The sequence below is a fragment of the Phytophthora ramorum genome, assembly GCF_020800215.1.
Source record: "Phytophthora ramorum isolate Pr-102 chromosome Unknown Phyram_PR-102_s0018, whole genome shotgun sequence".
Lineage (NCBI taxonomy): Eukaryota > Oomycota > Peronosporomycetes > Peronosporales > Peronosporaceae > Phytophthora > Phytophthora ramorum.
The window spans coordinates 36,444-158,339 of NW_027150664.1; the positions used below are offsets into that span (position 1 = coordinate 36,444).

At 55.3% G+C, this 121,896-nt stretch overlaps 32 protein-coding genes across 32 annotated transcripts; 11 read left to right on the forward strand and 21 right to left on the reverse strand.

Moving 5' to 3' along the window:
• Window positions 1–5,349: 5,349 nt before the first annotated feature.
• KRP23_13456 (uncharacterized protein) lies at window positions 5,350–9,237 on the reverse strand (the record flags this gene model as incomplete). The annotated part of the gene is made up of 1 exon (XM_067884171.1): window positions 5,350–9,237. One exon carries the CDS (start codon window positions 9,235–9,237, stop codon window positions 5,350–5,352), a length of 3,888 nt encoding a protein of 1,295 aa, XP_067738214.1.
• Window positions 9,238–10,637: 1,400 nt separating this feature from the next.
• KRP23_13457 (uncharacterized protein) lies at window positions 10,638–13,592 on the forward strand (the record flags this gene model as incomplete). Its single annotated transcript, XM_067884173.1, has 1 exon — window positions 10,638–13,592. One exon carries the CDS (start codon window positions 10,638–10,640, stop codon window positions 13,590–13,592), a length of 2,955 nt encoding a protein of 984 aa, XP_067738215.1.
• Window positions 13,593–14,814: 1,222 nt separating this feature from the next.
• On the reverse strand, window positions 14,815–15,738 carry KRP23_13458 (Heat shock factor protein 2; the record flags this gene model as incomplete). Its single annotated transcript, XM_067884174.1, has 1 exon — window positions 14,815–15,738. One exon carries the CDS (start codon window positions 15,736–15,738, stop codon window positions 14,815–14,817), a length of 924 nt encoding a protein of 307 aa, XP_067738216.1.
• A 1,133-nt stretch (window positions 15,739–16,871) lies between these two features.
• KRP23_13459 (Eukaryotic translation initiation factor 5B) lies at window positions 16,872–19,790 on the reverse strand (the record flags this gene model as incomplete). Its single annotated transcript, XM_067884175.1, has 1 exon — window positions 16,872–19,790. The coding sequence occupies one exon, from the start codon at window positions 19,788–19,790 to the stop codon at window positions 16,872–16,874; it is 2,919 nt and encodes a 972-aa protein (XP_067738217.1).
• Window positions 19,791–20,156: 366 nt separating this feature from the next.
• KRP23_13460 (Steroid 5-alpha-reductase DET2) lies at window positions 20,157–20,942 on the reverse strand (the record flags this gene model as incomplete). Its single annotated transcript, XM_067884176.1, has 1 exon — window positions 20,157–20,942. The coding sequence occupies one exon, from the start codon at window positions 20,940–20,942 to the stop codon at window positions 20,157–20,159; it is 786 nt and encodes a 261-aa protein (XP_067738218.1).
• A 609-nt stretch (window positions 20,943–21,551) lies between these two features.
• On the reverse strand, window positions 21,552–23,141 carry KRP23_13461 (Aly/REF export factor 2; the record flags this gene model as incomplete). Its single annotated transcript, XM_067884177.1, has 8 exons — window positions 21,552–21,633; window positions 21,708–21,818; window positions 21,886–22,009; window positions 22,096–22,335; window positions 22,416–22,533; window positions 22,746–22,965; window positions 23,066–23,075; window positions 23,132–23,141. The coding sequence occupies 8 exons, from the start codon at window positions 23,139–23,141 to the stop codon at window positions 21,552–21,554; spliced, it is 915 nt and encodes a 304-aa protein (XP_067738219.1).
• A 151-nt stretch (window positions 23,142–23,292) lies between these two features.
• Window positions 23,293–24,376, forward strand: KRP23_13462 (uncharacterized protein; the record flags this gene model as incomplete). The annotated part of the gene is made up of 3 exons (XM_067884178.1): window positions 23,293–23,405; window positions 23,480–23,585; window positions 23,648–24,376. 3 exons carry the CDS (start codon window positions 23,293–23,295, stop codon window positions 24,374–24,376), a joined length of 948 nt encoding a protein of 315 aa, XP_067738220.1.
• Window positions 24,377–24,488: 112 nt separating this feature from the next.
• Window positions 24,489–24,950, reverse strand: KRP23_13463 (DPH4-like protein; the record flags this gene model as incomplete). The annotated part of the gene is made up of 1 exon (XM_067884179.1): window positions 24,489–24,950. The coding sequence occupies one exon, from the start codon at window positions 24,948–24,950 to the stop codon at window positions 24,489–24,491; it is 462 nt and encodes a 153-aa protein (XP_067738221.1).
• A 307-nt stretch (window positions 24,951–25,257) lies between these two features.
• KRP23_13464 (uncharacterized protein) lies at window positions 25,258–28,570 on the forward strand (the record flags this gene model as incomplete). The annotated part of the gene is made up of 4 exons (XM_067884180.1): window positions 25,258–25,260; window positions 25,318–25,557; window positions 26,225–26,682; window positions 26,764–28,570. The coding sequence occupies 4 exons, from the start codon at window positions 25,258–25,260 to the stop codon at window positions 28,568–28,570; spliced, it is 2,508 nt and encodes an 835-aa protein (XP_067738222.1).
• Window positions 28,571–28,693: 123 nt separating this feature from the next.
• Window positions 28,694–30,274, reverse strand: KRP23_13465 (putative mitochondrial-processing peptidase subunit alpha-1, mitochondrial; the record flags this gene model as incomplete). Its single annotated transcript, XM_067884181.1, has 1 exon — window positions 28,694–30,274. The coding sequence occupies one exon, from the start codon at window positions 30,272–30,274 to the stop codon at window positions 28,694–28,696; it is 1,581 nt and encodes a 526-aa protein (XP_067738223.1).
• A 114-nt stretch (window positions 30,275–30,388) lies between these two features.
• On the forward strand, window positions 30,389–31,969 carry KRP23_13466 (tRNA pseudouridine synthase A; the record flags this gene model as incomplete). The annotated part of the gene is made up of 2 exons (XM_067884182.1): window positions 30,389–30,775; window positions 30,851–31,969. 2 exons carry the CDS (start codon window positions 30,389–30,391, stop codon window positions 31,967–31,969), a joined length of 1,506 nt encoding a protein of 501 aa, XP_067738224.1.
• A 679-nt stretch (window positions 31,970–32,648) lies between these two features.
• Window positions 32,649–34,303, forward strand: KRP23_13467 (Potassium voltage-gated channel subfamily A member 1; the record flags this gene model as incomplete). Its single annotated transcript, XM_067884184.1, has 2 exons — window positions 32,649–32,889; window positions 32,979–34,303. The coding sequence occupies 2 exons, from the start codon at window positions 32,649–32,651 to the stop codon at window positions 34,301–34,303; spliced, it is 1,566 nt and encodes a 521-aa protein (XP_067738225.1).
• Window positions 34,304–34,496: 193 nt separating this feature from the next.
• Window positions 34,497–41,924, reverse strand: KRP23_13468 (Cyclic nucleotide-gated channel rod photoreceptor subunit alpha; the record flags this gene model as incomplete). Its single annotated transcript, XM_067884185.1, has 4 exons — window positions 34,497–35,360; window positions 35,439–38,051; window positions 38,319–39,219; window positions 40,198–41,924. The coding sequence occupies 4 exons, from the start codon at window positions 41,922–41,924 to the stop codon at window positions 34,497–34,499; spliced, it is 6,105 nt and encodes a 2,034-aa protein (XP_067738226.1).
• Window positions 41,925–42,116: 192 nt separating this feature from the next.
• On the reverse strand, window positions 42,117–44,540 carry KRP23_13469 (Reticulocyte-binding protein 2-like protein a; the record flags this gene model as incomplete). Its single annotated transcript, XM_067884186.1, has 1 exon — window positions 42,117–44,540. The coding sequence occupies one exon, from the start codon at window positions 44,538–44,540 to the stop codon at window positions 42,117–42,119; it is 2,424 nt and encodes an 807-aa protein (XP_067738227.1).
• A 1,717-nt stretch (window positions 44,541–46,257) lies between these two features.
• On the reverse strand, window positions 46,258–48,301 carry KRP23_13470 (Lateral signaling target protein 2; the record flags this gene model as incomplete). The annotated part of the gene is made up of 2 exons (XM_067884187.1): window positions 46,258–48,163; window positions 48,267–48,301. 2 exons carry the CDS (start codon window positions 48,299–48,301, stop codon window positions 46,258–46,260), a joined length of 1,941 nt encoding a protein of 646 aa, XP_067738228.1.
• Window positions 48,302–50,166: 1,865 nt separating this feature from the next.
• KRP23_13471 (uncharacterized protein) lies at window positions 50,167–50,874 on the forward strand (the record flags this gene model as incomplete). The annotated part of the gene is made up of 1 exon (XM_067895995.1): window positions 50,167–50,874. The coding sequence occupies one exon, from the start codon at window positions 50,167–50,169 to the stop codon at window positions 50,872–50,874; it is 708 nt and encodes a 235-aa protein (XP_067738229.1).
• A 1,941-nt stretch (window positions 50,875–52,815) lies between these two features.
• KRP23_13472 (1-phosphatidylinositol 3-phosphate 5-kinase FAB1) lies at window positions 52,816–54,336 on the reverse strand (the record flags this gene model as incomplete). The annotated part of the gene is made up of 2 exons (XM_067884188.1): window positions 52,816–53,069; window positions 53,202–54,336. 2 exons carry the CDS (start codon window positions 54,334–54,336, stop codon window positions 52,816–52,818), a joined length of 1,389 nt encoding a protein of 462 aa, XP_067738230.1.
• A 615-nt stretch (window positions 54,337–54,951) lies between these two features.
• On the reverse strand, window positions 54,952–57,081 carry KRP23_13473 (uncharacterized protein; the record flags this gene model as incomplete). The annotated part of the gene is made up of 2 exons (XM_067884189.1): window positions 54,952–56,890; window positions 57,020–57,081. The coding sequence occupies 2 exons, from the start codon at window positions 57,079–57,081 to the stop codon at window positions 54,952–54,954; spliced, it is 2,001 nt and encodes a 666-aa protein (XP_067738231.1).
• A 932-nt stretch (window positions 57,082–58,013) lies between these two features.
• On the reverse strand, window positions 58,014–59,798 carry KRP23_13474 (1-phosphatidylinositol 3-phosphate 5-kinase FAB1; the record flags this gene model as incomplete). Its single annotated transcript, XM_067884190.1, has 2 exons — window positions 58,014–59,667; window positions 59,746–59,798. 2 exons carry the CDS (start codon window positions 59,796–59,798, stop codon window positions 58,014–58,016), a joined length of 1,707 nt encoding a protein of 568 aa, XP_067738232.1.
• A 1,189-nt stretch (window positions 59,799–60,987) lies between these two features.
• Window positions 60,988–64,385, forward strand: KRP23_13475 (uncharacterized protein; the record flags this gene model as incomplete). Its single annotated transcript, XM_067884191.1, has 9 exons — window positions 60,988–61,179; window positions 61,269–61,649; window positions 62,613–62,693; window positions 62,764–62,816; window positions 62,889–62,963; window positions 63,034–63,653; window positions 63,710–63,918; window positions 63,986–64,165; window positions 64,236–64,385. The coding sequence occupies 9 exons, from the start codon at window positions 60,988–60,990 to the stop codon at window positions 64,383–64,385; spliced, it is 1,941 nt and encodes a 646-aa protein (XP_067738233.1).
• An 83-nt stretch (window positions 64,386–64,468) lies between these two features.
• Window positions 64,469–65,221, reverse strand: KRP23_13476 (putative U3 small nucleolar RNA-associated protein 11; the record flags this gene model as incomplete). Its single annotated transcript, XM_067884192.1, has 1 exon — window positions 64,469–65,221. One exon carries the CDS (start codon window positions 65,219–65,221, stop codon window positions 64,469–64,471), a length of 753 nt encoding a protein of 250 aa, XP_067738234.1.
• A 6,766-nt stretch (window positions 65,222–71,987) lies between these two features.
• Window positions 71,988–73,374, forward strand: KRP23_13477 (Hypoxia-inducible factor 1-alpha inhibitor; the record flags this gene model as incomplete). The annotated part of the gene is made up of 2 exons (XM_067884194.1): window positions 71,988–72,467; window positions 72,529–73,374. The coding sequence occupies 2 exons, from the start codon at window positions 71,988–71,990 to the stop codon at window positions 73,372–73,374; spliced, it is 1,326 nt and encodes a 441-aa protein (XP_067738235.1).
• A 156-nt stretch (window positions 73,375–73,530) lies between these two features.
• On the reverse strand, window positions 73,531–74,412 carry KRP23_13478 (putative beta-glucosidase btgE; the record flags this gene model as incomplete). Its single annotated transcript, XM_067884195.1, has 1 exon — window positions 73,531–74,412. The coding sequence occupies one exon, from the start codon at window positions 74,410–74,412 to the stop codon at window positions 73,531–73,533; it is 882 nt and encodes a 293-aa protein (XP_067738236.1).
• A 538-nt stretch (window positions 74,413–74,950) lies between these two features.
• Window positions 74,951–77,599, reverse strand: KRP23_13479 (Mitogen-activated protein kinase 4; the record flags this gene model as incomplete). Its single annotated transcript, XM_067884196.1, has 1 exon — window positions 74,951–77,599. One exon carries the CDS (start codon window positions 77,597–77,599, stop codon window positions 74,951–74,953), a length of 2,649 nt encoding a protein of 882 aa, XP_067738237.1.
• Window positions 77,600–77,796: 197 nt separating this feature from the next.
• KRP23_13480 (putative 12-oxophytodienoate reductase 11) lies at window positions 77,797–78,798 on the reverse strand (the record flags this gene model as incomplete). Its single annotated transcript, XM_067884197.1, has 1 exon — window positions 77,797–78,798. One exon carries the CDS (start codon window positions 78,796–78,798, stop codon window positions 77,797–77,799), a length of 1,002 nt encoding a protein of 333 aa, XP_067738238.1.
• A 348-nt stretch (window positions 78,799–79,146) lies between these two features.
• On the forward strand, window positions 79,147–84,690 carry KRP23_13481 (Calcium/calmodulin-dependent protein kinase kinase 2; the record flags this gene model as incomplete). The annotated part of the gene is made up of 1 exon (XM_067884198.1): window positions 79,147–84,690. One exon carries the CDS (start codon window positions 79,147–79,149, stop codon window positions 84,688–84,690), a length of 5,544 nt encoding a protein of 1,847 aa, XP_067738239.1.
• Window positions 84,691–84,914: 224 nt separating this feature from the next.
• On the reverse strand, window positions 84,915–85,994 carry KRP23_13482 (uncharacterized protein; the record flags this gene model as incomplete). Its single annotated transcript, XM_067884199.1, has 1 exon — window positions 84,915–85,994. The coding sequence occupies one exon, from the start codon at window positions 85,992–85,994 to the stop codon at window positions 84,915–84,917; it is 1,080 nt and encodes a 359-aa protein (XP_067738240.1).
• A 1,812-nt stretch (window positions 85,995–87,806) lies between these two features.
• On the forward strand, window positions 87,807–89,576 carry KRP23_13483 (uncharacterized protein; the record flags this gene model as incomplete). Its single annotated transcript, XM_067884200.1, has 2 exons — window positions 87,807–88,551; window positions 89,503–89,576. The coding sequence occupies 2 exons, from the start codon at window positions 87,807–87,809 to the stop codon at window positions 89,574–89,576; spliced, it is 819 nt and encodes a 272-aa protein (XP_067738241.1).
• A 241-nt stretch (window positions 89,577–89,817) lies between these two features.
• KRP23_13484 (uncharacterized protein) lies at window positions 89,818–91,533 on the forward strand (the record flags this gene model as incomplete). The annotated part of the gene is made up of 2 exons (XM_067884201.1): window positions 89,818–90,423; window positions 91,375–91,533. 2 exons carry the CDS (start codon window positions 89,818–89,820, stop codon window positions 91,531–91,533), a joined length of 765 nt encoding a protein of 254 aa, XP_067738242.1.
• Window positions 91,534–94,098: 2,565 nt separating this feature from the next.
• On the reverse strand, window positions 94,099–95,098 carry KRP23_13485 (uncharacterized protein; the record flags this gene model as incomplete). Its single annotated transcript, XM_067884202.1, has 2 exons — window positions 94,099–94,773; window positions 94,832–95,098. 2 exons carry the CDS (start codon window positions 95,096–95,098, stop codon window positions 94,099–94,101), a joined length of 942 nt encoding a protein of 313 aa, XP_067738243.1.
• Window positions 95,099–96,294: 1,196 nt separating this feature from the next.
• KRP23_13486 (RUN and FYVE domain-containing protein 2) lies at window positions 96,295–97,777 on the reverse strand (the record flags this gene model as incomplete). The annotated part of the gene is made up of 2 exons (XM_067884203.1): window positions 96,295–97,452; window positions 97,511–97,777. 2 exons carry the CDS (start codon window positions 97,775–97,777, stop codon window positions 96,295–96,297), a joined length of 1,425 nt encoding a protein of 474 aa, XP_067738244.1.
• Window positions 97,778–112,420: 14,643 nt separating this feature from the next.
• On the reverse strand, window positions 112,421–113,903 carry KRP23_13487 (RUN and FYVE domain-containing protein 2; the record flags this gene model as incomplete). Its single annotated transcript, XM_067884205.1, has 2 exons — window positions 112,421–113,578; window positions 113,637–113,903. The coding sequence occupies 2 exons, from the start codon at window positions 113,901–113,903 to the stop codon at window positions 112,421–112,423; spliced, it is 1,425 nt and encodes a 474-aa protein (XP_067738245.1).
• Window positions 113,904–121,896: the final 7,993 nt, after the last annotated feature.

Genomic DNA, 121,896 nt, shown 5'->3' on the forward strand with positions numbered 1-121,896 from the left:
ATCTATGCAGGCCGCACCCAATTGTGTGCACCACACTGAACTGCAAGAACGGTCTGGGGTCGTTTTCGGCAACGTTCCGTGTCGGAGACCTCTCGATGGCGCGAAACGCATCACTGCCGGTAGCTTGGGTGCGCGCGTACTTGGTGATCGCGATGCTGGGAAGCCTGGCGATCGTTTGGAGCGTGGCATTGGGGTGGGCTTCGTGGAGGGAAGCCATTACCTGCTCCCACACCAAGCTTGGTGGCAGGAAGAGGTTGGCGATGCCAGCCTTTTGCAGCTCAGAGCGCATCCTGCTGCGTACGTCGGTGAGAGTGGCAGCTTCCTCGTCCTTGTCACAGCAGTGGCTGTTGCGGGCCTTGATAACGCTGTCCCGGACGATCAGCCGAGGCCTGTAGCCCGACCGATAGCGGGAGCAGATGAAGTAGGTAGTGCCGGTCTCAGCGACTTCGAGCTGACGGTAGAATTGGTAGCCTTTGTACTCCATCGCAAGATTCTAAATGCTGTTGCTGGACGTACTGGCGCTTATCAAAATGGGTGGTTTTGAGTGTCTCAAGGAAATTTCTTGAGTTTTGTATAGATAAATTACGACATTTATAGAAATTTTAGATCAAACTCGCCAGATCATTCCCTGATTGGTAATTTATTTTAGAACTTTTAGATCGGTTTAGATGAGTATTAGGCATGTTTTCTCCTGACCCGTGTTTCTCACTAATAGAATCCACACACACACACATAAGTTATCTAGTTGTGAGAGACCAATAGTCAACGTAAATTATTGCAATATCCAGCAGTACAACAGCAATAACTTCACTAACAACTTGTAAAGCAGCATTCGTTGACGGCATTTGTGCCCCACAGCGCGTCCTACATGCTAAAAAAAAAAGGAAAAACAGAATTACTTCCAGCGTAGCTGGCTGGAGATACTTCCATTGCAGCCCGAGGGTGGCCTTGGTCACGCTGATAAAAACGCTCTATCGTGTTCGAAGTGGGAGTGCGAACTAAAATATCGAGGATCCTTGTTAATCTTGACAGTCGCGCGTTTGATGATCTGTGCAACAGCGGCAGTAGAAATACATGACGGTTTGCCCTGGCGCGACGTGTACACTACAGCAGGCATGCCAACAGGGCGGTTCCCCCAAGCGTAAAGAAGGAAAAGAACGCCCAATGCAGGAGAGATGAAGGGGCGTCTTGACTAAGATAACACCCACGTCGTGGGAGCACTGTCTTGGTTCGTCATCGAGCCAATCCGCCTTATGGATGCAGTCTGAGGTTGATTCGGAGAAAGCGTGGACTTACCAGCTGTATCCAGCACCATGATATCCTCTGCTCGTGCCGCGAAACACTTGACGGTACGACTACCGATCACTACAATCTCCGAGCGTCTCATGAGGAAAAAGAACGCCAAGTACCCCCCTCCCCAAGGGCTTGATCAGATGGATCAGCCAGGGTGAGGCTTTTAAAACAGGCTTCCAGTAACTCGGGAGACACTGGCGCTTTCCGGTGTCGAGAGACCGAGACGACGGATCCCTTTGAGAAGCATGCGGTTGTGCGGGTGGGTGTGCAAGTGGAAAATCGATGTCAGACGCAGCGAAGAATTGCCGAACACATTGTAGGACTTTCATGATCGAATCTCTACGGATGGGACCACCCGACCCAAAACCGAATTGAAAGCCATGTAGAATGAAGTCCGAGATATGTTGCACTTGATCGTCGAACAAATCATCTGTCAGCAAGGAAGAGAGACCCGTCTTGATGCCCATACCATCCATTTGGTCATGGCTCAGTTGTACTCGTCATATGTGGAGTCGGCAACGGAGTGCGCGTGGGGATACGATGCCAGAGCTTGGTCAGGCCTTGAATATCCACCGTCAGTACAACCGGCAGCCAGCCCGGCGTTAGTGACGCAAATGGCTGGACAAAATACAATTTAGCTGAGATGCGGGAGCCGGCGTCGGCACGAATATTGTCGGTTCCGGGTACATGCGAAGCAGAGAACCGGAGCCGAAACACTGTTTCTCACCTGAAACGGCGGATGATCACTTGTGCGCGTGGCTTACGGGGCGTGAGCTTGTTTTGTCAAGCAACAGCCGACATGTTGCGAATACGAAAGTGTATGGTAAGGCCGGCCGCCACCTGAAGCGTCCGCGGCCCAGCGCGCGACCCATGAATGGACTGCAAACGCACAAGACTGTAACACGAGAAAGTTGATGTCGACACCGTTGACGTCACCGCTCTTGAGCTCCGAAATGAGAGTCCGTTCTTGCGAGGAAACTGGTACGTCAATGCTTGTTTTGAGTACGGGTCTAAAGCGCAGAGTCCAAAATCAGAGGGATCAATCTCGATCACGACGTTCGGAGAGGGTAGTGTGTTAAAATATGCCAGTGATACACCATTTAGGTGGAGTGTGTGTAGCACCATCCACCACCACAGCAAGTCCGCCTTCATGTCGACCGTAACAGTTACGCGCTGGAATCGGTTGAGTTGACTCTCGCGTATTCGTAGAAAAGGGCAAGCAGCGCAGAAACAGGTAGTCACGTGTCGTAGATTTTCCATCAAGGACCGGTAAGTCCTAGCATTGTACGCGGTGGCGACGATACGGCGGCATTTGTCGATTTTTGCTGCCGGCATGGAGACAGTTTCGCTCACTGTGTCGAACTGGAGGCCCATAACTCGTTGGCTCGTGCTCCAGTTCGAGAAATTCTTGGCATTGATAGCATCGGCACCCAGGACAGCTGTCATTGTGAATCGGAGAGAGCGATCCACTTCGTTACAAGATTACCCAATATCATTGATGTGGTCATCGACCCAGTGGTAGTTAAAGAATTTATTAGGGCAGATATCGTTCGTATGAGAGCCGAGGACGTGAGAGATAGCACGACTGACGATCTTGTAGTAACCCGGAGAGCCTGTCCATGCGAAAGGCGCAGCGAGCTCGATCACCAGTATGTTCTTCTCCTTGATCAGGCCGGCAAACACGTAGACGCATTTGCTGTGGATGCTGATGTTGCGGAAGGCTGATTGACATCACCAGCCATCACCTTGACTTCAACGTAGGGTCGGCCCTGTTTCACCTTGTGGACTTCGACCCCCACAGCGTCGCAGTGACTATTGTCCTGTCTTGTTTTACTGTCATGATCAATGAAGTCCTTTATGGATGGGCCTTCTGCAAACGAAAGATCGTGGAACGTGCGTCCGGAGAGAGTAGCATCTCCGTCGCCCTTGTCAACCACTCCAAACGGACTTATCATAATTTCTGGACATTGCTCCAGGAGATCCATATCCAGAACTAAGCAGTGCCTGCATCGTGCTCCTTGTCAATGATTTTACGAAGAACATTGACTAGTTCTTGAGCAGTGTTAAATGCTGGCGACGAATCTGGTAATCAGCACGGCGACTAAGACCTCTGATATCCAAGTTGTCAATGCCAGTGTGTTGGTTAGCATCACTGGCATCGTGTCGCACCTAACTAGCCGGAGTAGATTGACTTCCATGCTCCCGGGAACTGTCGAAATAGCCGACATTCTCTATTTTGTGTGCGATATCTAGATGACGGAGAAGGTCAAACTCGTCAAGTTCACCTGGGCACTTTCATTTGGCGTCATAGCGCGCACAATTAGAACCACAATCACCACGCGTTCTTTTCACGCCCTTGCTTTGAGCGCGTCCACCATCACCAACGTCGCCGCAATCCATGTCATCATCAGCTAAGGCAACATCAGCAACACCATCACGATCCAGGTCATCGCAGCCAACGCTATATTCACCACAATCACCAGCGCCACCACGAAAATCCATGCCGCCACTGGAAACTCCACGTTCAATGCAGCCATTTGGCTCAGGGCCACCACTGGCGCCGCCATTTGAGCCAGCGCCACCACGAAAATCCATGCCTCCACCGGAAACACCACGTCGACAATCTCTTCCTCGCCCTATCCGGAAAATTCTCAAATGACGGCCAAGGACGGCCGAACTTGTTTTGCCGCGAGGTCTATTGTGTCCCAAAAGCACTAGGCCAGGCCCACGCATATGCAGCACTGTATGCAACGAGCCCTTATCTTCCTTGGTCCTTCCTGTCCTCATATTAGAGGGTTTGACCAATTTGAAGCCACGACACCTTGCTGCCCACCAAATACAGTGTCCCGACAAATCTAGGTCACGACCATTATGCGCTCAGAAGCGGTACGAACCGGGAGCCGCCGCCCTCCAAAATCAACCGGTATCCCTCGCCCCTCCAGGAAAACCCGGTAAATCTCCCCTCCAGACCTCCGGAGAATACCGGTATCTCACCGTGTAATGCTACCATTGAAGGTTTTTTATAGTATAGAGTTGTTCAGACTAGTGTATCTGTTTGGCGCGCCATATTGATGTTTTGTACACCGCTCCTCCCAAATACCGGTAATCTTACGCGAATCGGAGTACAAACGACAGTTCTAAACGAACTGCGAATTCCCTTGGCCTTGCTCATCGAATACATTTCGTACCTAAACGAAATTCTAAAATATTCAAGTGCCTTTCACTCGTTAGAAACTTGTTAGACTGCTAATTGAAAAAGATGAGGCAATGTTACCAGAACAAGATGTACCCCCCCCCCCTTTTTTTTTTTTTTTGAGGGTTTTAAGTAGAGGTATTTTTTTCAGGGGGCCACTATGCATCGAGTATTGCACATTTTGAAGCAATCAAGGGCTCAAAAGACGCACAAGCCAAAGTGTGCTTAAATCGCGATTCCCATCTGTGAAAATTCAATAATGTTATTATATTTATTGAAATTATTTCTTGCTCAATTTATTTTTTGGGATCCCTGGTGATAATCGACTGCTATCAATTCCTGGTAGTATTCGGCTGCTATCGCTTTCTGGTGTGTTGGTTGGTTGGGGGGGTCTCTATTTTTGTTACGTTATAACTATAGAGTCCTGTAGTTTCTGAAGGCTGCGCCTGATCGTGGTTTTATCTGTTCCAAATGCATTTACTTCTCAGCAATTCTTGGAGTCTTCTTGGCTGTAGGCTGGTGAATGATGCCCAACGATATTCTGTCTGTCCTTGACAGCTTGATCAATTCGGCTGCTGCCGCTACTGCTTTGATCGTCGTCGTTTCCCACATGTATGAATTAATTTCGTTGAATTCCTGGTGTGTTGGCTGGGCTTGACCACGATCTTTCTTCACGTCCATGGGCGGAACGGTCGAGGACTTCACGACGCTGTGGCTGAGGCACACCTCCGCGTAGAAGATGCGTCAATTCCCGCCATCAACTGCCCTCCCAGCCCAAAGGGTTGCCTCAGTTAACAGCCGATATTAGGATTATCAGCTTTACTTCAAAATGTTAGTTCAAAGCTTGATTTTGGGGAAACTTTTTACATGACGGCACAGCTGGTTGAATTCTTCTCGACTGGACCAGTGCGCACGAGGCTGTCTTGGCTGATGTACGCGGACGTGTGACTCTGTCCGTTAGAGTCCCAATCCAGCGCCACACGGTAGTAGCCGTCGTGGGAGCGATACTGCATCACAACCCCTGAGCCGAAGGGAGTCATCACCACGTCGCCACGAGACGCCTTGATCGCCCCAATAACGCTGGAGGGGTGCAGGTACGCACGCGCTTCGGACGTAGTCAAGCCGAGTCGAAGAACTACAACGTGCACGCCGTCTTCCTCACGCACTTGTTCGAGCATGCCTGATCCATATACCGTGTCAACCGGTTGACCGACTACACCACGTACCAGGCACTGGAGGCAGCTCACACGGAAGTAGCCGTGCATTGACGGCAAGCTGACTACGTAGATGTCGTCTATACGCCGGTGCAGCCGTACGGTACCCTCACCAAAGGGTGTCGTAACTAAAGATCCTGTCGGGAAGAGGGTCTTCGGGAGATTCGAGTCCGCTTTGTCACCATCATCACTATTGCTTCCGGCGAGCAGATAGCTGAATGGGCTCACAAGTAACTCCAGGGTGTTACGCCTCACCCGCGTACCAGCCAACGGAATATCCTTGGTGCCAGATGCTTGAACATAAGCGACAGCTCCCTTAAAATCTGGGTTAACGAGGATTACCTTCAGGCATCCGTGATACGGCTGGCTCGTGGTTGCAATACCCAATCCGAACACGGTATCAATTTGGCGCTTAATGCCAGCTTCACCGGCGTCGGCAACCTCAGCCTCAACTGCCTCAACTACTGGAGTCGAAAAGCCATACCGGAACAACTGAAAAATGCCGCCACTACCTGGCGGTGCTGCCGTCTTCTCCGCGGTTTCAATCTCATTCGTGGTGAGAGTGAGTGCTGGGACATCCTTTAGGGTCGGAGCTACGGGGTTGACAAATTCTTTGGTGATGTACGCCGTCACATCGTGGCCATCAGCAAGCGTCCAGTCAGTCAATGCCACGCTATACACACCGTCCCCTGCACGGTAGCCTCGAATGACGCCCTTGCCGTAGGCGGTAGCAACCCGCGATCCAACCGGAATGAGGTCTGGTGTTGGCGATATCATACTCTTTCCTCTTCCTGATCCCAGTCCAAGCATCGAAAAGAAACTCCGCGGTGGGGACACTGGTGATAGTTGCAAGTGGTGCTCCTGCACAAATACACTGACCTGGGACACCATCTCACCACTCCGAGTCTTGCTTTCGCTGTGGAACAGTCGTAGTTCGTAGACTCGATCTTCTCCTCGAAAGTTAACCACCACACCACGCCCAAAAGGCGAGTCAACCACCACTGCCATAGCAAATAGTGGCTTGACGGTAGATCCGCCAGGTACAAACGTAATAAGCTTCTTCGTGATAAAACCAATGCCAGAGCGCACTCCTGCGAACATCCGAGGTGACGTCGATCCGCCAGTGGCGTAATTCTTCAAAAAGTCGTCGTCCACGGGTTGCAGCGAGTCCGCGTTCAGATAGGCTGTCATGTGCAGCATGTTCTGGTCGCCAGGGATGGCTACAGTGTAGATTTCATCTTCCGCGCGGTACCGAAGTACGCGGCCGATTCCAAACAATGTCTTCACAAGCGTGTGCGACGCAAAGGTGCGAGTAGGCAGCGGGCGATAGAACTTCACATAGTTCAGCGAGCTGGTCGCTAGTGGTGAGATGTCTGTACTCACGTAGGCCATGAGACTGTCTTCCGGGAAATAGGCTTGGGTCCGCCTTTGATTCAATGCAGACGCCGGCCAATCGGTCAGATCGATGTGATAGATACCGTCAAGGCCGCGGAATTTGCGGACGATACCACGTCCAAGTGGCGTACGAACGATCGAGTTCAGCTCCAATCCTTGAGGCTTCAACACCAGCGGCGAGGGCCCATACTTCTTCGCTAACAGCACGTTTGCTGCAGCAAGGTCTCGATTGAGCAGCAGTCTAGCACGCTCGCGACTCTGTGGGGTAAGCCACGAGTGAATAGTCTCAAATGACTGGCCGGCATCGTCACAGATATTTTTCAGACCGCCAAGGCGAATCTTCTTCATGCGGAAGGCTTCGACTGCAGCACCCACGTACGTATCAAAAAAGATGATGTTCATCTTGCGCCAACGCTCCAAGTCCTCCTTCGAGTGGTAGTTGAACATCTTCTCCATCGGCTGTACCCGCTGGAAAAAGCCGGCCTCTAAGGCATCAGGACCGAACTTTTCGACAATAAGCTCAGCTGCACGCACGTCACCTTGGCCATTATCACCGACGAACACGTGCTTGAACTCTGGGTAAAGCTGGTAGAATTCGCAAAAGTTGTCAAACTTTTTCTGCGCCATGGGTTCCAAGTCACCTTGCCACATGAAAGCACGGCCCGACGTGAGGTTGCCCGCAAGCATCGTGGGTAGCGTGTGCATGCCCATCTTCTCGTGCAGCGCAGCAAATTTGGTGTACGATTTCTTTTCAGACACATCCTTGTATACGTGCGGTCTCGCTGAGAGAAACACGAGGTTGCCCACACGCTCGTCTGCCCAGTCATCAGGACCAACGGTGCCCATATCGAGCTCCCGATAGAATGGAAGCACACCAGGGTACAAAGTGTGTCGAGGGTAGCGCGTGTCCAAACCTGCTGGGTATCGCCCGCCGGAAGAGTAGAGAGTGTCATCGACATCACTCAGCACTTTGCGCCATGCCTGCTGCTTGCGGCTACGACCGCGCTTCGTTCCGAGGCGCATGTGCGCAATTTGCACTCTCGCTTCGCGCTGAATATGACTCAGAATGTCTGCTCGAATCGTCGGGTCACGAATGTCGTTAAACACCAGCTTGTGAATACTGTGGAAGTCGCCTTTTGCATCCGTGTACGTCTTGAGGTTGCTCAGATCGTCGCCCTGCGTCTTCAAAATAATATTACGCACCCACTTTTCAGCCATTGGGTGCGCGCTGATCTTCATAACCATGAGCGCATCCAAGAGCAGCGCGCGAGACATCACGGACAAGTCTGCTAGCCGTGTGGTGCACAGCAAGTCAAGGATCAGCGTGCGACTCTGGTCCTCGCGCACTTTCGAGTGATCCTTGACCTTGTAGAAGAGCAGTGCTAGCCGGATGTGGTTCAAAATGTAGTTGAGCTCGTCCCTCTCTGCTCCTGCGAGGATCCGGAAGATCTTGAGCTCGCGCCGCTTGACCTCGGCCAGGTTGATCATGTTGTTGATCGTACTGGGTAAATAGTGGCGGTCGATACTGCCGACGCTCTCCATGACGAGCTTCGTCTTCTCCTCCGCCGTGGCTTTGTACTTGAATAAATTATGGGAGAATTGTCTGGCGGCCTCCTTGAGTCTGGGTCGACGGCTGATCTCCTGTCTGTGTAGGAATCGGTCAAAGAAGTGTACGCTCATGGTGAAGCCAAAGACGAGCACGAGGCCGAGCGTGGAGTTCCACTGGCCCACGGCAAGGGGCGAGTCCTTGATGTAGAGCACCGCGGCGCTGAACATGAAGGCGGTGCCAGTCCAGAAGCGGTTCTCGAACTCCTGCGCGTCGTGCCATCGCCACTTGGACTCTGTCGACAGGTACAGGCCGATGACATACATGATGCCGAGCCAGGACGCGCACAGCAGCGGCGCGTAGGCGAAGAAGGCCATGACCACGAGCGCCAGTAGCACGCCGACGAACAGCATGCCCACGAGCACCAGCGCGCTGTTGGCCGGCTCGCTCTTCTTTTTCTTCTTGCGGAGCGACGCGCGCGCCTTTGTGCGCTGAACCTGCGGAGACGCGGGCGTCGCGCGCAGCGACAGCGGGGAGGGCGACGCGGGCGGCGACGCCCAGTCAACCTGCTGCTGCGTCTGCATGGTAAAGGCCATAAGCGTCGGTCCTGTGGCGGCGGCAGCGAGACTCGCAGGCAGCCAGGCGCCCAAAGTTAGCGGCACCGTAGGCCCGCCGTTATGCTCGATCGCAGAGCGTTTCCTCAGGCCGCGTGACAGGCGGGGCGGTCAATCACGCGGAGTGGAGTCTGTGGGGTGCTGGAAGCAGGGCGGCGCTGGCGGAGCAAGTCAATTGAAAGCGAAGTGAGCCTTCTTCTGCTTTTTTCGCAATGTGTGTCGTCAACGAATGTGCGTCGTGACAGGTGAAGCCATCCGTCCCGTTATACACGGTGCAGAAAGTCCTTTGGATCGATAAGAACTGTCGAGTCAGCACATAATATTGCGGGCCGTGGCGGCGACGGTTGAAGGCGGACTTCCACCAATCCCAGGGCATGTCGCGGTGCCACTGTCCGCCAAATCGCGAAGGATCCGCATGACGCGCTAAGAAGGCGGTGGCGATGCTGCATCGCCCTTGGTATTTGTCCTGGTGGTGGCTCGGCGACGAGGCAGGGCGAGCTCTCATTGCCGCTGCTGCCTTCCAGGTGCTCGCCATCTGATGATACAACCCGTTTAACTGCTCCGGCCCTTTACATGGCGGTGGAATCTCGGGATCAGGAGTCAAGATGTTTTGCGTGGGTGTGGTGGCGGCACGCTGGCCCCAGGCTGGCCGCGCGCGTCGGCCGCTATGACGCAATGACGCCGAGCTGGGCAGCGCCTTTCGTCGCCGAAACGGGGCTCCCGCGGGCCTGCTACTTCAACTGCCGCCGAACCGCATCCTTGCAACGTAGCAGTGGAGCCCCTGCAACGCAGGACAAGTACATCGTCCGTCGATTCCCCGCAGCAATCGACGGAAGCTGGAGTGGGCCTCGAATCAACGGGCGTATCTTATTAAAATAGTCCTGGGGATCAACAATTCAGACCAGGAAGTGTGTACACAATGCGTTCACCCAGAGAGTGCACTGAAGGCAAGCCGCCCCGTCCGTTTGCAAGACAATGCTAAGCATTGGGCTTGCAAACGGAGCATTGAACGCTCCACATACCGGGCGCCAGCATGGCCCATGCTACCTGCAATTTGCAGCGCGTTTGCGATTCTGACGGCGCGTCACCGGCGAGCTGTGATGACACGTGCACCTTTCATACCGCATTGTTCGCACAGTTTACTACGGGACGAAAAGCTCGTGATGAAGCAGGCCCACTTCGCTTTCAATTGACTTGCTCCGCCAGCGCCGCCCCGCTTCCAGCACCCCACAGACTCCGCTCCGCGTGATTGACCGCCCCGCCTGTCACGCGGCCCGAGGAAACGCTCTGCGACCGAGCATAACGGCGGGCCTACGGTGCCGCTAACTTTGGGCGCCTGGCTGCCTGCGAGTCTCGCTGCCGCCGCCACAGGACCGACGCTTATGGCCTTTACCATGCAGACGCAGCAGCAGGTTGACTGGGCGTCGCCGCCCGCGTCGCCCTCCCCGCTGTCGCTGCGCGCGACGCCCGCGTCTCCGCAGGTTCAGCGCACAAAGGCGCGCGCGTCGCTCCGCAAGAAGAAAAAGAAGAGCGAGCCGGCCAACAGCGCGCTGGTGCTCGTGGGCATGCTGTTCGTCGGCGTGCTACTGGCGCTCGTGGTCATGGCCTTCTTCGCCTACGCGCCGCTGCTGTGCGCGTCCTGGCTCGGCATCATGTATGTCATCGGCCTGTACCTGTCGACAGAGTCCAAGTGGCGATGGCACGACGCGCAGGAGTTCGAGAACCGCTTCTGGACTGGCACCGCCTTCATGTTCAGCGCCGCGGTGCTCTACATCAAGGACTCGCCCCTTGCCGTGGGCCAGTGGAACTCCACGCTCGGCCTCGTGCTCGTCTTTGGCTTCACCATGAGCGTACACTTCTTTGACCGATTCCTACACAGACAGGAGATCAGCCGTCGACCCAGACTCAAGGAGGCCGCCAGACAATTCTCCCATAATTTATTCAAGTACAAAGCCACGGCGGAGGAGAAGACGAAGCTCGTCATGGAGAGCGTCGGCAGTATCGACCGCCACTATTTACCCAGTACGATCAACAACATGATCAACCTGGCCGAGGTCAAGCGGCGCGAGCTCAAGATCTTCCGGATCCTCGCAGGAGCAGAGAGGGACGAGCTCAACTACATTTTGAACCACATCCGGCTAGCACTGCTCTTCTACAAGGTCAAGGATCACTCGAAAGTGCGCGAGGACCAGAGTCGCACGCTGATCCTTGACTTGCTGTGCACCACACGGCTAGCAGACTTGTCCGTGATGTCTCGCGCGCTGCTCTTGGATGCGCTCATGGTTATGAAGATCAGCGCGCACCCAATGGCTGAAAAGTGGGTGCGTAATATTATTTTGAAGACGCAGGGCGACGATCTGAGCAACCTCAAGACGTACACGGATGCAAAAGGCGACTTCCACAGTATTCACAAGCTGGTGTTTAACGACATTCGTGACCCGACGATTCGAGCAGACATTCTGAGTCATATTCAGCGCGAAGCGAGAGTGCAAATTGCGCACATGCGCCTCGGAACGAAGCGCGGTCGTAGCCGCAAGCAGCAGGCATGGCGCAAAGTGCTGAGTGATGTCGATGACACTCTCTACTCTTCCGGCGGGCGATACCCAGCAGGTTTGGACACGCGCTACCCTCGACACACTTTGTACCCTGGTGTGCTTCCATTCTATCGGGAGCTCGATATGGGCACCGTTGGTCCTGATGACTGGGCAGACGAGCGTGTGGGCAACCTCGTGTTTCTCTCAGCGAGACCGCACGTATACAAGGATGTGTCTGAAAAGAAATCGTACACCAAATTTGCTGCGCTGCACGAGAAGATGGGCATGCACACGCTACCCACGATGCTTGCGGGCAACCTCACGTCGGGCCGTGCTTTCATGTGGCAAGGTGACTTGGAACCCATGGCGCAGAAAAAGTTTGACAACTTTTGCGAATTCTACCAGCTTTACCCAGAGTTCAAGCACGTGTTCGTCGGTGATAATGGCCAAGGTGACGTGCGTGCAGCTGAGCTTATTGTCGAAAAGTTCGGTCCTGATGCCTTAGAGGCCGGCTTTTTCCAGCGGGTACAGCCGATGGAGAAGATGTTCAACTACCACTCGAAGGAGGACTTGGAGCGTTGGCGCAAGATGAACATCATCTTTTTTGATACGTACGTGGGTGCTGCAGTCGAAGCCTTCCGCATGAAGAAGATTCGCCTTGGCGGTCTGAAAAATATCTGTGACGATGCCGGCCAGTCATTTGAGACTATTCACTCGTGGCTTACCCCACAGAGTCGCGAGCGTGCTAGACTGCTGCTCAATCGAGACCTTGCTGCAGCAAACGTGCTGTTAGCGAAGAAGTATGGGCCCTCGCCGCTGGTGTTGAAGCCTCAAGGATTGGAGCTGAACTCGATCGTTCGTACGCCACTTGGACGTGGTATCGTCCGCAAATTCCGCGGCCTTGACGGTATCTATCACATCGATCTGACCGATTGGCCGGCGTCTGCATTGAATCAAAGGCGGACCCAAGCCTATTTCCCGGAAGACAGTCTCATGGCCTACGTGAGTACAGACATCTCACCACTAGCGACCAGCTCGCTGAACTATGTGAAGTTCTATCGCCCGCTGCCTACTCGCACCTTTGCGTCGCACACGCTTGTGAAGACATTGTTTGGAATCGGCCGCGTACTTCGGTACCGCGCGGAAGATGAAATCTACACTGTAGCCATCCCTGGCGACCAGAACATGCTGCACATGACAGCCTATCTGAACGCGGACTCGCTGCAACCCGTGGACGACGACTTTTTGAAGAATTACGCCACTGGCGGATCGACGTCACCTCGGATGTTCGCAGGAGTGCGCTCTGGCATTGGTTTTATCACGAAGAAGCTTATTACGTTTGTACCTGGCGGATCTACCGTCAAGCCACTATTTGCTATGGCAGTGGTGGTTGACTCGCCTTTTGGGCGTGGTGTGGTGGTTAACTTTCGAGGAGAAGATCGAGTCTACGAACTACGACTGTTCCACAGCGAAAGCAAGACTCGGAGTGGTGAGATGGTGTCCCAGGTCAGTGTATTTGTGCAGGAGCACCACTTGCAACTATCACCAGTGTCCCCACCGCGGAGTTTCTTTTCGATGCTTGGACTGGGATCAGGAAGAGGAAAGAGTATGATATCGCCAACACCAGACCTCATTCCGGTTGGATCGCGGGTTGCTACCGCCTACGGCAAGGGCGTCATTCGAGGCTACCGTGCAGGGGACGGTGTGTATAGCGTGGCATTGACTGACTGGACGCTTGCTGATGGCCACGATGTGACGGCGTACATCACAGAAGGCTTAGCCATTCACGCCGTTGAAATGTAAAGCTATTGTCTGCCCCCACCGATAATACTTGAAGGCGATTGCAGCTGCCCTGAGGCCTAACTCTGCTTGTGATGCTGGTCATGTACATGTGACCAAGGTGATCACTGTCAGTGACATCTCGGCATGTTTCAAGCAAAATGCAAAGGCGGTGTACATGGCATAGCGGCAGACGCAGTATTACATGTACCTGTCGCCGTGTGCATGAACTGCAAGCCTTGCAGATACCGTTATGCCTAGCACCCACATAAACTCACGGTTTCGGAGATTGCGTGTTGATCAGAGCGACGCAAATGAGCTGTCCCGGGTCGATAGCTTCGGATCATTCGGGCCACACTCCAAATCGCGGTCAGCAAAAGACACAGGCAGCTCCGTGAATGGAAACAATCGGCTTCGTTGACTATGGAAGCATTAACTCCATTTTCGCCGACTTTGCTGTGAAAGCTGGCTATCGCGTCATATTGAACAACTCCAGGAGCCCAGCTTTGTTATCGGCCGCTGTAGCGAAGCTGCAAACGCGGCGAGTGTTGAGGATGCAATACAACGAAGTAACCTCGTTTTCGTCTCCATTCCGTTGAAGAGCCCCCACCAGCTCCCATCCGAGCCGTTTGTTAATAAGGTTGTCGATGATACGATGAATTACTACCTGAAGCGAGACGGCGCCATCAACCAACTCGACAAACGCCTCTACACGGCTAATGAAGTGGATCAACGTCCGCTGGGACAAGGCAAGGCGTCCAACCTCCGCTCCGGTCCTCGTGGACGACCCTGAGCGCTGGGCACTTTCGATCGCTGGAGACAGCGTTGGTGCGAAAACCGCTGTGTGTGCGTTCACGGCCTCTGTCGGATTTGACCCCGTAGATTGTAGATTACTTTTAGGAAGCTGTTTGCACCAGCAGAACACGCCGGGTTACATTGGGGAACTACCGAGCGGCGTCACGACTCGAGAAATCTTCGAGTTGATCATTCTCCGGTGGTCAAGGAAGCAGACGTATGGGCGATGGCAGCGGAAGCAAGTAACTCGGGTCCTATCGGAGCGCTCTTCTCTGATTTCCCGCTGGCATACGCTGTGCTGTTTGTAGCTTCGTTTGATGAGTAGCTACGTGAAGAGAAGCGAGCAACTTCGCTATAAAACACTCGAAGCCTGAGCTCTACATTTCAACGACACAAATGGCTGTTTACTACTTACTCTAACTAATTCGAAACGCTATGGTAGGGTGCTGCTCTAGTGCAGTCTCCACGGCCCGCGCTCCTGCTCGAAGAGCGTACGGCCGACCGGAGCGAAAAATGTGTCACTGTCCCACGAGTACGGAAGCGTTGGGAAGAGCTCCCCGCCCGCATGAGTCGCGGCCGCGTACAACGTACCCGCGGTCCCGAGTTCCAGACACTCGTTCAGCATTCGCAGCTCCAGCATCTTATCTTGGCGCTCCGAAATGGGGGGAGCGGGTAGGATGATGTCGTGCAGCTCCTCCACTGAAAAGTTGAAGGTTTGTTCGGACGAGGTGCTGGTGGGCGTTCCGCTGGTGTCCTCGCTCGCCTTCAGGAACCCGATCGGGTCGGCTGCCCATCGCGGTGCGCCCTTGGCGGGGATGGGGCTCGTTGCGCTGCTCTCCTGAGCTTGTACTCCACGGTTGAAGTTGTCGGTCTCACGCTTGATCGTCTTGAAGGAGGCGGGGCTCCCGACGTCTGCTGCTCGCATGAGCTCCGTGAACGATCGCTTGCGTCTGGTGGTTGACGACGCGTCGGCTGCGGATCGCACCCCGTTGGCAGGAGGCCGGCGACTGATGAACTCGGCCAGTTGCTGCGGGTGGCAGCGCACGAGGTGGTGGTGGCTGAAGGTGCAGACGCTGGACTGCGTCTTGGTCCACTTGCGGAAGCCAAAGTTGTTGAGCTGGCGCTGGAAGCTCGCGAACTTGCCGTGCTTGAAGTACTTGGGCAGGACCACGACCTCGAGGCGCTTGGTGTCGAAGATCTGGAAGTACGTGCCGTCCTTGGACCACGTCAGGATCGACTGGTCCTCGTAGTGGAGGATGTCGTAGAGGCTACGGAGGAACTTGGGCACTCGCATGGCGCGGAGCGAGCTCGACTTGGAGGCGGCTCCCGGGTGATTGAGCTGCTGCATGGGGGTCATCCGCGTTCTGTGCATCATTCCGTCGCGGTAGGGGGGAGGCGGGGGGAACGGGGCTGCTCGGAGGAGATCCAATTGCGAAGTGAGGCAGGTACAGTCGAGCCTGCATGCCGCCGTTTTGCAGCTACCTTTGCAGTGGGTCGCGTCCACCACCAGACCAGAGCGCTTACCCACACAAACACACACAACAGGAGCCCCTCCACGTACGCCGACGTTCCATGTTGCATGTTGCTTCGCCGTGAAGGCCAGCGCGCGCTGGACTGCGAGGTTCTCCCGGTTCAGATGGGAGGTCTCTGCGCGCTTCGTCCGCCGCGCTGTGACTTGCGCAAGTCTACATTCGGCTGTCCCTCCTGGACAGATTCGTCTCCGCTCCATCTGTTCAGCTTCAATAGTGGGGACTCGGCATTCCGTGTTGCATGGGGGGGCTTTGGCTACCAGTTTCCCATTTGGCGCCGCGAAGCTCCTACGAGTCGCGACCCTCAACTCTGGGCTCGTCACCGCCCCAAGCAGCCTGTTGCGCTAGCAAACGCTGGTATAGAGACTTCGCCTGTACAATACACAATGCGGCGATGCTGCTCATTCACAGCCTTCGTCTGCAACTGGGACGAGTACAAGCACTGAGGCCTCAAGATGAACCACTGGACGTTGCTGATGCCAAGCCCCGAAGTCACATATGCGGCGCCGGAGTCGCCCAACGCTCTTGCCACAGAACGACGCAGCGCGCGCCGTACAGCAGTCGTGAAGTAGCAGTCTGGGCACTAGCAGAAAATCCTGCGTCCTGGTCACGACGTCCTGGCCCTGACGCTCTGTGACGGAGCACTAGACCAGAGGGCAATTGGTATATGTCGGGCCGACGCCACGCATCCGAGGCACCCGGTGCTGCTCCTTCCGGTGCGGTAAGGCGGAGCTGATTCGCCTGCCTGACGTGCCTCGAGTTGCCGCCCACAGGCCTGACAGAAGTCCAGGCTGGTGACCGGAGCACGGCGTCACGATCGCTGACTTCTAGCCTCGAGCTCTAACATGTCGACGAAAAGAGATGTAATCATATATTCGAAACGGTCTCCGCTGACAAGAACTACACCGCCGTCGAGCGGCAAGGAGACACCCTCTGGCCCAGCGTCTGGACACAAACGCTCCTGCGGGACACGCTCACTCTAAATGATATCGAACACCTTCTTGAGCTTGATGACGAGCTGCCAGTCCTCCTTCTGCAGATCTTCCCGGAAATTCTCCTTGAGCGCGTCGATGCTCTGGCGCGTCAGACGCGAGACCAGCTTGTCCTTGTGGTCGAAGTGGCGGCCGTACATGACGCTGCCCTCGTTGTCTATCCGAACAGCCACGGACGCGCCCTTCTTGGCGCGATCCACCTCCTTGTGCTCGCGCTCGATGGAGCCCACCTTGCCGACCAGGAAGCCGCCGGCGGAGGGCACAACGAGGGGCGTGCCGATCTTCAGAATGCCTTCCTCGATGTCGACACCGAGAATGATCGGATCCTTCTTGTTGAAGACGCAATTGGGCAGGATCTTCAGTACGCACGGAAACACAGCGACCTCCGCGAACTCCTCACGGCGCGCCATTCGGAAGTTGTCCATGTACGCCGTGAATTGATCGAACAGGTGGTAAATGATATCGGCCGTGAAAATGCGCACGCCAAGTTCCGCAGACAGCTCGGTAGCGTCGCTGTGGACCTTCACGTCGAATGCCAGAATGGTGCCGAACTCGGGCTGGTGCTCCAGCTGCACGGAAGCACGCATCACGTCCTTCTTGTGCACAGGTCCGATGTTCACGCACGACACCGGAATGGGCGGGTCACACGTGCGCAAGAACTCCAAAAGCGCCTCCAGAGCACCCAGGGTGGACGCCTGCACCATCACACCGCGGCGGGTAGCCTTCACGGAATCCAAAATGCCTGTCAAATCGGACATGACAGAGTCCTTCAGCTCCTCGACATCGTCATCGGGACCAACCACGTAAATCTGCGTGCCAGCCACCGCCTTCTCCAGGCCCTGCGCGCAAATCTTCACACCCATGGCGGCCTTCATCTTCTGGTGGTGGATGTACTCGCCCTTCACACGGATCTCCTTCATAGGGTGCGGGGTCAGCAACGAACGGATGGTCGTCACAACGGGTCCGTCCAAAGTACACACGACAATCGTCGCGCCCTCCTCCAGCGAACCATTCACCAAAATCGTATCAATCGTCGTGCCAAGACCCTCAATTACCTTCACTTCCAGCACAGTGCACTGCAGAATATCCACAAATGCCAACGACTTCGCCATGCGCTCCTGCGTCAGACGCGTCAACATCATCAGCATATCCGGAACACCCTCACCCGAGATAGCGCTAGTAGGAATGAGCGACACCGTGCGCGCGAGGTCCTTGTTACGCCAGTACACCTCGGCGTTCAGCTTCTGCTCCGCAAACTCAACGATGATCGACTTCATGCGGTCCTCAAATTCGCGAATGACGTGCTCATTCTGGTGCTTCAGCGCCTCCTGAATTGGCATGTCGGGCATTGCCTTCCATCCGTAGCAACGATCGATCTTGTTCAGTGCCACCACGAACGGGGCCTTCTTCTGGCGCAGCAGGCGCAACGACTCCAGAGTCTGTGGCTCCAGACCGTGCATGATGTCAACCACCAGGATAGCAATATCACACAGCGACGAACCACGAGTACGCAAATTCGTGAACGACTCGTGACCAGGCGTATCAATCACAAGCAGACCGGGCAGGCGGTACTCCAGCTTCATGGTCTCGGCGAGGCGCGCCGTCTTCTGCTTGATAGCCTCCACGGGGAAAAACGTCGCACCAATCTGCTGCGTAATACCACCGGCTTCGGCGTCCTGCACCTTGGTCCGTCGGATGTTGTCAAGCAACTTGGTCTTACCAGTATCGACGTGGCCCATGATGCAACAAATAGGGGAACGGAGGTTGTCCAGCGACACGTTGGCACGCGCAGCCTCCTCACGCTTACGACGACGCTCGGCCGCCTCCTTCTTCTTGCGATCAGCCTCCATCTTGGCCTTGGAGAGCTGACGCTCCTCCTCAGCTTCAAGACGCATTTGCTCAGCTTGCTCCTCCTGACGCTTCATCAGCGCAATACCCTGCTGACGCAGCCGCTCCTGCTCCTTCTTCTGCTCCAGCACCAGCAGATCTTCGTCTCCTTCGCTGTCGCTGTCGGCAGCAGCGGCCTCTTCTTTGACCTCGTGCAGCTTGTCCTCCAGCGAGGCCACAACGTCGCTGGTCTCCCAGTCCTCGTCATCCCAGGCGTCGGGGGCTTCAGCCTCCTCCTCCTGAGCGGCGTCCTCCGTCTTCTCCCAGTCGTCCACTTCCTCCTCCTCTTCCTTTTTTACCTCCACCTTCTTAGCCTCCACCTTCTTATTCTCCTCCTTCTTCTGCTCCGTGTTCTTCTTGCTCTTCTTCTTGTTGTCCGAATACACGACCTTCTTCTTCTCGCCAGCGGCGTCCGGCACGAGTCCCGCCTGCTGCATGGCTTCCAGAGCCGCCTGCGCCTTGGCGGCCTTCTGCTTCTGGGCCTTGGTCATGTAAGTGCCTTCCTTCTTCTGGCGCTCGATCTTGGCGGCACGGGCCTCCTTCTTCTTGCGACGAGCCTCCTCCTCGCGCTCGATCTCCGCGAGGCGCTTGACCTCCTCCTCCTGAGCGATGCGTTCCTGCTCCAGACGCTCCTGGTCCAGACGCTCCTGCTCGGCCTTGAGCGCTGCCTGCCGCTCCATCAGCGCCTTGGCCGCGGCCGACATGGGCTTCTTGTCGTCGTCCTTCTTGGCGTCCGCATTAGGTTTCTTCTTACCCTTTTTTTTCTTCTTCTTGTCGTCTTTCTTCTCACCGCCGGCGCTGGTGGGGGCCACGCCCAGCGACGCCAGGTACGCGGCAGCGGCGGCATCCACGTCCGACTCCTTCTCCTGCTTCGTGTCGTCCCCCTCCTGCTGCTGCTCCTGCTGCTGCTTGACGTCCTCGTTGGGCGCAAACTCGTTCAACAGGTCGTCGAGGTCGTCCGAGGCGGCGGCCGTGCCCGCGGCCTTCTTGGCGTTCTTCTTCCCCTTCTTCGGCGCCATTCTTGACTTGTTGGATGTGTTGGAGGGATTCCGGTTCTGGTTCTGCACGGCTGGCTCGGCAATCAATGGCTCAGACTTAGTTGGACAAAGTAGTAGGGTAGTAAAAAAAAAAGGTTGGCAAAATAATAGGGTACTCACGTGGCAGCATTCTGCCTCCATGGCAATAGGGAAAACGCATGCGCAATGCTGCTAACGTTATTGAACGATAACCAAGGCGGCGCTGATCAAATGGAAGTGCGAATCATGCAAAGAACCCAACACAACTAGATGTTCGCTTTCATCCAAGCTGAAGTGGTGTGTTGATTAGCTGTTGACGGCGAACACCACAACTGGCCCGCCGTGCATTCAAGCCACATTGCTCTAACGTTACCACAGAAAGGGGATGATCGCTCGGCGACTTGCTGGGTACTCCTCGCGAAACTTGTCTTGATACCATCTGTGGTTGCTCAGCGCCCGCGGCACAAGGTTTGTAGCGGTGTACACCACGAAGGAAAGCCCCGCAGGCGACTGAGTCAACATTGCCCAGCCCGCCCATTCCAGCAGTTCGCTCAGGTAGTTAGGCGACGACACGTACTCAAACAAACCGCCGTGGGGGATCTTGTAGCCCGACTCGCCAGATTTGCGCAGGTTGATCAGCACCTGATCCGAATAAATGTTCATCGACAAACCGAAGACGAAGAGAGCGATTCCGGCGTAGAACGAAGGCCGAGCAAGCATTTCATCCTCGTTGTGCCTGTAGTCGCCAAACTGACTCAAATACCGAGCGTTGACGTAAGCGTTGATCATATTGTAGAAGTCTCCAGAGAGCATCACAGTCAGCGGCATGCCCTTGTCCTTGTTGGTACGGATGAGGAACGGGTACACGTACGAGCGGTAGACGTAGTGGCACTCCCACAGACTCGCCGCAATGAGGGGGGTCGTCTCAAGACGGTGCTCCCCCCACGAGTACACAATCGCAAACCAAACGGCCGAAGGGCTCTCCATCAGGACCCAGCCGAGGCGCGTGTTCACCGTCAGCCCCCATCCTGGTCGAACGTGGCGTCCGTACGGAGCAGTGATAAAGCTCGTCGCGATATATGTAACCACGCCTAGCACGAAAACGCCCTTGACGAGCCAGCCATGCAGCTCTTCCTCCGTCTCGATGCCCAGCATGCTCGTCCTGATCGTAGTATTTGTCAAGTCTGCTGGTGGCCAATCAGCTTGTGGTGTATCTTGCCTTCGTCAACGTCGTTCGCTCGATAAGTTCACGACTCAGTTGCGCTATTTATTAAAAAAAAAAGCACAACGGATTCATCACCGGCACTATGTGAGTTACAACCGTCTACCAGTGACATTCTACCAGTACCACAGAAGACCTGTCGACTCCCGCGAACTGGAAAACCTCGGTCGTGCAACACAGACCGTGTTGTGCAAAGCTTGATAACACAGCACTCTTGACGTGATCTTGACCAACCAATCCAGAAAAGACGAAGTAAAACGGGAACATGCCGGCACATTACTCTTGGTAGTTCGCGTTGCACTGCGCTGGCGGCACACCTTGGCGGGGATCCGTTTTTCATGGTCATGGAGATGCTTTATTCAATATCTCAGGTGTCAGCGGCACGTCAAACGACTCGCTCGATCTGTCAGACAGGTGACGAGCTCAAGCCCTTGCTCACCACACGCACACCCGTTAAATGCAATGTACCAGAACAACTATGCATAGTCGCGGTATAGATTCGCATCAAGCACCCGTTTTGCAGGATGCACCACGCCTCATCTTTACGCGTCCTTCATGTACGTGTCCATCTCGTTGTCGAGGTCCTCAGCCGTCTTGGACGAAGCTAAATCCTTACCACGACCGCTGCAGCACAAAAAGGAACAAATCACTGCGTTTAGAATAGCATACCAGCAAAACCCACGAAAATGGCTTCGTACCCTTGACTGCCACGTTCGCCCTGGCTGCCTCTGTCACCCTGACCGCCGCGTCCACGACGTCTGTTGCGACGGCCCTTCGACTGATCGTTTTCGTTGTTTCCACTGTTAGCACTGCGAACATGAATGTCAGACACCACGATCAACTCCTATGTTACGAATCGGCAGGCGTTTCACATACCCGAACGAGACTTTGAACCGGACATCCTTGTCGTCACGATCAAGTGCCGTGCCGAAAAGTCCGTTGCGAACATTCTTGTCACCGTCCAGCGCGATCTGCATCGGCTGTCCGTCCAAAGTACGTCCTACCGATCGATACACGCAACGCCAGCACAACACATTAAGTCGTCGTGAAAAGACATTCCACACACACCAAAATAACAATACTTACCGTCGTATTGCTTGATGGCCTTGTCAGCATCCGAGCGGCGAGCGAACCACACGCGAGCGATGCCCTTGGATCGACCAGAACGGTCGTACACGATCTCAGCCTTGGACACCTTGCCCACCGTGCCGAAGAGCTCGCGCACTTCCTCCTCCAGGATGTCGAACTTGAGGTTCTTCACCAGGATCTTCGTGCCAGGGCCGGCCGCATCCTTGCCGCCAAGACGCGACAGGATGGAGGACGAGCCTATGCAGCAGGATAATCGTCAACCATGCGTCAGTAAATCTTGGTCATCTCAGCTAGCGCAGCAGGGAGCAGCGTCGCACCTTTCTTGTCGCCCTTACCGGGCTTCTTGACAACAACCGAGCGTTGCTTGCCACCGCGGCTGCCGCTGTCGGGGGCGTCATCCAGGTCAATGTCCATATCGTCGTCATTACCGCCGCGCTTTGGTACACGCAGGAGACAATTGCACGTGTAAATTTCTGCACCAAACGTAACGTCCGTCCTCAACGCACGCGAACAGGCAGGCGCCATGCTCCCCGGAGCGAGAGCTCGGACATCTGTCCGCCGAAGAGATGGGGGGGCTACCATTCCGCAGCGTAGGAGGGCGGAAAAGATAGAGAGAAAATAGACTGAAGCGTCGTGTCAACACTTACAGGTCGCGAGTAGGGCTGGTTACGGCCGCGGTTCTGCCGGCGACCGCTGCGGATGGGACCGGTTGCGGGCTCCTTGTCCTTGTTGGCCTTGGCCGGGCGCGAGGCCGGGTTGCTGGGCTTGGTTTTCTTGCGGGCGATGAGGTCGTCCAGACTCATGTCGAGGGACGCTAGGATGGACGACATCTTGGGCTTCGAGGGAGGGGGATTGCACGGCAGTGGGCTGCGTACAGAGCAACGAGAAGCGGTAGTCAGCACATCGAACACGGACGCAGGGGGGGCGACAGAGATCTCGTCCGGGACTAGCACGCGAGTCGTCTTACCTGTGGGTTTCTTGGAGTGAGCCACGAATCGCTGGAAAAGGAGAGTCTGGCCTTTACTTAAAGTACGAAATGGCATACTGAACCCAGGTTAAAGTGAATCACAGAAGATCAGATGTCCTAAGGAATATTCATACTGAAATCAAGCCATAAATTACAAGCAAGCCGTAAAAACAGAAACCGACAGAGCGCGATCTAAAGCGGCGGAGAAGTAGCAGACAAAGTAGACGATGATGAAGACGCTGCTGGGCGCCACGCTGTGCGGCCTCGCGGCTGCGACGTCAGCCGTTTCGGCCTCCACTCTGTTCCCCCATGTTCCGCTCGTCATGTGGTCCCAGCGTCCGTGCGTTCGCCTCTCCTTTTGCCTGTCAGCACTTTATACAGCGACCCCTGGATCTTACAGAGTTTTGTCTGCAGGATCTTCGCTGGGTCAAACGCCTACCTGAGCTTCGAGATGGATGAAGCCGCTGTGGCATCGGCCGTGGGACGCGTGCTGACGCTTGATGCCAGCGCTGACAAGGAGGTGCGCTAGGTTTTAGTGGTGTACAGGTCATTTTCCTTTTTGTTAACAAGTGGCATTTCCAGGGTCTACTGAGCGCTCAGGGCTCATCATTCCAAGAGGCAGAGGTGTTGTGTCTATTCCTGCTGCCGTCGCTGGCCTCGGAGGATGTATCGAAGCTCGCTAGAGGAGGCGGCCAGGGCTCCTTCGTGCAGAACGCCGTCCAGAGCTCCAGGTCGTCGGTGGTGATCCCTCACACGACGCGCTCCAAGCCGCTTCTTCCCGAGATGGCCAGTACGAAGCCTCATATCGTAGGAATCCAGGATCTGGCTGTGTTTATTGCTTCTCAGGAAGGCCGGGCGCTCCTTTCCAACGGCAAGACGGACCTGCTGATCGTGCAGCTCCCTGAGAGTATGCTGCTGCCTGACGTGGACGCCGCCATCCAGGCAGCCTCCAGCAGCCTGAACTCAGCCACTGGTAGCAAGACGGACTTTGCTCTGACGGGCAACGACGCGGACTCGGTCGAACTTCAGGACCCTCTCGCTCGCCGTCTTGCCGCTCAATCCAAGGCCAAGGCGAACTCGTCGACGGAAGCTGCGATTCTGTGTGAAGCGGGCTACCTCATCGGGTACAGCGCGGCTGGAAGGGCTTTCTGCTTCTCGCACTACGTGAACGTCACCCCCGACATCATGGCGGGCCTGCTTTTCGGTCTCCTGTTCATTTTTATGGCCTACATTGGTCTGGGCGTGCTCCACCAGATCCAGACCCCGCAAAGATACCCGTCCCACGGAGCGCCGCGCGGCAAGGAGTTCTAAGGCGGCAGCTTCTGGTTCGTATGATTGGCAATGAGAGCAAGGGCATCGCGGACAGGAAACATGCAAATGAAAGGTTTATATTTCCCCATGGCCGGCATGGCATTTACTGTTTCTATTGTTTTGTTACCGCATGCAGCACCCGAATGTGCAGTGAGCAGCCCGTGCAGGGTACGACGTCCACGCCGTCCTGTAGCTCATCCTCTGTGATCTCGTACAGATCACCACAGCGGCACTGATGCGTGAAGAGCACCTCGTCGTCGTCGTCGCCCGGCAGGATCTCACGCTTCATGTCTGCAAGTGGGACCTCATCGGACACCATGACCAGCTCCTGCTCCCTCCTCCGCACGAGCTCGTCTTGCAGCAGCTTGGCATCGTACTGCCGTCTCTGCTCCTCCGTCCGCAGCGTCTCGTAGGCCTCCTGTACACGGAGGAAGCGCTGCTCGTCCTCCTCCGTCGCGGCCGAGCGCTTGTCCGGGTGGCATCTCCTAGCCGCCTGGTGGTACGCGCGGCGAACGTCGTCAGCGCTGCACGTCGCCGCCACGCCCAGCACCTCATAGAAGGACGGCGCCGCCATTCTCCAGCCGATAGTCCGCCCTCGGTTCTGGCATCCAATCACACCTGATTACCACCGCATTGCGCCAGACACCACAAGGAACGGGAAAAGAACGCTGTAGCCCTAACCTGTGTGAGTGATGGTCTACACAAGTCTCAGCAATGCTTGCGGCCATTGCAGAAGAACAGTGAGTGCGACGTCGTCGTCTTCCTCGCCTCCTTCCTCCTCCGTTCGCCTTCCTTTGCCTCTCCGTCAGTAGACGCGCGTAATCTGTCGCGTCGTGAAGCTGGCGCGTCTTCTCCTCGTACCCGATGGAGCTGAAACTGAAATGGTGCGTCTGCCTCCTCTATTGAAGTTGCATCCTTCTCACCCTCGTGTGGCTGCGCAGAGCCTTCCTACGAACGGCGGGACTGATCGAGACGCTGTGTCTGCCCTCCCCGCCCTCTCGTTTTCGTCGTTGTCGCGTCCGCTGTCCTACTCCATCTCGCGCTCGCAGATCGTCTCCTCCGCCCATGGACTCTCGCGCAAGCGCAGCCATAGCGGTGACTCGCCCCCGTTGCCGCCTGTCAGCTCGTCTCGCGTCGCGTTCGCGTCGCCCCGTGTGTCGTTCTTCCCTCCGCCTTTTACTGTAAGCCAAACTCCAATCGCCGACTCAACAGCAGGCGGCTCAACAGTAGCTTTCAGGCGTCAGGTTCCAGTACCACCAGCGACCAAGCGGCTACGCCGTGAGCCACTGAGCCCCACGTCGGTAGGAGAAGTCTCTGATGGCAAGAAAATGCCTCGTGCAAAGACGGCGACGACACCTGGGGCTGCCCAGATGCAGTCGATGCTTCGTGGGCTGCAGCATCTTTCGACGTGTAATACCTGTGGGTGTTCAAATCCACTGTGTGTTTCAACGCGCACTTTTGTGGATAAAGTGAAAGCGCATCGCTCGGCGATGGCAGTCAATGCAACGCATGATACAAAAAGGTGCGGCGCGTGTAAGCTCTGGAGGTCTATTGTGCGGGCGCATGCCCCCACATGCTCAGCGGGTGCGACGTGCCGTGTGCCTGGTTGCTCTCCGCAGCAATAAGTGCTGCATTATCCTGAGGAAACTGTGATTGAAGCTGTAGACGGAGACATAAAGTGGAGTGCGTATACCTTTTCTCTAACTCAAAACATGTTTTTATTTGCAGCTCAGGTACTCGGCTTGCTAATTATGGCGAGCGGTTGTGGTGGTTTTTGACATGTTGTTCAGCATGAGCATACGATCATTTTGCAACTGACCCAGGAAGAAGTTCGCGCTGTGGGCGCAGGCAGCAATGGTGTTTAAATTCTGCAGCCCTCCGTGGGTTGAGGAACCTCCTGCTGCCCCACCTCCAAGCAACCACGATTCAGAGGACGACCGTTCAACTGAAGGACAACGATCTTGTGCGGAGAGAGCGTGGGATGACCTGTTGGTCGCTGCTTTTCGAGCAAAGCAAAGCGAAGACCCCAATCGGTGGGAGAAGGAATTCAGCGTATTCTTCGATGACAGCAAGCCGGTGGGCCTCGGCTTCCAGCCTGCTTCGAAATGCAACAGGTTTAGCCTTGTTCCCACCGAAAGCTATGCTTGTGTCGTTCATGATGTGGCCCCTGTGGGGCTCGCAGCAGACTACAACGCACGCTGTCGTGCCGCAGGTGATTATTCGCGGATCATTGTGGACAAGTTGCGGGTGCGTATGGTAAACGAGCATGATGTAGCCAACATAGCCTATGCTGACGTCCTCCAAATGTAAGTAAGGGTGCGTTTCCCATCGTATTTTGCTAGGATTGGGATGTAATGTTTCTCGCTTTGTCTGTTGTCTGCCACTAGGATGCGAGACGCGAAACCGGCATTGACCCTGACACTGGCCGATATCAACTCTGGGCTCGTGAACACTACCGGTAACCTCGAGGAGCGATCGAAGAGCCTTGGAAATCTCTCTCTAGCGAAACAGCCTCGACGTAGGAGCAGCTTATCGATGGGACCAGGGAAACTGAGCTCTCGCCACAATAGTCATTGCAGTCTCGAGATTAAAAGCGACTGCCTTCAACTCCCAGAGACGACGAATGAGGCAGGTTGCTCCGACGTGGTGGTGAGCAACTTGAAGGCAGAGTATCTCGAAGTGAGTCAACAACTTTGTTCAGTGAGGGAGAAGCTGAGTGCCTTGCAGCAGGTGCGCGAAGAAGACGTGAGAAGAGAGCAGGAAATAGCAGCGCGGCAACTGGAAACCCTGCTGCAGGAGACTCGCAAGGTGCAGCGGGAACGCGATGACATGGTAGCGGTCAATAAACTTCTGCTAAGGCACAAGCGAGCGTCAACAAGCACTCTAGCTGAACTAGAAGCAGTCAAAACTGAGCAAGTCCAGCTGCAACGCCACCAGGAGGAGCTAGAGAAAACTCTGGAAGACCTTCAGGCTCAGCTTGCAGAGCAAACTGTCGCTACAAACGAAAGTCGCGAGCAAGCGAACGAGCTTCGGCATGATAAGGAAATGCTGGCGCTTCAGTGGCAGGAACTGCAGGAGGAGCACCGAGATACGCAAAAGCAAGTCGATGAGCTGCATGACCGACTGGTCGACGCTCAGCGAGCTCATCGTGCAGTGGAGGTCGTCCTTGCAGCGCTTCGAACTGCTCATGCGGCCAAGACACACCAGGTTCGAGAGCTTCAGGCTGCTCTTGAGGTCGCCAACTCCCGCACTACAGTAGAAGAGGAGGATCCTCCTGTTACCGCTGAAATTCCCGTAGCAGTTCAGCCAGTTCAGTCAGTTCAGCAGTCACCAACGTTGCCGCCACCAGATCAGCCAAATTCAGCAGCGACAACCGTGCCGCTTCATGATCGATTGAAAGACGGTAACTTCGACTTGAACCAGAATCGCGATGAGCTGCTGGCAGAGTTCTCGTGCCACGAGCAGCAGCTACAGCAGCTCCAAGAGCAAGTGCACGCGTTGGAATTGGTAAACTCGACGAGCAAGCAGTTGCTAGCTTCGCTCCACGAGAACCTGCGAGAGGCGCAAACTCGTGAGCGCGTCATGCGCAGCGAATTCAGTGCTGAACTCGAGGTTGTCCGAAAGAAGGTGGAGCAAGACGCTCAAACCACGCAAACCGATCTGAAGCGCCAAATACGTGAGCTCGAACAGCGCTGTGAGAACGAACGCACGGAGAAGACTCACCTGCAAGCAACGATCGATGAGCTCGAAAGCGCCAGCAAATCTCGCGCTGCAGCACAGGCCAAGGAGCACGAGTTTCTGGCTCAATTCAAGCGACAACTTGAGAGCGGTATTGTGGTGACCAAGTTCGGAGCCCGAGGAGTGCCTCACCAGCGCGTCGTGTATTCAGATGCACAATGCCACTGGTTGTCATGGCGCTCGCCTGCGACGTCAGTCACCCACGGCTCGCTAATGCAGCCCAAGGCTGACGCCAAAGCAGACACGTGCGACTTGGTTGAGGTGCTACCGGGTGCAACCACTGAGACCTTTGCCCGTCAGCGACCTGATGCACCAACACGCTGCCTTTCGCTTGTGTTCGTGCACCCGTGCCGCACTCTGGACCTTCAGGCAGACACTGCCGCGCAGTGCCAGCAATATCTTCGGGGCTTTCGCTTACTGCAGGAGGAAGCCGCGCATAAGCGCCACCACATGTAGATATCCGATGGACCTACTTGGAAGCACACACGAATACCTCTTTGCCTTTTTCTATTTGTTTGTTGTTTCCCTTTCTAGCTGTGCAGCGGTGGATACCTGACTACCTTGCTGGATGGAATACACTTACTCGCTCAATCCTTCCTTGATACCGGCAACGACCTGCTGGTACTGTGGGAACTTGGGGATGTCTCCCGAGTACACGAGGCTCGGCGGATTCTGCATGGCCTCCTTCACCACTCGCTGGATGTCCGCCGCTGTGACCTGGTCAATCTTGGCGCATACGGACTCAGGGGTCTCGCGCTCGCCGTACGTGAGCAGCTGGCGACCGATGTCTTCGTACAGGATCATGCGGGACTCGAGGTTCATGAGCACAGACGACTTGAGCTGGTTCTTGGCGCGTGCAAGCTCGATGGCGTCCACGGGCCGGTTAGCGACACTGAGCATCTGGTTGCACAGCAGTGCCACGAGGTTGCTAGTGTGTGACGGGATGCAGGCACCATAGATACCCAGCAGACCCACGTCCGCGTGGATCGATGAGAACGCGAAGGCAGACTCGACCCAGTAGAAGCGGTTAAGCACGCTCGTGTATAGTCGCGAGTACATGCCCTTGCCGGGTCCACCCGCAGAGAAGCTGTCACCACCACCCAACAGCGTGTGCAGCACGCAAATGGGTACCAAATCCTCGTGATGCCAGCCACCAGTGGGGAACGCCAATGCCGCGTACGAGAACTCGGACTCTGGGTTCGGGAGAGGGTACAGCCCTCCCGTGTAGATCACAGGCTCCAGTGTCTCGGGGCTCGATGGTGTCGCCATGGGCGTGTTAGCCGGAGCCACAGGCACGTCCGAGAAGAACTTCTCAGCGAGCTTGACCAGACGAGCGTGGTCGACTCCAGAGCCAGCCAACACCATCTTCTGGGCGACAAAGTGCTCGGCGCGAAATTTCTTGACCTTCTCCACTGTTAGCGCATCGATCTTGTCCAGCGGGCACTGCAACGGGCGTCCCAGCGGCGCGTCAGCTCCGTAGGCCGCCGCGTGGATGAACTCCTGCAGCATGGCCGGCGGGTTCTCCATGAGGTCCTCGCTCTGGATGCGCATGATGGCCTTGATGCCCTCCATCTCCTCGGGCACGAGGTCCACATTAAGGATCGCGTCCGCCAGCAGCTCCAGCCCCTTGTCCACGTTGTCACGCAGCAGGTCGATCGTGTAGATGATCTGCTCGCGGCCGCACGAGGACGTGGTGAGGGCGCCAATGTCCTCGATCTCGTGCACTAGCTGCGCGTGCGGGCGCGACGTGGTGCTCTTAAAGCCGAGGTGCTCCAGCAGGTGGCTCACGCCCACGCCCTCGTCGTCCTCGAAGCGGCTGCCGGCGTCGATGAATATGCCAAGTGTGGCGGCCTGGCCGTACGTCTCCTGCGAGATGACGCGCAGACCTGAGGGCAGCACCGAGATCTCCGTCTGCGGGGGCTTGAGCTGGCTCGCGGGCTTGAGCTGGGGCAGACCCGGCAGCTCCCGCTCCAGCGACTGCTGCGGCTTGACGTCCACGGGCACCTCGGGCCGCAGGATTTCCTTGGGGTCTGTCGGGTGCTGCGCCTGCGAGAAGGAACGCATCTGCGTCAGCGTCTGCAGCGGCGCCAAGCGTCCGGACGCGCGCACAGCTAGCTGCCCCGCGCGCCGCAGCATCTGGAGACTTCGCAGCGACACCATCTCGTATTGGATAATGGGCGACGCAGACCGCATGATGAGATTAGTGTACGGTACACCATTTAAAGGGTGCCTATCACCTTAGCACTTGGCTCCAGTCATTAGAGCAAGAGCAGCATGGTTGGGAAGCGCAAGAAGACCCACTGGGCCGCGCGCCGCAAGACGAAGCAGGCGCGGCGCGAGGACGACGGCGAGCAGCAGGACACGGAGCCGCGTCCCGACCGCCGTGCCGACCGCTCCGAAGCCGTCCACCCTGGCTCCTACGCGGCGCAGCGCCAGCTGTCGACAACTGCGGAGACTGCGAAGACTGCGGAGACTGCGAAGACTGCGGAGACTGCAGCGAAGCCGACCAAGCGCCGCTACGGCCTGTGGGTGGCCTTCTGCGGCAAGGACTACAGCGGCATGCAGATGAATGAGGGCGTCAAGACCATTGAGGCGGAGCTGGAGCGCGCGCTGTTCGAGGCTGGGGGCATCGCCGAGTCCAACTACGGGTTTCTGCAGAAGGTCCGTCTGGTTAGTGCTGGAGCTGGGAGCTTTTGTGATATTTACAGTAGTGTCTTGTATTTTTTGCTGCTGCAGATCGGATGGAGTCGCGCGGCTCGGACGGACAAGGGCGTACATGCTGCAGGCCAACTGCTCACGGCCAAGCTGCACGTGGGCGACGACGTCGAGGGCTTCGTGGACAAGGTGAATGCTGCGCTGCCCGAAGACATTCGAGTGATGCAGATGGTCTCGGTCACCAAGAACTTCAACGCAAAAATGACCTGCGACCAGCGGACTTACGAGTACCTCGCTCCGACCTTCATCTTTGCCAAGCGTGCCCATGCTACGCCAAAGGAGAAGAAGGAAGAAAATGCAAACGGAGCGACTGCTTCGTGGCCTTCGGACCTGCATGAATCTGAAGAGGGTTTTGACGACAATATGATGATTGACAACACGACGCTGGAAGCGCACAAGGCGTTCCGACTGAAGGATGAAACGCTGGAGCAGCTCAACACCGCGTTGCAGCAGTACGTTGGCACGCACAACTTCCACAACTTTACGTCCAAGATGGAGCCCTCGAACCCTCAGGCGAAACGCTTTATCATTTCGTTTGAGGCTGATCCCCCATTCGTGCAAAGTGGCATGGAATGGGTGCGACTGCGTGTTGTTGGCCAAAGTTTCTTGCTGCACCACATCCGCAAGATGATCGGCACTGCTGTGGAAATCATCTCGGGTGTTACCGACCCGTCCGCTATTGAACGGGCCATGCAGCTGACAAAGATGGATTTGCCCAAGGCGCCCAGTGTGGGGCTGTACTTGGCGCAGGCCCATTTCGAGGTGTACAACATGAAGATGGCTGAGTCAATCCAGACGTCCCACCCACCACTTGATTTGAAGGAGCCTGTGGTTGCTGCCGCAGTCGAAAAGTTCAAGCGCGATTTCATCTTTGACCACATCATGAAACACGAGGAACGCACGCGCACGTATGCCAAGTGGCTGCGTACGATGGAGGTTTTGCCCTTTGACTATGTTGCAAAGCCTTACCTTGAATGGAAAAAGGAGAAAGAGGAGGAAGCTGCTCGCAATGACCGTGATGGCAGACGCGAGTTGGCAAAGGCTGCGCGCGCACAGGTTACCACTCCGGCTAGCAATGCAACGGAGACACCAGGTGCAGAAACAGTATTACGGCCGGAGGAGACGCCTGCTTCCAGCTGAGGGTCCGGTGGCCGGCGTGGTAAAGCTATATACCAGCTTTCCAACAATCGGCAACCGCTCGAGTGCCAGACATAGCAACTTTCGGGCTGAGCTCGGGTCAATAATACTAGTGACGGTGTGATCTGAAACCATCGACATATTTTTAGGGGGCTAACTGCTTGCATTGTTTGCCTTTTCTTGTGAAAGGGGTGACCAAAAACTTGCGTTGGTGCGTGCGGTGTGTACTGGACTTGCCCCCGGTCAATATCAGCTGCGTCCTTACTGGTACTTGATCTCGGGACTGTTGTCGTGCTACCAGATCGAAATGGAGCTATCAGAGACAGCTCTTAGACTTTCCAAGGTCATCGAGCGTGAGGCTAAACGCCGGTCGGCACTACATACCGGCAGCCCGCGATTTTTTCATGTCCAAGCCCACCTTCCGTCGTTCTCGCGGCCGAAAACGGACAAGAGTACGGAAAGTCAGCAGAGTCAACGAAGCCGAAGGTCTGTCGGGTCTGTCGCGCCGACACCTGAGGAAAACCCAGCTATGCTAAAGGACGACAGTATTCGGCACTTCCCACGAGTACCAATTCCCGACGTTATCATGGACGCGAAAGGAGCCCAAATGCGACAAAGTTCCGCTACAGGCCGATCCGATTCCCAGTCACAGTCAGATTACGCGGACGAGACTCAGAGCTGTATGCAAAAAGCATGGGGGTTCTTTGAAGACCCGCAATCGTCCACACCGGCTTACTACTTCTCGCTGGGGATTTACGGATTCATCATAATTTCCACCTTCGTCTTCGTTGCAGAAACTGAGGCAACTTTTGACCCGTATATGACTGTGCTCACTCATATTGAAGCGATATGCGCTGGTGTCTTCTCGTTTGAGCTTATTGCTCGTTTACTCGTGTGCCCAAGCAAGATAACCTTCCTTCGTGGTACGTTGTAAATTACTGCTAACGTTATGCCTACGAATGAGTGCTGACTGACAGCATCATATTATTATTATTTTATCTCTGCTTGTCAGACTACTCAAACTGGGTAGACTTTGCTGCAGTTTTCCCGTTCTACATGGAATCGCTGTTAGCTGTGGACAATGCTGGATCATTTGGCGCCATCCGAATAGTGCGACTCACTCGCGTCGCTCGCGTCCTAAAGATGTCGCGTTACTCCTCGGCTATTCAAGTCTTCACTCGCGCAATCTCGATCAGCATCAAACCACTGACAATGCTGGTATTTCTCATGTCTATCGCCATGATTATTTTCTCCTCAGCCATCTACTTCGCCGAGTTTACACCCGACGGTTGTCGTGCCGACGGATGGATGGGAAACTGTGATCTCGATTCCTCGGGGGATGTCAATTCCACCGAAGTGAAGTACTCCGTATCTGCAGCGGCTGCGGTAGCCTCAGTGTTGGCAAGTGATGCCTGCGTGTGCGTGGATCCGAACCCCTACCAAGGTATCGCGACATCCTTTTGGTGGTGCATCGTGACCATGTCCACAGTGGGTTATGGCGATATGACACCAGTCACGTGGATTGGTAAAGCCGTAGGATGCTGCACTATCCTGACAGGTATGCTCGTGCTCGCACTACCTATCACCGTCATCGGAACCAATTTTCAGAAAGTCATGAAATCTGTCATGCATGAGACTATGAAAAGCAACGTAGACTTCCTTAAAGGAAAACGTATGCTCTGCCGCAACGAGATCGAAGCTATCCTGGAGCGATTCCACGCTGTGACTGAAGGGATACATCTTGATATCGACGACGTCATCAACGTCTACGACACGGACAACAGCGGTATGTTAGAAGACGAGGAACTGGCCAAGTTTCGCAATGATCTCGAGGTTCTGCAAAATCGCGCCTTTATGAACCAGATAGTGGTGCCTAGCGGTGGACTCCATCAACACCGAACTTCCTCAACTTCGAGGCATCGGTCAGGTGCCATTACCATTGCTCCATCAACAACGGCAATGCTTTTGCAAAACAAGGCCGCTCGTATCGATAGCTTTGGACACCGCCGATCAAGCGTGTCAGCACCATCACGACCGGCGCCGACTTCGGTTGGTACTAATGCATCCGATCCTGCGCCTGCTGCCGATGCCTCACCTCAAATCGGGCCCAGTGTCGATGCAACAATGATGAGCAGTGCTTCTCCTCTGGACCAGGAAGCAGTTTCCAACGGCTCTCCATACGTGATGGAAGACAACGAACTGATGCTTCGACTGCTCGACATGCAGGAGAGCTTTCAGGAACGACTTCATGAGACAGAACAACGGCTCGAGGCGAAGCTCAACAACCTCACCAAGATCCTCATGCGTCTTGAAGGTATGATGGAGCTTGACGACTAAAGCGAAGTAAGACAAATAACGACTATTTATTAACATTAGAGATCTTACACTTTTGTACTTCGAAGTATGACGCACTAAACAGACCGTGACACTACCGACCTCCACGGTGGGTGTCTTGTAGTTGTCAATGAAGTACACGTTGGGAGCACACGTTATTTCTAGCTCTATTTGTTGGTCGTTGTATTAGTGAGAGCTATGGAAACCTCTCCATACTCCCCTTCGGGACCAGCACTTCCAGGAAGAGTGCAAACGAATCTTTCCACAAATCCATCGTTTCCTGTGAAGCTCCGTGGAGTGCTCGCTTCAACTGTTCACTTCCGCGTCTCAACTTGACGTCGTCGCTTTCTGTTTTACTTGACATTGGTGCCATGTCAGAGCCCTCATCATCTTCATCGCTGCCGCTGTTATCCGTGCTGCTATCATTGCTGTCGGCATCTTCCTCATTATCATCACTGCTACCAAACCAATCAGTCACAAACTCCGATGTCGGCTTCTTTTGGCGCACAGCAAGCTGTGCAGTGGCTAGTACCAGACTGAAGTATGGGTGTGATCGAAGTACATGAAGTAGGTGATCAGAGTTCAATACAAAGAGATCGCAGGCGCGAATCGTGGTGACGGTCGTGAGACTCACAGAATGGCCAAGCAGACCACTTTCTCCAAAATAATCACCACCACGGAAGCGGCTGGCGGGATACATCTCTGAATTCGACACGCTCTTCGTCAGAAGGTAGCCCCGAACAACGAAATACATAGCCTTGCAAACGCTGCCTTCCACAATGACATTCTCGCCTCGTGGGTATCCTTCAAAGCGCAGGCACTTCGCGATCGCGTACGTAAGGTTTCCGAGCTGGAACTTAGCGCCGAAGTCGGTTGGTTCAGGTTTCTCACCTTCTTCGGCTCCTGCCTCGTTACCTTCGCCCTCAAAGTCAACCGATTCTTGCAGTGTATCGTGAAGGAGCGGTTTGAATACGCGATGTACGAACAAGCTCAGCGGTTGTTTTGTAATTGCTAGGATACCCTCGGTCCGGACACTAGCAGGAAGGTCTTCAAAAATTAGCTGGTAGTCAACGCCACCATGAGAGGACCACCAAGACGTGAGAAAGTTATCTGCTCGTCGTTTAAGCGCTTGGCTTACTTTCCAACGCGTAAGGAAGCGTTCGACAATCAAGTGGTTCTTCCGAAACTGCACCTCATTGTCGATATACAGCAGGAACACGTTGGCCATTTCGGCGATCATGAGAGCCATGACAAGCTGACCAATAAATGACATGACAATGGCGAAGGCAAAGTTAAGCTGTGACGCAGGCACGAATGTTCTGCTCTTCTTCACAAATGCTGTGACAGCAAAAGACAACCCTCGGAAAAGCCTCAGCATTAACAGCTCTGAGGACGGGTCGTCAGCATCAAGCGCGGTCGAGGGCAACCAGTTCTGCCATTCAGTGCCAAACCCATCGTAGATCGACACAGCAAAGTAGGCACACGACGTCCAAAACATTGCCAACAGATACAACAACCACAGCGTTTGCGCGCGATTCACCTCATAGGCTACACTTCGGCGTGTGATTTCATTCCGGTAGTACACGAGATTAGCAACTTTTAAGCAGCGGTTCAGCCGCAACCACTTGTACAACGATGCACGCTGCAGTCCAGTCACAAAGCTTATCGCAAAATGATCCAACGGGAAGGTAGCAGCGAGATCGATAGCGAGTCTCTCGCGTTTGTAGCCCACAAGCTGGTCTTGCTCGTATAGTTCCATCGCAGCTTGGTTTGTCCGCATGTGGAACTGGAACCAAATATCGACCCAAAATACAACTTCGCACAGCACCTCGGCCGTCCTTAACCATACGGGAACCACGTTCCATCGGTCCAACGAATCGTACGTAAGACGGTAAGGCACCATGACTGCCACGAAGACGGTGCAAATCGACACCAGCCGCATCCACTGAAGGTAAAACGGACTTTGAATCTCTGCTCCGTGTGCAAGTTGTGTTGCTACAGCTTTTAAGGAGCGAACCGCTGGAACCACCCAGCGTGCAACTAAAGCTGCCGAGCTGAGCTTTCGCCAGCGCTGAGTCACCCAAGACCAAAACCGACGGGGTGCATCATCAGGTGGGTTTGCCCCCTTACGATGACTGAGGAGTACCTGCTCGATGTTTTCCGCTCGCGCATTGACAAGGTCCATACGAGATGCAGTACGTTTAAGCCCACGGCGGCGAGTTAAAACCCCTGTTTCAGGAGATTGTGCTTCATAGGCAAGGCGCTGCAACCGCTGCTGTTGCTGCTGAATCTTGACAATGCGCAGAACTTTTTGCTGCCACTCAGGATAGCGAACAAACACCAATTCAAGGGAATGCCTAGATAGCTTGTACAAAATGCACGACGTGTTGGCTTTTACGTACGCATTGCGTGGCGTGTTGGTGAACAGTGCAGCCTCGCCGAAGTAGCTACCAGCCGTGATCTCATTCACTTTATGCAGCCCGGTTAAACTCACACGTGTACCGGAAGTTGCGGTCGGAAAAACGACTGGCGAGCTAACCTTTGAATTACCGGCTCCAGATGTTGCAGGCGCTAGGAACGGAATGTAAATGTCGAGCACACCGGTGTAAATGAAAAACATTTCGCTACCTTCCTCACCGAAGTGGCATATGAATTCGTCCTTGACGAAAAGTACTTGCGTGAAAAGAGACACTAGCATGCGCGTGACGGAATCCTCCATACCAACGAGAAATGCCACCTTTACGATCATCGACTGCAGCTGAAACATCCGCATATCCACAACCAAGGACGGTGGCAGCACGCGCTCGAGCGCATGCTCCTGCGTGATCGAATGAAAGCGTTTGAAGAAGAAGTAGTTTTTGAACTTATCCTCAACGCTTGGGGGCAAGTCAAAGTGACGCAGGAGCTGGCGCAATGAGCCCAGCTTGGCGACAAAGTGTCGATTTTCAGAGTCTTGAAGCTCGATCACATCCGAAATATGTCCAACGACATAGGCAAAGAGGAAGAATCCAGTCGTCATCGTAACGACACTGAAGATACATTCTCCGACTGTCTTCGGTAGTTCACCTTGGCTCGAATTTGACATAAGGCCGTAAGCCCAGAAAATTGATGCCAGGTACTGAAGTCCACGTGCGGAGAACTCTAGTGACTCATAAGGTCCCCACATAGTAGCTCCGAAAGATGACGCCCAATCATCAGGGCCACTCATAACAATGTGAACGCCAGATTTGTGTGCTGCAAAGTCAAACCACACGCATCCGAACATATGCGAGGCAAGAAAGGAATAGTATACGAGCTTGAGAAGTCGAAGCTCCGTCGTGAGTTTAACGTACTTTGTCTCGAGCGTACGAAACTGACTGGAGGCCTTGAAATATCGTAGCATCTTGTTGATGTTAATAATTTCAAATTGCCTTGTTGGCAGCGACCAGTTCACAATGAAAAGGGGAACGAGAGCAGCCATGTCGATAGCAAAGTGTACCGAGCGTAGGTAGCGCCGCTGAATAACCACTAAATCCATGACTTTGTTGCCGTATTCGTAGAAACCCAATCGCAAGTGCATATAAGCATCCAGGACAAAAAGAAGCTCCAGTATTATCGTGACCGTATCAGCCAGAGCGCGGCCACTAGAGCTTTCGCTTGCTCCAAAGAATATGTAGAACATAACTAACGTTCCTTGAAGCGTTGACGCTGCCAACATGCCGGCTTCCCAAAGCCCAACAAACGGCCAGTCCGGGTCAATGGCGGTGCCTCGCTGCCACCACTCCACATTTTTTGCAAGCATTTGAATTAGTCCGGTGAATTGTTTTCGTCGTAGGGCTCGACGCATCGTTGGGTTGCTCATTGCAATCGCTCCAATCCCAGCTCGCGCCTGCAATGTCCGTAAATCCGCCGACCGAGCCACACGGGTATCATGTAGGCGTTGTTCTAGCTTTCTTAAACACTCTGGTAGGGTCGGTATGACAGTTTGCATCGCTTGTAGATGTTCTCGCGAAACGTACACAACAATGCAGCCACTTACAGCGGTAACTCGCTCGGAGTACCCGATGCTTGCTGATGCTTTTAAGGTAGAACGTCGCCTGGTCTCACGCCTATCGTGCGCTGTGGCCGACTGAAGTGCCGCAGAACCGAAAAAACCACCAAGCGGAGCGTGCCGAGGCACTTCGCCGTCGAGCATTATGGACACCTTGCCCTCCAGCAGAAAAAAAAGTCCAGCAGCGTAGTCACCGCGGCGATAAATGATCTCACCCTGTCCGTACAAAACAAACTTTAGGTTATCTAAGAAAATGTCCTCTATCTGCTCCAGTACGGTCGGACCTGACGGTGTTGCTCCAATACTATCAAGGTTCCGAAGTGTTGGGTTAGAACAAAGCATTTCCAGCGAGTCCATCGCGGGGGTACAAATGCTGCGAACAACGTCCCGCTTGATGGCAGCGGGTAGATCATCCAGCAGTTCATCAATTATAGCGCCACGGTGAGCAGACCACCAGAAGTCCAGGAAAGAGTTCACGCGCAGGTGGATGGAGAGTGGCGCATTCTGTCGCTTTAGGAAGCGCTGCATACGGGCTCGTGCCGCAAAAAACTCTTTTTGCTCGAGAGCAGACGCAGTAAAGCCTTTTTGCACGTGATCGACGACGATAGCGGTAATGAAAAACCCGCTCAACATGAATATCAATGCTGCACCGTACTCGGTATCGCTGGCAGGTTCGACCATGCGACCAACCGCAGCCAGCACGTTGGCAGCATAGTACAGTGATCGGAAATACTGCTCGCCGCAAATTTCTTGAGCTTTCGCACTGTCCACACCAAGGATTTCTCCTGACGTGGTCTCGAAGTGCGTCGAATTCAAGCGCTCTAGGCTCACATCTTCAGATGGAAGCCATTGGTTTTCCCCGGTACTAAATCCCTCCAAAATGGTGGTGCTAAAGTATAAGCACGCCACGACATGATACAGCATTAAAAATAAGACTGCAAGCAGCATCAATTTATGTTTGCTGCTCATACGAAAGAATGCCTCGACCTCGCCAACAAGCCCATGTATTCGATATCCGCAAAGTAAGCGGGGTAATCGCAACGCAGGGTGCGTGAATTTAAGTGGCATGAATACCCAGTAAGGCCACGCGCAACAAAGGTCGAGAACAAATCTCCAACTTGAAGCGTAGCGCCTTGCTGATCTTGCTGGTTCTAGAATTTTTTCTGAGTTCACTGTGAAAGACAGGTGAAAGTTGCCGTAGATGTCCGCCCAAAGTACAATATCCGCCAAAACATGTAACATGATAATGTACCAGCTAGGCCAGTGTCTCTCCAGCACTGAGAACGAGAGCAGCAACGGAATAATTACCCAATTGTAGCAGGTCACGACTGTGAAAACAGCGATCCATATCATTCGTTCAGTGGACTCAGCGTCCAATCCACGTTTCATAAGAAGATGATGCCACCAATACTCATGCGGCGCTGACACAGTAGCAGAGAGGTGAGGAAATTGATCGTAAAACCCCTGGATAGCATCCGCTGGCTTAACTGCGTTGTCGTGGAAAAAATTCTCGCGAAGCATTGTCAATCTGTTCATTCCGCTTGCAAGAAATGATGTGCGCTGGCTGTTGCGTCGTGGCGCTCCTGGTGCCTGGTCTCTTGGAGTTTGCTGGATCAAACCAGAAGAAGTTGTCTGCGGCAGAATCGGGAATATCTTGCCGAAGCTGTTTTTCTTTGACTGCTTCCGAGGTACTTGGCTGTCACTGCGAAAGCTATCGCTGTGTAGAGTTTTGGGGTGTGGGAGTATTGGTAAGGAGTGTCTAGGGACTGCAGAGCCTTCAGGCATGATGCGAGCTTTGTTGTGGTCTGAAGGTGGAAGATGAACCGGCTGGAGGCTAACTCTCTTCACGTCTTGAGGTGAGGAAGACTCAGTTGCTGTAGACGACCAGGTCTCATTCTTCTTCGAGCTATCTCCACTTGCTGATTTCGAGTCAACATCGGGCAGTTGCTGGTTAGTAGATTTCACCGCCAGAGCACGAGCACGTAAAAGCTGTTTCATCCGAACAAGCTGAACAAACGACAGCGTCAAATTGTTCTTCGGCTCGGTTGTATCAGCATCACCAGAAGTTTCGATACTGACGAGCGGTGCAGTTTCTGCAGCAGCAACACTGCTCTTCTGGAGCATCTCTGCAACGGTACGGTTAATGACTTGGGCATATTGAGGATACCCCTCAAGAAGTTTATCTGCGTGTGCACGTGAAAGCCGATACAACGTGCAATAGGTCGCAGTGATAACAGTGGCGGTACGTGGCTGGCGAGCAAAAACAGCGACCTCGCCTACAAAGTTCCCTTTGCGCAGCTCACGGACTTTAACGCCGCCCACAACCGTGTGCAGCACTCCCGTGTGAACGATGTACATAGCGTCTCCATGGTCACCAGCGCGAAAGAGGGCTACACGCGCTGGTAGCGCAACTAACTCGAGTAACCGAGTCACAGCTCGAATGAAAAGACCATCACAACCGACAAACACTGGCACCAGCGCAACAGTGGCTTCGAGAAGCTCGACCTGAATATCAACTGAGATCGAAGGACAAAGTCTCCGCGCAGCTTCTCGATCGTTGGCCTCGGCTTGTGTGTGATATCGCTGAAGATATTCGACGGCCTGTGACTGCAATTGCGCTGGCACTCGGTGAAAGGCCAAGATATGCTGGAACTGGTGCACACGCGCCTCGGCTAGCTCAGCGTCGCCATCTTCACACTTGGAAAGCAGGAAGAACGTCGCACACAGTGCCGTGAACAGCGTAAAGCCGCAAAGCCCCACAACGATTGTGAACGCGAACTCGGCGTTGTGATGAGGGAGTTCTCCCTCAAAGGCGCCTGTAAGTAGCCCAAACGCCCAGAAGAGCGACATGAGGTATTGCCGCCGTGAGGTATGATGCCCTTCGTGCGGCGCATGGGGCAACCAGTGGTTCGGTTCTTCTCCTGGTGCTGGATGGCTATAGCCGAAGCTGAACCGCCCACACGCCACAAAGTGGGTCAGCAGCACCGTGAACCCGAGAACCTTGGTCAGCTTGAGCGACGCGAAATGGCGTGCGTAGAGATCGTCAAGGTTCGCAGTAAGCGCTGGTAAGCGCCACATACGCACGAGTTTGTGCATTTCCAACAACGCGATTGATCTGCTTCCAGTCGCACTGGCTGGCAGCACAAGCGAAATCGGGAGCAGCGCTGCCACGTCCGCTACGAACGCTGTAGACGACAGATACTTTCGTCGAGCCTTCCGTGCGTCTCGAAGCACGTTGCCGTTCTCGTAGTACCCTGTGTTGAGCTGCACGTAGATGTCTGCACAGAATAGAAGTTCACACGCGTAGACGCCGATGAGTTGGGGTCGTGTGGCCTCGGGATGAAATGCCGCCAGGAACGGGATTGTTGCGAGCTCGAACAGGATCGCTGCGAGTCGGAGCTGCTGGCATATTCGGATGAATCGGGAGCTCGGGTCGAACGCGTTGCGATTCTCTGATGCCTGAAGTCCCGACGAGCCTGCTCGGCGGCGTTGGCCCAGCAGCATCGTCATCCGGCTGGGCGGCCGCGATACCGACGAGCGCCGGCGACTGCGACTGGATGCCACCGACATGGCCGAAGCCGGCACCACGCGCATGATTGGGGAAATACGCAGGCCGCGTTCGACGCACGTTATTCTCTTTGCCATCAGCCCGGCCAGTATTTATAGGGAGGGGCCTACGCGACTCCATCGCCTCCAATCCGTCACGAAACGACCAGCTTTTCCTGCATGAACAGTAACGCACCTTTCGTTGCCAAAAAAAATTAAGTTAATCCAAAGCCTCACGTCCTAAAACTCGACCACATCTGGAAGCTCCGGCAAGTTCGTCAATTTTGCGCTCGTCTTGTCCGCTGACAGGGGCGGTGGCGGAGCTGCGCTAGCGCCTGCTGAAGAGGCTGCAGCGCGGTCTTCCGCGGTCGGGAGCTGCGGGCCGATCATGGGCTCAGCGTAGTCCTGACTCGACGGTGCCGGCTCAGGCCCAGTAGTCTTGCCGAAGGAGCCCATAGCGCTCAGGCCGGCCATGAACCCCATGTTAGGGCGCATGTAGGTTGGCTGTGGCCCCACGGGTGCTCCGTAGCCGTAGGGAGTCGGGTACAACTGTGGAGGGTAAGCACCGAATGTCGCCGCGAGACCGTAGGCGGGCATACCCTGCGGCCCAGGCGGATACATTGGCACGAACGGAGGCGGGGCCACCTGGTACATCGGCATAGGCATTGTCTGTGCGGGGGCTGCAGCAGGAACGCCAACAGGAGCGCCAGCAGGAGCAGGAGCAGCGACCGGTGGAACAGGAACAGAAACGGGAGCTGAAACCTGCACTGTCGGGGTAACTTCGGTTTGGGCGAACGAAGAAGACGACGTGGGGGCAGGCGTCGGAGCGGCCTCCAGAGCCGCACTCGGCTGCGGAGCTGGTTCCGGCTCTGCCGTCTTTTCCACGACAACAAGTGCGTTCGAAACCACAGGTTCGGCAACAGCAGCGGCAGCCGACTCGGCAGCACGCTCGGCGGCGCGCTCCTCCTTCTTCTGGATGCGCTCAGCAGGTGACGTGTACTTTTCTTTCTTCTTGGCCTTCTTCCTCTCCTTTTTGTCCTTCTTTTCCTTGCGTTCACGCTCGCGACGCTCCTCCTCGGCCTGCTTCAACTCGACCAGTTTCCGGAGCTCGGCCTCCGCCTGGCGCTGCTTGGCTTTCTCACGTTTCAGCTTCTCCTTCATCTCGCGGCGCTCCTTCTTGTCGCGCTTCTCCTGCTCCTCGCGCACCTTGGCCTCTTCCCGAGCACGTTGCTCCTCCCGGTGGGCCCGAGCGAGCTCTGCAGCCTGAAGTGCCGCGAGATCCTCCTCCTCCCTCTCCTTCATCAAGCGCTTCTTGGCGCGTCGCTCTGCGCGGTGCTGCTTCTTCAGTTGACGTAGCTCTTCCTCCTCGTCCAACTCAGCTTCCGCCACTTCCACCGGAGCAACAACAACCTCCTCCTCCTCTTCGTCGTCGCCGCTAATATATCCGTCCTTCACGCTGTTGGCGTTCTCACTACTGCTCACGAAGCTTTTCCTGCGGCTCTTGGAGCTGCGGTGACTGCTACTGTGGCGCTGGGTCGCGTCCTCCAGCTCCACGACGCTCTCCTTGGTCTCACCTTCAACCATCAACTCATCTTCGTCCTGCTCTTCCTCCGAGTCGCTTTCGTCCGACGGGCGGCTATGGGTAAGACTCTTGCGCGGGTGGCGCGCGTCCTTGCGCATCCCGGCGAGCCTCGCCGCCGCCATCTCCGCGTACAGGTCGCGATTGGACTCGAGCTTCTGCGCGCGGCGGCGCATGCTCTGCTGCTGCTGCTTCTGCGCCTCGCGTGCCGCGAACTGCTCGTCCACAAAATCCGCGTCATCGTCCTCGTCGCTGGCCGCCGCGGGCTGAACGACGACGGTGCCGAAGCGACTAGCGCGCCCCTCCTCAAACAGATACGCGTCAGTGGCCAGCGTCTTAGCGTCCAGCAGCTCCGAATCCAGCAGCACGGGGCGCGCGTCATCCTGCAGCTCGTACGTGGCCTTGTTCTCGCCCCCGTAGAGTCCCCAGTCCGCGGGCTCATTCTTGTCTCCGTCCGGCAGCTCCTGCGAGTTGCTCGACGCGCCCGAATTCGTGCGGAACAGGCCGTCCGAGTCCGCGCTCGTCTTGCGCACAGCCGCGGCCGTTTCCGCCGCCGACTCGACGCTCTGCGTGCGCCGCAGCGGCACGAGGCTGCCAACGCTGTTGAGGCGCATGTCTCGGCCGCTGCGGAAGGCCGACTGGACGGCCAGCAGCTCCAGCCACTTGTCCTTGTCGGCCGCGGACGGGGCCACGCACTGGAAGAGCTTCTGGTCGCGCGTCTCCATCGTGAACGCGTGCTGGTAGCGGTGGAAGCCCGTCTTGCCGTCCCAGTCGCTCAGGCACTTGAGCTCGTGCACGCTCGACGGCCGCTCCGGGTGCGCGTCGTACGCCTTGCGGCTCTTGTAGCTGCGCAACATGGCGCACTTGCGCTCGGCGGCGTCCAGCTCCCACGTGGACACGCAGTAGCGGTCGTGCATCACGGGCATCTTGGCCACGCGCTTCTTGAGCGGCCCCTCCATGGCCACGTCACCGCTGTAGGACGCGCAGCTGCTGGTGGCGCTGGCGCTGGCTCGAGGCTCGCTGAGCTCGTCGCGGTGTTTGCGGTGCTTGCGCAAAAATCCGCGAATGCTGCGGGTCTCCGCCATCGGTTCAGAGGGGGCCTCCGATGGAGATGGAAACTGGGGCAATGGCGGATCGACGGAACCCGAATCGTGTCTTTGACGACGCGCGCTTTTCTTCGAAACCTTGCCGCAATCGGACGACCCATTTCAGCAGAAACTACCCATTTTAGAGCCCCCAAAAAAACGCTACAACTTGGCTTGGCGATGCCGTAGCCGACCAACGCGGAGTCCAAGGTGTTGCTGTAGCTACATGGATAGCTACATGTCTTCCAGTCGAGGATCACGGCATGCGATATGAAGGTAGGGGCAACTGAGCTGCTGCACTCAGCACGCGCCTTGGAAAAATCAACTTGTCAGCGCCCAGCTGCTGCTTGGCTGCCGTCCTGTAAGCGTGCTCTGCCATTGGGAGGTAGGCAAATGCCAAACTACGACTTTGCTGTAGATGTATTATACGTGGCATGATTCTCGCATGATGCCAATTACAGGTTACTCGCTGTGGTGACGCCGCCGTTGCTCATAATTTGGCTAAGTCGGCGCTGTCATTCCATGCAGTTCTCCAGCATTACACTTCCTCACGGAGACGACGCCGCACCAGCGTGCATGCACCACCGACTGCCAAAACGCAGTGGGGCTGGCTGTGTGGCCGACGATTTTTTTTCGTGCGATTGCAGACTGCAATTTGCAGTGCCCATTTGGGGCGCGAAAATGGCCATTGCATTAGACACGCATCTGCGCCATAACAACGCATTCAAAACCTGCGGCGCTGGACGGCTTCCGCAAATCCACGGCTGGCCGAGCGTTGCAAGCAGGCATTGCCCCGGGGAACGCAAGGTGCCTGTCCGCGATCGCCTTCGCGTGCAGGCTGCCAAGAGACAACTTCAACGTTGCCTTTGATGGCTTGCATGATACCCTCGGAACAAGCATTGGAGTGACGGCGACACTATAATAGCGAGGATGCCCTCTCTCCGACCATTGAGGCGCTTAGTGATACGCTGTTGCTACGGACTGCCTGGCACTTGCTCGCAGGGCAATGCTTGTTTGCATCGTGCAAGCGTTAACTGGCGAGCTATTAAACTTAGTGAGTCCCGGACAGAGTGTTTCAGTGTTGCTTCGTACGAGGTGTTCCGGTTGCTTGCTCTACAACTGCGTTGGCTGGGTGTCGAGTTACAAAACCTGCTTTGGACGCCATGCACAACCATAAAATCAACCCTTTGGATTAGTCTAGGAGGTTAACCTGGCACATTGCTACCACTAAAGTGTTACTTGTTAATGTGTGAATGGTTGCTCTATGGGAGCCGAGTGATGCCAGGAAAAGAGTCTCAGTTGAGCTCCAGGTGCTCCGTGGTAGATATCGGCCAGTTGGACGTTGTACTCTGCGTCAATGCCTCGTCAGCATAACCAATCTCGCTTCATAAGACAGGCGAGGAATGAACAACATGGCGACGTCGACTTGCGCGGACTTCGTGCATTTTTACTCTATGGATAAGCCGGCTATCCATTGCGGTACTTGTACCTGTTGTTGTCGACCGTTCGTCTTCGCCTCCGGCTCAAAAGCAGCGACCGCACTGCAACTGTAATAGTACTACATGTAGCTGGAGGTTGTAAATACATGTATCAAGCAGCAGCGATAACAGCAAGGATATTTGATCAAAAATGTTCACTGCTTCCCTCGCAGGTCATAACGTATGGCTCAGTAAATAGTAGATTGTAGGGTGCTGTGTGAGCTACGACTGCATTCATATTAGATCTCGTACAGTCGAACTGTCGGGCGCGGCACAGGCATCGTCGACGCAAAGTCCACCTTGTCCGCGTCCCCCGCTCTTCTCTTGGACCGCACGCCCGGGTTCGAGTGGACTCGGCTGACGCTGAGCATGCACCGCAAGAGCTCTTCCTGCTCTGCAAGGCACTGGCTAATCGAGCGAGACGAATTGAACCGGTTCGAGGGCTCCTCACGGCTCGGGCGGCGGCCAGGGCAAGGGCCACTCGAGCTCAGCAACGACTCCCGACCACTGCGTCTCTTGCTATACTTCCGCGGAGCCAGCGTAACGCCCACAGTGCCTGCTCTCGACTGTCGTCGCAGCTCGGACATTGGCATCATGTCCGTCGTGTCGATAACTTCCGTGACCTCCTGCCCCTCCGTCACTGGCTCAGCCTTCTGCTGTTTGCGGGTCGATTGCCTCCGACTCATCGAGTACCGGCCAGACATCGACAGCTTCTTGTGCAACTTGGACCTGGAACGTCGAGGCTTCTCGTCGAGCACTGCAACCTCATCGTCAATCACATCTAGTGTAGCCACGAACGACATCTCGTCCTTTTCCAGCGTGTCGTCCGGGCGAGTGTCAATCGTCCACGAGGACTGCGACGAAGACAGCGAGCTGGCAAGCCTCGATCGGCCAGAAGCGTTCAGCGACGCCTTGCTGGCGTCCTCGGAGTCCGTCTCAGACCAGTCGGACTCGGACCATTGAGAAATAGCTGGGTCCCACGAGCTGCTGGGGTCGCTAGTATTGCTCACCGCTTTACGCAGTGTGCGTCCGTTGCCTTCGGAGCTGAGCTTGCCAACACTGCTGACGTGTGTGGCCGAAGACGCACGCACGAGCCCCGACGCACTCGTTGACGATTCGCTTCCTTGGCGAATAGAAGACACGCACGCTTTGCAGAAGTGCGTCTTGGCGACCTGGAAGATGCGCGACTTGCTATCTGCTTTGTTGCTGCGAGGAACGCTGCGGACGATCACGCAGCGATGACAGAATATGTCTCCGCACAGTCGGCAGTGATTCCGGCGGCGAGTCGCGGCATTGAACGGGAGCTGGCAGCTCGTGCATGCCTTGCGCGAGTCGTTCGGCACCCAGTCCGTCTTGCACACCATTCCCTGTTTCAGAATGTGCTTCGAGTCCACAAATAGGGCCATGTCGTTGTAGATGCGCATGAACTTGCGGAAGTTCTTGGCACGCACCGACAACCCTGCAAAGTCGTTCTCGCTCATGACGAAAAGCTGCGTCGCGTCCGAAGATGATCCTGCGGGGCGGACGATGGCGACACTGTGTGTCTTGACCCGCTTTATCTTCAAGGAGCGGTAGAGCTCTGGGCACTCTTCGATCTCCACGGGCAGGGTCACACGCACCCCTACGTCGCGCCCAAGCTCGTCCTTGGTGTAGGTCAGGTATTCCAAGAAGCAGTTGTCCCGCTTGCGACCAAAGGCGGACGGCTGCAAGCACGCCCACTTGATGCCCATGTACTCGTGCGCCTTGCCGGAGTCTCTCGTGTGAATGTTTTTCAGTACGACCGCGTCCACAGCGTATCCGTACATGAACTGGTTCCACTCAAAGAGCTCCTCCGACGTCTCGGCGTAGTACAAGTCCATGACATTTCGGTAGTTGCCCTGAATGCGTCCGTACATGCGGAACTCGCTGTGAGAGAGTCCTGCGGGTGTCTCCTGTCGAATTGCAGTGAGCGGGCCCTCGGTGCCGACCGACACCCACGGCTCGCCGTAGATCGGGTAGGCCCCCTTGGCCTCGTGCCGCTCGTACTCGCTCAGGGCGTTTTGAACGATGTTCTCGACCTGCAACTCGTAGTTTTGAATCTGTTCATCGGACAGTTTGACTTCGGGGAAGAAGCCATCGGGCAGTGGGAACGTCTTGGCGTCGTTCCTGTTGGCATGAGTTGAAGCGACAGCATGAGCAATGCGTTAGTTATCGGAAACCGTGGCGTGGAATGCAGCGTTTGAGTCAGCGTTTGGCTGTCCAAACCTACCGAGATATGGTGCGACTGCGTCTCGAGGACAGCATGACGGCAAATCGAGAACTAATCCAATCCTGCGCGATTGCCAACAAGGTTTGCGAGATCCCTTCCGAGAGCGGCAGTCGGTTTGAGCGGTCACCCGGAAGACTCGCACCGAGAGACGGATGCGTGTAGGTCCAGCTGGGGACATTTACCAGCGATGTGTTTCAGAAAAGTCGCGACTTACATGTTCGAGCGTAGCCGGAGCAGCGCGCTTGAAAAGTGGATGGCTCAAAAGCACTGCACGGACACTTACGCCCGTGACTAGACTGCGTAGCCTGCGATACATGGGCGAAGACCGCCACGAGCGCCCATGGCTTCAATAGTTTGGGGGCAATGCAAGCACGCCAGCTGTCCTGCAACGGTATCCGCAAATTCGCAGCGCTTGTTGGTCGCACGTGATCTTGTGGTGGCCACGACTCGTCATTTTTTTTCATGGCTCGCCGCACACGTACATTAGAGGGTCAATACATATGCGGCAAACCACGAAAACATGGCGAGATGCATCCGAAGTTCGAGTGCTTCTCGCCACGTGCATTGGGTCGTCCGTGCATACGCCTTGGTAGATACTGTACCACTCCCCAACGAAAAACTACACTTCAAAGTAAATAAGCATTCGCCCGGCGGCGCGGTGATACAGTCCGATGTGGACTGTGTTTGTGCCGGCGTTTGTGGCCGACGCAAAGCAGCACCACGAATCCCGCACACCCGGGTAAAAGATGCGCTGTGTGCAATGGCCAAAGCCTGGAAGTGATGGAGAGGTGCGAGTCGCGCGTCAACCTGGCGGCCAAGTGCTCGATGCATTACAGCCGCGCAACTCCTCAACTCGCTAAGTCTCCGAGACCACCATCCAGACCAAAACGATGTGTCCTTCGTGCAGATGACAAGGAAGAGGTTGCAAATGCCAACTGCGAGCGCACCGCACACGACGTGGTCGTTTGATCCCTCCTGGCGGTCGTGCTGCCAGCATTGTGCTAGTCTCCTCGGCCTCTCTCCAGCCAGTTCCTGAAGTCCCAGGAGCTTCCTGCCAGGAAAACCAGCAACTTGCTGGCAGCAAGGCGGCCGAAGACGGATGAGGCAATTTGTCAGCTTCTGATGGCGTCGCCGAATTCCCCACGGACCGAAGTTCATCGCGAACGGTGCGTATTTCAAATACTATTTGGGTAACCCTGACGAGGTACAAACACGTCATGACTCTTCCAGGCTGCAAGACACGATGTGTTTGTACCTCCTCCTACCAATTGCAGGGAGACTCGCAATGAAAGACAAGGTAAACCGGTGATGAGTGCGCTTATGGCATGAAGACAGTCTTCGTGATGAAGTTGATGGATTCAGACTGGAACTCGGTGAGGCTGCAGCAGCAACACCGAGACGCCATTATGCCGTATGGTTTGCGAAGACCCGTTTCAAACGTGGGCGCTTAACACGCGGCGATATTGAAGTCGCCAATATCCCACCAGAGTGCGGCGCCAACGCGTAGTGCTCGATACTGAGCAGCATCTGCAACCGTGCATTGTGTGTTGTACATGTAACCTTATCACTAAAGTCGAGCGCATCGATGCGTGAATGATGACGGCCAACTTCTTCACTGTTTCCTCTCCGTAGAGGCAAGCATATGCATGGTGATATGTTCGCCTTTGAGCACGTGAAGTGGTTGAGGGGGAACCAGTTCTCTGGACGGAATCCAAGACCGGCGAGGAACTCCATGCGCGACTAATAAGGCCTGCAGAGCCGTACGCAGCGAGCTTTCGTGGCCGGATCCCGGTCGATCACCGCCGGTGATCGATCGAGCTTTCCGCCTTGCTCGGCTTGCAAATCTCGTCCTTCGCTTCCCCGGCGCCGCCACGAATCCGGATGTCTGTCTGCTTTGCTCATGCATAGAGGCGCCTCGACGCGAAAGGCGCGGGCGATGGCAAGTGCAAAATGCAAGGACGATTGCAGCGTTGCAGCATTTCACACGGTGGACGGGCCAGCAGCACAACCTCGCACAGCGCTCCGCACGAGCGTTGGCTGTGATCTGCGTGCCGACACAGTGCAAAAGGAGCGTTTGGTGTCAGTTTGCTTGTGCTGCTTCGATGGAGTGCACCAGTGCAGCACCGACAATGAACGTCAGCAAGTTCCCCCTGCCGGACGGGTACTTCCCGCCGGTGAACCTCACGCCGGCCGAGATCGAATGCTACGAGCAGCGCGTCGAGATCATCATGAAGAACGCGCTGGCCGAATACAATTTGCACGAGGCCATGGGCGCCCGACCGGACTACGGCTCCCGATGGACCGTCGTGGGAAACGTCGAGCATCTCACTGCCATCCGCGAGGTGGATCCTTCCAGGGCAGTCGAGGCTTCGCGCGTGTTCGGACGCATCGACGGCGACTACCGCAGCTTCCTCGACTTCTACTACTCGGTGACGGACCAGCAGGTCTTCGCTGTGAACCAGTTCATGTTCGGATACGCCGTGGACGCGGCGGTGCTGGGCAACATCCACACGAAGGAATCCAACAAGCCCCACATGTACTTGGGCATGAAGTGGCTCTGTTTGGACCCGTCGACGCTTTCACGCAAGCGCGATATGTGCTACCTTGAGTACCTTGTCTTCACCAAGGACCTCCAGGGCCGAGACGTCGGCGTCCGCATCACGCTGCCGCTGCTCCTGGACGAGTGTCCGCCCATGCCGGAAAAGATGAAGACCCGGCGGATTCACTCGCACGCAGTGACTATCGTTCGACCGGAGAGCGACAACGCCGACGCCACTCAAATCTTCATGACGAGCGAGGTGGACATGTACAAGGGGTCCACGTCCTCGTCGGTCGCCACGTTCAAAAAGCTCATGACGACGCTCAGCTCCATGGCGCTGTTCGCCGACTCGAAGCGCATTTCCATGCAAGGCATGCTGGACCGCCGCAATTGGGCGCCCAAGAAGGCGTGCGCGAACTGCACTGTGTGCAACCGCAAGTTCTCAACCACGCGACGCCGGCAGCACTGCCGTCTCTGTGGCGAGGTGGCCTGTCGTCGGTGCATGATAATTCGTGATGCACCATTGCTGAATGATAACGCTACTGTGGCGCCACGGACATTCCAAGTTGTCAAGACGATGTTCTGCAAGGCTTGCATGGGCAAGGTTCGAGGCAGCGAAGTCAAGTCTATCACCAGCGGCGACAGCCAGGACGAAGGCGTATCGGACGCCGAGTCCATGAGCTGGTTCCCGGACAAGTCGCGCACTCGAAGCTTTGACAACGATACCAACTTCACAATGACTGGCGGCTCGTCAATCGCATCTCTCTCGCCTACCGGTGGCAGTTCTGCTCGCTCCGCCCCACCGCAAGATGGCATTGACGAGGATGGCGGCGATGAGGAAAGCAAAAGCCTTCAGAAGTTTTCGAGCAGCATCAGCTCGGAGGTGCAGTCTGAAACGAAGACCAGCGTGTCGTCTTCACTAGACGATGAGGTTGAAGTGGAGGTGGAGGAGGTCTCGGAGCCCGTTGTTCCCATGATGATTGACCTGCGTCACCTGCGAACCATGGCTGGAGCGGAGCGTGTGGTTCAAGAGGTCGAGGAGGAGGAACTTCGTACAATGCGCGAGTCCCTCGCGGCGCTGGACTTCCAGACCGTTCGCCTTGTATCTCCGGTGACTGCAGACGGCGACTCACAAGAAGGGTTTTCCAGCGGCCAACTACCCATTATGGAGGAAGACGACGTGATCGAGGTGGAGGACGAGCCCCACCAGATCGTTTCTGCCACCCGACAGATCGTGTCGTCTCCTCTCGATGATACGCCGCTGAACGGGGGGATACTAGCGGAGCAGCCCCTGTTCGGGTCCTCTCGATCGATCGGTCAGTGTCTTCAGGAGCAGGAAGTGCTGTTAAAGCGCCTCGTAATGGCGGCGAACTCATCAGCCGGGTACTGCCCACCCAACGCCCGCGGATAATCGAACCACAAGGAATCAACAACAACTAACGATGGCTTCCCGTGTAGGGTAGCCACGTACATCACGTAGTGTTAGGACTGTCGAGTGTATTACCATTTACTGAATCAATGTTTCAGTGGTCTAGTTGCTCGTAAGAAGAGATTGCACCAACACTTTAACATTTTCTTGCATCGTCATGGCAAAGAGTGCAAAACCTTCCAGCGGCTTGAGGTCAAGTCAGCAGCAAGAAACGCCATTGCACTTCTACAATCGGCGGCAAATGCTCCGGTGTTGTAAGTTCCGCCCCGGCGATCACAAAATGACTGGAAGCGTCGAGACAGGACACCGGTGAAGCTTTTGCTCTGGTCGCGGTGCAACCCGAACTTGCTGCGACCGCCTTACCATCGGCCCCGGTGAACACCATGCGGGTACGAGGATTAAGAAAAAACCTTTTACTACGGCGAACGCCACTTCAAGACAAGTACCGGTACATGCACGCTCGTCCGTGCAATCGGAATCTATAGTTGATGAACGACGGGCGAACTTCGTGCGTGCGTTGCGACTATCCAACGCAGCTGCACTTGCTCCGTCGCGACAACAATGCAATAAAGGTTGAGATCTTAAAGCGCTGCAGGCTTATGGCTGTCCTGGGCGGCCAGCATCAATCGCCTCAACAGGTTTTCTTGCTCGGCGATGCACTGGTCAATGGTGCGCCTTGATTCTATCTTGCCGGAGCTGTCGGGCTGCTGGTGCGCGGATTTGTCGTCGAAGGAGGCTCCAGCGTTGATCCGGCGCATCATTTGAGAAGCCGACATTAGGTTTGACATGTCGACGCCCATAGATTTCAGCCTCAGCTCGTCCTGCAGCTCGTCATCTACAAAATCACCATCACGTTCCCCAGACGACCGAATCGTCTCGAGTAGTTCAGAACCGGAGGACGACCGAGGCAAGACCAACAGGTCCGTATCAACAACATCTGCGTACGACCCAAGGGAAGTGTGCTCACCGTCAAGTTTCGTCGACGCCGCCGAGTCCGCGAACATGCTGAGCGTAGTTGCCTTATCCTCGATCTTGCTGTGCGAGCCCGGCGCCAGCAACGCCACATCCAGGTCACGCACTTTGGCCACACACACGCGACAGAACTTGGTCTTGACAACTTGAAATGTCTTTAGCGTGTCGTCGCCTTCCCGTGCGCCGCGGTAGATTAAACACTGGCGGCAAAACACCTCGCCGCAGAGCCGACAATGCTGGCGGCGGCGTGTGGTTGAGAAATCGCGCGAGCACAAGCGGCACTCGGAGCGCGCCTTCTTGTCCGCCCAACTAGTGCGCCTCATCATGCCGTGCACCGAGATGAGCTTCGAGTCGACCCAAACGGCCATGTCGTTCATCTTGGTCATAAGTCTCTTGAAGTAGAACCCGGGCACCGCGAAACCCGCAAAGTCGTTTTGACTCGTGAGGAACAGCTCTGTCGACCTAGGATCTCCGTCCGTCGGGCGTACGATAGACACGATGAGCATCTGCATCCGCTTGGTCTTCATTTTATCGGGCAGAGGCGGGCATTCCGGCAAAGTCAGCGGCATATTCACGCGCACGCCAATGTCTCGGCCCCGCAGGTCCTTCGTGAAGGCCATGTACTCGAGGAAGCAGGTGTCGCGCTTCTTGACGAGTGCGAACGGCTGTAGGCAGGTCCATTTGATGCCCAGGTACAAGTACGGCTTGCCCGACGAGCTCGTGTGGATGTTTTTCAGCACGGCGGCGTCCACAGCGTTGCCGTACATGAACTGGTTCCAGGCGAAGAGCTGGCTCGAGGTCTCTGCGTAGAAGAAGTTGAGGAAGTTGCGGTAGTCTCCTTGGAAGCGCCCGAAGATGCGGCATTGGCAATTGGCGGCGTCGCCCACCTGGCGTACGGCGGTGAGGTCTGCGACCTTGCCCAGCGTCTTCCAGCCTTCGTCGTAGCTCGGGTTCGAGCCCATGGCTTCGTGTAGGTTGTAATCGGCCAGCGCGTTCTTGACCGCGAGCGCCATCTTCTCCTCCAGTTCGAGCACCTGGAGCGTCGATAGCTTGACATCCGGGAAGTAGTCGTCGGGCACGGGGAACGGATTGCTTGTTCGAGCACCAAACATGGCGAACCTGAGGCACATGGCGTGTTATTGATTGTGCACGGACGCGAAAAAACTGGAGACTTACGGCTGGGTCGAGGTCGCAGCAAACATTGCGGAAGTTGAGCAATGCGGGCCGTGCAACTCGGCCTCATCGACGAGAGGTGGCTGCGCACGCAGTTGGGATGCGTATAGACAGATGGAGCCACAAGATGGCATGACTCGCGCCTCGCCAATCGTATCCCGACGATGTGTCCTCGCCTTCGTCTGCCGGGCAGCACACGAGTGGGCTGTCACCATGCCTAAAGTGCACTCCCACGCAGACCTACGCTCTTGACTCGAGCGGCGTGCACAGAACTCCGTCGGAATGGAGTCACTTGCAAATCCACCTCTTTCGCAGCACTCGCCACACGTTTTCATTGCGACACCAAGTGCGTGGTTGGCGTGCACAGCGAACTCGTTGATCGGGTCACACCGACGCTTGCTGACGGACTCTGTGCTGAACCGAGGTCAATGGCGTTGCAATAACTTCTGCATTGATACCTCTATGGCTTGTGTGTATTTTGAATGTGTACTCGGAATCTTGCGCCGAGTGGTTTACTAGCATCGCTACTTTCGCGATGGGGTTCTCTGTCTACATTACTTCAATGGAGTGGACTACAGCTCATAAACGCTGTCATCGTGGCCATCGTCGTCGTCTTCGAGAATACTGTTGTTGCTGCTGAAGGAAGACGCTTTGGACCCCGCCTGGACGTCGGGGTTGAAGACGCGGCTGGCGGAGAGGACCTGCTGCAGCAGCTCGTTCTGCTCCGCGAGACACTGGTCCAACGACTTGGTCGTCGAGTCGGATGGTTCGTTCTGGTCGGTGCTGCGAGTGCGCCGGACAGTTGAGCGCGGCGGCAGGAACGTCGGGGCCACGGGCACGGACGTGTAGCGAGCACGGGTGCTGTCCTCCTGGAGATCGCTGTAGAAATCGCCGTCCATCGATTCGTCCGTCGACTCTGAAGCAGACGCCAGCTGCTGCTTCTGGTGCTTCGCGTCGGGCACCATATCCTTGGTGTCGATGACCTCGTAGATACTTGAGCGCTCGTCGATGCGGTCTGCGGCGCCGATCTCACGGGGTGTCCCCAGAGACTGCACCGCCAAGAAGGAGTTCCTGCTCGGAAGCGAGTAGTCGGAGTTGAAGGATGAGCGCACGGTGGGGGCTCCACTGTGGTTGCGCGAGACGCTGCTGAATCGGCTTGACCCAGACTTCCAGCTGCACGTTTCGGCCTCATTTTCAGACCACCAGGACACGCGGTTCTCGTCACCCCAGGTTGCACTAGAGCGAGGCGCGTCAGTCTGGTGGGACTGGGAGCTACGTGGCACCGAGGACACCGGAGTTGAGCACTGAGAGCTCTGCGGCTGTGTAGAGGACCCCATTGACGAGCGGGGAGGCACTGAGGACGATTTCGAAGACGCTGCGGAGCGACGGGTAGGCTCCATCTGCTCCTGAATAGCCTCTGCGTCTTCCTCGCGAGAACGAGAGACGCAAGCCTTGCAGAACAGCGCGTGTGCTACCCGGAACGTACGTTGGTTGGCCATGGTAATGTAGTTGCTGAAGGCGCTCTTTTCCTGGCGAATACCAGCGCGTCGAACGAGACACTTGGAGCAGAAGACGTCACCGCACAACTGGCAGTAGCGACGTCTGTGACCAGCGCGGAATGGGCGTGAGCAGCTAGTGCAGCTGTGCCGAATGCCGGAGGGTACCCAAGGCTTGATATCTCCTGTAGGCAGAGGCTCACCGAGGCGTGACTGCTCCATAAACCCAGGACCGCTGATGGTAGACGCGATGCGCTTGGCATCGGCTGATAGTGAAATATCCTTCAGTGCCTTCAGTAGCTTTCGGCAATACTTGGTAGAAGCAGTGAGTCCTTTGCTCTCGCACTCGCTCAGCATAAACACTTGGGTTGCGTTCGGGTGGGAATCGGACGCCCGGACAACCGTCACGGTCGTGATCGCCTCACGCTTCGTCTTCATCTCCACCGGGAGTGGAGGACACTCTGGGATATCGATAGGTTTGCGCACCATCACCGCTACGTCGCGGCCCTGCTCGTCCTTCCTAAAGACAACGTACTCGAGAAAACACTCGTCCCGCTTTCGGCTGAGCATGGACGGTTGCAAGCAGACCCACTTGATACCTAGGCTCGCCTGCTTGTCGGATTTGTCCAAGTCCAAGTTGCACAGCACGACGGCGTCCACAGCGCAGCCAAAGAAGAACTGGTTCCACGAGAAAAGCTGCTCCGACGTGCGCGACGAGAAGAAATCAGTAAAGCGGCGATAGTCGCCCGTGACCGTTCCGAACGTCCGCGTGATCGTGTTAGGCCCCAGCTTGCGGCGTACAATGGACAGGTCCGCGTCGTGCGCCACGTCCTGCCAGCGCCTCTCCTCCAGTCCGAACCCGGCGACTCGCGCCTCGTGGACGGTGCACTCCTCCAAGGCCTTGGTCACCATTTCTTCCACCTGGCTCTGGTACTCCTGCACTTGGGTGAGCGAGAGACTCACCGGAGGGAAGTAGTCATCTGGCAGAGGGAAGTGAAGCTTTCCGGACCGGATTCTGTATTGACGTCAAGGCACAGCAGCGAGTTGTCAGTCTCAGGAGCTACGCTTGACGAGCAGCGAAAACCGTAAGGTATCCGGCCGTTACAAACTTCAGAAAGCTGCTCGATTGACGAGCGCGACTTACGTGGATGCCGTCGAGCTGACCGACGTCGTCCGCGGCATGGAAGGAGACGACCTGCGGGGCATGGCGTCGATTGAAGAGTAACGAGCGCTGAGCGGCAATAAAAACCCCGCCCAGTCGTTCCGTCGTGGAGGCCTCAACAGTGGACTGAAGCCACAACGGTTCTTGGTAAGGCGGACCGAACAAACGACACGATTTGGCAAGTGAAAAAATGTTGAGTGTTGATCCCAACGGCAAGAGCGAACGGACTCCATCCGATGGAGCTGAGACGCCGAGGCACTCACGGTCGTCGTACAACGCAGAGGCTTGATTTTTTCGCGCTGACGACGCCGGTATGCTGTTTCCTAGGACTGCAAAAGCGGATCGGGTGCTAGTGCTTTGTATGGTACTGCTGCGTTAGACTCCCAGGCGAGGGACGGTCACAGAGCAGCGGTATGCTGTTTGCCGGCGTTAAACGGCTCGTTCGATCGAAGGATCGTGATCGAGATCCGCTCGCGCGTCTCAGGCGATACTCACCCCTTTCACGGAAGCCGGTTCATGGCTTTTGTGGATCGCAACGCTTGACCTGGTTGCAGTCGTCTGGCAGGAAGCTCCTGCTGGATGCAAAGACTTCGCTGCTGCAGTGCCGCGAGCCCGAACGAAACACACCATCAAAGCTGCCACCACCACTGAAATGCGTGTCTCGAATCGGCTTGCTATTGTCAAGCAGGCATTGAAGCGAAAGTCGTGGCAACACGTGGCTATAAGCCGCCAGGATCGCCGATACGAGCTTTGCAACGACCCGCCTTCAAGGTGGCGAAGGTCAAGTTTCGACCTCGGGCAGGACGTAATCGTAGCGGTGCTGGCTCGGTGGCCGACCCCAATCTCAAACGCGATCCCGAGCAGCAAGGCCGAGGAATCGAGCGGGAGCAACACGGTTTAAAGGACGCATTCCAACAACTTTTACTTACGTTTAGATTTATATGCTTCTTGCAGACAGGCCTGCAGGCTAACGCTGCTAGCCTTCATAAAGGGTCACATCTGGGCGTGACCTGGACGATTGGATGCCGCCAGGACTGCACCCGCTGCCTGGGTTCGCGCTGTTCTGGCGGTGCAAGCCGCTGGCTGACAGCATCATGCGTCGTAGCAGGTCTTCTTGCTCAGCGAGACGCTGGTCAAGAGATCGCGGCGAGGTCTTGGAGTCTAGCGGAGACCAGCTGGAGCCGTCCTGGTTGGGCGAGCCTCCACTTGGCTTTGAAGAGTTGAGCGACGACACCGGCATCATATCTGTCGTGTCGATCACCTCTGTTACCTCCTCCTCGATCAGCTCGTCGGTAGTCATCCTTGGGTCTGCCAGGATCGGGACTTCCTTATCCTGAATCACGTCCAGCCTAGCCATGAAGGACATCTTGCCCAGGCTTGACGAGACGGAGGACAGTGAAGTTGACCGCGGCGATAGCTGCAGAGACCGCCCTTCGCTGCTTCCAGTCGAGAAAAAAGAAATGTGGCCGCCCTCCGACTCCGTCTCGGAGACGACCGAGTCTCCCAAGTCCAAGTCTTCACAATCGATGACAGACATTTTGCCGCTCGGCGCAGGGACCGGGACCAGCACGTTGTTACGCGACTCCCGCATCTTCGTCACGCACAGTACGCAGAACTTCGTCTTGACGATCGCAAAAGTCCGGTTTGCCCCCAACGCGCTACCCGTCTCGTCCTCCTTGGGTGCGTCACGTACAATAGCGCATCGTCGGCAAATGAGGTCTCCGCACAGTCTGCAGTGGTGGCGACGTCGAGTCGGCCCGAACTTGCGCGAGCACACGCTGCAGCTCTTGCGAGAGCCCGACTTGGCCCAGCTGTCCCGTTTCACGACGCCCTGCATCAAAATCCGTCGCGAGTCCACGAAGACCGCCATGTTCATAAGAATGTTCATCATGCGCTTGTAGTAGTTGGCGGTCACCGCGAGTCCGTTGAAGTTGTTTTGCGACAGCATGAAGAATTCGGTCACGTTCGGCTCGCGGTCGGCAGGTCGAGAGATCCAGATCGTGTTGAGCCGAATGCGCTTGGTTTTGAGCTTTTTAGGCAGGTCGGGGCACTCCGGGATATCAAGCGGCAGCGTGACGCGTACACCCACGTCGCGTCCGCGTAGGTCCTTCGTGTAGATGAGGTACTCCATGTAGCAGTTGTCGCGCTTCTTCACGAGCGGTGACGGGCTCAAACAGGTCCATTTGATGCCCATATACAAACACTTTTTCTTGGACGCCACCGTGTGGATGTTCTTGAGCACGGCCGCGTCTGTAGCGTAGCCAAACATGAACTGGTTCCACGCGAAGAGCTCCGCCGACGTCTCGGCATAGAAGAAGTCGATGAAGTGGCGGTAGTCGCCGTTGATGCGGCCGAAGATGCGCGCCTGGCTCGCCGTGGGGCTGTCGGGCGTCTCCTTCTTGATGGTAGTGAGACCTTCCACTTTACTGACGGCAGTCCACGGCGCGCGGTAGACCGGGTTCAAGCCTTTGGCCTCGTGCAGCTCGTACTCGGCCAGCGCGTTCTTGACGATCTCCTGCATCTGCTTCTCGTAGTTCTTGGTCTCCTTGGACGTCAAGTGGATCTCCGGGAAATAGTCGTCCGGCAAAGGGAACTGGCCGCCGTTGTCGTGCATGGTTTCGCTGGAGTCTCTGGAATTGGGGGCAAACAAACGAAATGTCAATGCTGCGTCGGACACGACGGTGAAGTTCAGTCTTCGGAGGTCGTACCGGCCAGAGGAGTTCGAGTCCGAAAAGGACGGCACCAAGTCCTGCCGGGGCATGGCCAGTGTTCGACAGCTGAAGCTGCGGCGTCTTCCTTGATGGCGGCGACGGAGCTTGCTCGCTACTTCGCCAAGTCGAGAGTGAGCGGCAGCTCGGCTCGGCCGCCACATCTCTTGATTCAACGTGGCTCCCCCATCTGCACGTCACTGTGGGACGGTCTCCAAGCAACCGTGACAGCCGGAAGGTGAGTGCGTATCAGCTGGTCGGCCGTGCTTCTCCTCATGATCTCGCCGATTTGCATGTCGCCGATACTCGGGCCAACAGCGGTGCCGCTTCAACTCACGCTTAGCGTCGACGCCTTCAACGTTTTCAGTTTCTGAAGGTGAAGTTGGTCGTTGCCACCATGAGTTCGCGATTGTCTACATGCAGTAACCTGCCTCACTCTGCGATCGAGGTTCGGTCCTGTTGTCACAGCCGTTTACCTGGATGAAATGCTGCCACCTGGAAGCAGCTCTCGGGGAGCCGCGTAGCGGAGACCAATGTCCCACGCGCGTACACTTGGTGACGAGGCCCAGCCGATAAACGTCCAGGCGACACAGCCCTACGGCTCGCCTTTAGGAGTTGTACGATCTAAAACCTTGTAAGGCTCCAGACCTTCGCCGTCGCGCTGCCACCTTTCCAGATGCCACGAAGACGGCAACAGCGAGTGCAGCACAGAAAGAACGAAGCACCCAGCTAAATCTCTTCTATGCGAGCTCAGCAAGCGTGGACAGCAAGGTGAGCCGCACGATAAAGTTGTGGATTAAAGGGGTGCCAGCTTCAGGGGCGAGACTCGGCGCGCTGTCATGGACGCGACGGGTGTTCCTCTCCGCTCTGTCTATGACTGGGGTTTGTGAGTGCTGCGGGCAAACACGTCGGCCTCTTTTGCAAGAGTCTTGGCGGTCAAAACTTTTCAAACAGCAAAGCTCATGCTCGAAAGTGGCTCAAGCCTGCGTCGGACATGTCTGACGCGTGGACTCAACAGCCGAATGCCGCTTCAACTTGCCTGACCAAGCGAAAAGGTAGCTGGCGTCATACAGAAGACGTACGCGAATTCAGCTGACAGTGAGTAGTGCTGCATCCTCAAATCCGTCTCCTGCTTGAGAGCAGCATTTAGATGTGCCTGTGGGCGTGTTTCCTGCCACGGCGGACCAAGCAAGTGGTGGCAGTTTCAAGCTGTGACTGTTCAAGATCATAAACGTTAGTCAAATGCGTGAGACTTTAGGACCATCGATGGAGCTTTTGGACGTGACTGCAGGGGAACAAGCTGGTTACTGCGTGCATGCGCGGTTGCTGCTGCACTGGGTAAACTCACTGCCGCTCATCAAGTGCTTGTTGGTCGAGGAATTGAGCGACTTGCGCTTCGGTGACGTGCTGCTCGAAATCGTGGAGTGGCTGCAAGTACGTGCTCTGTATAGTCACGCCGTGCAAGCTGCTGTTCAAGCTGACGCTCGGTGCTGGTGTTGTGCTTATTTTTCAATCCCTAGCAGAGCCGCAACGACGCAGAGGCAATTTTCGAGGACGGCCTGACAGAAGACGACGTGTTTGAGAATGGCGAGGTCATGGAGCGGCTCCGTCGTGTTGTTCAGTTTGTTGCTAGAGAATGCCGAAGCCAAGACGAAGACGCCATGCACATTGTGAACAATGCTGAGTGTGTAGCACAAGTTCTGGCAGGTCAAAGCAAAGCAATTTGCGCAGTGCTTACTGTTTTGAAGCGTCTCGGAGTTCAACGCTGGAAGGAACAACAGTCGCTTGCCAGTGAAAAGGGCGCGCTTCGACGTCGACAAGTCCACAAAGAGATGCTTAAGCTCTCGTTGCACTCTCACGACAACGCTCCACAGGACAAGCTGGATGCCGAGAGCGAACGCAAGGTCAAGCGAATTCATTCGTCTTCACGACGTCAGCCCAAAACGCACCTGAACACCACAAAATTGTCCAAATGTATCCGGGAAGCAGGACCTGTTCTAAACAGAACGAGAGAAACGAAACGAAGTAGAAAGAGGCCAGCGACGGTGCCGAAGAGAAGACAAAGCACTGTTTCTCCTTCCACCACGACAGTAGGAAGCTCGACGAACATCAGCAGCAAGAAGATTATCTCGAAGCAGACTGGCATTTATCACGATAACAATGGCCTTCGTGTGTATGGCATGCTGGATCCGACTGCAAAATATCAACCTCGTGACGAACTCTTCGACGGCAAATGTAGCGGCTGTCCTCCCAGTGATGACGAGGTGGCAGTGCGCATATGCAACTGGGTTCAACTTGTGTTACAGATCGAGATCCCCATGAGCCAGATTTTCGTCAACCAAACGAGATTGTGTTCACCAAGAAAAATTCGGCAAGTGTTTGCGAGCGGGGTCTTGCTTTGCCGTATCGCTGCTGCGATCATTCAACGCTGCGGAGACCAATTTGATCAAGTGGGTATCAAAACGTTCCCATCTGTGAGTGAACCACAGACGCCTGCAGAGAGACAACGTAACCTGACACTAGCTCTTACAGCATTCAAAAGAATGGGGATTTCGCCTGAAGCTATGAACGCGTTCGAAGACTTGCAGCGTCCAGCGAAGCCAGTTCCGTCTAAAACGATTTGGTCTGCACTAGACGAAGTCTTCAACCGGGTCGAACGAGTTGCACATGCTGCTGCTCCCTCGAACGCTCAACATGCACACCCCGAAACACTCCGCGCTCACATAAAGCATAAGAAAACTACGACTACCGGTAGCAATGCAGAAAAAGAGGCTGCAACCAGTCCTAAGCACACAAAGCCACCTCAGTTGAGAAGACAGAACCTCGCGACAGTAGAGGTGATATCTCCTGGATGCGTTCCATTCAAGCGAAACATGCCATACGTCACAAGCGAGCAGATCCACGTTGTGAACGAGTGGCTAACTCGTGTCGGATTCGACATGAAAAAGGTATTGCCAGAGTATTATTGCGGCGTCTACTATGTCGAGGTCTAAAGAAGGTAACTCTTTTATCACGCAGTCTTCTGGTCGTGGGGTGCTGCAAGATCCGATGCGCAACGGTGTTTTGTTCTGGTACTTCAGCACTCACCGTATAAAACTGGAATTTCTGGCCTGACTGATGCTGCTCGTGCATTGGTGCTTCAGCTCGCTACTGACTCAGGTGTTGCAAAAGAGGTCGTTTTCGTATATCAAGCGTCCCCGAACTCTGAGTGATATGAGGTAGGTTCCTTCGAGCCAACTTCGACCATCCGGGCCTACTAACACCGCTTTTATGACTGTATACACGTAGAGAAAACATTTCCACAGCGTTTATAAGACTTGGCGACTTTCCACAAGAGCAAATTCCGCCATGCTTCTTGACTTCATCTGCTGAGCAAGCTGTACTCATTGGAGATCGACAGATCAACTATGGGATTTTGTGGCACCTTTGGCAGGCCAGTCATAGAACGCATGTCGAAGGTGCCACGACTTCACCAAAAGGTCTTGACGAAACTCGTGCGGTTGGTGTCCAAGCAGCAGTTGTACCATCACCTCCTATGACATCTTCTCCGTTTCTGCTAGATATCCCGGCCATTGTCTTGGCCGAGCAGGGAAAGGTGAAGGCGTCATTTCAAGTTAAACTTCACGATAGTTTTGCTCGTCGCCTTGAATGGAGCGCGAATGACCCAAGCGGCAACCTTGATGACGACGATGTGTTTCCAGTACCAAGAGCACCCTTTTCCAGTCCGGTCTATACCGTTGCAGTTGATTCCGTTTCTGCGCCGAGTCAACACGAGACTGAAGAGAAGTACCAAGACATGGACGACATCTTGCCGGCTCCTTCACACAATCGAAACACGGATGCACTCTCAAGTCCTAGTCAGGTATCGGACAATAGGGCTCCACGCATCGAAATTGAGGAACTATCAGGTGAGTTTGGTGCTTGGAGCGCAACGCATGACAGTATCACTAACACACTAGCACAGCTGCAGTGGCTTTTCCAATGTCAGCTTATCCAGACTCAGCGAAATCACCGACCCAAGCCAGCGATAGTGTCTCCGAGATGCCTTCGCCGGCCAAAAAGCTTGAAACTCACGGAGATCAGAACTTCGTGCCGTCACAAACTTCTGTGGAGGAGATTTTGGCGTGGCTGAAACGTTTGGGAATCCATCTCAAGAAAGCCTCCACATTTCATGTACGACACCAATCTTGTAAGCTGCTTCTCATCACGTTTGCACTTACATCCACTTTGATATATCCAGGATTCATCGGCAAAACTGACGGAGTTCCAGTCTGGAGTGCTGTTGTGCTGCATCGTTGAAAAGGTAGAGCTCATGCGTAGCATCCCAGGCATCACACGACCATCCGGCAAGAACCAGCTCAGCAAAGCTAGTGCGTTACACAACATCTCGAAAGCGCTGGCCATCCTCCAGCAGAAGAAAGTAGGTAGCAATGCTCCATCCTCCGTTTTCCAGCTTCCAGCCCTCTTACATATTTCCTACGTGTGCTCAGACGATGCCGCTCCACCTGCTGCGTCGAGCAAACGCCATCTACGCCGGCAACCGAGAAATCATCTTGCAACTGTTACTGCAAATCCGTAAAGCGTACGGCCATCACCACGTTCCTCGTCGCCGATCCAACCAACATTCACCAGCAGCCTAACTTCAACAAAAGCAAAACAAAAACTTGACAAACCAATGCATGTATGAAATCAACAGGGGCCCATCACCGTCCGTCAGCGTCTTCTACTTCTGTCGCTGTTGCTTCCAGCGGTAGATGGCGGGCATGCCGTTCTCTCCGTCTTTCACCTTGACCTTCTTGCCCTTTGCCTGCACTTTGCGTTCCAGATCCAGTTTCGAGCTCATCTGTCCGATCTTGTTGGCGCGGTCGAGTCTGTCCTTCAGTTCCCTGTACATGGCGTCCTTCTCCACCTGCATCTTGTGCTTCTGCTTAGGGTTCGCAGCCAAATCTGGAAGAGTAATAGTCTGCAGCTCCGCCTTGCGGATGCGGTTGAAGGCCCTGTCCACGAGCTCGGGGGCCGTGTCAAAGTGGCTGGCCACATCAAATGTGTCCACCTGTTCACTATCGTCCACAAACACCGTGTGCTTGTTGTCCTTGGGCGCGTCCACAAAGTGCAGGCCGCGGTTGAGCTTCTCGGCCTTGCGCAGGTCCATGGCACGCTTCATGTGCAGGTAGGCCAGGTCCTGCGTCTTGAGCGAGCGCAGCGCCTCCGAGTCCATTTGCTGCAGGTGGTTGTGCGTGGACGAGTGCACGCCCTTGTCCGTCTGCGTCTGCGCCATCTTGTGGTAGAATTCGTCCGGGTTGCGCAGCGCCGCCTTGAGCTTCAGCGTCTGCAGTCGCTTCTGCTTGCGGTTGTAGTCACGCGCGCGCTTCACATAGTCCTTGTGCTTCTCCAGTAGCCCCAGCTTCCTCCGCTCACGCAGCTGCCCGCGCTCCTTGTGCTCGCGCCGCTTTACCACGTTGCGTAGCGATGACATTTTAGTCTTCAATTACTGAAATGGCTGGCTATCAGCAAGAGAGCTTGCACGTTATGTACAATACACCAAATATGCTTATTAGTGACAGCGAAAGCAAGTTGAAGTGAATATTCAGATTAGTGACGTCGAAGTTGAAGTGTAGCTATCTACCGCTTCTGGTGGTTGAGGAACTGCAGCGCCAACAGACCCAGCGCTCGGACTGCTGCTATGAAAACCAACAGCGCCCCGAAGTTGCGCGCAATGTCGTCGTGGCTCATGTTGTACACGTCTTCCAGCAGCATCTGCACAGTCACGTTCCCGATGGAGACAGGGGCGTCGTCCAGCGGCTGGCAACCCGTTTCCGGGCCCACGTTCATGTACTTGCCCGTCGCTGAGTCGAGCTGCGGGGTCGTGGAGCAATCGCCGTACACGAGTGTGGCCAAGATGGACATGGCGTATCGCTGCGGAGTGATCGTGTACAGCCATTGGTAGCCGGCGGACACGGAGCTGCCTGGTGGATTGAACCCGACGAACAGGAAGAAGACCGTCGACACCACTGACCCAGTGAGCGACGCCATGATGACGTTCGGTAATGCAAAGGCCAGAAACTGCCCCGTGTAGACGTCCGCCAAGACAGACAATGAAATGGCGAGCCAGAACAAAATGAACGTCCCAAAACCCGTGAACCCCATGAAGAGGAAGAGCAGCGCGGAGATGATGAGCCCCTTGACGAAGACGTACGGGATCTCCACCAACGTTCCAGCTGCAAAGTACCACAGCGCGCTGTACGTATGTGCGGATTGCTCACGGTAGAAGGCTGCGCGGTCGTCGAAAGCGAATGGGATCGCGCTGTTAAAGGACACGAACCCTTGGAACTGGAAGGCGACGAAGATGATGCCGAGACCGGAGCATATTCCTTGGTACGAACTCGTAGACAAACCGACGCCGACAAGCCCCAGTACGAGCGCACTGCCGGTTGCCACGCCGAGAATGGTAATGTTGTGTGCAGGAGAGCGCCAGTACATGTTGAAAAAGCGTCGGAGCAGGAACTTGAATTGGTCTTTCGATGACGCCGCACGCTTCCGACGGAATTCGAGGGGCGAGACATCAAGTGATGGACATCCGACGCCTTCTTCGTCTAAAATCGCGTCGAGTCGCGCTTTGAGGGGGCTTTCCTTGAAGCACTGAACGAAATCCACGCCTCCGCCTTCAGACGACGCGATGTTGACTCCGGCGCCTATGCATTCGAGCATCCACGTGGCAGGGTTGTATTCTGTAGGCAGCGACTGCACAGTAGGAATCGCTTCGAAGTAGTTCACCAGAGCCTGGCAGTCTTCGCCGAGCTCACCGAAAAACACAGTTTCACCACCTCGCTTGAGCAGGAGCAGGTTGTCGAAGACAGAGAACACTTCGTAGGACGGTTGGTGAATCGTACAGATGATTGTGCGTCCAGAGTCCGCAACCTTGCGGATCCCGTGCATGATCATCTTGGCGAACCGCGCGTCCAGGCCACTTGTCGGCTCGTCGAGGAACAAAACACTAGGTTGGGCTGCCAGCTCCACGCCGATCGTCAACCTCTTCAACTGCTCCAAGGAGCTCCCGCGCACCATGTGATCAGCAATGTTGTGTAGGCCCAGCAAATCGATGATCTCACTCACAGACTCGAGTTTTGCTGTCTCGGACGTGTCGCTACCTTGGCGGAGGAATGCGCTGAAGGTGAGTGCCTCGCGGAATGTTGCAGTTTCCGAGTGAATATCTGTCTGCTCACAGTATCCGGTGCACCTCCGAATTGCGAGCTCCGTTGCTTCATGGCCGTTTAGCAGGATCTTGCCTTGGATGGACCCAGTGTTCTTGCGGCCTGCAATCACGTCCATGAGGGTGGTCTTGCCGGCGCCCGACGATCCCATTAGTGCGGTGATTGTCCCTGGTCGTGCTACTCCGCTGATCCCTTTCAGCAAGTCGATTGTTTCTGCCGATTTGCTTGGGTTTGGAACGGAGTACCACAAGTCCTTGAACGCTACCGTGACCGGTACAAATGCCTTCGGGTGCCTGTGGACTTCAATCACAGCGCTATCGCGTGGGCCGGATATTGGAGCCCGAGGACCTTGCCTGGGGGTCGTGACGAGTTGGTATTGATCGTCACTGTTGGTCATCGCTGGCCGAACTGCTCTGAAGTCACCTTCGTATCTCTTGTACTCGAGCGCGAGATAACTGAGTGCGGTGAACAGGACGATTAGTCCGACAAGATATACAATTCCAAGCACGACCCACTTCTTCTCGGAAGGGATATCGTACACGCTCAGATAATACTCCCCCATGGTCATACCAAACTGTTCGCAATAGTCGACTTCCTCGTACGTGCACACATCGAACGTTGCAGATCGGTACTGGTTCACTGCGATTGCACGGAACGCCCAAGACATGGGGTCGATCCAGTACAGCCAGATGAGGTAGTCGGGGATTTGACTTCTCGTGACGATAAACCCCGCGAATACCAACACGAATTGTAGAATCCCCAACGTCAACGGATTTGCGATGTAGATGTTCGGAGATATCGCGGTAACGAAGAAGAAGATGAGAACGGCCGCCATCACCGTGAGAAAGATGATCAGCTCGTACACGATGAAGATGCCAACGTTTGCCTCAAGCCCAGCGATCCAGTATATGAAAGCGCCGTAGATGGAGCTCTCAGGCAGCGCGATCGGCACCTGGCTGATCACATTGGCGAGCACATACGCCAACGTCTGGAAAAAGTTTGCCGATCGCTGCTTGTAAAATATGTCGCGCATGCTCATGAACATGGACAGCTGAGACGTTTGCTCGAAGAGCGGAAACATCGCCGACATGAAGATCACGCCTAGCACCAACGCTATGTTCGTTGGATCCACGTTCATGAAGGCTGTCGAGCAAACAAAAGCCGCCACAAGAACGAGCACAATGCGACTACGAATCGTATTCACGTCGCGCGTGATGAGCATGAGCTGCCGCAGCGACAGCGCGAGCATATTTGTCCACACGGAACGTTGAAACTCGGGAATCGACTTGATGTCTTTGCCCCTCTCAGTCAGGCTTTCATGAGTAGCAGTCGCCTTCAACTCATCGAGGGTATCCCGGTGGATGTCCGAGCGTCGAAACGCCTCCCCGTACTCCCTCGCTTGGCGAGGGGGTCGCAATCCACCACTGCCGCCTGGAGCCTCATAGACGTACTGTTGAGGAGTTCCAAGGTCGAGCAAGAAATCAGCGACGTCCCGATTCGGAGGACAGTGGAGGCCTAATTCGCGGAAGTACTCCACTACGCGTTCACATGGTCCATAGTACATCACATCTCCTTCGCTCAGGAGAATAATGTCGTCAAAGAGTGTGAAGACATCCGGCGGTGGCTGCAACAGGGAAATGACCATGATCTTGCCTAGTGTCCGCGCGATTGTACGCTGGGTGCTGATGATGTCGAAGGTCGCAGCGCTGTCGAGTCCAGTGCTGATTTCGTCCATGAACACAGCGCGTTGCATACCAAGCACCATCTCACCCGTCGTGACGCGCTTCTTCTCTCCGCCCGACACTCCACGCACCATGTTGTCCCCGACAACGGTGTTCCAACAGTTTTGCAACCCTAGCTGCTCCTTGATGACTTCAGGGTAGTTTTCAAACATGTCGAGTGCAGATTTGAGTGCCTGTCGGCTGCCGTGTCCTGCGTCGTGTCCGAGCATCATAACTGCCGCATCGTTGCCACCGCCAGCACTAAACGCGTGCGCAAATGACAAGGTCTCCTGCACCGAGAGGAGCGGAAAGTGCTGGTCGTTTTGGGGCACATATGCTGCCAGTTGCGGTAGTTGCTTAGCAATGAGCTGTTGGAGCTCTCCGTTGTAGGATATCTCGCCCGTGACACTCACACGGTCGCCGTCCGCGCGCAATCGCCCACTCAACGCCTTGAGAAGTGTCGACTTTCCCGACCCTGGCTGTCCGAGAACCAACGTCATGGACCCGGGACGCAGCACGCCACTCACTTGCTTGAGTATGTCGCGCTGCTCCTTCTCCCTTGCTGACATTAGGTTTTCGGTCGCATGCTTGAGCGAGTTCCAAATTGTTGGTAGCTCCGGGGCAACGTCGCCGTCTTGGCTTTGTGGTGACTGCACCGTAGCCACTTTGCAAGCCACCGACAGGTTCGAGAACCGCACTTCCAGTTGCGGTTGCGTCCGTCCAAACGCTGTCTCGAACTTGTTGGCGACGGACTCGTAGAATACTTGGGCTTCCGTGGTGGTTACCGCCTTTGCCGGGACGAAGTTGGGCTGACCAAACTCGGGCTCAACACTGGAGTTTTCCATCGCTTCAAACTCTCGCTTGGAAGTGAATTGGAAAGTGGTGTGCTGCTTGTTTGCCGTCACGGCTTGTGAGTCGTAAGGTGCTGGAGATCATGATTATGCAGAAACCTGCGAAATCTGGTGTTGATGGTGGCAGCAGCGGCGGCGAGTGCCGTTTGATGTAACTTTCCCAGCCACAGGGCTGGGTGCCAGTGGTATATGTGCACATTGTACTGCATAACTACTTCAGTTTGCAAGCGCCACACGATGACGTTAGTGCTGCAATGATGCAATCTGTTGCACGGACGGGTCTTTCCGTTAAACTGAAGATCACGGGGACATTGGTGTCGAGCAAACAAAATCCTCGCGACGACTCAACGATCAGTAAACCTTTAGGGGTCGCTGTTCGTATTACCTCGTGGTGAGTGCTGGTCGTGCCTGACGCATGGAAGAAGATAGTGCACATCCATTCGCTAGTATCCTTTGTCCTTGAGCCAGTCAAAGCGGAAAGTAAAACCAGCACCTGAAAGCAAAAATTGTTGTGGACCAATTTTAAAGAGAGAGAGAGAGCACAAACCGAAATGCTGAAGCTTATACTACAGCACAGGAATAAGCCCGACGAAGAAACCGCCTGTGCTGGGTAAATCTCCGTTTCGAGCACGAAAGCGAGCTGGTAAACCGGGGAAAATGAAAATTTGCGTTTCAACAGAGCGTCGAAAAGAAACAACGATGCAAATTCCAATACCACAAGCAGCAACACATTTACGGTGGTCGTACGTCAGTTGCCCGCAGCTCCGGGGTAATACGCGATGTTTGGCAGTTGCTCGTGTATTGACTTGAAGAGCACGAAAACGTGTGGAATAACGCACTCGACGTACTCAACCAGCACAAGGTATTCGCAATGAAAGAGCAGCTGCAGTCCCTGCAAAACAATTTTCCTCGATACATTTGATTGTTGCTGGGACGTCGCTGCGCGTACTGAGATCGAGACCTTCAGGGAAGCTTTGGGTGTTGGCGCAACCAACGCACGTTGCATGACTCGGGCTTTCAAACAACAAATCTTTTGCCGAAAGTCTGGAGTCGTGGATCGGCTTGAAAGTTACTCTCGCTGGCTAAAAGCGTCTGAGGAGTCGAGCACTTGAAGTCGCTCTTCTTGTTCTCTTGCGAGTGAGTGAGGTGGACACCCCCACAGTCGCGCTCCTTTCAACCCGCCGACCCCAAAACCGACGGGGTTCTGCATCATATAAACCGGCATAGCTGGCAAATATGTAGGTTCTGCCTCGCTGCTGCCTCAGTGGGAGTTGGTGTAATAATTTTTCCGTGCATCGAGCAGCTGAAGCAACGTCTGCGCTGACTTCTCGTAGCTCCAACAATGCCTGGACGAAATCTGCGGCAATGAATATCATTGATAAGTACACCGACCCTGATGTCGACATTCACACTAATACAAAAAACTTGATAGAGAAATCGACAGTACAAGCCACAATTACAGACACAACGTCTTCCAGTTCGTGGGTTGCGCACAGCATAAAGTGCTTTGCACCGAATTTCCAGATCGGTATGATGAAAGTTGCGATACCTTGGTAACCCGCCGGAATAAACGTATACAGCGCGGTGTAAAGCGGATAGACACCACAAAGTACCATTCACGCAAGGAAAATCGCTGGTATCTTTCAAAATGGCCTTTGAGTGGGGAATTCGCTGCAAACAGCTCTGGTCAGACGAACCGATACACCATTGGTGCAAGGAATCGAACTGGTATTGGTCCAGCTTGAAGCATGAACGGGAATGGGAATCCGATTAATTTCGCAGCTAGAAGGCATATTCCTACAAGGGGGTCGTTCAACCTGAACGATGCAGCGAAAATCTTGCGTCCCGTGAGTTGAAGACCCGGTATAAACCTGGGCATTTGCGCGGTCACGACGCCTCCAATCGTCATCTCCATTAACAGCAGACGTGTCCAGAAAACCTAGTTTGCAGCCACTCCGTCGGACGGCGGTCGGAGCGGAGGCACTCGAGTAGGATCGCAGTAATCCATGCAGATAGCGGAGTAAGGAGGCAGATCAGAAACACTCGAATTCGCGACGCTGTCTTGCAGTAAGCGTCCAAAATCTGAAGACGCTCAACAGAGTACGAGCCCTGGCGACCCACCTGGATCCGGTTCCATTTCTCCTCAAGACGACTCCACCAGGAACTCTGTGGTTTGGTCTCACTTGCATCCCTTGATGGCGTTGCCAGCACTACATGCAACTCTGCTGATGCCATGCCAGTATTGCATGAATGAGTATAGTCTCCGAGTCAAATAGTTCCAATCAAAAGTCTTTGCGTTCCGATGCAACCATCGCAAGTCAAACTGTTGAGGATGGATGGGGAACACATCGTTTTTTGTGTCTTCACCAATGGTGATTCATCACATACAAACGCCAAGTGAATTCGATAATCGCCTCATCAAATCGCATTTTTCATTTTCCTCCCGACGTTCACAACTGATGCCCAAATCTCCCGTTCAAGTCCGTGCGTCCGCCTTGCTCCGCCGCGGCCTGTGGCAACTGCGTCAAGGCCAATGCGGCGGGGCCTCTGCCACTCTGCTGCTGTTCGTGCTGGCAATTTTCTCGCTGGGGCTGTGGCTCTCTCCGCCGTCGCAACTTTCAAACCTTCGCGCGAAATTCCACGCCAGCGGTGACGCGAACGCTCTGCGCTGGGGCACGGGCGGCAACGTCGTGATCTTAAAAGGACAACAGTTGCAGCGCCCACTGCCGAATCGGTACCCGAACGGGGCCAATAACAAATTCCAATGTGACCTGCCGTCGCTACGGTACCAGTGCGATATGAGCGAGGACGAGGGCTGCAACGCTTACCCGCAAATGTTCCCGTCCGCTGCACTGTTCGACAATTGGAAACCGGAAGAGACGGACCAGGTGCCGAGTGGCATCTTCGACAGTATTTGCCATTTCAATGTTTCGGACTCGGTGAGTGGACGAGGTTGTTGGTTGTTGATAGAGAAGACTAACAATTTTGTGTTTCTTGTAGTCTGAGTTCCGTCTGGCTCAAATGTTTCGGGAAATGGAGGTGCCGTTTGTAACCTACGGGGTGCCAGAGCTTACGGAGGCCAAGAAGCGATGGACGGACGAGTATCTGACGCGGCAGCTGGATCCGAAGGCGCTGTACAAGGTGCACGTGGCTAACGACAGCCACTTTATGTACTACCTTAAGAGCAAGCAGCTTGCTGGCGAAGAGGACCCGTACGAGTCTCGTTGGATGACGTACCCGCAGTTTGTAAAGGCTGTGCACGACGCCAAGCCGCTCGAGGAGGCCGGCGAGCCCCATGAGTATTACTACTTTATGCTCAAGAAGTACGATTTTTCCAAGCGAGCAGCATTCATCTACGATGAGCTGCAGTTCCTGAGCCCGCTGGAAACCGAACATGATATCCGATTCGGGGACCTGTTTGTTCGTGACGCAGCTGCAGCCAAGGAGCGCGGCATGCGCTGTCGTTTCGGAATGAGGGGCATCATAGCAGAGGGCCATTTTGACGGCGGGCTTAATCATATTTCCATGGTCCGTGGAACCAAGAGATACGTGATTTCGCCGCCGAGTTCCTGTAAGTGCCAGGGGTTGATGACCAAAGGCCAGTCACAACGACACACTTCGTTCAATTGGTCGGATACAAGTGCTCTTCCAGAGAATGCTCGTAATTGTCCTGCTGCAGAGGTGGCGCTCACGGCCGGAGAAGTTCTGTATCTGCCGTCGTATTGGTATCATCATATTGTGTCTTTGGACACGAGCATCCAGTGCAATCTGCGTTCCGGCTTCACTATTCGAGACGACACGAAGCAATTTATCACTGAATGCGGCTTCAACATCCGGAAACCGTAAGGGAGCAAGCGAACTGGTAAGCTAAGTCCATGAAATATGCACGAAGATGCTATTGCGAGTTATTGTGGTGTTTTGGTGGCCCTTCAGAACGACTCAAGTACTTTATAAACGTCGAAGCCTCCCTTTCAATAGTCACAAGCTGGCTGGAGATACCGCTTAGCGCAAGCGCTGAGGTGCCACCGTGCCTGCCACTTGAGAACTGAAGGTGAACTTGTCCTGCGAGTCGTATGTGAGCAAGCCGAACGACTTCTCGAACGCGTTGGTCTTGTAAGGTGTGTCGAATATCTGGAAGTAGAAAGACTCGTCCATGGAGCTGCTCCACGCTTCGTACGAGCCAAAGAACGTCGCCTGGCCATCTACGGTGCCGGTGTTGCCCGATAGTGTTCCGTCTGAAGGCCATCCCGTCTCAGTGAGGACCAGCTTGTCGCTGAAGTTGCTCTTCATGACTGTCCACTGGTCGTTCACGACTTGAATTGCATTGCTAGCCGTCGTTCCGGGCGTGAAGTAAGGGTGGACGTTCACACCCAGTACATCACTAGCACCAACAAGATTCGACCAGCCAGAGATACCAGAGAAGTTGATGACCTCGGTATTGCGCTGCACGGTGCCGACCTTGACCGTGCTGGGCACCTGTGCTTTGATGTCCTTGATAAGTTTGACCATGTCACTGGGGACGGTGGTTGCACCTGCAAGGTTCTCGTTGCCCACGAAGATGTAGCCCACGCCTCCTGCCTTGGCGGCAGCGATCGCAGCAGCCGCTTGCACCTGGTAGTCCGACTGGGGGTACGGCACGCCCAGCGCTGACGTGAGGTTGGCGCTTGCAATGATGGGGCCAATCTGCGTGGAGCCGAACTGGGAGATGTACGTGCGCACAGTGGTGAAGCCGTGGCGTTTGATGATGGCCATGTCCGCAGCGACGGTAGTAGCATCCATGTTATTGCTGACGGCGTGGTGGTTCGGGTCGTAGCAGACGCCTTTAGCACTCACTTGGGCTGCGAGCAGGGCGACACCGACGGAAAGCGGGGCGAAGAACTTCATGATGAGGTGGATGACTGTGCTGTTGAAGGCAATTGGAAAAGTGACTTCTACTTACCCGGCCTCAAGCATAGTTCCCCAATATTTAAAGCGTGCAGATATCCAGTGGCGTGCGCCAAGTAACAGCTCGAATTCTAAGAGAGCGCGGCGCCTTCCAGCTCATTTCGTCGTACTTCGAGGACAGGCTCAGCACCGTGATATCTGTCGGTGCGCGCACGCTTGGAACAAGCCATGCACTGCTGAAACTCCTCGCCGAAACGGACCTGACGTCTGTCCAGAAGCCGCGAAATTCAAACCTGTTGGTGCCCTGACGATGACGCGAGCAAGACTGTCCTGTACGCCAGTGTTGGCGATAGACCACACGACAGGCGTTGGTTGCCTGTTGAGGCACGAGTCTCGAACACCAAAAATTACAGCATGACGGGTATCCGGTTGGCCTCAGGAAAAGTTGACAACATTTCAGGCAAACGGCGATTTGTTACTGTGGAATTATTTTACTCGGATAGCCCAACGCAGCCTGCGTTTTGTGGGTGTTTGTCTCCTAGCTGGCTGACGCGGTCATTCCCATTCGGAAGAAGCGACTGGCAGCGGCGCTCAGTGGAATTGGTGCGACCGAAGTTGGCACAGGCGGATGGAACTGCTCAATGTCTTCGCAGAGCAGGTTGATGAGCGCGTCCTTGGTCAACTGGTCGTCGGGCAAATCGAACGAGAAGTCGAAAGGCTTCGAGGACACGAGGTCATTCTCATCAAAGAACGTGGCCAAGTACGGGTGCCGCAGTGCGTCGTCCACTGAGATCCGCTTTTCAGGGTTGAATTGCAGCATCTTGCTCAGCAAATCAATAGCCTCGGAGCTCACAGCATGTTCAGCGCCACTGCCGGCAAACACCTCTCGCCACCCTTTCGGTTTAGAGATCGCAAGCTTCGTGAGGAAGCGCAAAGCCTTGGTGTTCTTCACAAATTCAATGTCTTCCTGCTTCGGTGTGCCCAGGAACTTGATGATGAGCTTGAGCTGGTGCAAATAGTCGTTTCCAGGGAACAGCGGCTCGCGCAGCAGCATTTCCGCAAATATACAACCCACCGCCCATACATCGATCGCTGCAGTATACTGCAAACAGTTGAGCATAATCTCTGGCGCGCGGTACCACCGCGTGACCACGTATTCGGTCAGCTCGCCAGGCGGCGGTAGGTCCTGATGTGCTCCCGATGACGAGCCGATCCCTCCGCGAGCAAGCCCGAAGTCACATATTTTGAGGTCACAATTTGCGTTTAATAAAATGTTGCTGGGCTTCATATCACGGTGCAGCACGCCCGCCGAGTGAATGTGATGCAGCGCGCAGAGCATTTGGTACAAAAAGTACTTGACGTGGTCGTCCGACATTGGTTGCATGGAGTAAATGACCTGATGCAGGTCGGTCTCCATGAGTTCTGTGATGATGTACATATCGTCAAACTGCTTTCGAGAAGGAGGAGGCACCAGATCCAGAAGTTTTGTGATATTCTTGTGACTGAAGTGTCCGAGCAGTCGAACCTCGCGCAAAATGCGCTTTGCGTCCACCAGGTCCTCGAAGATGTTTGTGATTTTCTTGACTGCCAGATTGTCACCGCCGTTGACTACGTCTTTGACTGCAATGACCGCGCCGTACGCTCCATTTCCGATAGGCTTGACGAGATGATAGCAAGTATCCAAAGTAAACACCTGTCCATTTGCGTTGAAGGAGTGTGTCTGTGGCCGCAGCACCGGTAAGAAACTGGAACTGCTGCTAGTTGCGCCGAATGCAGCCCGAGGAAGTCGGGCATGTCCATTTCCAACTGCTATTGCCGATCTTGAACTCATTTTCAAGTACTCGTCCTCTAGCCCCACGTTCTGGTAGGCAGAAACACCTCTCCCCGCCAGAACAGCGCTCTTGTAGGGCGCCACCGAGCTCTGTGTAGCAAGATCGCCAGCAACAGAATCCTCTTCAGAATCCTCGTCACCCTGGTTGTCCTCCTGGTTGCTGCTTTCCTTTCCATCTGCAGCATTGTTGTCAGCATCCTGCCCCTGCGAACAGGATGACTCACTTGATCGATGCTCAGGCGTGCAGCAGTATCCGACAACTGAGTGCACTGGTAGTTCTTCATTTCCAATTACCAGTGCCGTGGTATCGTAGTTGTGAACTCGAGTCTGCATCTCGTGCACCGCTGGTTTCGTCTCTTCTTCGCCCTGTCCCCTGATATCTTTTCTCGCCGCTCGAATTTCTTCTGTGGGGAGGTCTGTGTCGTTGTGGTTATTATTACTGCATTCACTGCTGGTATAGCTGACGGCACTGCCATTGCGGCCACGCTCTCTCGTCACCAGTACACTCGCTCGTCGTCCTTCGTCCCCAAACATTGGCATGATCTTGGCTGGTTCCGTCACTGGCCACGCTGCCGCCTCCCCGAGTCGGTATTGCGTCTCCGCCTGGGAGACCAACGTGTCAATGCACGAACGCAGCACCTGCATCCATTGCGCAAGCATATTTTCATCCCCAGCAGCTAGTCGCAGTACGAGTGACGTTCTCTCTGCACAGTCTTCACCTTCTCCTGCGATATCTGTGCGCTGGTCAGCGGACGCCAGCTGAAGCTCAAGCACGTGTTTTACCTGTCGATGAGATCTCAGCTCCGTCACGACGTCGTTCTGCGACAGCGTGACGATAGACACGAGTCGTCCGGGCTTCCTGCTCTCGGCCAAGAAGCGGAACTGTCTCAACGTGAACCGGAGCTGGCTGCCTGCACCGCTGTCCAGTGTTTGCTCCAGCACCAAGTAGCAAGGCTTGGAGCGCCAGTAGCGCTGCTGCAGGAGCTCGGTGAGTACGCCCTCGAGCAGGACCTGCGCGGCGTCGGAGCGGGGCGTGAGCGCCTCCGTCTTGCTGTCGGCACTTCTGCTGCTGCGCTGCAGACTGAGCGACCGCAGCAGCGCGCGCATGGGTGAGTCCACGTGCGTCTTGGTCTCTTCTTCTTCTCCATACAGAGTGCGGATCGAATCGTTGAGCGGTTGCGGCGCCATGGGCGACTGTTGCTCTTTACGCCGGAACAGTCGCGCCAGCAGCGTCTGAGAGCGAAGACCGCCGCCGCTGCCTGGACCTGCAGGCACAGGGGACGACACTCGATGCAGACGCGCGGAGAGGGACGAAGGGGCCGACAGGGGCGAGCGCGAGGGAGGTTGCCGCGTCATGGCGCAGAGGGAATGGGATAGTGGCAGCAACTATTCAAGATTTCGACTGAAAAGACGCAAACGTACTGGACACTTCTAAAAGTAGCTAACGCGCAGAGATTCGACCAATCCGAGTGCAGTATTCCGATCGAGCCAATCAGAAACGACAGAGGAAGACCACTTCAACTTGGTTTCTCCGCCCTACTTGGTTCTCCGCCCTACTCCTGCAGAAACGGGTAGTCGGTGTATCCCCGCTCGTCGCCGAGGTAGAACGTGTCGGCGTCGTAGTCGTTCACGGGCTTGTTGAGCTGGAAGCGACGCACCAGGTCCGGATTCGAGATGAAATGTCGACCAATGGCCACGGCGTCGGCGGCGCCCTCCTCGACGATGTGCACGGCCGACTGCCGGTCGAAGCCCGACGCAGTGATGAGCACGCCCTTGTACGTGTCTCGGAACTGCCGAGCGGAGCCTTTCTTGGGCGCCAGCGGGTTGCGCACGTGGTAGCCGCGCGGCTCGATGAGGTGCGCGTAGGCCAGGTCGTAGTCGTTGAGCTTGTTGAGTACGTACGTGTACGTGGCGATCGGGTCCGAGTCCTTGTCGCCGAAACTGGCGCCGAACGGGGACAACCGGATGCCCACCTTGGTCGAGTCCAGGCTCTCCAGAATGGCCTCTAGCGCCTCGAACAAGAAGCGCGCGCGGTTCTCCGCACTGCCCCCATACTGGTCCGTGCGGTTGTTGATGCCGTCGTGCAGGAACTGCTCCAGTAAGTACCCATTGGCACCGTGCAACTCGACGCCGTCGAACCCCGCAGCGATCGCGTTCTCCGCCGCCTTGCGGTAGTCCGCCACGATACCAGGGATCTCCTTGGCCTCGAGCGTGCGCGCCGGCACAGGCTCCTTGAGGCCTTCACGGGTCCGGATCTTCTTGCCGGCGCGGATATTCTCCATCTTGGAGCTGGACGACACTGGCAGGATGCCGTCCGGCTGGTTCAGCGGGTGGCTCATGCGGCCCGTGTGCCACAGCTGGAGGAACATCTTACCGCCTTTGTCGTGCACCGCCTGCGTGACGTGGCGCCAGGCCGCGACTTGCTCGGGCGTGAAGATGCCCGGCGAGCCCCAGGCCCCGCGCGTGAGCGGCGCCATCACCACGCGGTGCAGCAGCTGAATAGGGTTCTTCTTGCCGCCGAGCGTCAGCGGCGTGAAAAGCTTGGGCGTCGTCATAGCGGGCGAGTAGCGAAAGGAGAAGTGAGCAGCAGCAGCGTCCACGCATCAGAGCTTGCGTCATCCCGCGAGTCGTGTCATCCCGCCTCGAACATCGAAAGGCCATGATCTTTTGCATCCTGGACACCTTCTCGAAGGTGTCGAGCTGTGCTGGGAGCGATAGCAGCGATCATCGGGCCCCCTGCCTCCATGCAGGCAAATACAGCGCTCAGCTAGAGCTGTCGCCGTAGCATCGCCAGAATGTTGGCTTCAAGTTGCCTTCTGTCTCGTTAAGTATCCGTTAAGTACACGAACGTAATCATCTTTGTGAGTCTCCAATCTCATTCCCTCAAGTGCTTCGCGGCCGGCATGGGGCAGCGCTTCAGCACCTCGCGCGAGAGCGACGTCTCGGAGGAAGGAGGTCTTCCCTCCCCTCCTGCATCACCCAGCCCCCTATCCTCAGATCGCCCGCTTCTCCCTGTGCAGCAGGACGAGCACATGCGGCTGGGCGACGTGGTGCACGATGCGCTCTCCGTCTCCCAAGAGCCGCCCTACCAGCCTCAGAGCGACTCGTTCCCGTCGGACAACGCCCTCCCGCTCACAAGACGCAGCTCCATGGCCAAGCCCCCCAAACTCTCGCGCTTCCGGCCGTCCATGGATCTCCCCAAGCCCGCAGGCTCCCCGCAGTCCGGCTACTTGTCCAGCTCGGACTCGCGCTCGCTGGACTCGAGCTCGAGCTCCAGCGACGAGGACCTCGTGGGCAGCGGAGAGGAACTCGTGAACGACTGGCTGGACGAGCCGGAGGACGCCGTGCTGTCGCCACTCGCGCAGCCCAAACGCACGCGCCATGCGAGCGCCTGCTCGTCCGTGTCCTCCCACACAGGCAACAGCGTGTCCTTCTCGGCCATGCACAGCAGCGGCGGACGCAACAGCAATAGCAGCCAGCACAGCCTCACGGGGTGGGCCTCGTGGCTCAGCTCCCCAGACGATGTGGAAGAAGAGGAAGAGGCCGACGAGGAACCCGTAGCCCTCACGCCTTTCTTGCGCGACAACATGCCCGTGTATGAGATCATGAGACAGGTGCAGCTCTTTCGGAACTTGAGTCAGATGCAGCAAGAGCAAGTGGTGCGCGCGCTCAAGCCGGCCAAGTTCTCGGACGGGGAAGTCATCGTGGCGCAGGGGACGCGCGGCTCTCGCTTCTACATGATTGCCAAGGGAGAAGCGGTCGTCACCAAGACAGTCATCGCCAGTAGTCACAGTATCACTGGATCCACCCCTTCGAGTGCAGCGAAGACCCAGGAGCGCATGATGACGCACTTGCGAGCGGGTCACTACTTCGGCGAGTTGGCGCTGATTTACGACGACCCGCGCACAGCCACCGTGCGCGCTGTTGGAGACGTTGAACTCTTGTACTTGACGCAGGAGGACTTCCAACACATTGGACAGGTGCATCTGAGTCTGATGCTGCAGCAAGTGCCGTTGCTCGCGAGGTTGAGTGCACGCGACCAGGATATTGTGCTGAAGTGCTTGCGCCCTGCAAACTTCAGCGACGGAGAGTATATTGTGCACCAAGGAGACGAAGGCACGCGGTTCTACATGATTACGCGGGGCGAGGCTATTGTGTCGGAAAAAGCGGTGGGACCGGATAAAAAGCCGTACGAGAAGGAGTTGACACGGTTGTACGAGGGTCACGTGTTTGGCGAAATGTCGCTCATTTACAGCGAGCCGCGTACAGCTTCAGTGCGTGCTGTGGGCCCGGTCAAATGTCTGTACCTGAGTAAGGAGGACTTCGACAAGTGTCTTCTGTCCGATCATTTCCAGCGGTTTATTCAAGAGGCGTACGTTGAGAAGGCCACGCGACGCGCAATGCGATTGCGGCTACAGCAGCGTGCTAACAGTGCCGCGACGATGGCCTCTACACCTCAAGCAAGCTCCGGAGCTGACAGCTCGTCTGGTTCTATCGTGGCGCCGCCGCCTGCGCCTACGTCACCCGTGAAGGCAACTGAAACGAAGAAGCTTGTGAAGCAGCGGCTTAAGAACGGAGAGGTCGTGGTGAACAAGTATGTGATCAAGGGTGACTTGGGTCGAGGTACGTTTGGCCGCGTGAAACTCTGTGAAAGCCAGAAGGACGGGCAGATGTACGCTGTGAAGATCATGCACAAGACTTTTGTTCAGCGTATGGCTGGCAAGGAGGATCAGCTCTACGATGTGCTGCGCCGCGAGGTTGCCATCATGAAAAAGCTCAACCATCGCAACGTTGTGAGACTTGTCGAGGTGATTGACGATCCCAACAGCCAGAAAATGTATCTGGTGCAGGAATATGTGCAGCACAGCCTTATGGAGGAGGTCACACAAGCAAGACGACTCAACGAGCCGGTGGCACGGAAGTACATGCGCGATCTTCTCACCGGGCTTCAGTATTTGCACTTCCACAAAGTCATCCACCGCGACATCAAGCCGGAAAACATTCTTGTCAGCTCCGATGGGGTGGCCAAGATTGCCGATTTCGGTACGGCGCGTATGATCATGAACGAGACAGAGACCATTTCTGGTGCAAAGGGTACCCCCGCTTTCATGGCACCCGAGATGTTCGATATCGATGCTACGTATCAAGGCCCCGCTGTCGACGTGTGGTCGCTCGGTGCAACACTTTATATGATGGTTATTGGTCACCCGCCGTGGATGGCAGATAACGAGATCGTTTTGGCGGAGCGTGTGCAGCGCATGGAATTACGCTTTCCGAAGGACGTGGAACGCACGATGGAGCCGCATTTGAAGAATTTGCTGCAACGAATGCTCACTAAAGACCCAGCTTTGCGCATCTCACTGAAGGAATGCTTTATACACGAGTGGACCACGAAGGAGGGCAGTGAGCCGCTTGGTATGCTCACTTCTGAGAAATCTCTGACGGTCTCAATGGATGAGAGTGAACGCGCTATTGAGAACATTCCGGAGCGCATTGACCAGCGACTGACGGAGAGTCTTGCACAGGCCCATCAGCTGGTGAAGACCCGGCAGGAAAGTGTCGGTCCTGGAGTTGTGCGTACAAACAGTGGCCGCTATTTTACTGGTACACCCGTGTCGGGTACCTTGGGCTCGCGGATTCCATCATCTGCATCAACGACGTCTTCTATTACTACAGTCAGCAGTTCAACATCGATCAGTCCAAGCCGTGCGTCAAGCGAAGAAGTGTCACGTATTATCTGCGCTTGGCGCCACCACAAGCGTGTGCAGCTCATGGATGGTCATAAGGAGCTCTCTGAGCGTTCTCGTGAGCTGCTGATTGAGCAAAAGCGCATGGCATTCTCGGTGGATCGAGCGAAGGTGACTGAGATTATCTTACCTGCTGCGAAGCCGACTTCTCGCAGCCGCTATCCAAGCGCAGCGTCTTCTTCGTCCCTCCGCCAAGTGCGAGAGCAATCTGTATTATCATCGTCGTCATCAGTCTCGTCGATGTCTACAGTCGGTGGCGATACTCCTTCGTCCGTAGACTCGCCAAGGACACGCTCATTCCCTACGGGACGAAGCAATTCAGTGGACAACTCGCTGCTGGCGAAGAAGAACAGTTTCCGCAGCCGAAGCCACAAGGACTCAGGCAACCTGGAAGGCTTCGGGCGCACATCATTCACGTCTGTATCGCAGTTATCAGAGCTAGCAGCAATCCCCGTCGAGGACAACCTTGACCAGCGCGGCAGTTTGTCATCGTCCAGCGAAGCAGGGAGCATTGGGCATTCCAGCAGCAGCAACTTGTCGAACACAAGCTCTTCAGACGCAGACCTGATGAAGCGCTCACTTTCGCGCAAAAAGGACTTCCTGATGGTTACGTCTGAGGTTTTCCGGGATGATGCTGGAGACTATCAGACTCGCAAGATTCTGTTCCAGGCACGCGACGACGATTTCTCGGTGGCTTCGCGTGTACCTACCCACTCGAACTCAGGTCGTGAACTACTTCCACCCGGCCGCGCAGGCTCAACCAACTCATCATCGTCAAGTCAAAAGCCCAGGAGATTAGGAAGCGCCGGCAAGCTGGGGAGCACGAGCAAGTTGGGAAGTTTGAGCAAGTTGGGAAGTGCAGGCAGCGGGAGTGCCATGAGTAGTGCTATGGGCAGTGCCATGGGCAGTGCCATGGGCAGTGCCATGGGCAGTGCTATGGGCAGTGCGTTCTCTAAAGGTGCTACGAGTCGCCGATCCTCTCACGGAAGTGCTGGCTCCATTAGCAGCTCCTCACGTTCTGTGGTCACTGATGATGGCAACATTGAGGAGTTTGATATGGAAGGTATCGACTGTGTGCAAGTGACGGAGATTGATGATGAAGATGACGACGAACCCATGCATCGCGGAAGTATGCACAAGAACAGTGGAGCCTCCTCTCGACATTTCCACCTCCACGCGAGTGACAGTAGTCGTGCCAACAGCAGCCATAATCGTAGCCACTCGTCTCAAGGTACCGGTATGGACGGGCTGTCAGATGCTGACAGCGACTCTGACGACTCGGATTATTCCGATGTGGAGTGCGATGTGGATGTGGACGCAACGTTCAGCGAGCTTATTGCGTCGCCTAACCAACTTGACCTCATCAGCCATGATGATGAGGAGATTGCTCCTATCGTGACGGCAAAACCGTCGCTAACATCACTGCTGGGCTCCTCGTCTTCCTCACTCGATGTGGATAACAGCGGCAATGTTCTCACTCTCGGGTCGCTGGCATCGATGGCTTCTGGCGCTTCAGCGCTGTCAATGGCAACGCCTGCCACGTTGCCGGATATTGTTCAGGTCTACGTGAGCAGCAAGATTCGCGAAAACCTCACTCTCTCGATCCGGTCTGGCTATGCTGAGGCGAAGGGGGCGCGCTCGTACATGGAGGACCGAAGTACAGGGCAGACGACGTGCGATCTGTCACGTTACCCTGTTGCGCTTGCGGACACGTACGCCTCACTGGCATTCTTCGCAGTATATGATGGTCACAATGGTACCGATACGGCTGTGAAGCTGCAAAATGAGCTGCACCACCGCTTCTTTGCTGAAGGTGCGGGCTTCGTCGAGTCTCCTGTGAGCTGCATTTCGTCGGTCTGCGAGGCAGTTGACAACGAAATTCTGGAGCAGCAGAACCGGAGCGTTCTTCCGAAACGCAAGCGGACAATGGCCCCGGACGAGTTGCGGCGCTACCTTCGTAGCGAAGCTGCCGATGAGACGGATCCCAGTCTTCTGGAAGGCGAGTGCTGCGAAATTGACGGCGAAATTGTTTGCGGAGAGGAGATGAAAGCCCAGTTGCAGCCTATCTCGTTCTCTGGTGCTGCAAGTGTTTTCGCTGTGGCCGTTAAGCAGCGTAAGAAACGTCGGCGCACAGCTGGTGACAAGGAAGGAGACGCAGAATCGGAGGAAGGCGAAGACGATGAGGATGTCAAGGTGGTGGAGGACGAAGAGGATCTAGAAGGAGAAGACCAGCCCACTCTGGTTTACGTGGCTAACGTGGGTGACTGCCGTGCCGTTTTGTGCACTGCGGACGCGCAAGCCATCGACTTGACGACAGACCACAAGGCGTCTCTCCCGGCGGAACAAGAGCGCATTGAGGCTTCTGGTGGCTTTGTGCACAATGGCCGGCTTGATGGCATTCTGCAGATCTCGCGAGGCTTTGGTGACTTGGCGCACAAGCAGGATGGCCACTTGGTGGTCACACCCGACGTGGTGGAGCACGTGGTGCACCCCTCGGACCAGTTCCTGCTGCTTGCGAGTGACGGCCTCTTCGACGTTCTGACATCTCAGCAGGCCGTGAACTTTGTGCTGCGCAAGCTCCAGACCCACGGCGACGTGCAGCTAGCAGCGCAGGAGCTGGTGCTCAAGTCGCAGGCCTACTTTGCGCACGACAACGTCAGCGTCGTCATCGTAGCGTTGAACCAGAAGGGCGACGCCTGAAATGGACGTCGGCCTCTGTCACCAAGTGCGGAGGATCGGAGACCGACGAAAAAGCAGAAGGACCATGACAAGTGAGACCCAAGGATTAAAAGGAGTGTAATGAGCCGGCAGCGCTGGAGCCCGTACGCCGTTCGAAGCCTTCCGATGGACTCGTGCGGAGCTCGCGTCATGGCTGTGAATTAGTATACGTTCGAGTGCCCTGCATAATTTATCTTCTCTATGGTTTAGCGTTTGCTTTTGCTCCACCCAGAGCTGGCGACGGAGGCATCTTCCCAGTCGAGTTCGTCCCACGAACGGAGCTCATCCTGCTCCTCCAGCACGCACACAGGCGACGGCAAGTCGCTCATCGAGCGCATTGACGACGTGTGGCTGTGGTCGTCCGTGGTGTCTGCATAGGCAGCGTCGAGCTCATCGATCGTCATGAGCGTCGTGGCGTTGTCAGGCCTCGCGGCCATCTGCGTCATCTCGTTGAGTAGGAAGGGCACCGCCCCACCGCCAAAGGCCCCCGGGGTCCCTCGATACGGCTCGCGCTCGAGCGTGAAGAAGGTCCTTAATTGCACTGCGAAGCCCAGCGCTACGAGTGGGCAGCGGCGCGTCGATGGGTTGGTCGCGAGCGCCAACAGGCCCTGAAGGTATTGGAAGAACTGCTCTGCGCGTTGCTGAACGATTTTGGGGCTCTTGGACCCCCAGAGTCTCCGCTTGGGGAAGTACTTGGCGCTCAACTTGTCCAGCGCGTCAACCATGGGCGCGCAGTGCGAGCAGTGGGCGTTATTTTTGTCGATGGCGGCTCCCGGGTGGTTGCGTCGGTCGAACACCCGCGCGAGTTCGTCCCGCAGCGACCTGAACCCTGAGTACCGTCTCGAGACGACCCACCGCTCGCCTACGCTGGCGACCATCGAGTCCTCGAGCACGAGCTCGTACTCTGTGTGGGTGCCTGGCGACACGATCGACGTGTACTGCAGGATGGACGACTCCCGTGGCGTGACGGAGTGCAGAACGAATCCCCCGAGATGGTTGGCCAGGCTCCTGGGCCGCTTCTTGCTGGACTTGATCGACATAGACGACGAGCTGGACGTCGAGCGGGGCAGTGGCCTGCTGGGCCTGTTGAGCTGGTCGCCGTCGCGATTGAGCGCGACGCTAGTGCGGCGCAGGTCCGCGAGCACGGGCTCGTCCCAGCTCACGGCCTTGTGCGAGGTGTCGGGCGAGGACGGCGAGTCCAGGAAGAAGGACAGGACAGCGTCGGAGACGGGCGCTGACATGGGCGGCAACCGCCGGCGCGGCGGCTTGAGCGGCTTCTCCTCCATTGGCAGCGGATTCACGTATGGCAAGGCGTGAGTGACGAGGGGAACGCCAGATGCTGTGGCGGACCTGGGCGGAGATCCGCAGCAAGTGCAGCGCATCCCCCTCGGGTCACGGAGTGGGATCCAATCTGTCAGCGAGTGCAGACTTACGTGTATAGCCAGGCACTGAACCCAACTACCGTCGTCTCTTTCAATAGGTTAACTAAATTTACTGAGTCGATTTCAGAGGTATTAGATATGGTGAAATTAAAAATGTTTAGTTTATTGAAATATATTGTCTGATGTGATCGGATATGGAAGGGGATGTAGGATTGAAAGTGCGCTTACTGTAACGCAAGGACAATCAGGCGGCATAACGCCACAAAGGCAAAGGATTTGCCCTGGGCATTTGCTTTTGCGTTGGCGCTGCCATGGATACATGTAGGGAGAGAGGGCATCGCTACACGTAGGCTTTGTCTTCCAGCAGAGAGCAATCGAGGTCGCGCTGGCAAAAATTCGACGGTCTCCAGCTGGGGAACGGCAACGCGGCACAGCAATTTTGAAGCCTCAACTGGCTGTGTAGGCGACGATGCAGCTCATTGACTTGTTATCGAGGGCGATTGCGATGCCTATCGCTGGTCTCGTCGTCTCCAACACTCCAAAGTCGAGGATGAGAAAGCGTCGCAACGAGCTCACGCGATGAGTCCCGTGCAAGTCGGTAGAGTTAACCACGGTCCATGCAGCGCTCGTGGCGTGCAGAGACCCAGCGTTTTCCCACGGGAATGCTCCACCAACAATTGTCCACGGTTTTTGCTTTCTTGTGCTGGTTGTGCCCCCCCCCCCTCCCTGCAGTGCAAGGCTTGCATGGCATTGCCATGATGGCAAGAGCTGGGGGAGAGTCTTGCGTCACCAATGGAAAGAATCGCTACGTAATGGATCGCGTCGCCCAAAGCTTTGGCTGCGTGGCGATCCATCCGGGCATGTTGACTTGACTCGAATTGGGTTCATCGTGGGAAACTAGGGATATTGCCGGAGCACGCACAGAGACCGACCGGCTCGCCTCCACCGAGATGGATCGGTCATCGATTCGGCGCGAAGCGCACTGCGTCCAGCGAGGCGATCACGCAGAGCAAGCAGACAGCTTGCCATTCAGCCGGCTTTGGATTCATAGGACAACTTGCGCGGCCGCTTCCACGAGCGCCGGGCGATCGCACCACATGTCGTCAAGAGGTCTCTGTAAAACCGTTCGCAGCGTTGACTTCGGTGAGAGCTCTCAGCAGTCCGGGAAATCGTTGCGGTATCAGTGCTGTGCTGTTTTGAGCAAATTGTTTGGCAACTCGTTGTCTGCGTCGTAGTTCGCGGGAGCCACAAGTGCCTGCTGGTCCGTGACTCCGAAGAACTCCAATACAGTCTGCACTTTGTGGCTCTCAGCTGGTGGTCACTGCCGTCGTAGCTCGGTGTCTGAACGAAAAGCCCCATTCCACACGACGCCGGATGAACTGACTGCAGAGACATTCTACCAATGGCTACATGGATGTCATACATCCGAGCGAGGCAGGCGCAATGAGCTCAAAGGCAAATCTCTCGCTAGCTGATGCTTGCCATGCAACAAGCACCGAGACTCGGCAGCTTCGCCTCCAACAACGGCCCGCCGCCCCCCGCTCCATCCAAATGCCCTCGCTCCAGTCGCCGCCGCCGGGCTTTCCATTAGTGCCCACTTCACTTCGTGCAACGAAGTATCCCTAGTCAATATTATCCTATGGGTAGAATCCAGCAGCTACCTGTACCTAACATTGCCGTTGTGAGGCTCACGTCTTCCAGTTGACATTTAGCGAGATGCAGGCCTTAGCAACGCTTTCGCTGCTATTGTCAACGGCGGCCACCATCGCCCAGGCTACAATGGAAGCGGTCGAAGTTTACTCCGGCAGCAACTGCGCCGGAACCCCCGGGGTCGTGGCCATGACCAGCAATGACGACTGCACGTACTCCACCTGCAACTCGACCAACTTTGGCAACGACACGTTCTACCTGTCCACCGTTTGCACCAGTTCGAGCACCTTTGACTTCGCCGCCGTAGCGTTCACTGAATTCAACTTCGTCGTCGTCGAGTACTACCAACGAGGCGCCGAGTGTGCGGCCGCCAACTTGACGGAGACCGACGCCTTCCCAGCGTCCGGGAGCTGCCAGATCGCCTCCAGCGTCGGGACGTCATCGGTCATCGCGAGTCTGTACTCGAATGGGTCGCTCACCGTTTCGTACTACAGCAACGACGCCTGTGGGGGCGACAGCTTCTACGTCTTCGCCTTGGACAGCGCCAATGTGTCGAGTGGCGACTGTATCGACGGAGCGTACAAGGTCTACTCGAGTGATAGTCCCAACGGAATTGTGGGGAGTAGTAGCACTTCGGTCAGCTCCAGTCAGGCTACCGGCAGTAGCAGTGGCAGTGGCCTTGATACGGAGTCGGCCAGCTCCAGTCTTAGTACTGGCGGTGTTATAGGCATCATTGTTGCTGCGGTGGTGGCTGTGGTGCTTCTCGCCATTATGTTATTGTGGTACCGACGCCGGGCCAAGAAGGACAAAGGTTCGTCTCCGTTTACTGGAGGGCACAACCGCGAGGAAGACGCTTATGCTGGCGTGGTGTCCCCGACTACAGGCCATAAGAGCTCCGTCTCGGGCACGACAGTGAACGACTCGAACTCGCTTGGCTTGGGGCCAAAAAGCCTCGCGGGGCTTTGGGACGATGAAATTATTGCTACTGCTCGTATTCCGCGTGAAAAAGTGTTGGTCCAGCAATTGATCAGTCGAGGAGGCTATGGCGAGGTTTACTACGGACTGTTTAACGGACTGCACATCGCAGTCAAGATGCTGCTGCCCGAGACCCGCAAGAGCGTCAAGCACGTGAACGATTTCCTCGCTGAAGTGAAAATGATGGCGACGCTCGACCACCCGCGTATTGTCAAGTTCGTGGGCGTGGCTTGGGACTCGCTCACAGACCTTTGTGTCGTGTCGGAGTACATGGAAGGTGGAGACCTCCGCGCTCTCCTCTCGTCGTACGAAGCGCAAAATCACCCTGTGGGCTTCGACCGGAGCAAAGTTACCATCGCGCTGCACGTCGCCCATGCGCTCACGTACCTGCACTCGCTGGACCCGCCAGTCCTGCACCGTGATCTCAAGTCCAAGAACATCCTGCTCAGCTCCGAGTTGGAAGCGAAGGTCACGGACTTTGGCATCTCCCGCGAAAGGATTGACAAGACCATGACTGCCGGTGTAGGCACGTCGCTGTGGATGGCGCCCGAGGTGATGATAGGCGAGAGGTACGACGACAAGGCCGACATCTTCTCGTTCGGTGTGGTGCTGTCGGAGCTCGACCAGCACGCACTTCCGTACTCGCACGCGAAGGACGCCAGCAATTCCGGTCGGAAGATGCCCGACACGGCCATTCTGCAGATGGTGGCGTTGGGCAAACTTCGCGTGAAGTTCTCGCCCAAAGCGTTGGAGTCGATGGTGGCGTTGGCGAGTTCGTGTGTGGCAGTGGACCCGAAGGAGCGGCCAACTGCCGCCGAGGCCTTATACAAGCTGCAAACGATTTTGCGCCATGACCTGTAAGGAGGGGAAGCGCCAAGAAGGCGAATGTAAGTAGCTCGAAATGAATGCAAGTACGATCCACTGGTGGCGCGCGGCTTACGGGTGCCTCGCCAACGACGCGTTGGTCAGAGAGCACTCGCTGTAACCGAGCTGGAGTTCAGAATGCTCCGCCGACATATTCAAATTGGGTTCGCTTGAGACTCGTCGCGCATTTTCAGGCTCACAGCCGAGGAAGCAGGTTCCTAGCTGCGTGGACGCCACAATGGAAGCGGTTGAAGTGTTTTCGGGTGTCAACTGCGCTGGTACGCCGGACGTGCTGGCCATCTACAACGTGACGGCGAGCTGCGCCGAGAACGCGTGCAGTCATATCGACTTTGGCAACGACACGTACTACATCAGCAGGGTCTGCAATATCTCGGACAGGTTCGAGCACACCAAGGATGTGTTCGGAGACTTTACGTACGTGGTCATGGAGACGTACGACAACAAGAGCTGCACGTCGTTCGGAGAGGCGGATGCGTTCCTAGCGTCGGGAAGCTGCGAGATCTCGTCCGGGTTCGGAGACCAGTCGGCCATCACCAGTCTCTTTTCAAACGGGTCTGCCGTTGTGGCGCTGTATCCTAACGGCGCTTGTGGTGGCGAGCCCTCGCTGTATTTCGAACTTGACAAGGCTGCACTCTCCACGGGCTCATGCCAGCAAGATCTCTATCGCTTCTACGGCAGCGGAAGTGGTTCAAGCTCAGCTGACATAACGACCAGAAGTGATGGCCAGAGCAACAGCGGTAGCTCTACTATTGACGCATTGGTGGTTGGTAGTGAGTCAGGATCAAGCAGCACCAACGTCGACGACGGCTCGAACGGGCCAGGAGTCAGCATTGGAGCGATTGCGGGAATCGCGGTTGGAGGCTTGGCGATAGTTTTCACAATCGCTCTGCTGGTCGCTAATGGACTTCGGAGGAAGCTCAAAATGGAGGAGGAAGACGACAACTTCAATGCCTTTCGGTCTCCTCTGGGTGGCCACAAGAATGCTTCATTAACAGCTCCAGGAACGTTGGAGCCGCTCTGGGATGACGGAAACAGTGGATCTGTGAAGCCTCTCAGTCTCGTTGGTCTTTGGGACGACGAAGTCATTGCTACAGCCCGTATTCCTCGTGAGAAAGTCGTCATTCAGCGCTCGATTTGCCGTGGAGGAGGTGGCGAGGTCTTCCTCGGACTGTTCAACCAGCGGCAAGTGGCCGTCAAGATGCTTCTCCCCGAGATGCGCAAGCGTGTCAAGCACGTGAATGATTTCCTCGCCGAGGTCAAGTTCATGGCGACGCTCGATCATCCACGCATCGTCGAGTTCGTGGGCGTGGCTTGGGACTCCCTCACAGATTTGTGTGTTGTCTCCGAGTTCATGGAAGGCGGCGACGTACGCGCGTTGCTGACCTCGTACGAGAAGAAGGAACATGCCAAAGGGTTTGATCGCACCAAGGTGACGATAGCGCTGCACGTGGCTCACGCTCTCACGTACCTCCACTCGCTCGAATCTCCAGTGCTGCACCGTGACTTGAAATCCAAGAACGTGCTGCTCACCTCAGACTTTGAGGCCAAGCTCACGGACTTTGGCATCTCGCGTGAGTGTGTCGATAAGCAAATGACGGCTGGCGTCGGTACGTCGCTGTGGATGGCACCCGAGGTGATGCTGGGTCAGAGGTACGACGACAAGGCCGACATGTTTTCCTTCGGCGTCGTGCTGTCCGAGTTGGACGTGCACGTGCTTCCTTACTCCCACGCCAAGGAGAACGGCCGCACTCTATCGGAGACTGTCGTGTTGCAGAAGGTTGCGCTGGGCAAACTGCGGGTCGAGTTCTCGTCGAGCTCGTTGGAGCCCGTGGTGGACTTGGGCTTGGCATGCGTCGCACTCGACCCGGCCGATCGGCCGAGCGCAGCCGAAGCACTGTATCGGCTGCAAACGGTTCTAGCCCAGGAGCTGTAGGCAACAAGACTCGCGTTGAGTTGGCCACGAGAGTGGTGGCCTGCGCTACAGTTGCTATAGTACATGCACAGCACTGTGTCCGATACTTGTTGAAGTTCCTGGGCGAATCCTGGAGCCACATGCGCAATGCAAGACCTCCGACTCGGAGGTCTGTACCAGCTATCGTACGTCGCCGTGCATCACAGCCCGAATAGGTCCACTTCAGGACGACTTTACAGGACCCCCTCGTGCCGTGACGATGTGTAGTTCCCTCGAATCCAGAGGGCGGCACCTTCGTCTCCTTTTGTACATCAAAATGCCCTTCTTCGGCCAAGGTGCCGGATTCACTACGTTGCCTGTCTGCCCGGGGTAATTCCCTGTCCAGGTCCAAGTACTGTAGACAGCGGGAGTTGTAGCCTTCATCACAGAGCTACGGCACACGCCTGGGGATTCCCCGGTGTGGAATGACCTCGACCGCCAACCACTTGTCTACAAGGATGCAGTCTGGTCGGGTCAAAATCCAACACGCCACGTGCTACCCACTCCCCAGGAGAAGAAGTTCTAACGCTTTACACTGATTTCAAGACGCATCAAGGTTGGCCGGCACCATGCTCGGTGTGAAATACTACTTCGATGGTAAAACGTGCTCGGACGTCCCCGATTGGGTGGCCATGACCCAGGACGACTGTGGCGATGCCAACAGCAGTTGCAAGAAAGAGAAGGCCGGCAACAATGTGTACAACGTCTCCGCTACATGCACGGACGACCGCTTCGACTACGCTGTTGAGGCTTACGGTTCGACGGCGTTCGTGTTCGTTGAGAGGTACACCGAGACCGCGTGCCATGACTTGTTCACAGCGACCGCATTTCCAGCATCCTCCGAGTGCCAAACGTTTAACAAAAATGGCGAGTCTACGAGCCAGGTGACGTATGACGGCACCACCGGAGCTGTGAGCATCAACGTTTACAACAACACCGACTGCAAAACGAACCTGAGCCGTACCTTGTCAGCGACCAGCAACGAAGTCTCCACTCGCGATACCACCCACTGCATCAATGGAATATACAAGATCTACACCAGCTACAGTCTCAATGACCCATCGACAAGCGGCAGCGCATCAGAAAGCAGTAGTGGCAGCGCAGCAGAAAGCAGTAGTGGCAGCACATTCGCTACCGTGGGCACGAAATCCGAAGACTCAAGTATTGGTACGGGAGCGATCATCGGCATCGCCGTCGCTGTGCTCGTAGCAGTAGCTCTCATTGTCGGCGGGTTTCTATGGTATCGTCGGCGTATCAAGGCGACGGGAGATTCGGACAAGCTTGGAGATGACTATACCAGAGCTACTTCACCGGTCGGTCAACAGAGCATTGATACGGTCACTACCGATTTCTCCAACTCCATTGGTCTCGGACCGCAAAGTCTCGCTAGCCTCTGGGATGACGAGATCATCGCGACGTCCCGTATTCCTCGCGAGAAGGTGCTGGTGCAGCAGTTGATTAACCGCGGCGGATATGGCGAAGTTTACTACGGACTGTACAACGGACAGCGCGTTGCGCTCAAGATGCTTCTACCGGAGTTCCGCAAGAGTATCAGGCACGTGAACGAGTTTTTGGACGAAGTGAGACTCATGGCCTTGCTTGACCACCCTCGCATCGTACATTTCGTGGGCATTGCCTGGGACTCCCTCTCGGACCTATGTGCAGTTCTGGAGTACATGGAGGGCGGAGACTTGCGGGCGTTGCTCGCGTCGTACGAAGCCCAAGGTCACGAACTTGGATTCGACCGGAGCAAGGTCACCATTGCCCTCCACGTCGCTCATGCGCTCACGTATCTGCACTCCCTCGATCCGCCAGTCCTGCACCGTGATCTCAAGTCCAAGAACATTCTGTTGACCTCGGACCTGCAAGCAAAGGTCACCGACTTCGGCATTTCTCGAGAAGGTTCTGACAAGACCATGACTGCCGGCGTCGGTACGTCCCTGTGGATGGCACCGGAGGTAATGATGGGCCAGAGGTACGATGGCAAAGCCGACATCTTCTCGTTGGGTGTGGTGTTGTCAGAGCTGGACCTACACACTTTGCCGTACTCGTACGCGAAGGAGAACAGCAATTCTGGCCGCAAGATGCCCGACACGGCCATTCTGCAGATGGTGGCGCTGGGCAAACTTCGAGTGAAGTTCTCGTCCGAAGCATTGGAGTCGATGGTGGCGTTGGGCAATGCGTGCGTGGCAGTGGACCCGACTGAGCGTCCGACGGCTGCTGAGGCGCTCTATCATTTGCAGACAACTTTGAAGAGAGACCTATGACTCCACACTGACTCAAGTGGATACATGTGTAGGTTTAGACCAGACTTCAGTAGTCGAAATGAGGACAGCCAGCTATTTTTTTTTATTGAAACATTAGTCTCTGGGTCGTGCAGCATGAACCGAGAGCGCCAGACGTTGGTCGGAGCAGCGCGTCTACGTTGTCGATAAATATTGAAAGCTCTTCCACTCGGTCTTTGACGGACGGACAGCTCAGCTCGTGCTCGCTCCTGCTTGTCCGTCTTACCACGCGCTGCAAATCTCATGAAGACTGCGGCTGCGTTTACCAGTTCGCCGTCTGCTTGTCCCGAATCCTGACCTCGAGCTTGCGGCTGCTCTCCACACTGGAGTCCAGTAGGCCCTCAATATTGAAAATGCAGTTCTTGATCAGGCCAAAGTAGTGGCGCTCGGGGGTCGACACATAGTCAGACGCGCTGCCAATGGAGTCCCTGCCTCCTTCCTTCAGAGCCAGTACATCCGTCTCCTCTCCAAACAGCACGCGCTTCGCGTACTGCGAGCTCAGCGACATGCTCACCGGACGCGTCGTCACCTGTAGTGGAGGGGCCAGCGGCGCCGACAGCGAGCGCTCAGCGCGGATCTCGAGGTCTTCCGACGCCGGATTGGTGGACGCGTCCGAGTCTTCACGGTGGAAACCGCAAGCTCCGTCCTGCTGCTCCTTGACGTGTTCCTCGTACGTTAGCGAACTGTCGTCGACCTGGTTGGACGCTTCCTCTTCTTCGTCCAGTGCTGCAGTTTGCAAGGACGCGTTGCGTTCCATGATCTCGGACGTGGCTTCAGTGGGCGTGGCGCTGCGCTGCTTGATGCTGAGTCGGCTGTTGATCACGCGGTCCTCCTCGTCTTCCGGCGCGTAGTCACCCACTTGCAGCAGCTTCAGCAATCGCTCCTCGCTCCTGAGCGTCAGTTGGCGCGTGCAAACCTGCTGCATGAACTCGTTCAACTGGACAATGCACAAAAGTCAGTCACTGTCAATAGCCTAAGAGGACGCGCAGTCGTACCAGCACTTGACGCTGCTCGACCGTCTCGGGCTGCAGCGAGGCCTTGCGGCTCCACCAGAGCTTGGGCGGCAGCTTCACGCTGATACGCGGCGCATCGGGTGCCAGCTTGAGTCTCTTGGCGAAGGCCAGGAAGTGTCGGTAGCGGATGAGGCGGTGGTAGCACAGGCCGCGCAGGTTCACGGACGTCCGGTAGACGGTGTAGGCCTGCGGCGAGTCTGCATGGCACGTCTGCGAGCCGATGACCGCCACGCGCAGTTGGCCCTGCATGATGCGGTAATGGTGCGGTGGGGACTGGCGCCGGAGACAGCGCAGGCAGCGGGAGAGCAGGCTGCGCAACACGGCGAACAGGGTTCTGGAATTGGCCACCTGAGCACTCCGTCGCAAATACGAGAATGTGCAGAAAGTTTAGTTTTGGAAAGATGGACAAGTGGTAGGATACGGACACAGTGCAGGGGTTGTTCCACTTTTCTGATTTACTTGGTTCTTGTATGGTGCGGTATTGGGGTTGTGCATTTAGGAAAAACTAAGATGTGCTGCCCAATTGCGAGCTCGTATCCAAGCATAAGTTTGTTGTATCTTGCGCGGTGTATGCATCACTCTGTAGTTCTCGACGCTCGGTCGGGGATGAGGAAACGTGCTCGAGCCTCGAACTTCGAGGGTAGCAAGGCATTGCGTTTGGCGCTCACATTCGGCAGACTGTGCTGATAGAGTGTGTCTCAACTTGAAAGCGCTGTCGTAAAACGTACGCATGTAGGTAAAGTTGCAAAGTCGCAACGGCTGCATACAGATCGACTTGACGCATTGCGGAATGAGGGGGCATCTGAGTCAATGTCGTCGGGACGGAGAAAGGCTTCGGAGTTACCGCACCGTCGCGATCGTTTGGAGCATATCGTCGGATGTTGGCGCTCGCTAATAGCGAGTCGCTTTGCCACCCGGGACACGGCGCAGTACGCCAGCAGCACTTGTGCCCGACTGATATTGACCACAAGATCAGCCATCCACTAAAGTCGGAATTTGGCATGAAGTTTCCTAATGATCTTTGTGTGTGCAGCGAGACAGGCGTCTGACCGCTCTCTATCGTCTGTCCGCTTGGTCGCCGTCTCCATGGCGAGCGAATCCTACCGAATGTCTGCGCTGCTAATGCCGAGCGTTGCAGGAGGCGCTCAGGTCAACCTGTGCGTGTGGCCAGCCGCGACTGGTTCATACAGTACAGCACATAAGTCGCTTTGAACAGTGGACACCTTGCAGATCACTCTGCGCCTTCCAGCGTCGTTCTCACCAAGGCACGCCAGCACGTGTGAATCACTTCCATGTCAGCGACTCCCATCATGTATTATTAATACATATATTACTACAACCAAGTTATGTACACTGGCATACAGGCAAAGCGTTAAAACATGTTGAAGTTGCACTACTTGTACTTGCTTGGACACTCTCTTCATCGCTCGATACTACTTGATGGTTCATAGGAATTCGCTATCGCTATCTTCGTGGATGGTGCTCTGCGTCATCTTCTCGCTCGCTAGGAAGCTCAGGTGTTGCAACATGCCAATGTGCTCCTGGTCCGTCTCCCGCCGCGGCTTGGTGTCGAGCACGGCCACCGTGCCGAGCGCGTGCCCGTCGCGCGAGAAGATGGTCGCACCGGCGTAGTAGCGGATCTTCACCGCGCCCTTGTCGCCCTTGACCATCGGGCTCTCGCGGAAGCGCTCGTCGTTCTTGGTGTCCAGCACCACCAGCACGCTGGGCTGGCAGATCGTGTGCGCGCAGAACGACAGTTCGCGGGGCAGCGTCGTGTGCGCCATGCCGATGTTGGCCACCAAAATCTGCTCCTCGTCCTCGATGATACTCACGTACGCGATCGGGCACTTCATCGTCTTGGCCGCCATCTCGCAATACATGTTGAACTTGCCCGACAGCCCCAGCTCGCGGATGTTGAGCTCGCGCAGTACGCCCAAGCGCTCGTCCTCATCCACCGGGTAGGGCGGTTCAGGCCAGGGGTTTAGCCACACGCCGCGACTGAGCGTGCTGCTGCGATTCCGGTCCGCAGCCGAGCCATTCGACGTTTTGCGGCTCGAGTTGGACGAGTGCGCGCTGCCGCCGCCAGGACGCGGGAAACCCGTTGAGCCGGCGGATGTCGGGCTATCCAACGAATGGAACGCTACGCACGACACACAGACACGCATGGACCGGGACTGGATCCGATGGTACAGGGAGCAGCTGTTGCAGATAACCTCACCACAGGCTCTGCAGTGGTGCTTGCGCTTGAACACGCTGAAGCGCTTGTTACAGATATAGCAGCTGAAGCGGTCTTTGTCGTTGACCCACGACGTATGCTGAATGACATCGAGTCTCGGAAGTGCCACAGCGCGAGACGAGCGAGTGTTCCGGAAGGTCGACGTGCGCGACGGCATCCGCGACCGCGATGAGCCTGGCGTGTGGGCGATCTCGAACGTGGCTTCAGTGGGTGTGGCGCTGCGCTGCTTGATGCTGAGTCGGCTGTTGATCACGCGGTCCTCCTCGTCTTCCGGCGCGTAGTCACCCACTTGCAGCAGCTTCAGCAATCGCTCCTCGCTCCTGAGCGTCAGTTGGCGCGTGCAAACCTGCTGCATGAACTCGTTCAACTGGACAATGCACAAAAGTCAGTCACTGTCAATAGCCTAAGAGGACGCGCAGTCGTACCAGCACTTGACGCTGCTCGACCGTCTCGGGCTGCAGCGAGGCCTTGCGGCTCCACCAGAGCTTGGGCGGCAGCTTCACGCTGATACGCGGCGCATCGGGTGCCAGCTTGAGTCTCTTGGCGAAGGCCAGGAAGTGTCGGTAGCGGATGAGGCGGTGGTAGCACAGGCCGCGCAGGTTCACGGACGTCTGGTAGACGGTGTAGGCCTGCGGCGAGTCTGCATGGCACGTCTGCGAGCCGACGACCGCCACGCGCAGTTGACCCTGCATGATGCGGCAATGGTGCGGTGGGGACTGGCGCCGGAGACAGCGCAGGCAGCGGGAGAGCATGCTGCGCAATACCTTCAACAGTCACTTGAGCACTCCGTCGCACTATTGTGTCTCTTGCAATGCCGTCAGTGTGGAGAAGGATTTCGATCTGACAGCGGCGCCTTCCCCTCAAGATCCGACGCACCGGATGGACTTGGTGGTTTGTAACAGCGGGCCCGAGTTGCGAGTGTGTAGAGTCGCCAAGACTGCCAACGTCAACGACGTAGTATAAGACCCGACGAGTGTCAACGCCGTTGCGGGTGTGCAGAGTTGCCGAGGCTTCAATGCGGCGAGGAAGGGCGGCTTGGGAAAAGTGACTTGCTGTGAAATGCACGTATAATGGTGGGCATCCGAAGTGTTCGTGTGGCAGTGAACCAACGTGTACAGCTCCACATCATCTTCAATCTCCATGATCGACGCGGCGACTAAAAGAGCTCAGGACGTGATACAGTGACTGCTCGATCATCAGTGGCGAACAAGGCATCGACTAGTGGACATTTTTGATGGTGACGCATGTGTTGAATTGACATCAGCCATTCCGACGGTGGGGTCGACGCGCGCGATGCTTTCATGGGCGAGATAACTCAGGCTGATGCAAAGTCGTCCATTATACTATAAGATAATCGGCTTTGTATGAAATGTGTGTACTAACAAGCAGTATGGAAGCCATTATTCAAAAGTATACTAGAAGTTACTCATGCGTATTCACGGATCTCACCCAGAATGACCATTGCGTCTATGAGAGTGTACTTGCCGTCCTTATCCGTGTTCACAATGTGACTACGATGTGGCAATTGGCTGGACTGAGATATCCCACACTAGCCGAGCGCCGCCCGCGTTGCGGGCGGTGGGTGCATGGTTGGTTGGTACCCGTTCGCTCGCTCATCCAGCTCGCTTCACTACTATTTTTGCTATGACAGGGTTATGTTTTATATCAGTATATTTTACAGTAGACTTGTACCACAACCCTAAGCCCGCTACGGCTCGCAAGCTTCGCCTCCGCTTGTCTACCATGCACTGCTTGGTCCTGGGTTTTCACCCGCGTGCTTCGCACACGGACTTCAAACCGCAGGCGTACTCGCTACGCTTGCCTCCTCAGTATATGTCGCTGCCTACGCTCTCTCGAACAGCTGTCGATACACTATGTTCGCCGTGTACACTCCGTCTTCTTCCTCCCGCTCTAGATACTCGACCAACGCCTTGAATCTCGATCTCGACGTAACCCTTGACATGGCCACATACTGCTGACCGTGGGAAACGCAAGGAGTCGCCAAGTACAGTCCCAGGTACTGCACCGTTTGTCCCTGCACCTTACCTCGCGGAATAGCTCCCGGACGGATCTCCTCGTCCTCATCTGGATCACCGGCGGGTTGTCGATGAGCATGTCACGTGGAATCTTGATGTAGTCATTTCCCAGATCATTGTGTACCTCGTGCTCCCCTCTTCAACCTTCAGCAGGTACTCGGAAAACGCAGCCATTTCTGCAGCACTATCGGAGGTGGCAGCCGTGCGAACACGCATGTTCTCTGTCAGACGCACCTTCTGGAAAAGTGGCCACAGTTCGGATGACTTCAGGCATGCGTCGATTGTCTCTGTAGCCGAGCCGCCCTTCACCACGGGGAGAATTTGCCTGAAATCTCCCGAAAGCACAACGACTTTCCCACCGAAAGGTTCTGCCTCGTTATCCAAAACGTCACGAAGCGTTCTGTCCACTGCCTCAAACGCGTGCCGATGTGCCATGGGTGCCTCGTCCCAAACTATCAAACTTGCTTTCCTCATCAATTCCGTGACCTGGGATCGCTTGTTGATGTTGCAAGTAGATTCGCCGTCTATCTTCAACGGGATTTTGAAGGTAGAATGCGCTGTCCGACCTCCCATAAGCAGCAGAGAAGCAATCCCACTGGAAGCGACCGCGATTGCAATTTTTCCGGATAGACGAACCTTGGCCAGTATGTTCCGAAGCAGTGTCGACTTCCCGGTACCGCCTGGTCCATCAACGAAGAATAGCTTCCTGCCTTCCTGTGGGTCCTCGACAGCTTGGGTGATCTGACCATAGGTGAAGCGCTGCTCCTCATTTAGGTGGTCCTCCTCGCTCACAATTTGTTCAAGAACAGACGCGTCATATCCCGTTAGCTCTCGTCGGATGAGATTGTTTTGCAGAACAGACTCAAGCACCAGGCGAGGGAACTCGCTCAGCCGAGGGAGATCAAAGTCTTGGACGGAGTAGCCACTGACACTGAGCAAGTCTTGGATACTCTTCAGTGTGTCGAACGTCACAACAGACGTTTTAAAAGGGTCCAACATCTCTCAGTTCCTGTAGGCATAGTCAAGCGAAAGGTCTTTGAAGAATTGGTCCCAAAGACCCCGAACATCCGTAGGCGCCGAGTAGACCAAGATTGTTGCAAAGAGCTGGCGCAGCTGGTACGGCATCTGGAACTCGGCAGCCTCCGACAAACACAAAACCCATTCGCTGTCGTTCTCCAGATAGCCGGCATGTTCAGCCGCGTCTCGATACGTGGGACGCAGCACACCATCAACTGTCCGCAGGTCTTCGAAAGACCTCGGTCCTCGGCGATGAGATAATAGCAGGCGTAAATAGAAGCGCTCCATATCACGCGGTGAAACATGCACCATCCGACCAATTGCAGCCTGGTACCTTTTACGTCGAACCCAGCACTTCGTGTTTCCCATCCAGCGGAATTCCTTGGGTATATCCTGGTACAGCATTGTCTTCGCGATCTGGTTCTCGGGTTCGTCGCTCGCACACAATTCGAAGAAGCGGGTCAACATGGTGTGATTCCCACGACCAAGGACACGCTCCGGGTCTTACGTCGCTCTGAAGAACACGGTTTGGGCATCTTCGACGTGAACGGTAAGCTGAGTGACTGCGTGTGTCTTTCTTTGGATCAAGAAGTCGAGTAAGCGGATACAGGCTTCAACTGGAGATATGTACCTGGCCGTGAGGAAGCGCAAAATCTCGTTTGGCTCTTGCTGAGGGAGCTCTCCACCCGCGCGAACTGCCTCGACAGTTAGCACAGCTTTATCGGACCCTTTGTAGACGTACTTGTATAGATATTTCACAGCTGAAATATCCGTGCACACCTCGACGTTGATGTGGCAATTGTACTTTTGGGATAAGTACGGGTTGTACGGAACAACCCACTGGTTAATAGTGGCGTTGTCGTACTCCCTGCCCTTCCATACCAGGACGCCTTCAGCTCGCCGACGCCGTCTGTAGACCGGATAGCCGTTCACATTGGTCCTTGTCGCCTCTGCAAAAGGTTTCGGGTATCCTTTCGTACACTTCCCGTCCTTCATGCAAGCGCATGACGGGTTTGCCGCTCCACAGGGTCCATGCAGCATGCATGTCATGATCGTCTCGAATAGCTGCGGGAACTTTTCTCTGTCAGGAAGCTCTGCAGACACCATACGATCTACGATTTGGCGAGTACGTGGCTTGTCCTCTTCAGCCAAAATGATCAAGATGTGCGCGTGAGGGAGCCCTCTCTTTTGAAACTCGACCACGTAAATCCGCGCTTCCATACGGCCCAGCACTCCTTCGCTCAGGTCTTTAAGCTGAGCTTGCAGTTTTTGCTGCCAGACACGGGCTACAATATCGGGGCGGTCCTGAGCGTTTTGTTGATCGGACCCAAGGGCCTCGACTATCTCTTCCCATGTAGGGCTGCAGGTCGTTGTCATGAACACATCAGGCTTGCCGAATTCTCTAACAATGGCCATTGAGTCTTGGTAGGACTGGTACATTGCTCGAGGACTGCCCATATGAGATGAGGGCAGAATAACGCGGCGTCCCACTTGGTTGAGAAAATGGGTATCACCACCTCGGCCTCGATCAGGGTGGACCAACGTACCATCGCCTCCGTCGAACTCAGAGAGTAGCCCTTCGCCTGCTTCCAGCTGAATTGTTCCTTCGTTCAGCCCCCCCAAAATAGCATGTTCACCAGAAAGCCCGAAAATACGGGGTAACTGTCACGATTGCTTCGAGAGAGGTCGGCCTGGATCGCTGGGCAGGGATGGGATCCTCTGGGGGCTGGCTAGGCCGCATCAGTGTGGCCGTCATAGGGTACCCATCCCTCCGTGCAGTTGTGCCCTTCCCACACAATGCACGGCTCCGGTTATCCTCCTCTAACACGAACGGTTACCCCTCGACTGCCCTGAAGGTACCTGTTATCCGCAACAGGCGGCACTCCCGAAATCGTTATGTATTAGAATTAAATAGGATTAATCTATACCTACCCTGCCTGCGGCGGGGGATGACCTGCCTGCGAAGCTATCGCGCCCGGTCCTCGGTCGAGCTGGTCCGTCGCCGGAGCGTCGTTTTGAAAATGGAAATGAAAAGAAAAGTTGTTGAAAGGCGGTTTATTTTGTCCAATCAGCAGTGATTTCATTCGGCTAGTTCCGATGTGGTGTAGTCCACTCTACACATTATAATAGCCGATCGCGCAGAGGCTCCACTATATAGCCAATGAGAGGGCTCGAATTATAGTATTGGCGAATGGGAGGGCCGCCTTCACTGCGCTCGGCAGCTATTTATAGCCAACGGAAAGTCCGGATTTGCGTAACGCTCGAGGTGCGTACGGAATGACGGACGGACGGACAGGTTACTCTGTTACTTGTAGGAGACTAGCCGAGCGCCGCCCGCGTTGCGGGCGGTGGGTGCATGGTTGGTTGGTGCCCTTTCGCTCGCTCATCCAGCTCGCTTCACTACTATTTTTACTATGACAGGGTTATGTTTTATCTCAGTATATTTTACAGTAGACTTGTACCACAACCCTAAGCCCGCTACGGCTCGCAAGCTTCGCCTCCGCTTGTCTACCATGCACTGTTTGGTCCTGGGTTTTCACCCGCGTGCTTCGCACACGGGCTTCAAACCGCAGGCGTACTCGCTGCGCTCGAGGGGGAATGGTGACTCTCAGCAATTACCGCTATGCAAAGTGACAAATGTATTCCTTTCGTAAAATATGCATTCAGACAAAGTCACTGCCTACGCCCTCTCGAACAGCTGTCGGTACACTATGTTCGCCGTGTACACTCCGTCTTCTTCCTCCCGCTCTGGATACTCGACCAATGCCTTGAATCTCGACCTCGACGTAACCCTTGACATGGCCACATACAGCTGACCGTGGGAAAAGCAAGGAGTCGCCAAGTACAGTCCCAGGTACTGCACCGTTTGTCCCTGCGCCTTGTTGATCGTCATGGCAAAGGCAGTCTGGATAGGAAACTGCCTGCGTCTCAGTCGAAATGGGAAATCGCGGATGTCGCCATCGCTGATGAACACGATGCGCGGGATCAACACATGCTGGCCTTGCCTGTCGCCGGCCATGATGGTGGCGTGGATGACATGATCTTTGAGTTCGACGATTCGCAGGCGTGTTCCGTTGCACAACCCCAGGTCGGGATTTAAGTTCCGCATCATGATGATCGGCATCCCCTTCTTGAGTTTCAGCTTGTGGGGTGGGATGCCACTGATGTTCAGGGAGTTGAGCACCTCCTGCTCGAATAAGTTCCCGTCCTCGTCATCCTCCACTGAGTCCGTGGACACATATTCTCGAGCTGGTCCAGTCATGCGATCCGCTACGGCTTCGTTGATACGATGGACTATCGCGTTCGTGGTGGTGAGGATGGTGCGACTCGCAAAGTACTCGTCCGTTGCGACTTCCGAATTGTTGATGTCGGCGTACATCTCGTCGATCATGCGCCGCATACCTCGCGGAGTAGCTCCCGGTCGGATCTCCTCGTCCTCATCTGGATCACCGGCGGGGTTGTCGATGAGCATGTCACGTGGAATCTTGATGTAGTCATTTCCCAGATCATTGTGTACCTCGTGTCTCCCCTCTCCAACCTTCAGCAGGTACTCGGAAAACGCAGCCATTTCTGCAGCACTATCGGACGTGGCAGCCGTGCGAACACGCATGTTCTCTGTCAGACGCACCTTCTGGAAAAGTGGCCACAGTTCGGATGACTTCAGGCATGCGTCGATTGTCTCTGTAGCCGAGCCGCCCTTCACCACGGGGAGAATTTGCCTGGAATCTCTCTGAAACTCGACCACGTATGGAAATGAAAAGAAACGTTGTTGAAAGGCGCTTTATTTTGTCCAATCAGCATCAGTGATTTTAGTCCGCTACTTCCGATGTGGTGTAGTCCACACTACGCATTATAATAGCCAATCGCGCAGAGTTTCCACTATATAGCCAATGAGAGGCCTCGAATTATAATATTGGCGAATAGGGAGGCCGCCTTCGCTGCGCTCGGCAGCTATTTATAGCCAACGGAAAGTCCGGATTTGCGTTACGCTCCGGGTGCGTACGGAATGACGGACAGACGGACGGACGGACGGACGGACGGACGGACGGACGGACGGACAGGTTACTCTGTTACTTGTAGGAGATGACAAGTGAGGCGAGAATGTTTCGTTGGGTTCACTCACCGCCTCTTCTTGCTCGTCGAATCTAGAATAATCTGGCTTCCGACGTCTTCATATAATCCTCTACACGTTTGGTCTTCTTGCGGAGACCTCTCACTTACATCGGAAAATCACGCAACGGAGCCATGCAGCAAGACTCTATGCCGGAGAGTGCGGTTGGACTACGACAAACCCGCGCAAGGCTGGCGATGGCGTCGGCCCGCCTTCGTCTATTGGTAAGATGTAAAATACAGATTTCCTGGATGACAACCACTAACTCCGACAAAACGTGTGACCGACAGGCTAGCGAGTATTTTTCAATGAAACATGGCGAACTCTACGCCGTAATGGGTTGTCGTCTAAACCACCACCAAGACAGAGTTTGGATACCCGCTATCGTGTGGGGAATCCTACAGCCACACACACTTGCATCGCTCTGCGTATACATGATCAACATTCGGCGACGATGCAGCAATCGCCACCGACACTCAGAGGCGCACCTGATGCAGCAATCACGGGCGCTCACCAACACTCAGTGGCGACGCTGGTGGTGGTGAGCCTTCTTGCATTCAAGAGCCGCACTACATATAGAAGACGAGAATAAGAGGATTGTAGCAGCAACAGGCAATGATAAGGACAGAATTCAATTTGCCAGCAACGCTGCATTTGCCATATACCGATATGTCTGTCCCGGTGGAAATCCTGATGGAGAGGGGGGGGGGGGGGGGCTTCGTGACTTCTCAGTGAATCGAACTGTGGTGGTAGTGCTGAAGATGTTTCGTATGAACCAAGTATTTCTCCGCTTGGTACTACTACGCAATGTGTTGTTTGTAAGGTGGGGTGCTCTACCGAACGTACATGTATCGCTGCAGTGCGCATCTTCATCATTTATGTCGTGGGACCAAGCTTCGCTCGTTACGTGAACACGTGAAAGAAAACGCTACGTGGACAAGATCGCGGAGCGCTGTGCGGTCACTGGTGAGGTTCCAGAGCGCATCTGTGCCAGTGCGAAGTCCTGCTTCGACGTCGATGTTCTGGTCATTATAGCTCGCTACGTCCTGTGCAAGCCGGTGGCTGACGTGACAGACGCCGAGTTGGTGAATGAGGTGGCGGACAGGTGCAGCCACTTGAAGAACGCACATGTGCCCGACTTGGATCGTTTCTTTCGCGAAAAATTAAAGATGAACCTGCGCATTGACGATTGTGATGCCCGCATCTTGCATTACTTCGCAGCGTTTGACCGCATAATCGAGGACAACGGCCTGACAGCACAATTCGGAGCATGCCCCGAGTCAGACCCCTTCTTCAAACCCCGCATGAAGCAGCGGTGCAAGCCTCTGACTAACAGTTTGCAACTTGAGGAGCTGCGCGTGGAGATCCAGCGCATGGTGAAGCTGAAACACCGCGAAGCTACTATGAGCTGTGTCAAGCTCTACCCTGATCCTGCAACACGCCCGGCTGCAACAACAATACCACTTCCTCAGCAATAAGTTTGGTAAGGGAAGGGACGCGATGAACTCAGCTCCGGTGGCACCGAAGACAGCGCCTTATACGGGGAAGCCGACCCAACAGGGAGTCAGCAAACCAAGAGCTGAACACGCAAAGCAAGGAGCAGCAGCGACCACCACCTCGTACGGGATGTTGGGCGTGCAAAGACCCGCATTGGCTTGACGACTACCCGACCGCTAGCGATGAAGAAAAGGAAAGTGCCTGGCAGAAGATGGCGGAGATGCGCAGCAGTCGCCGGCAGGTGAAGCGCTGGCGTCTACGAGGCTACGCGGCAGCTGATGGTCATTCTGTCCGGTTGAACAACCTCATCGACGTTCGTTTCTGCCCGGATAGCGGAGCAGATGCCAATGCAATGCCGCGCCGTGTCTTAGATGCTTGGTGGAGCTACGTAGAGACGTGAGGCTGACACCGTTGGCTGTGGCGCAGGAGGTGGAAATGTATGACGGCCATGTGACTGTTTGTACTGAGGAAGCCCTCCTGGACCTGCGCATCAATACGGCGGCAGGGCCAGTGAACCTGTATCGGTGCCATGCATTGTGCTGGATGCTGACACAGATGCGTTCCTGCTAGGCAAGGTGACGCTACGCTCTCTTGGGATTGATATGAATCACATGATCGAGCGGTTGGCAGCGTCTCCAACACTTTCAACTCCATTGGGTTAACCCGCTTGAAGACGGAGTTGATTCAGACATAGAACCAGTTTCAGGCTGTTTGGAGCTGAATCTGACCTTCCAAATCTGGGGGGCCCATCTTAAAGCCTGACCGCATCCGCTCCGCGGAACACAGCCGAATTCCACATTTAACATGCGCAATGCACATAACCAGTACTCAAAACTTTCAGTAGCCAATCAAATATCAGCATATATCCCCGTCACTAGTCACCCATTGATTCCAATCGAGAAATCGCACTCAGTCTTGTAGTGAACTGCTGGAGACACTCCAAATTGGCTTCGAACACCACTCACATTGCCCGTCTGTGGTGTTGTGATTCACAAAAAACTTCGTTAGTGCGGCTTCCACGAAACAACACAAGAATTCGCCGAGTCAGGTCGGCGTTGTTGGGCTTGCGCAGGGTTCTGTTGGTTCCTTTGCGGTTCGGCCCAGCCGGGTCCAGTTGAGGCCCTGTTCTCGCTGAGTATCGATCCAAACTCCAGAAGCTCGCCTGAGCGGGGCAGCTTCCGTTCCTCAAACCCTGTGACCTCCACCAAAGGATGGACGTCGGCGCGCGAGCGCTTTTACAGGTCACCGAGCGCAGAGTACGCTCAGCTAGAAGATTGCGGTGTCCTGGGTTGTGCAGACCCACCGACTCGTCGATTCGACGAGGTTTGTCTTCGCTGGTAGCGAGAAGTGCCCACCCCGGGCCGACCTTGATCTCTTGGCGCTACCAGTCGATTCCCCTACAAGCTATGCCTCTCGGGGAACGACGGCAGACATAATCCAGCCCACGCAGGGACTTAACGGAAAGTATACGCTGTTCTTAGACTTAGAAGATTCTGCTCTGTTTTGTTATCTCTGTGTCTTCGGGGAGTCCCTTCGGCTCCCCCCTTTGGTCTCCTATCTTATCCTATACAAATACCTAATGAAATGAAGTCGTTATAGATCTCCCTGCGACTCTTCGCTCAGCTTCCTAGTTGATATTCGCCAAGTCGGGTCGCTATGGATATCGGCCGACCCTTCGCTCCGATTCCTGATTTATCCTCTCCCACTTGGAATAACTCCAATATGGAATACGCTCGCTGAGTCGCTGAGTCTTGGTGCTCGCCAAGTCCGACCGCTTCGCCGAGTCCGCCGCTTAGGTGCGAACTTTGATTAGGTACGACGTACTTAGCTGAGCCAGAATGGGTGGTCTACCCAAAATATGAGTTTCCCTACACCACACGTCCGTACCCAAGGGCTGTCCAGGTTGCAGAGAAGGAATCGGTGAAGCAGATTCAAGGCTGCATGCGCTTGCTAAAGCTCTCGTCGAAGATTTCAATTGACAGCTTGCTCTGCCCGGCTGATTAAAATGCAGTTCACTAAATATGACTACTGCGACGACACTGTTGTCGAGTTCTGGTGTGCTTCGACCACATGCCTAGATTCCGATTACTGCAGCAAACAAGATGAAGCGTCTCCGGTAGCAGCACCAACCGACCAGCAGTTTACTGAAGCTGCCACTTTGAGTCTGCGGTACTTTGCAGCGAATGAGAGCGACAATGATGACATGGTTCCCACTCGCTGCTTCCTGTCTCGTCGGCTTCTGGAGCTACGAGTGAAGTCGATCGCATCCAGGAAGCAACAAGCTATCACGCACCACTTTAAATCTGTCTAATATAGCCGATGTCTGCTTGCAGAATGCAACCACTTATCAGTACTGAGAGGGATTATCACGTGTCCTACTTTATTATCGAAAACTTCTACTACCGCAAACGGGAGATGCCAAAATTGAAAAATCTGATCACTTATAATTTCATATCAATTGAGAAGGGTTCAATGTTGGGAGGGACGACTGTAGTCGTGATTGTGGCTGCACACCCGAAGGTCCACATTTCTCTTGCCACCGTGTGCAGATCTTCCCAATGGCCCAACTTCTGCGTCTCTCCCCATTGTGTTAATCATGGCGGGGTGTTCTGCAAGTAGCAGCTGAAATTGTCCGTGATGGTATTCGCATTCCGTCCGTCGTTGTCCCCCAGATTGGGGCATCTGGTACGAAGTTACATCTTCCATTCGGTGTACTCTTTTCCATGGCGGTTTCTGTAAAGCTCTTGCTACCCTCCCGTTGGCGTGATCCAGGGGGCCCTGTAGTTGTCGACTCACCATCTGTGCCACTGCCTCCTTATTCTCCCTATTAGCCATTTGAATTGTTTGCCACCGTCTCCGCCCGACCCATAATGGCTGCATGTACGTTAGTTTTGGATGGGGAGCCACCCATACTGACCGTACAGGAACACCCAAAACCCTCGCCACAACCTGCTCTACTCCGTCATTCTCTTTGTCTCATGGAATGACCATCGTGTCCTTCCCCCATGTGTGGGTAATGTTGCTGCCCTCCAACCCGTGCACTTCGAAGATATGGTGTTTATCGTTTATGCCATGATGTGCGTGCATCATTTTTTCTTCTTTCCCTTTGCATATTAGTTCGTGGTAGTTGGCGATCAAATTGATGCAGAAGTCCCTAAACGTATGAGCCGTCCTCCTTGTGATCGGCATTTCAACACCCGTCAGCTTGCAGGTCAGGTGCTGCGTTCTATCTCGACTACAGTGGTGAACTCGAGGCAGAAGCTACTCCTTGATCAGCGTTTGCATGCAACCCTTTATAGAACACGCGGTGCTCAATGCGCAAAAGTGACTTCGTCTCCTCCAAAATACATTCGGTAGCTGTTTCCGAGGTATCCGGAATGCGTAGATAGTTTTTGGCAGCCGTCTTTGTCCGTGGGTCACGAAGCAAAGCCATGCCCATCGGCACAGACGGCAGTGGTTGCCGCTCGGCAATCTGATGTAGCGTGCGCTTAATATAGCGCTGGGCTAACTTTGATAAATCAGGCAACGTCACTGGAGCTCTCGGGAAGTTCATTTCATGGGTATCGGTGTCGCGAGCGCCGTTCAAACAGTAGGAAGAGAACTTGTATGAATTCATACGGGCAGAGCCACGCGCAGCAGCACGTACATAGTAGATTACAGCATGGTTGCCGATTGAGACTCCACCAGAGCTAGTTCCGCTATACGTTGCATCACTGCCTCCGTTTGGACCACTAACCCCCATTCAGCACAGGTAAAGACGTTCTTCTGGTCCTTGCTACGTTCGCGTTCTGGAGGAACGCCTGGAATGCAGGATAGTTAATAATTGAGCGCTGGAATTACTTGATTGTAGATGAAACTCGGACGTCGATGTCAATCAGAGCTGCTAACTGAGGCAGCTTGTGAATGTTTTGGACGTCACGGAGACTAGCAATACGCTCCGGTGATTTGCTCGACGCGAAGAAGTTGTTGAGATTGCGCAGCTTCTGAATAACTGCACCTCCCTCCGGGAATGCCCCACCCTGGGTCATGACTACGCGCTTCTTGACGAAGAGCTTTGTCCTTGTGTCTTTCATATACTCGTTGCGCACGTTTTCCTTCTGACCAATACCGTAGCCGATGCAGAGGTTGAGTGCGTTCATCGCACAATCGGTCAGCAAAGTTGAGTCGAACTGCCTTAAAACCTTTCGAGCTGCTGCCGCCATGTCCGAGATTGTGAAGCGGGCCATTTTGCGAACATTCAAACCATAGCGGGCCTTCAATTGCTCGTCTAACAAATCTGCTACCTCCTCAGAACTGTATCCGTCGGTTTTACCTCCGCGAGAAGGGCGAGTCGCCGAGGATGTCATCCATGGTCGATAAAGCTGCAGGAAGCGCCAACAATGCTATTCTTACAGCTATTTGTCCACAAGTCGTGCTCCACTGTCATGAATGGAGTTTCATCCAGCTCTTTGAACCCCTAGACAAACAACTCAGAGGTGTCGTTCGCGAACTTGTCGTAGTGATTGTCAAGTATCTCGTTGTACGTCTTGGCGGCTGGTACGGTGACGTTCGGGTCCCCAGTTACCCCGACGAGGAAATCGCGAAAGGCTGGAGTCGTCACGATGTTGTGCGGCAATCCTGGCAAAATAAAGACACAGAGTGAGATTTTGTAGGAAAGAAGCAATCGAAACACGCACCATCACGGATCAGCCGCTGCGCGATGTGACCTGAGATCTGCTCTTGGGTTACTGGAGCCTTCCACCAGTTTTTTTACGCTTGATAGGCTGTTTTTCTTGTAAATTTGGTACGCTCGAGGCCTGGCGCTTCACATTCTTTCTAGTATTTACCTGCACCATGAGACGATCGGCGCGTTTTAGTCTACGTTGCTGCTCTTGGATAGCCATCTCGTGATCTTTGTGACTGACCACCAGGTGCGTCTTCGCGTTTGTCGAATTGCTGGTTCGACAAAGAGAGTTTTTCCAGGTCTTCGGCTCCGTGCATAACAGACAAATGTGTGTGAACTTCTTGCCCTTGTACGTGAATGCCTCGTCGAGTTGATGCATCAAGTCCCAAATCGGGTCGGTCGAATTCATGGGGGGGGGGGGGGGGGCTATGAGATTCGGGATTATGTCAGTGGTTTCTTGCTCCTGTTCCTGCTCCTGTTCCTGCTCCTGCTCCTCCTCGCGTTGTGCGAAATCTATTACAGTGGCCGTACTCGACTGTGATATGCCGGAGGTGCTGCTTGGTGTCAGCTCCTGGGAGTCGCTGTCACTACTGAAGAACCTGGCGACACAGGCACGACTGCAGAATCTGCAGGTAGAGCTTATTAGTACAAACAACAGAGACAAGATGAGGCCACGAACAGCATTACCATCTTTTAGATAGCTCTGCTTTTGTGCAGAGTTCGTTGCTGCACAAGTGGTGCACCATACGCCCGCACACGCTGCAAGGAGATGTCTCCGGCAAGTCTTCCCAACAGCAGTCAAGCTTCACGCACATCATTGTGTGTGTTACAGGGTGGAGAATCGAGAAATAAGCGACACCAAAAGAAGCGCGAAGGAGGGAGAGGGCGGAGAGCCACTCATTCGCGTGTCCTTTCAAGATCTTGGGCAACTTGAAGTTTGAAAATACTAGTAGTGCTATTAGCAATACTAGTGGCATTTTTTTCCTCTACTAGTCAACTATTAATAGCACTGCTAGGACCCAAACACGACTACTATAGTAGTAGTACTATTAGTAGTGAAAATAGTACTACTCTGCGGTCTACTACCAAACCCTAGCCTACAGAGTCCGAAAGGGCTAATGCCTGAGCCGGCTATCACCATGCAACCCCAGATAGGCACACGGCGACACTAGGAAACTTTTCTGCTACGTCTTGTCTTGAAGCAAACTTGGACGGTGCTCAGTCTCGTCATGCAGGTCGCGTGCCGTGACATCCGTTGAGCAGCTCTCGAGTCGACGCAGCATTCTCCTCGAGCCTTACGTCCGCGCTGGGAGGTCCGCCAAGAATAGCATTTTTTTTAGATGTGGCGGGTAGCTCTTCACCAGCGAACAACGGGCTGTCGGGACTCCTTTAGCAATCTTCTTCCTCTTCCTCCTCCGCATCCTCGCCTCCGCGGAGGACGGCGCTGGAGCTTCGAGACTGGACGAGTGCGCTTGACGGAGCGAAAGAAAAGTGAGAGCTTGCTGCAGCAGTGAAGCCTCGGGGTGTAGTCAACAACAACACCTTCGAGAACACCGTCGAATTGGATGCGGATGCTGCGTTCATGAGAGCAATGTTGAAGTGCGTGCATGCTGCAGGACATTGCGTGAGGCCAGCAATGGTCAGACTAGAGAGAGCTGCACCATGTCTGGACTGGGCAGCAGCTCTCACTTTTGATTTTGATCAGTACATTACGGCAAGAAATCCTCCGGAGCAACGACAGCTCCCCTCGCTAGTGTTTTACACTGTCTTACACTTTGTGAAAAACGAAAGTTCATCACATGCCGACGTATCGCCTCTGGCTTTGACTTGTCGTACCCTCTGCCATCGGTGAATAGGGGGGGGGGTAAATTAAAAATGGTACCAACCGTAGGACCAACTAATCGGTTTTCACAATATGAGCACAAGACAGGCAAAACGTTAAAACATGTTGAAGTTGCACTACTTGTACTTGCTTGGACACTCTCTTCATCGCTCGATACTACTTGATGGTTCATAGGAATTCGCTATCGCTATCTTCGTGGATGGTGCTCTGCGTCATCTTCTCGCTCGCTAGGAAGCTCAGGTGTTGCAACATGCCAATGTGCTCCTGGTCCGCCTCCCGCCGCGGCTTGGTGTCGAGCACGGCCACCGTGCCGAGCGCGTGCCCGTCGCGCGAGAAGATGGTCGCACCGGCGTAGTAGCGGATCTTCACCGCGCCCTTGTCGCCCTTGACCATCGGGCTCTCGCGGAAGCGCTCGTCGTTCTTGGTGTCCAGCACCACCAGCACGCTGGGCTGGCAGATCGTGTGCGCGCAGAACGACAGTTCGCGGGGCAGCGTCGTGTGCGCCATGCCGATGTTGGCCACCAAAATCTGCTCCTCGTCCTCGATGATACTCACGTACGCGATCGGGCACTTCATCGTCTTGGCCGCCACCTCGCAATACATGTTGAACTTGCCCGACAGCCCCAGCTCGCGGATGTTGAGCTCGCGCAGTACGCCCAAGCGCTCGTCCTCATCCACCGGGTAGGGCGGTTCAGGCCAGGGGTTTAGCCACACGCCGCGACTGAGCGTGCTGCTGCGATTCCGGTCCGCAGCCGAGCCATTCGACGTTTTGCGGCTCGAGTTGGACGAGTGCGCGCTGCCGCCGCCAGGACGCGGGAAACCCGTTGAGCCGGCGGATGTCGGGCTATCCAACGAATGGAACGCTACGCACGACACACAGACACGCATGGACCGGGACTGGATCCGATGGTACAGGGAGCAGCTGTTGCAGATAACCTCACCACAGGCACTGCAGTGGTGCTTGCGCTTGAACACGCTGAAGCGCTTGTTACAGATATAGCAGCTGAAGCGGTCTTTGTCGTTGACCCACGACGTATGCTGAATGACATCGAGTCTCGGAAGCGCCACAGCGCGAGACGAGCGAGTGTTGCGGAAGGTCGACGTGCGCGACGGCATCCGCGACCGCGATGAGCCTGGCGTGTGGGCGATCTCGGACGTGGCTTCAGTGGGTGTGGCGCTGCGCTGCTTGATGCTGAGTCGGCTGTTGATCACGCGGTCCTCCTCGTCTTCCGGCGCGTAGTCACCCACTTGCAGCAGCTTCAGCAATCGCTCCTCGCTCCTGAGCGTCAGTTGGCGCGTGCAAACCTGCTGCATGAACTCGTTCAACTGGACAATGCACAAAAGTCAGTCACTGTCAATAGCCTAAGAGGACGCGCAGTCGTACCAGCACTTGACGCTGCTCGACCGTCTCGGGCTGCAGCGAGGCCTTGCGGCTCCACCAGAGCTTGGGCGGCAGCTTCACGCTGATACGCGGCGCATCGGGTGCCAGCTTGAGTCTCTTGGCGAAGGCCAGGAAGTGTCGGTAGCGGATGAGGCGGTGGTAGCACAGGCCGCGCAGGTTCACGGACGTCTGGTAGACGGTGTAGGCCTGCGGCGAGTCTGCATGGCACGTCTGCGAGCCGACGACCGCCACGCGCAGTTGACCCTGCATGATGCGGCAATGGTGCGGTGGGGACTGGCGCCGGAGACAGCGCAGGCAGCGGGAGAGCATGCTGCGCAATACCTTCAACAGTCACTTGAGCACTCCGTCGCACTATTGTGTCTCTTGCAATGCCGTCAGTGTGGAGAAGGATTTCGATCTGACAGCGGCGCCTTCCCCTCAAGATCCGACGCACCGGATGGACTTGGTGGTTTGTAACAGCGGGCCCGAGTTGCGAGTGTGTAGAGTCGCCAAGACTGCCAACGTCAACGACGTAGTATAAGACCCGACGAGTGTCAACGCCGTTGCGGGTGTGCAGAGTTGCCGAGGCTTCAATGCGGCGAGGAAGGGCGGCTTGGGAAAAGTGACTTGCTGTGAAATGCACGTATAATGGTGGGCATCCGAAGTGTTCGTGTGGCAGTGAACCAACGTGTACAGCTCCACATCATCTTCAATCTCCATGATCGACGCGGCGACTAAAAGAGCTCAGGACGTGATACAGTGACTGCTCGATCATCAGTGGCGAACAAGGCATCGACTAGTGGACATTTTTGATGGTGACGCATGTGTTGAATTGACATCAGCCATTCCGACGGTGGGGTCGACGCGCGCGATGCTTTCATGGGCGAGATAACTCAGGCTGATGCAAAGTCGTCCATTATACTATAAGATAATCGGCTTTGTATGAAATGTGTGTACTAACAAGCAGTATGGAAGCCATTATTCAAAAGTATACTAGAAGTTACTCATGCGTATTCACGGATCTCACCCAGAATGACCATTGCGTCTATGAGAGTGTACTTGCCGTCCTTATCCGTGTTCACAATGTGACTACGATGTGGCAATTGGCTGGACTGAGATATCCCACACTAGCCGAGCGCCGCCCGCGTTGCGGGCGGTGGGTGCATGGTTGGTTGGTACCCGTTCGCTCGCTCATCCAGCTCGCTTCACTACTATTTTTGCTAAGACAGGGTTATGTTTTATATCAGTATATTTTACAGTAGACTTGTACCACAACCCTAAGCCCGCTACGGCTCGCAAGCTTCGCCTCCGCTTGTCTACCATGCACTGCTTGGTCCTGGGTTTTCACCCGCGTGCTTCGCACACGGACTTCAAACCGCAGGCGTACTCGCTACGCTTGCCTCCTCAGTATATGTCGCTGCCTACGCTCTCTCGAACAGCTGTCGATACACTATGTTCGCCGTGTACACTCCGTCTTCTTCCTCCCGCTCTAGATACTCGACCAACGCCTTGAATCTCGATCTCGACGTAACACTTGACATGGCCACATACTGCTGACCGTGGGAAACGCAAGGAGTCGCCAAGTACAGTCCCAGGTACTGCACCGTTTGTCCCTGCACCTTACCTCGCGGAATAGCTCCCGGACGGATCTCCTCGTCCTCATCTGGATCACCGGCGGGTTGTCGATGAGCATGTCACGTGGAATCTTGATGTAGTCATTTCCCAGATCATTGTGTACCTCGTGCTCCCCTCTTCAACCTTCAGCAGGTACTCGGAAAACGCAGCCATTTCTGCAGCACTATCGGAGGTGGCAGCCGTGCGAATACGCATGTTCTCTGTCAGACGCACCTTATGGAAAAGTGGCCACAGTTCGGATGACTTCAGGCATGCGTCGATTGTCTCTGTAGCCGAGCCGCCCTTCACCACGGGGAGAATTTGCCTGAAATCTCCCGAAAGCACAACGACTTTCCCACCGAAAGGTTCTGCCTCGTTATCCAAAACGTCACGAAGCGTTCTGTCCACTGCCTCAAACGCGTGCCGATGTGCCATGGGTGCCTCGTCCCAAACTATCAAACTTGCTTTCCTCATCAATTCCGTGACCTGGGATCGCTTGTTGATGTTGCAAGTAGATTCGCCGTCTATCTTCAACGGGATTTTGAAGGTAGAATGCGCTGTCCGACCTCCTATAAGCAGCAGAGAAGCAATCCCACTGGAAGCGACCGCGATTGCAATTTTTCCGGATAGACGAACCTTGGCCAGTATGTTCCGAAGCAGTGTCGACTTCCCGGTACCGCCTGGTCCATCAACGAAGAATAGCTTCCTGCCTTCCTGTGGGTCCTCGACAGCTTGGGTGATCTGACCATAGGTGAAGCGCTGCTCCTCATTTAGGTGGTCCTCCTCGCTCACAATTTGTTCAAGAACAGACGCGTCATATCCCGTTAGCTCTCGTCGGATGAGATTGTTTTGCAGAACAGACTCAAGCACCAGGCGAGGGAACTCGCTCAGCCGAGGGAGATCAAAGTCTTGGACGGAGTAGCCACTGACACTGAGCAAGTCTTGGATACTCTTCAGTGTGTCGAACGTCACAACAGACGTTTTAAAAGGGTCCAACATCTCTCAGTTCCTGTAGGCATAGTCAAGCGAAAGGTCTTTGAAGAATTGGTCCCAAAGACCCCGAACATCCGTAGGCGCCGAGTAGACCAAGATTGTTGCAAAGAGCTGGCGCAGCTGGTACGGCATCTGGAACTCGGCAGCCTCCGACAAACACAAAACCCATTCGCTGTCGTTCTCCAGATAGCCGGCATGTTCAGCCGCGTCTCGATACGTGGGACGCAGCACACCATCAACTGTCCGCAGGTCTTCGAAAGACCTCGGTCCTCGGCGATGAGATAATAGCAGGCGTAAATAGAAGCGCTCCATATCACGCGGTGAAACATGCACCATCCGACCAATTGCAGCCTGGTACCTTTTACGTCGAACCCAGCACTTCGTGTTTCCCATCCAGCGGAATTCCTTGGGTATATCCTGGTACAGCATTGTCTTCGCGATCTGGTTCTCGGGTTCGTCGCTCGCACACAATTCGAAGAAGCGGGTCAACATGGTGTGATTCCCACGACCAAGGACACGCTCCGGGTCTTACGTCGCTCTGAAGAACACGGTTTGGGCATCTTCGACGTGAACGGTAAGCTGAGTGACTGCGTGTGTCTTTCTTTGGATCAAGAAGTCGAGTAAGCGGATACAGGCTTCAACTGGAGATATGTACCTGGCCGTGAGGAAGCGCAAAATCTCGTTTGGCTCTTGCTGAGGGAGCTCTCCACCCGCGCGAACTGCCTCGACAGTTAGCACAGCTTTATCGGACCCTTTGTAGACGTACTTGTATAGATATTTCACAGCTGAAATATCCGTGCACACCTCGACGTTGATGTGGCAATTGTACTTTTGGGATAAGTACGGGTTGTACGGAACAACCCACTGGTTAATAGTGGCGTTGTCGTACTCCCTGCCCTTCCATACCAGGACGCCTTCAGCTCGCCGACGCCGTCTGTAGACCGGATAGCCGTTCACATTGGTCCTTGTCGCCTCTGCAAAAGGTTTCGGGTATCCTTTCGTACACTTCCCGTCCTTCATGCAAGCGCATGACGGGTTTGCCGCTCCACAGGGTCCATGCAGCATGCATGTCATGATCGTCTCGAATAGCTGCGGGAACTTTTCTCTGTCAGGAAGCTCTGCAGACACCATACGATCTACGATTTGGCGAGTACGTGGCTTGTCCTCTTCAGCCAAAATGATCAAGATGTGCGCGTGAGGGAGCCCTCTCTTTTGAAACTCGACCACGTAAATCCGCGCTTCCATACGGCCCAGCACTCCTTCGCTCAGGTCTTTAAGCTGAGCTTGCAGTTTTTGCTGCCAGACACGGGCTACAATATCGGGGCGGTCCTGAGCGTTTTGTTGATCGGACCCAAGGGCCTCGACTATCTCTTCCCATGTAGGGCTGCAGGTCGTTGTCATGAACACATCAGGCTTGCCGAATTCTCTAACAATGGCCATTGAGTCTTGGTAGGACTGGTACATTGCTCGAGGACTGCCCATATGAGATGAGGGCAGAATAACGCGGCGTCCCACTTGGTTGAGAAAATGGGTATCACCACCTCGGCCTCGATCAGGGTGGACCAACGTACCATCGCCTCCGTCGAACTCAGAGAGTAGCCCTTCGCCTGCTTCCAGCTGAATTGTTCCTTCGTTCAGCAGTGCATCCTGAAGCCCTCGGTACTGATCGGCGCGAATTTGCTTCTGATGTGAGGCCACCCAGCGAAGTTGCTCCTGCTCGCATTTAGCGCGTTGGTCGACACACCACTGCTGAAAGAGACGGCCGCCTTGATGAAGAGCAGACTGATCTCCCACTTTTTGGTGCAACCGGAAGGCGACATGTTCGCGAAGGGACATCTGGTTCTTGTTGCGACGTCTGACTCCGTTCGCGTATGTGTCCGTGTAGGTCCAACCCAGCTCCCCATACGGAAGCAGAAGAGGGTACTGAAGAGGAGCATACTCCGGGCGCGTCTCGAACAGTCGCAGAAGCCTGTGATCCCGAGTATACAGTTGTAGATCGCGAGGCCTATCCAGGTTGCCGTCCTCGATGAGCGTCGCGCCTACTTCAGAAACGGTTGGCAAATTGTATGTCCGAGGATGCGCTATATTTTCGTGGAGGCGGAACACCATATCCACGACGTCGCTCGTGTTTCGCGAGCGCACTTGCTCTCCGAAACTCAGGAACTGTTGAGCAAATGGGTTGTGCTGCTCCATCATTTGCTCAATGTCCATCAACGCCACAGGATCCAAGTCAGCAAAAATTCCTCTGCGGCGTTGGGCGCGCTGCTGCATGTCCGGGTCCACAATATAGATCTGCGCGAACTTAGGGTCCGTGCGCTCTCCGGTGGCGGGATCAATATAGGGGAGTAGAGATCCCAAGTAGTGACCCATTGCACCCTGGATGCGGTACGTGTACACGCCCCTCTGTCCCGCTACGCTTGCATCCTGGTTGATGTCCTGAAAGGATCGGTTGGAGCACGAAGCGCTAATGGACGTGAACGCAAAAGCTTGGTTATACGCTCGTATGTGTTGTCGAAACGCTGGATCCCGGTACAGTTGCAACAATCTTGGAGGTGCAGGCCGTAAAGGGGGAAGACGAACCTTGTCTTCCAGACAACAGCTCATTTTGGATTCGCCAGGCCACTTCCAAGCGCCACAATGTTCACAAACAGTGGTGGGAGGAAGCCGATGGCGCCCATTCACAACGTCTGGACCCTGGACGTAGGCCACGTCAAAATCGTCGTGGTTTGCCAACGCCTCACCACGTCGAGCCGATCTACGCCGAAATCGCTCTCTCTCGCGTTGTTCAAGTGCTTCTTCCTCAGTCTGTTCTCTGCGGCGTTCCGCATGTTGTTCTTGGTTTACCATGCGTTTTTCGGCGTGTTCCTCCTGCGTAAGCTATGATCTACGCTCGGCGTGTTGTTCTTGGATTACCATCCGTTCTTCGGCACGCTCCTCCTGCGTGAGCTGTGATCTGCACTGGGCATGTTGCTCTTGGTTTACCATCCGTTCTTCAGCGCGCTCCTCGTGTGTAAGCTGAGACCGGAGCTCCGCATGTTACTCTTGGTTTACCCTTTGCGCTTCAGCACGCTCCTCCTGCGTAAGCTGTGATCTGCGCTCCGTGTGTTGCTCCCGGTCTGTCCTGCGCTCTTCAGTGCGATCGTGTACACTCCTGCGAAGCGCGCGAGAAGCACTGTTGCGTTCACGCTCCGCGGCGTGGACCTCTTCGTTTGGATTATGCCGACGTTCCTGCTGTGCGATCCGGTTTCGCTCTCGTACGTCCTGAAGCTGCTCGGCACGGAGCTGGGCTCGCCGGGCTAGCTTTCGCTCCGCGTCACGCCGCCGCGCACTCTCCCGCTGAGAGTCGGTCATGTTACTTCTTCTGGAACGCGCTCGCTGCGCCTCCCTCATCCGACGTGGATTTGCTTGTGGGTCAGTCGCCCTCTGCACTGGAGCACCTGCAGAGACGTGGCTAGTCGCCCCTTGTCCAACGACCGTCGGCACAGGAGGGGCGGTTTCACCCGTTGTCACTGTGACGACGTCCCCCCCCCCCACCTGCGGCCGCCTCTTGTAGGCTCAGTTGTTCCATCTGCTCCATTGCCACCCGAAACCGCCTTTGAGCCGCGCGGCGGCGCCCCAACCGTCGCCTCTTAGACGCTGGAGACTCATATCCTTGTGGTGACGCGTTAGCATCGAGGGCCTGGGTATGGCGCTGGTCCAGCTCCTGACGCCGCTCACCACTAACAAAAGAGACCACTGAGCAAGGGACACTTGACAACAACCAAGAAACAGCCGTACCGCTCCCGCTTGCTGCCGACATTCACCATGGTGCTGTCCGCAACAACTGCAACAACAAATGCAGCGTTAGTGGACTTCCCAATAAATGCGCACGTGCATTGGAAAACAACCACCCAAAACTGCAGTCGTTAGTAAAAGGACGGCCGGTACCTCGCAATTCGCAAGGAGACGCCTTCTGGAGACACACCTGCAGAATACCCGTGTAGCACCGCCAGTCTTGCACAGTCCTCGCCACGAACCCGAGTCCTGCACGGCTGTAAAACACCTCATTAGCCTTGCCGCGTTTGTTTCGTTTGTTTCTGGTCCCTCACATCCACCGTTATCCCTTTAAAGCACCCCCGCATTGGTGCTGCGTCTCAATACCTTTGGAGACACAACTGCGGGTTCGAGGTGCTGAAGCGCGACTCGGTACCTCAATTTTTTTTGTTTTCTTTTCTTTTGGTTGCTTCCTTTGGCAACGGAGGTCTACCGGTCGCGCTCAATGCCACTGAGCTTTATCAGCTCAGGCAATTAACCGTTTTGGTTGTAAAGGGACACGTGTCAGCTTTTTGGGAATCTTTTTTAATATTTGTTTTAGCAGCAAGGCATCATAGGCATTAAAGGACCGTACAAACCCCGAGTTCGAGCACAGACTGCACCAAATCAACAGTTTTCCACCGGTACCACTGCAAATGGCCACCGTCGAGCGGTCCTCACTTGTCACAATAGTGCCGACTCATCCTTTTGGTTGGAAAGTGTCCGCCACAGCCGTAACTGCTCAGAAACCCAAATAGCATGTTACCACACTACGGGCCGGTCCCATTACACGGCATCAAGCCCGGGGCTAGGATGGACGACCCGGCTAGGCCGGCTTTTATCGCCGTGTGTACCTATCCCAGTCCCCCGGATTGGTATGAGACTTCCCACTATGCCGGCGGGCATAAATGGGCGCCTCAGCACCGCGGCTCCGAAGAGCAGGTTGGATGGCGGACTGTCTTGGAACGCATTTCGGGCGCCAGCTGCAATCTTTTTATCGGACCTCTAACCTGAAATTATGCTTCCCGGGGGTGAAGGGAGCCCATATGAGATGAGGGCAGAATAACGCGGCGTCCCACTTGGTTGAGAAAATGGGTATCACCACCTCGGCCTCGATCAGGGTGGACCAACGTACCATCGCCTCCGTCAAACTCGGAGAGTAGCCCTTCGCCTGCTTCCAGCTGAATTGTACCTTCGTTCAGCCCCCCAAAATAGCATGTTCACCAGAAAGCCCGAAAATACGGGGTAACCGTCACGATTGCTTCGAGAGAGGTCGGCCTGGATCGCTGGGCAGGGATGGGATCCTCTGGGGGCTGGCTAGGCCGCATCAGTGTGGCCGTCATAGGGTACCCATCCCTCCGTGCAGTTGTGCCCTTCCCACACAATGCACGGCTCCGGTTATCCTCCTCTAACACGAACGGTTACCCCTCGACTGCCCTGAAGGTACCTGTTATCCGCAACAGGCGGCACTCCCGAAATCGTTATGTATTAGAATTAAATAGGATTAATCTATACCTACCCTGCCTGCGGCGGGGGATGACCTGCCTGCGAAGCTATCGCGCCCGGTCCTCGGTCGAGCTGGTCCGTCGCCGGAGCGTCGTTTTGAAAATGGAAATGAAAAGAAAAGTTGTTGAAAGGCGGTTTATTTTGTCCAATCAGCAGTGATTTCATTCGGCTAGTTCCGATGTGGTGTAGTCCACTCTACACATTATAATAGCCGATCGCGCAGAGGCTCCACTATATAGCCAATGAGAGGGCTCGAATTATAGTATTGGCGAATAGGGAGGCCGCCTTCGCTGCGCTCGGCAGCTATTTATAGCCAACGGAAAGTCCGGATTTGCGTTACGCTCCGGGTGCGTACGGA